We start from the raw sequence: 144,179 nt of genomic DNA on the forward strand, positions 1-144,179 counted from the left end.
TGTAATTTCAACTTTTAGTTTAGAATCATGGGGTACATGTGCAAGTTTGTTACATGGTATATTGTGTGATGCTGAGGAGCCAGAGGGGGAAATAAACCACCTTTCCTATAAAGGCATAAATAAAATAATTACATCCAATGTCTCCTCAGAAATCATATAAGGAAGAAGAAAGTAGAATGAAATATTTAAAGTGTTAAGAGAAAAACAACCCCACCAACCTAGAATTGTTTATCCTATGAAATTATCCTTCAAAGTGAAGGAGGAATAAAAACTCAAACAAAAATTGAGATAATTTGTTGCCGGTAGACCTGCCTTGCAAGAAACGTTAAAAGTTCTTCCAAGAGAGATAAATAATATGAGTCAGAAACTCAGATCTACATAAGGAAAAGAAGAGATCACAGAAGAAATAAGTGAAGGTAAAAGAAACACTTCTATTTTTCTTATTGTGACTTGACCTAACAGATAGCAGTTTGTTTAAAGTAATAATAATTATAACAATGTATCTGATTAATATTGTTTATGTGTACGTGAAAAACAGTAGTTTTATTTTTCATTTTTCTACAGTTTTAATGATATACCTACGTATAGTTTTTCTGGAATTTATCCCACTTGGTGTTCTCTGAGTTTATTGGATCCTTGGTTTGTTGTCTGATGTTAATTTCGGAAAATCTCTGTTTTTACTGCTTTAAATATTGTTTCTGTTCTTTTTTCTTTCTTCCCTTTCTGGTATTCCCATTATGAGTCTGTTACACCTTTTGCAGTTGTCCTGCAATTCTTAGACACTGTTGTTTGTTTATTTTTAGTTTTTTTCTCTTCGCTTTTCCACTTTGCAAGTTTCCATTGTCACATCCTCAAACTCAGAAATTATTTCTTCATCTATGTCCAGTCTACCTATGACCCTAATAAAGGCAGTCTTCATTTTTGTTATAGTGTTTTTAACCTCTAGCATCTCTTTTTTATGCTTACTTAGAATTTCCATTCTGTGCTTATGATATCCATCTGTTCTTGCAAATTGTCTACTTTTTCCACTCACCCTTAGCATATTAATCATAGTTGTTTTATATTTATAGTCTGATAATTCCAACATCCCTACCATATCAGGGTCTGTTTGTGATGCTTGCTTTGTCTCTTTAAACTGTGTTTTTTACCTTTTAGTATGCCTTATAACATTTTGTTGAAAGGTGAACATGATGTACTAGGTAAAAGGAACTGGGGTAAACAGACCTTTAGTGAGGTAATGGTAAGATGTGAAGGGAGAGGAAGTGTTTGACAGCCCTATGATTAGGTCTCAGTCTTTTAGTGAGCCTGTGCCTCTGGACTGTGAACTTCACAAATGATCCTCAGTTTTTCTTTTTTTCTCTACTGCCTTAGGTGGTACAGGATGGCAAGAGGGGGCTATAGTGGAGTATTTTCTTTCCCATTAGGTTAGCCTCTTGTAAAATAGTTTCTCTTGAGGGCAGGTGATATGGTTTGGCTGTGTCCCCACCCAAAATCTCATCTTGAATTGTGATCCCTGTAATCCCCACGTGTCAAGGGCAGGGCCAGGTGGAGGTAATTGGAACACGGGGGCTATTTCCCTCATGCTGTTCTCATGATAATGAGTGAGTCCATCCTGTTGCCCTGTGAAGAAGGTGCCTACTTCTGCTTTGCCTTCTGCCATGATTGTAAGTTTCCTGAGCCCTCCTGAGCCAAGGAAACCTCTTTCCATTATAAATTACCCTGTCTTGGGTATTTCTTCATAGCAGTGTGAGAACGGACTAATACAGCAGGCCTTGTTAAGAAGAACAAAATGTTCTAGTGTATTTCACAATGTTTACTCCCCTCTGTCCCTCTGCTACCTGCTATTTTTCTCTAATCTTTGCTATGAGAACTTGGTGGTTCTCATACGAGCTCCTGGAAGTAAAACTCACAAAGTGTGAGGGCCTCTTTATGACTTGGGCTCCCTGGAGTTTTTGACTCTTATACTTTTCCACACTGAACCTTGAGTGATTTAACAATGATAGTTCAGGTTTTCCTACCCTGGTACTGGTTCCTGTGGAAATGGGTTTGTGTTCTGGTGAGCTGTGATTCTCTGTATATCCACCTGTCTGTCTCTCCAATTTTGGGGACGGTGGTTTTTCTAGTGACCTCACTTCTCTGATGAATCTAAGAATTGTTGATTTTCAGTTTAACTTTTTACTTGTTGTTAGGACAGAGTTACGCTGTTTAAGCTCCTTACATGGGGAACCAGAACCTGGAAGTCCCAGCTGTAAATATTGAAGGCATAATGATTTCTTAACTTTTATATTCTGATTGCTATTGTTTGGTTCTCTGCCTCTCCAAAATAGGAATTGACCCCATAGTATTTCTGTACACTTTAACTGGGAACGTTAAGACCTGGATAAATTCTAATCTTGGCTCTGCTGCTAATGATTTACCTTGGGCAAATCAGAGACTGAGTTTTCTCATCTATAAAAGTGAAGGGTGCAGACTCATTTCTAAGTCTCCTTCTAGCTTTAAAATTCTGAAGTGGGCGGATCACGAGGTCAGGAGTTCAAGACCAGCCTGGCCAACATGTCTCTAGTAGAAACTCCGTCTCTACTAAAAATACAAAAATTAACCAGGTGTGGTGTCATGCGCCTGTAATCCCAGATACTTGGGAGGCTGAAATAGGAGAATCGCTTGAACCTAGGCAGAGTTCAGTGAGCCGAGATCGTGCCACTGCACTCCACCCTGGGTGACAGAGCAAGACTCCATCTTGGAAAAAAAAAATCTATATTTTATGATGTTACAAAATATTCTCTGATTTTGAATACTAGTACCAGTACTCTGGGTAACCTGTGTGCTCAAGCAGGTGACCTATTATACTTTCTGGAATTTAAAAATAAACTTTTTATTTTGGAATAAATTTAGATTTATAGAAAAGTTGTTGGCTGGACATGCTGGCTCACACCTGTAATCCCAGCACTTTGGGAGGCTGAGGCAGGTGGATCACGAGGTCAGGAGTTTGAGACCAGCCTGGCCAACATAGTGAAATCCCATCTCTACTAAAAATACAGAAATTAGCTGGGCATGGTGGTGTGCACCTGTAATCCCAGCTACTTGGGAGGCTGAGGCAGGAGAATCACTTGAACCTGGGAGGCAGAGGTTGTGGGGAGCCGAGATCGCGCCACTGCGTTCCAGCCTAAGTGACAGAAACAACAGCAACAACAACAACAAAGAAAAGTTGCAAAGATAGGGCTGGGCGCAGTGGCTCACACCTGTAATCCCAGCACTTTTGGAGGCCAAAAGGTGGGTGGATTACTTGAAGACCAGCCTGGCCACCATGGTGAAACCTTGTCTCTACTAAAAATACAAAAATTAGCCGCGCATGGTGGTGCATGCCTGTAATCCCAGCTACTCTGGAGGCTGAGACAGGAGAATTGCTTGAACCCAGGAGGCGGAAGTTGCAGTGAGCCAAGATCGCACCACTACACTCCAGCCTGGGTGACAGAGCGAGACTCTGACCCCCTACCCCACCAAAAAAAAAAGTTGCAAAGATAATACAGAGAGTTCCTGAATACCCCTTACTGTTTTCCCCATGGCAACATTTTATATTATTATGGTACATTTGTCAAAACTAAAAAGCAGATCATGAATGGTACATTACTATTAGCCAAACTCTAGACTTATATTTGGATTTCACCAGTTTTTCCACTAATGTCCTTTTTCTGTTCCAGGATCCAATGCAAGCTATCATATTACACTGAGTCGTCATATCTTCCCAGTCTCCTCTGGTCTGTGACAGTTTCTCAGTCTTTCCTTGGTTTTCATGACCTTGACGGTTTTGAAGAGTGTTGACTAGATATCCTGTAAAATGTCCTCAAACTTGGGTTTTTCTGATGTTTTCTTCATTGCAAGACTGGGCTTGTGGGTTTTTGGAAAGAAACCACAAAGATGAAATACCTTTCTTGTCACATCATATCAGGGGTTGGTTATATCTATATAACATCACTGGTGATACTAACTTTCATTAATTGGTTAAGGTGGTGTTTGCCAGGTTTCTCCACTGTAAAATACTATTTTTGTCTTTCACAACTCTGTTCTTTGGAAGTGAGTCATTAAGTCTAGCATACCCTGAAGGTGGGAGAAGAGAGGGAGTTAAGCTTCATTCACTTCTTGAAGAGAGCAGCATCTACAGATCACTTAGAATGTGTCTGTAAGGAAAATTAGTCTCTTCTTCCACATTTATTTATTCAATCATTTATTAATATTAATATGAAGTAATGTATATTTATTTTATACTTTGGATTATAATCCAGTATACATTGTTTACTTTTTTGCTTAAATTGTTCTGGCTTTGACTGTAAGTTCTTTCAGATTGGTTCCTGTGTCCCTTTGATATGCTCTATCCTTTTGCTTTTTCAACATTTCCTTACTTTCTGGTACTACAAAGATACTCCAGGTACATTCTGTATTTTCCTTTTTCAAGTCCTAAAATCAACCATTTCTCCAAAAAGCTCTGGGTTTTAAAACAAATGACAATTTATCTGTTTTGGTATTTATAAGCATTGTCATGGTGACTATCCTTGATGATATATCTCTGGAAAACTCCATGATTATGTCTTTTAGATAAATGTCTAAAAGTGGAATTCCTGGATCAAAGGCATCTAAAATGCTTTTACTATGTTTTCCACTAACAAGGCATGAGATGGGGGGCTGCCTCAGGGGCTGCACCTCAAAGCCCACTTCAAATGGGAAACACTATCCATCCATCAACCAATTTATCTGTCTTAGAACTCTCTTTCTATGACTTTCTTATTTTCAAAACAAACAAGGAATAAAGAAAGAACAAAATGAAACAAACAAAAGACCTCATCTAGACTCTCTCACCACACAACAAATCACAACATTGCTCCTCATGGGAGGAAATGGTTGAGGTGTCAGACTGAGAATGACATCTGTTTCCCTTCATGGGGAGAGCACTTGTTAATTCACCTATTAATTCACTTTTAAAATATAATTTTACATTTTATCAAAGTAATACATGTACATAGTTTAAACATTCAAGTGGCACTCCAAGACTTAAAATGAGTAACAGCAATACAGTGCTACATCCCTTCCCATTGCTAAACTTTCTTCACAGAAAAAATCGCTTTCAATTCTTTTAGCTTTTTTTTTTTTCTGGGGTTTATTTCCATATCTATAAAGAACATGCTTATACTGCAATTTTAAAATTTTTTCAATTTTAGACATTATCTATTGACTTCTTACTTACTATGGAAGATAAAGACTGAAGTCTCTTACCAATCCTATACACAAACACACATACATGTGCACCCTTTCCTAACCCCATCCTTTCAATATAGTTATAACTTTTGTTAAATCCATTAATGTTTTCGTTGTTGTGATTCTGTAGTTATTCATAGCTGAGCCACATATTGGACTTTAAATATATTTTCTTATATAACATTGTCTTTTTCCTGGAATTAATAATTATGCCATTGTTTGGTTTCCTTAATTTACTGAGCCTATTACTCATCCTTCTCCAAACTTTCCAAGAGCGCTGCAAAACTTTTCAAGTTTCAAGTTTCAACATCTGTCACATCCATTGGGTCCTCTCCATGTATTTTTTCATCGGAAATATCCCTCCTTGAGCCTGGCGCCTGCCCCTCACTTGGGCTAGTTGCTCTCCAAGCCTGCTGCATTCTTGTCATCTTGGGATCTCCCTTGGCCACCATTCTTGGAGTTCTCTCTCTTATATTTGAAATTTCCTGTTTTCGGGAACCCATTTTTCCTTTTAGTTTTGGCTTATGCTCTTGTTTTGGTAGTCACTTTTTTCACTAACATCTCAAAAACATGGGAGATAAACATGTTGGAAAATGCAAAGTTCCAAGAACTTTATTTTACCTTTCTTTCTGACGGATTATTTTGATGGGTAGAGCATCCTAGGTGATAAATAATTTTCCATTAGAGTTATAAAGGAATTGATCCATTGCTTTTTAGCTTCTGATTTTGTTATTAAGTCTAAAGCCATTCTCATCCTTGATCCTTTATATATGACTTACTTTTTTTCCTATCTGGAAACATTTTTTTCTGTTTATTCTTGATATTCTGAAACTTCACTGTTTTGTACTTCAGTGTAGATTTATTTTCATTTATTATGCTGTTTACAGTGGGCCCTTTCAATGTGGAAACAAATGCTCCTCAATTCTTGGGAATTTTATTGTATCACTTCTTTCATTATTTCTCCCCCTCCGTTCCTCTGTTCTGTGTTTCTGGACTGCTAGTAGTCAGATGTTGGCTATTCTTCATCTCTTTGTCTTTTCTTCTATCTTCTGCAAGATTTCCTCAACTTTATTTTCTAGCCTTTAGACTTCAGCTCTCATATTTTGAATCTCCAAGAGTTCTTGTTCTCTAATTAGGCCTTTATCATAGTATCCTGTTTATATTTTGTGGATACAACATTTTTTCTTATTTTCTATGAAGGTTTAAGTAATAGTTTCTTTTAAAAAAATATTCTGCTTTCTGCATTGCCTTTCTTTCAGGTTTTTTCCCCCCATCTGCTGTTGGGATGGGAGAAATTTAATGAATTTGGCTTTGTGGGGTTAGGATTAGGTAGTCTGTTTCTTTATCAGATTTTCAACCAATCTTATGATTTTTGTTTCAGAGGTACAGTCAATTCTCATTATTCCTGGCAATTATGTTCAATAAAGTCGCCGCAAACACTGAATTTGAAAATACTGCCGGGCGTGGTGGTTCACGCCTGTAATCCCAGCACTTTGGGAGGCTGAGGTGGGTGGATCACCTGAGATCAGGAGTTCAAGACCAGCCTGACCAACATGGAGAAACCCCATCTCTACTAAAAATACAGAATCAGCCGGGCGTGGTGGTGCATGCCTCTAATCCCAGCTACTAGGGAGGCTGACCTGAGGCAGGAGAATCACTTGAATCCAGGAGGTGGAGGTTGCGGTGAGCCGAGATGGTACCACTGCACTCCAGCCTAAGCAACAAGAGCAAAACTCCATCTCAGGAAAAAAAAAAAAAAAAAAAGAAAGAAAGAAAGAAAATACTGAATTATTCTCTGTAGGGGAAATATAGAGTTAGGTGCCTGTGAGCCTCTGGTCACAACATTTTTGTCAACTAATCAATACATAACCTTGTTTTGTGTGTGTTTCTGTTTAAAGACACCTTAATTAATATACATTGTTGATTCATCAACATTGAACTCATGGCCAATAACAGTACTATGCCTCATGCCTGAATAGACCTTATTTAACACGTATTTTCTCCATGAGGTACAGCATTCTTGTGCTTAGGAACACCAGACAGCACTCCAGCACTCTGCTTGGGGGGCATTTGAAACAGCAAAGTCACTTATAAAAGGCAAAAAATTGCAAAAAAAAAAAATAATAATAATAACCAGCATGGCACTAAATAGACCATGAAAAGACTTGTGCATGCAGTATGAAAATTGAGACAGGAAGGCAGAGCGTCAGCTTGTTCCACCTCAGCTAGGAATGTGCATCAGGCAACTCAAGTTTTTCACCACGGCATGTGTCTGTGAATGACCGCAAAACATTGTGAGTATTGATTTGGGAGTTACAAATAATTCCTAGCAAGTAAGTGAATTCACAAATAAGGAAGTTGTGAGTAATGAGGTAATGAGGGTTGATTGTACCTACCTAGTGTTTCCAGTTCCTGAGCCATATGAGATTCCGTGGCATAATTATGTTTGCTTCTTGTTGGCAACCTTATTAGGCATTTTTAGGTTTCTGCTTTCTCATCTTTACCAGTTCAGTTATGGCTTGATTCATTTCTCATTTTCCAAAGATTTGTTGACATCTCTTATTTGCTGTTGTCTCTTCCCATTTGTTTTGTCTTGCGGTTCTATATCTTTACTGTATTTTTTGTGGAGTTTCCTGAGAGAGTGGAGACAAATGTATATGCTCAACTGGTCATGTCTTAACCAGAATTCTATTTAATACACAACACCTTTAGTGAAGTGTTATGCATATAATAGGTGTTTACTAGGTATTGGTTGAATAAATTAAAGAAATGCTTGCTATTTTTATGCTAGCATTTAGCTTTTCTATAGAGTATGTTATAATAGAATTTTATTTTATTTATTTATTTATTGAGATAGAGTTTCGCTCTTGTTGCCCAGGTTGAAGTACAATGGCGTGATCTTGGCTCACTGCAACCTCTGCCTCCTGGGTTCAAGCGATTCTCCTGCCTCAGCCTCCCAAGTAGCTGGGATTACAGGTGCCTTACACCATACCCAGCTAATTTTTTTGTATTTTTAGTAGAGATGGGGTTTTGCTATGTTGGCCAGGCTGGTCTCGAAGTCTTGACATCAGGTGATCCACCTGCCTCAGCCTCCTAAAGTGCTGGGATTACAGGCGTGAGCCACCACGCCTGGCCAGAATTTTAAATATCTCATAATTATAATCTGCTAAGTAAAAGACTAGCTCTCTTTCTCCCCCTTGTTCCTCCTGCTTAGTGAAACATTGCCTAAGGAAGATGCGAGATGGGTTAAGAATTAAAATGTGGGGCTGGAAACCATAGCTTGTTTTAAAGCTTAGTTTTCTTTCCTTTTGCATCATAATCTCTTCCCTAGTCTATTTATTTCTTTGTGGTTTTGTCAGTCTGTTACAAAAGGTTGCAAAATTGTGGTACTAGAAGGGATCCTAGAAATAATCTAATTTAAACCTTTGATTGCTAGGAAACTGAGAGTCAGGCTACCTTGGTTCAAGTCCTGGCTCCACCACCCATGTAGGACAAGTGGCTTATTGTTTTGACCTCAGTTTCCTTGCCTGTAAAGTGGGAATAAAAATACTCCTGATGTTATAGGATTGTTGTGAAGATTAAAAGAGATAATTAATGTGAAGTTGTTAGTACTATGCCTGACACACAGTAATTATTAATTATTAATTATGATGATTACTAGTGGTTAAGCTCGAGCTCCTGTTTCTCAGTTCAGTGTTTTTCCTTTAGATATAAATAAGAATTTGTAAGCCTCTTTTTTGAATCAGCTACCATTATTTTCTTTCCTTCATCTCCTTCATTGTCTAAAGACAGTTATATGATTGCATATTTCTCATTTCAAGCTAAAGATGCTCTCAGTGTTTCAGCTATTACCACATTTGTAAGGACTTCCTGAAGAGAAAATTTAAAAGTTACTCACTTCTTTTAGCTATTTCTGGTCTTTCAGATGATACTTTTTTTTTTTCTGTAAAGTTGAGTGTTTTTGTTTTTGCTTTTGTTTTTAGTTAACAATAATGCAATCCATTTCCCAGCATAAGTGGGTAAGTGCCACTCTGACTTGGGCTGGGCTTAAAAGCACAAGAAAAGCTCCCAGACAGAGTGGAAACACTCCCAAATCTTAGTGTGGATAAATTAAAGTCCAGATTGTTCTTCCTGTCCTGACTCGTGCTGTGGGAGTTGGAGTTGCCTTCAATGCAAATCCTTTAAGCCAGCAGAACATCTGTGGAACATCCCCTGGTATGTGAAGGTGAGTGCCAAAGCATTTAGAGAGTGATCATTTGAATTATCTTTTTCTACTCTGTATAAGTCTTTTTCTGTTTTCTTCAGTGAAATTATGGGTCGGACCCATCACATGAACTCCTTGAACTGGTTGTTGATAGTTAAGGGAATCTAATCTTTTGGCAGGCATATCTATTTTAAAATGCTGAGATCAGAATGGAGAATCATGAATGTTGGAGGTGAAGGATTGGGGAATATCTGAAATAATGGATTTATCTTTCAGGAAACTCTAGGCTAGAGAAAATTAGACCTAGAGGATTCAGAGGAAAACCCTTGCGTGTACTGGTATTTCATGGCAGGAGAGCTGAGAGAGAGTAAATCACTAATAGCTACCACATGATTTTAGTGGAAAGAGTTCAGGTTTGGAATAAGACAGTCGAGAGTTTGAATCTGATTTATGCTGCTTACAAACTATTATTTTTGGACCATTTACATGATATCTCTTGGCCTCCGATTCCATATCCGTAATCTAGAGATGAGTAATACAAACCCTACAGGGATTTTTAGAAGTACAGGATGTAATTTGTGTAGTGTAATTAGCACTTTACAGGCTCTCACTGTTCCATCATGATAGTGCTTTTGCCAGTCTCACTGCTGGCTGTCTCAGAATGTTCTTTAAATGAAGGCAGCCCACATAGGTTTATAGACTTTAAACCTAGAGGTAGTCATCTGACAGCTCATAATCTCATCTTGGGCAATGTATATATAATCAATATCCTCATCCAAAAAGTAAGGATGTCATTATTTTATTAGGCTGAAATTGCCAATATTTAACTGTTTTTGACTTAATAAAAATAGCAATTTCATTTGGTTTAACCTAAAACATAGAGAAATAAAATTTAAAATATGCAGGCCAGGTGCAGTGGCTCACACCTGTAATCCCAACACTTTGGGAGGCCAAGGCAGGTGGATCACCTGAGGTCAGAAATTTGAGACCAGCCTGGACAACATGGCAAAACTCTGTCTCTACTAAAAATACAAAAATTACCTGGGCGTGTTGGCAGGTGCCTGTAGTCCCAGGTACTCAGGAGGCTGAGGCAGGAGAATTGCTTGAACCCGGGAGGCAGAGGTTTCAGTGAGCCGAGATTGCACCACTGCACTCCAGTCTGGGTGACAGAGTGAGACTCTGTCTCCAGAAAAAAAGAAAGAAAGAAAGAAAGAAAATATAAAATATGCAACTATAAATAGAAAATATAAAAATATGTCTCATTTACCTGAAGGGTGACAAGAATATAAGGAGATAATATACATGAAAGTGCTTGTAAATCTAAGGCCATTATTATTGTGACTATTATATTATCATTACTGCAAGCTCCAAATAAATATTTAAAAGAGACTGAGAACAGGGTACCCTTCTACTTGATCAGTGAAAGCAAAACTATAAACCAAGTCCTGTGGGTCTCGAGGAATTCTGAGGCACTGAGGGAGGCTGGGCAGCGCATCGCTTGGGTATCTCCCTCTCAGTGTTATGAGTCTACAGGTGCTTGAACTTATGGCCATAGTGCTGGCCCTAGAAGTTACTCCCTCTTCTTTTCCATTTTTTATTTTTTTATTTGAGACAGAGTCTCCCTCTGCTGCCCAGGCTGGAGTGCAGTGGTATGATCATAGCTAATTGCAGCTTCAAACTCCTGGGCTCAAGTGATTGTCCCACCTCAACCTCCCGAGTAGCTTGGACTACAGGTGCACCATGATGCTCAGATAATCTAAAAAAAAAATGTTTTTAGAGACAGAGTCTTGCTATGTTGCCCAGACTAGTCTTGAACTCCTGGGTTGCCATTCTTTAAAAACCCAGTTCTATACTGCAGGAGATAGTGTTTGGCACAAAATGCGAATCAACAAATAATAGTTGAGTGAACATATGGATGAATGAACCAAAGGAAGGCAAGCCCTAGGAAAATCGCGTAGTGGTACATTCTTGTACAAGTGAAATGAGATGAAGCTCAGCATCCAGGACACAGCCTTGAATGGGAACTGAATGGCCAAAGAGCACCCTGTGAGGTATCCATTTGATGAGGGATTGCAAGGGAGTAAAACAGCCACACTCTATTTCCTTTGCTTTGGTCCTGTGAGGCAGGATGTGGGGAGGCAGGGATAATTTAACATGCTGAAATGTGTAGCATTTCCCAACAGAGGCAGTAGCTCCCGTCTTTGCTTTCTTCTCGTGGTGTTCCCAGCCACTGCTGGTAACCAGTAATAAGTGGTTGGATTTGTTTGCAGTCATTTGTCTCCAAACAGTAGCTGCTACTAGGTTTATATCTTTTTTGTTGTTGTTTTGTATTGTTTGTTTGTTTTCAGATAGAGTCTTGGTCTGTAACCCAGGCTGGAGTGCAGTGGCACAACCTTGGCTCACTGCAACCTCTGCCTCCTGAGTTCAAGCAGTTCTCCTGCTGTAGCCTCCTGAGTAGCTGGGATTACAAGTGTGGGTTACCTTGCTCAGCTAATTTTTGTATTTTTCATTCAGATGGGGTTTTGCCATACTGGCCAGGCTGATCTCAAACTCCTGACGTCAAGTGATCTGCCTGCCTTGGCCTCCCAAAGTGCTGGGATTACAGGCGTGAACCACCATGCCTGGCCAACATCTTTAAACATAGGACACCACTAGTTACTTAAGTGGCATCACTGTATATTCTAAGAGTCCTTTAGTTCAGTATGGCATATTTGTAGTGTTGTTGGAAGATTTTAAAGCTCTGCTAAATGCTGTACTCAAACGAGATCCCACCAATGTGAGATTGTTTCTAGGAAATGACCTCTTTTTGAAGACCAGTTATTCAAAACTGCTGCATTTCAAAGTTAAGGCTGATGACCCAGGGATGCAGGAAATGGTTGATGGTTCTCCTCAAGAGCATAGCAGAATCTTTGGGAATTTCTTATGGCCCAGATTTGGGGAGGCTGATTCACCTCATTTAAGTCTTCAAGAGACTGATACATTGAAACCAATAAGAAATCGTCTTTCTAATGCCTGGAAGGCTCCTATTCTTTGTTCAGAGCCTCCTTCCGTTAAATTAGTAATCAGAGAGGGCATCAGAGAATCAGAGCAATCAGAAAGAGGGATTCGGGGTTTTGAAGTATCTTTCATCAGGTTTGTGGTGAGGTCTTGTGGCTGCCCTGTCAGAGTCTTTTGCTCCAGTGACAGGAAATTTCATAATTTCCTTTCATAGATAGTACTGGATAAAAACTGCCAGTTTCTGTCTTTTTTAACCATCAATGTTTTACATTCTAAGCTGACCTTTCCTTTCTGTCCTCAAAGTCTTCTGTTTAGGATACAATTAGTTGAGTAGATTCCTGCAACTAAATGACAGTGAAGGTTTTCCAAATCCAACTCTTTGAGATTACACACAGATTTCTTTGACTGGAGTCCTGAATGAACTCAAGCTTATCAACTGCACATCTACCCACCACAGATAACTAGAATCACCTTGAACTCTCAACTGGACTTATTTCTAAGCCCCTGGGAAGCATCTCACCTTTTTGCATTTTTTTTTTTGAGACAGGGTCTCACTTTGTTGTCCAGGCTGGAGTACAGTGATGAGATCACAGTTCACTGCTGCCTCGACCTCCCGGGCTCAAGCCATCCTCCCATCTTAGCCTCCCAAATAACTGAGACTACAGGCACATGCCACCATGCCCAGCTAATTTTATTGTGTGTTTTGTAGAGATGGGGTTTCACCATGTTGCTCAGGCTGGTCTTGAACTCCTGACCTCAACTGATCTGCCCACCTCAGCCTCCTAAAGTCCTGGGATTACAGGTTGTGAGCCACTGCACCCAGCATTTGTTCACTTTTTTTTTTTTTTTTTTTGAGACGGAGTCTCGCTCTGTCGCCCGGGCTGGACTGCAGTGGCCAGATCTCAGCTCACTGCAAGCTCCGCCTCCCGGGTTTACGCCATTCTCCTGCCTCAGCCTCCCAAGTAGCTGGGACTACAGGTGCCCACCACCATGCCCCGCTAGTTTTTTGTATTTTTTAGTAGAGATGGGGTTTCACCATGTTAGCCAGGATGGTCTCGATTTCCTGACCTTGTGATCCGCCCGTCTCGGCCTCCCAAAGTGCTGGGATTACAGGCTTGAGCCACTGCGCCTGGCCTTTGTTCACTTTTTTTTTACCAGCAAGCAGTCCTTTTTGTGGTGGTTCTCTAGTGTGAGAGGAGAAAGTGGGAAAGGCTGTGGAGGACAAGCAAGCATTAGAATGAGAGATTTCATCCTAATGGCAAGGCTTGTTGACTTCCCACAGTCATTAGCTCATTTCTGTTTTTGGATGCTCTTTGTGCTTATTGCACTATTGTAACTACAGCACTTATTATATGATATGTGAGACTACTGTCTAGGCTTCTGTTTCTGCAAGTGGACCAGTGGTTCTCAACCCATTTCTGTTCAAACCTACTGCAGAAATATGACATGAAAGTCCTCGGTAACAGCAGCTCACTCTGAAATTGGTAGTTTCCAAAAATATCACTGCCATCCTCTCCATCCTTTTCCCCCTTCCCGTTGTTAAAAATCACTGAACTTGAATATGAGCTTTTTGAGGTCAGAGATGTGCTCTTCCTTGATTCCAGGCATCTAACACATGGCTGGGACAGTGCTGAAAGCATAGAAGAATGCCTGAGGTCACCAGTTTGTTTGTGAGAGGGCCAGGACCAGAACTCAGGCAGTCTCAATTTCTAGAATGCTACACTCTTCAACTACTGTAACTTTTCCAGTTTTGTCTCTGGGATGATTTAGTACTGTTGATTTTTTTCTAAGGTTTTTTTTTTTTTAATTTCACAAATAATAGCTGAGTATTTTTATTGTAAAGGAGTCAAGCAATAATTACCATTAACTTAAAAATATTTTAATATTTTATTCAACATTTAATATTGATAGGATTTTAAATGCAAAACCACTTGCCAGAATAACAGTTTTAGTTTAGCATCCATCATTATTCATTGATTCACTTATTAAGACTGCCAGCATCTTGGCTTTCATAGTCTTCCTTTTTAATGTGCCTTTAGGACTTATAAATAATGTGAGCTAGAACTAAAGGTTTGTCTTCTGCCTAACAGATGGAGAAAATTAAGACAACATCCTGAATAATTAGACACAAAAAAGAATGTTCTTAGGGTCATAGTTATTTTTAAAGACACATTTTTTTCTTCATTGAAAAATTAAAATGTTTCCCTTTGAGTTATATACCCATTTAAATCAAAATGGCTATCTCTTGAGAGGAAAACTACTGCTACTGAGTGATACCAGCACTTGCTGCTGTGTGACCAGTCTTTTATTATTTCATCATGGTGTTTTTATTATTGTGGCTCCAAGTTCTCACTCTGCTTTATTATCTTAGGCATTTCCAATTCGCTAAGGATTTCAGTCGGTTCGTATGTAAGAAAACGTTATCTCTGTAATTTTCTCCAGAAATCCTGCATGCACATTTTTCTAAAGTAACTTATTTTGTAAAGAACCCTTTTCTTTTTTTTTTCTATAATCATTTGGCAGATGAAAATATAACATCATTTATTTCTTCCTGAAATGAATGACTGGTTTTACATTTGCTTTATTCTTAGACCATCCCACCATCTCATCTTAGATGAGATGAAGAGCTAGCATTCTTTTTGTTCCAATAAACAAGTAAATGCCACAAACAGTATTGTCTACCAGGTACCAGGCACTGCCTTAGATACCAAGGCTTCAAAGAGGAAGAAGAGAGGTTCCACTCTTAAGAAGGTCCCTGTAGGTAGGAAAGTCGTCAGGTAAATTGCTGACCACCATTCTTGTGGCAGATGCTGTAGGACACATGATATAGTGGAGCGTGGGGCACAAAGGAGGGACTGACTGGCAACTCCGTGTGGGAATTCAGAGAGGGCGTCTTAGGGAAGGAGAGCTTTGAAATGAGTCTGGAAAGATGATTACTTTGTGAGAAATAAGGGGAAAGGAGCACCGTGGGCATGCACAGAGCATGGAGATGTGAGATAGCATGGTGCTTGAGGAAACTGTGAGTTGTTCCATTTGGCTGGAGGGCCTAGGCACTGAGGCAGGGGCCAGAGGATGGCCTCAGAGCTGCACAGACTCATTTTTTTCTGGAGCATATTCTTGGTAGTTGGCATACTTTTCATAAGATATAGCCGAGGCCGGGCGCGGTGGCTCAAGCCTGTAATCCCAGCACTTTGGGAGGCCGAGACGGGTGGATCACGAGGTCAGGAGATCAAGATCATCCTGGCTAACACGGTGAAACCCCGTCTCTACTAAAAAAATACAAAAAATTAGCCGGGCGTGGCGGCAGGCGCCTGTAGTCCCAGCTACTCGGGAGGCTGAGGCAGGAGAATGGCATAAACCTGGGAGGCGGAGTTTGCAGTGAGCTGAGAGCCAGCCACTGCACTCCAGCCTGGGCGACAGAGTGAGACTCCGTCTCACAAAAAAAAAAAAAAAAAAAAAAAAAAGACATAGCCGAGTGGACTATGGATGAAGGAAAACATGTTGTAATTGCAAATCTTTAAAATGTTGACTGGGGTTGATGGAGTAATTATGAAGGATCTAGGTGATGATAGTCAACAAAATAAAATAAAATAGGCTCCTTCCTCCCTCCAAAATCCCCCGAATCTATTTGCCACTGGCAATAGACCTTTTGAAAAGAGAGATGAAGCAAACCAACTCTTGACTGATGTCATTTTCTGTTCTCTCCCCAGCCTTCGTGGTTAACCTGGGGATGATGTGGACCTGGGCACTGTGGATTTTCCCTTTACTCTGCAAATTCAACCTGGCAGGTAGGTTGGCCTGGGCCCTTTTACGGGTCATGTGATTATTATTGCCTTCTTTGGACAAGCGTTGTTAACTTTAAAACGACACTGGACTATGGACATCCACAGATAGAAAAGGGGACTTGTGAACACCCTGAATTTGCATGTGTGTCTGTGTGTGCACACATGCATGGAGTTTCACATATACTCATGCATTTGCAAATGTGGCAAGATGGCTTACCATATTTTCAAAGGGAGATATGACCCCAAAAGTGCTGACATCTACTGTTTTAGAATAGAGTAGTCTCCCCTTATCTGTGGGGGAATATGTTCCAAGATCCTCAGTGGATGCCTGAAACTGTGGATAGTACCAAACCCTATATATACTATATTTTTCCTTCACATACATACCTCTGATGAAGTTTAGGCACGTTTGGGCATGAAGAGATTAAAACACTAACTAATAATAAAATAGAGCTGTTATAATAATTTAGTATAATAAAAGTTAGGTGAGGTCGGGCACAGTGGCTCACACCTGTAATCCCAGCACTTTGGCAGGCTGAGGCGGGCAGATTATTTGAGGTCAGGAGTTCGAGAGCAACCTGGCCAACATGGTAAAACCCCATCTCTACTAAAAATACAAAAATTAACCAAGTGTGGTGGCTCATGCTTGTAATCCCAGCTACTTGGGAGGCTGAGGTGGGAAGATCACTTGAACCTGGGAGGCGGAGGTTGCAGTGAGCCGAGATCATGCCACTGCACTCCAGCCTGGGCCAGAGCAAGACCCTGTCTCAAAAAAAAAAAAAAAGTTATGTGAATGTGGTCTCCCTCTCTCTAAATATCTCATTGTACTGTACTCACCCATTTTCAGATGGTGTTGATCACTAGTAACTGAAACCACAGAAAGTAAACCCACAGAAAGAGGGAACTACTATGATAGGAAGTGCTTAGCTCCATAGTTTTTGTGTTGTTGCTATGGCTTCATATAATACACATATATAAATACAAAAATAATCAGTTTTCATACTATTTGCCATAAATTCCAAGGATATAAAGGGAAATAATGAAACAACATATTTCTAGTGTTCCAACTCAAGACTACAGGCCTAATATCCATACAATGGCTTGTAGATCTAAGATCCATTAGTTTGATTATATCTTACGTTTAAAAAAACATTCAGAGCAGAGACACTGGTCTGGTAGTGGGAAGGTAGGGAAGGCGTCATGTAGCGTATTCATGTGCTTAGGCTGACATAACAAAATACCTCAGACTGGGTGGCTTAAGCAACAGAAATTTATTTTCTCACGGTTCTGGAGGCTGGAAGTCCAGTGTCAAGGTGGCAGCTGGGCTGGTTTGCAGGTGGCCATCCTTTTGCTGCCTCTTTACATGGTCATCCCTCTGTGCCCACAAAACTCTTGTGTCTCTCCTCCTCCTAGGGATGCCAGTCAGATTGGATTAGGGCCCATTGTAATCATCCCATTTTAACTTAGTTACATCTTTAAGTGCTCTATCTCCAAATACAGTCACATTTTGAGGGACTGGGGGTTAGGGCTTCATTATATGATTTTGGAGAGACATAATTTAGCCCATAACATGTACTAATTGGAGTCACCAAGAGGGCAGTCATGACCCAGAGATAATGAGAATGCCTTCAGACTTCTGTCCTGGCATGGCCTGCCTTAGCCCCCTGGGGTTACACCTGTGGCACTCAGGAGCTTGATAGACCAGGGGTCCCCAACCCCCAGGCTGCAGACTGTGTTAAGAACTGGGCTACACAGCAGAAAATGAGCTGCTGGTGAGCCAGAGTTACTGCCTGAGCTCTGCCTCCTGTCAAATCAGCAGCTGCATGAGAGTCTCATAGGAGCACGAACCCTATTGTGAACTATGCATGTGAGGGATCTATTGATAGATTGCATGCTCCTTATGAGAAGCTAATGCCTGATGATCTGAGGTGGAACAGTTTCATCCCAAAACCATCCGTACCCCAGGTCCATGGAAAAATTATCTTCCACAAAAGTGGTCCCTGGTGCCAAAAGGTAGGGGACTGTTGTGATAGAAAATAGATGATATAGGCAGACAGGACTGTTGCTCTCCCTCTCATCAGCAATTGCTCCCAGTTATCCAATCTAAACTTCTAATTACAGATACTGTGGCTCCTATCAAGTCACCCTTTCCCTCAACTTGTCTTTTTCTGTCTTCTATCTCTGTTTTCCACTCTTCTTATGTTGCACATATACCAGCTCCTACAAAACTGGCTCCAATATCCACCATTGTTTTCATCTAGAATATCCTTCCCTTGGTCCTGCTTAGCTTTGCTTTTCTTCTAGGTCAAGATATTTTTCAAAACACTGACTTTGCAACAGCACCAAAGTGATATGAGTATAGAGGGAAGGAGGGAGATGGAGAACATCTTTATAATTTTGGAAAACGTTCTTCTTGCATACGGGAAATTCTCTGATAAGCAAGAACATTCTCCCAATTTTTCTTAGAGGAAAGTGATGAATGTTTTTTCCCTTATTTCTAGAAATAGGGGGATATTGCTATGGTTTGTATTTTGAGGGTGTAGGGAAAGATAGATGGGAGTGACCAGCATCTGAGATGGAGTCTCGCTCTGTCACGCTGGCTGGAGTGCAGTGGCACAATCTCAGCTCACTGCAATCTCTGCCTCCTGGGTTCAAGCGATTGTCCTGCTTTAGCCTCCTGAGTAGATAGGATTACAGGCGTGTGCCACCATGCCCGGCTAATTTTTGTATTTTTAGTAGAGATGGGGTTTCACCATGTTGGCCAGGCTGGTCTCCAACTCCTAACCTTATGATCTGCCCATCTTGGCCTCCCAATGTTGGGATTACAGGCATGAGCCACTATGCCCAGCCTGAATGATTTCTTTCTATTCCAGAATCCAATTTAGGGTACCATATTGCATTGAATTGTCATGTCTCCTTGGTCTCTGCTGGTCTATGACAAATTCATAGTCTTTCCGTACTATTCATGACCGTGGCAGTCTTAAGGAATACTGACAAGTATTTCTGGGTTTAGGGGGAAAAATACAACAGAGGTGAAGTGTTCTTCATTGTGCATCACAGTTTTACCCATGTTTGTGACAATCTTCTGATGGAGAATTGAGTAAGACTTAAAATAGGCATACTGATTGCCAACAAGGAGGAAGGCAGGACAACAGATGTGTAGGCTCTGCCAGCCAAGGCAGTTCTAGTACATAGAGCCAAGGTTGTTCAGCTATGTGGGATCACTCTAGATAACTGAAACTGGAAATGGTAAAGAAAAGCAGGAAAGTAGAAGTGAAGTCTAACATTGTTGATTTGGTTCAGTTTTTATTCCAGTTCCCCTCAACCCCCTAATCTGTGACAAAATGAATCTAAAATCCTCATGTGCAGAATTAAAATGTCACGAGGACACAAAACTAGGGAAAACTACTGTTAAGTTCCTCCTGTAAGTCTGAGAATACTGGAGAGAGCAGGCTATTTAGATATTAGTCAGGGAGAGTTGTTTATGCTGTAATAATAAACAAGCCTAAAATATTAGTATTTAAAACAGCAAACTACATGTCCGTCGCAGGTAAGTAGGGACCCAGGCTGGTGGGGCTCTGCTGTCCTCACACACACCATGTCAGCATGCGTTTTCAAGGTGTGCAGTGACAGGAGGAGAAGAGAGAAGAGAGTCATGCACCAGCCCTTGGACGCTTCCTCTCACATGACAAAGGCCAAGGCAAATCCCATGGCCACCCTATGGAGGAGCACTGGAAATATTGGTGAGCATTCATTTTATCTACCACAGATCTATTTCGTAACACCAATGTCAAGAGAGCCTTTGTAAGACTATTGCTGTCTCTCACCATATGCCACCCAGTAAGGGAAAAACAAGTGTAGTCTCATAAAAACAGCCTGGGTTGAGTGGAAAATCATTTTGGGAGCCACCTTCTCTTCTCCTGGTGGCTCCAAAAATCATTGACACTTGGTGACACTTTTAATGGTTCTGAAAAACAGATATTTGACTCTCTTTTTGGCTGATGGCTTCTAATATATGTTACCAAAGCTTTTGAAGAAGCTTGGGAGAGGTATTTAAGGAAGAACAGGAAAGAGCAGGATTCACTTAGGTTTGACTGGGGTGTATTTAGATCTATGAGGATCTATTCCTACACTGATATCTTGGTGGCTGGCTTTGGATTCAACCAACACAAGGGAGAGCAAGAATGAAAAGGAAATAAAATAAAATATGACCGCAGGAGGCCGTAATGAGAATAGTATAAGACTAAGACTATTCTGGGGAAACAGGGAAAGGCTTCTTGTTTCCTTGTTCTCTGGCCAAGAATCAACTTTGAAATCCTCCTGAGAGTTAGTGTGACGAGTATGAGTGAAATGGGGGTGGGGCAGGCTACCTCTGTGTGAATATGTGTAAGAAACTTGGCCAGGGACTAAGGATAGACCCACATGTATACACACAGACACACACACACCACACATACCGCACATATACATCGCACACACCACACTACACACACCACACATACCACACATATACATCACACACACCACACACACACCACATACCACACATATACATCACACACACCATGCACACACCACAAACATACTACACACAGCACACTACACACACACCATAAACACATTACACACACTACACATGCCACACATATGTCACACATACCACACAAACATGTCACACTACACACACATCGTAAACATACCACACACACCACACATATGTCACATATATCACACAAAATATCACACTCACCACACACACATCATTTACATACCATATACACCACACACACACCAACACACACACTCCAGCAGACACACACTATACACACATTATAAACACATCACACACACTACACACATACCGCACATACACCACACATACCCTGCACACACTACACACACACACCACATACACATCCACACTACACACATACCACACACACTACACACTCATACCATTCACACATATACTATGCACACATACTACACATACCACACACACACATCACACACATTATACACATCACTTACACACCACACACTACACTCCCCCCTCATACACACACATGCACTGTGCACGCACTGCCCTTATCTCTGAGCCATAGAGACAGGGAGTGAGTGGGACAGTGTGTGAGTTATTCCTCCTGGGTGTTGCGAGCTAACCCTTGGTTCACCTCTTGTAGGACTTTGCACTTCCTCCTGACAGTTGGGAGGCATGGGGTCTGTTAACATTCTGCTTGTTGACCCCAAAAATCCCCAGGGAGTGTTCCAAGCTGCATGGGCTGTTTGAGAAATGTGTTAATGGTGTAGCTTTCAATCTCTATGTAACATGCAGTATTATTTGATTCAGGTCCAGTTAACTTTGGTCCTTTTAAGCATTTGGATCTGGAGATCACTGGCTTTGTCATGGTTTTCAGCGTGCAAGTAGTAAAGATAGAAAGCCTTTGAACTGCTTGTTGGATGGGTGCTGTGGGTGCCAGGCTCATGTGCAGGACTAGGAGGAAGGCAGCTTCTCTGGAGAGAGCTAGAAATGTTGACACAACAGGAACTTGTCATTCTCAGTGGCTCCTTTACCCATGTAGACAATGCTTAGTTCCTAGTCCAAATACATGAATGTATATACAAACACACACATTTACAGCCCTTTTAAAATCCCAAACCTAAACAAAACAATGAATGCCACCCATTCTGGAACCCCTTTACACCACCTTCGTGTTATAGGGTAATACCTCTGACAGAGTTGAAATATATGTAATATTATTCAGATATGCAGAGAAATGGAGCATCCCTATTTTCTATGATCAAACAAATCAATTTCTAAAGTCCCCTTACCACTGGAAAGTCAGGCAAGGGTGAGAAAGAGGAGGGTGTGGGTAGCACTTAAATTTGTTAACATTGTGTCATTTCTTCTGGTTTAAGATGTCTTTGGCTAACTCAGTCTCTTTGGGGTTCCTGCCTTGGTCTCTGCTCCTCCTTAAGATGGTGTCTGAATATATGAGCAAGGCTTATGTGACTGCAGTCTTGGATGTGTGGGAAGAAGTCCTTGTGTTGCCCTCTGTCTTTCCTGAACTGTCTGGTGTGGTCTGATCCCCCTCTGCCATCTGCCATGGGACAGCTGGCTTTGGCTGTGCTTTGAGCCATAGCTTATGCTCCAGTTGTTTGCCCATGGTCCTGAAGTTCCTCTGTGGATGGAAGCTGCTTCATCCTCATCCCAGGCCTGGTCCAGTCTCACAGCTGTATCCTCGCCCCCCACTCTGAGGGCACAGGGAAATTTCTGGATCCCTGTGTGCTACATTCACCTGCATGGAGCTCACGTGAAGAGTTGCACCAGGCCACCCTCTGCCAGCACATTGTTAGGACTTCCATGCCACCGTAGAGTTGGTGCTTAGTGGAACATGAGGCTTCCCCTAGACTAGTGGTTCCTAGCCTTTTTGGCACCAGGGACCAGTTTCATGGAAGACAATTTTTCCATGGACAGGGGGTGGGGTTGGCAGTCAGGGAATGGTTTTGGGATGAAACTGTTCTACCTCATATCATCAGGCATTAGTTAGATTCTCATACGGAGCGAGCAACCTAGATCCCTCGCATGCGCAGTTCACAGTAGGGTTCAGCTCCTATAAGAATCTAATGCTGCTGCTGTTCTGAGGTAGGGGTGGGGGTGGGGGTGGGGAGCTCAGCTGGTAATGCTCACTCAACTGCTGTTCACCTCCTGCTGTGTGGCCCAGTTCCTAACAGGCCAAGGACCCATACTTTGCCCAGCGATTGAGGAATCCTACTAGACTACAGCCTGGCAATCTTCCCCAGGCTTGCTGTACACGGTGAAATAGGCTACCAGCCAGATGACCTTGGTACATGGAACCCATCCGCTTGTTTGTACCGCTCTATCAAGAACACTGACATCAGAATTCTTTCCTTTACCTTCCTTTCATTCCCTCCCCATCCCTGCCCCCATATTTACTTGTTAGAAGTGATCAGCTTTTTCCTACTTCTTATCTGGTAGAGACTTCCTTCCTAGGAAGCACTAGAGCTTCCTTTGATATGTAATTTAAGAAGTTACCCTCCTCTCTCAAAAATGCCTGCTTCTTAAGACTATGATCTTGCCAAAGGTTCAACAAAGAATTGAGTGTAAGCCTCAGAGCTGAACATGGCCCTTAGTCTAAAATTGCTCTTAGTTCTTAGTTGTGCGTGTGTGTGTGTGTGTGTGTGTGTGTGTGTGTGTGTTTATGATCAACCCCTTGGTCATCTAGTGAAGTCTGTGGGCTGATTCTCAAAACAATGTTTGTAAACGCACAAATAAAATAAATAGCATTACAAAGATACCAAAATATACTGAAATGAAATCATCAAAATATTAAAGAAACAAATTTGTGATCTGGTAATATGGGGTCTTCATTATTAACACATTAAATAAGAAGACCTAATAATTGCCTTAATTTAGATCTAATATTAATAATTACCTTAATTCAGAAATAGTGATAATTTTTTCAAATTGTATTAGTCTGTTTTCACACTGCTGATAAAGACATACCGGAAACTAGGAAGAAAAAGAGGTTTAATTAGACTTACAGTTCCACATGGCTGGGGAAGCCTCAGAATCATGGCAGGAGGCAAAAGGCACTTCTTACATGGCAGCAGCAAGAGAAAATGAGAAAGAAGTAAAAGCATAAACCCCTGATAAACCCATCAGATCTCATGAGACTTATTCACTATAATGAGAATAGCACAGGAAAAACCAGCTTCCATTATTCAATTACCTTCCCCTGGGTCCTCCCACAACACATGGGAATTCTAGGAGATACAATTCGAGTTGAGATTTGGGTGGGGACACAACCAAACCATATAAATATTTTAAGGTACCTGCAGCAACCAAAATATGATATGAATATATTTGTGATTTATAATGGTGACAAAGTCACAGGCAATGATGCTATTACTGTGGTTTGCTGATTACACTTATGATGGAAGGAAATTCTAAATTTCAACAGTAGGTTAGTGAAAATTAAAAATGTAAATTTTCCCCATTTAAGTTCATGGACCCCTGAATTCTACCCATGAACCCTTAAAGGTCTAAGTCCCTGTTCTAGATGGTAGTATCTGGTTTCCCTATGAAAGTGTGGATGCTATGGAGTGGGGAGCTCTCAGGAGCAAGATTTCTAAGATATGGAGATACAGTTGAAGATATTTCATAAATTACTGTACAGTCTTCTGGAAAAGAAAATTGTTGAAGTGTGGCATGGTCGTATTCTTGCTTATGCTCTCATCATCTGTTACCCATGGGTTATCCAGAGTGATTCTACCATTTGATGCTTTACTGAGTATATCACAAATACTTTGTATGTATTTCTTGGTGTTTTAAAAATGCTTGCTTCTCCAATGTTACTTTTAAGTAAGAATGTAAAAAAGGATTTCTTAAAAAAGTAGAAATCTAGCTCTTCAAAGGGAATAATTAAAGAGATGAAGTTAGATTCTTTCCATTGAACCTAATTGAAAGAACCCATTACACCTAGCCACTAACCAAAAAAATCTAGCTTTTGATCAGCATATTTTCCATTAAAAATGTTCAATGCTGGCAATATTTATTGTATACTGAAATTTTTGTGTTTGTGTGTGTATGTTTTTAATTTATTTAGCTCTGCCAGCTAAGCCTGAGAACATTTCCTGTGTCTACTACTATAGGAAAAATTTAACCTGCACTTGGAGTCCAGGAAAGGAAACCAGTTATACCCAGTACACAGCTAAGAGAACTTAGTAAGTACAGGAGCTTGTGTTTTATCGGTTGGGGCATGGGGGAGGCAGAGGCTCCTGATTCATTCATGATTCACATCCCAGATGAAGCAAAAAGTTTCCTCAGTGACAGCTTCTGGGTGATCTCTGTGTGCATCCAGTGGCTTGTGGATGGGATCTGGAGCTGCAGAGGGAGGGGAGGCATAGCCAGTGGTGACCTCCTCCTGGATTCCCCATTGGCTGAGATCAGTCACAGTGGAAAAATCTGTTTATTTACTCCACCCAACTATACCCTGCCTCTTCCCAGAATGTGTTATAAAACTGTTCATTCTTTCTGGATCCAGATATAGTAAGTAGGGTTGTAATCCCAGAACCAAGAGGCAATTGACCATGGTCTGCCACTAATTTGCTGTGTGACCTCTGTCAAACAGTGTTCCACAGGACAATGATTCCCCAATTTTTTTTTTTAACTACCTCAAGCATCCCTCTTTATTCCAATTCTGTAGAATGAAAATTTTATAATTTTTAATTATAATTCTAGCCAAAAGTTAGATGTTTTAAGTAAATATTTGCAGGTTAAAAAAATTTTTTTTCTTTTTTTGAGACAATCTCACTCTGTCACCCAGGCTAGAGTGCAGTGGCGTGATCTCAGCTCACTGCAACCTCCATCTTCCAGGTTCAAGTGATTCTCCTGCCTCAGCCTCCCAAGTAGCTGGAATTACGGGTGCACACCACCATACCTGGCTAACATTTGTATTTTTAGTAGAGACGGGGTTTCACCACGTTGGCCAGGCTGGTCTTGAACTCCTGACTTCAAGTGATCTGCCCACCTCAGCCCCCAAAAGTGCTGGGATTACAGGCATGAGCCACCGTGCCTGTCCTTTTTAACAAAACTTTTTAACATAGCTCATTACTTCCTTCTTGTGAATAATGAATAAGGGGGCCCATGTTGGGAAGCATTGTAAGATGATCTTTAGTCTGTGATTGCAAATTCTTTGTTTTTAAGCAAAATCTCATGTTGCAAGGGAAGTCCACTTTATGTTTTCAGTGGAAAAAAATGAAAAAAAAAAAACAAGCAGTATTCTCTGCAGCACTGATATAGCTATGAGCACCTATGTCAGAGAGATGCTTTAAAATAGGAGTCAGCAAACTTCTCCTGTAAAGGGCCAGATGGTAAATATAGTAATATTCAGAAGGAGATCGGTCTCTGTCAGAACTTTTCAACACTACTGCTATAGCACTCACACAGCTATAGGCAATATATAAACCAATAGGCATGGCTGCTTTCCAATAAAACTTTATCCATGGACACTGAAATATGAATTTTATGTAATTTTCACATGCCCCAAAGTATTTTTCTTCGTTTTATTTATTTTTCAACCATTAACAACATGTAAATAGTCTTAAGCCTACAGGCTGTGCGAGAGCAAGAGATGGGCTATATTTGACCTACAGGCTGTCATTTGCTCATCCCTGTTTTAGAAAATAAGAATGATAGAGGCCTAATAACCCATGATCCAAATGACTTTTCTTCCAGATTTGTCAGTTCTAGTCCCAGTGTTGAATATCAATTGCTAGTAGAATGAGAATCTGGGCACCTTTATAGGTTTACTCCTATTTTTCTGTCTTATAGAAACATTTCCCCTCTTCCTCCATCTTTCCCTTTGGGTTGTCATTGTTATCACCAGTTGGATAAGGAGAAATAGAAAACACCTGGGCGTCCCCAGGCCTATACACAGCTCCCCTTGATGGCCTCAGGCCAGCTAGGCTCTCCAGAACTCCTAGACTGCTTGCATTTTTGCAAGAGGATCTCTTCCAAGCAAAGTGGAAGGGTTTCCCTGTGGATGGCCTACTGGGAGCACTTTTCAGTGGGTCATGTTTCTGATGTCCAGAAACAATAGGAAATAATTTTTCCTGGGGAAAAAAGGAGGAGTTGGGGATGCCTTCATGGAGATAGTGATTTTTGAACTGAGGCTGAAACGAGGTCTAAAGGTGTGGAAAAGGAGAGAAAGGTCATTTCTCAAAGGTCACAGCATGAATAAATGCAGAAGCATTCAACTACAATAACAGTAGTAACAGCTCACATGTATTGACTCTGTGCTGGACATTTTAAAAGTGCCTTATGTGTATTAGCTCATTTCATCCTCATAACCCTATGCTATAGATATATTACTGTCTTCATTTTACAGATGAGAAAACTAAGGCACAGAGAGGTTAAAGAACTTGCCCAAGTCACACAGTTAATAGGGGCAAAGCCATGATTCAAACCTGGTCTGATTCTAGAATCTGTGCTTATAACCATGACACATTGCCCTGGAGGCCATTTTTGTGCTGTAAAATAACCATCAACCACTCTTGAGGTCCTTTCTAGTTTCAAAATTCCATGATTCTATGTGACTGTGTCTTCCTGTATGTATTCTATGTGTATATGTCTTCCTGCACACCAGCAAACACTGGTACCTTGCAAGGTGGGCCTTCTTTTCTGTTCTCAGCCTGCTTTATCTCCTCCACAATCCCCAGAACCATGTGGACTATAGCTAGAACCACCCATCTGATTCCCACTAATATGTGTATTTGTTTTCGTTAAGTTACAGCTTGACAGTATATATCTAATCTATCATCAATCTATCTGTTTTAAAGATTTTTCTGAAAACAATATATACTAGTGTTCAAAAATTCAACCTGAAAAATTATAAAGAATGTAAAAAGTTACCCAGAATCCCACCGCCAAAGGTAACAACTTGAACATTTTGATGATCTCTCTAGATATCTCTACAAATAGTTATGTAAATATATTTATATTTATGTAACTATGATCGTTCTATACATGATATGCATCCTACTTTTTTCACCAGCGGTAGATGCATCTTTCCATATCAATCAATATAGTATGTTAAAAACCATCATTTTAAATTCTATTTATGTATCTACTGTAATGTATTTAACAAATCCTTATATATATAAATATATTTTTACATACATATGTAAAAGAATAAATTTTTAAGGCTAGAATCTAGCTTTTTCAGGAACCTACCCATGATTTCTTGCCAATAGGACATACACTGCAACTGTAGCTTTTCATGACTTCCAGGGATCCAAAGAGGTTTTCATGGCTCCTAAAGCATCTCAGGTGGCAGAAAGCAAGTAACCTTTACCTTTCCTTGGAGGTGAGGAAGGAAGTTGGAAAGAGGACAACCAAATATCCTGGACTATACAGTTCTCAAGAGAAACCCAGAGAAAAACTAACAAATACTGCTTAATACATTAAATATGGCTAAGTTTCCAAACCATTGTACTAAACTCATGTTGAATAACTTTTTCCTTCAAAGCGCTTTTGGAAAAAAACATGATAATTGTACAACCAGTAGTTCTACAAGTGAAAATCGTGCTTCGTGCTCTTTTTTCCTTCCAAGAATAACGATCCCAGATAATTATACCATTGAGGTGGAAGCTGAAAATGGAGATGGTGTAATTAAATCTGATATGACATGTTGGAGATTAGAGGACATAGGTAAGTGTTATTTGATATTCTTATATACTCTTTATTAAATGTTTACCTCCTTCTTCTTTGTTAAAGAGGTATCTGTGAACTCAAAAGTAGGCTCATCGAGTTCAAGGATAAAATACGTGTTGTGGGTATACAGAAATTCATCTTCTAATTAAAGAAGAAAGGAAGTGGGGGAGGGAGGGAGGGAGGAAGGGATTCACCAAATGAGAAAAAAGGAATGAGAAACAAGAGCATTTTGTGGGCCACTGGTTTTCTCTTGTAGTTTGTAATTGCACTCAAAGAAACAAAAAGGTCTCTCCCCACCACCTCACCCTGCCAATGTCATTGCTCATAAAGGAAAAGAGCATAAAATTATTCGTTTTTTAAATACCTCACTACTTCTGACTTCAAAAAAATATTTTCCGGCCGGGCGCGGTGGCTCACGCCTGTAATCCCAGCACTTTGGGAGGCCGAGGCGGGCGGATCACAAGGTCAGGAGATCGAGACCACGGTGAAACCCCGTCTCTACTAAAAATACAAAAAATTAGCCGGGCGCGGTAGTGGGCGCCTGTAGTCCCAGCTACTCAGGAGGCTGAGGCAGGAGAATGGCGTGAACCCGGGAGGCGGAGTTTGCAGCGAGCCGAGGTCGCGCCACTGCACTCCAGCCTGGGGGACAAAAAAAAAAAAAAAAAAAATTTCCAAAGACTCATTTTCACCACTTTTAAAATTATAACTGTATTGAGATATAATTCACATTATGTAAATTTCACCTTTTTAAAGTGTATAGTTCAGTGGTTTTTATTGTATTCACAAAGTTGTACAAATGTCACCACTAATTCCAGAACATTTTTATTGCCCTCAAAAGAAAATTCATACCCATTAGCAGTCAGTCCCCAATCCTTTGTTTTCTCTTTCCTTCATTCCCTGGCAACCACTAATCTATTTTCTGCCTGTATGGATTTGCCTATACATTTTATAAAAATACAATGATAAAATATGTGGTCTTTTGTATCTAATTTCTTTCACTTAGCATAATGTTTTCAAGGTTCATCAATGTTGCAGCATGTATTAGTGCTTTATTTATTTTTATAGCTAAATAATATTCCACTGGATGGATATACCACATTTTGTTTACCTGTACATCAGTTTATGGACATTTGGCTTGTTGTTACCATTTGATTATTATGAATAGTGTTGCTGTGAATATTTGTGTACAGTTTTTTGTGTGGACATGTTTCAATTCTCTTAGATATATACCTAGTGAAATTGCTGAGTCACATGGTAACTCAATGTTCAACTTTTGGTAGAACTGCTAAACTTTATCAAAGTGGCTGTACCATTTAACATTCCCACTGGCAATTCATAAAGGTTATGATTTCTGCATACCCTCACCAACACTTGTTATTGTCCATCTTTTTATAATTATAGCCATCCTAGTAGGTGTGAAGTGATACCTTGTTATGGTTCTGATTTGTATTTATCCAATGTCCAATGATGTTGAACATTTTTCATGTGTTTATTGGCCATTTGTATATATTCTCTGGAGAAATGTTTATTCAAATCCTTTGCCTACTTATAATTGAGTTGTCTTTATTGTTGAATTTTAATAATTCTTTATATATTCTTGGCACAAGTTCCTTATCAGATATGTAATTTGCAAATATTTCCTCCCTGTTTGTGGGTTTTCTTTTACTTTTTACATGGTTAAGGTAGAAAAATATTTATATGAAGTCAAAAATGTATATTTTTTTCTTTGATTGTTTGTACTTTAGGTGTCATATCTAAGAAACCATTGCCTAACCTGAGGTCAGAAAGATTTACTGCTGTAGTTTTTTTCTAAGAGTTTGAAGTCTTAGTTCCTACATTTGAATTGTTGATCCATTTTGAGTTAATTTTTTTATATGGTGTTAAATAGGGGTCTAACTTTATTCTTTTGCATGTGGATATCCAGTTATCCCAGAACCGTTTGTTGAAAAGATGACTTCTGCCCCCACACACCCCCACCATGTTGTTGAATTGTCTTGGCACCCTTGTAAAAATAAATTCATTCACCATAAATGTAAGGTATTTTTCAGGGTTCTCAATTTTATTCCATTGAACTATATTTTTGTCATTAGGCCAATAGCATACTGTCTTGATTACTGTAGCCTTATGATAAATTTTGAAATTGGGAAAGTGGGTCCTCCAACTGTGTTCTTTTTCAAGATTATTTTAGCTGTTGGGTCCCTTGCATTTCCATATAAATTTTAGTATTAGCCTATCAATTTCTACAGAGAAGGCAGCTGCAATTTCAATACAGATACTGTAATCTTCAGAATATACAATCTTCCAATCCATGAACATGGGATATCTTTCCATTTATTTAGGCTGCCTTCTTCTTTCATTAATTTATTACAGTTTTCAGTGTAGAAGTCGTACACTTCTTTGGTTCAATTTATTCCAAAGTATTATATTCTTTTAAATGCTGTTGTAAATGGAATTGCTTTCTTAATTTATTTTCAGTTTGTTCATTGTTAGTGTATATAAATACAATTGATTTTTGTATATTGATTTGGTAATTGGATGTTGAACTTGTTTATTGGTTCTAAAAGGTTTTTCAGGTGGATTCCTTAGGATTGTCTGTATACAAGGTAATGTCATCTGCAAACATAATTTTATTTTTTCCTTTATGATCTGGATACATTTTATTTTTCTTGTCTAGTTGCTTTGTCTAGAACTTTTAGTATAGCATTGAATAAAAGTGTTGAAAGCAGACATCCTTTTCTTGTTCCTGATCTTAGGGAGAAAGCATCTAGTCTTTCATCATTTAAGTTTGATGTTAGCTATGGGTTTTGTAGATACCCATTGCATTGAGAAAATTTCCTTCCATTCATAGTTTGTTGAGTGTTTCCTTATCGTGAATAGGTGTGGGATCTTGTCACATGCCTTTTCTTTATCTGGTGGGATGGTCATGTGGTTTTGTCTTTTATTAAAATGGTGTCTTACATTGAATGATTTTCATAAGTTAAACAAACCTTGTATTTCTGTAATAAGTACCACTTAGTTGTGGTGTATAATTCTTTTTATATGTTGCTGAATTTGAATTCCTAGTTTTTTGTTGAGGATTTTTGCTTCTATATTAAACATGGATATGGTGTGTAACTTTCTTGTGATATCTTTGTTTTTGGTATCAGGGTAATATTGGCCTCATAGAATGAGCTAGTAAGTGTTTCCTCATCTTCTATTTTTTGGAAAAGTCTGTGAAAGACTAGTGTTAATTATTTTTAAATCTGTCATAGATTTCCTCAGTGAAGCCATTTATGCCTGGGCTTTCTTTGTGGGTAGTTTTGACTTGGTTTCTTTATAAAACTTTTTTTAAGAACTCCCTTTGGAAGACACTCCATACTGTAAACATTGTTGTTAATTCACGGTGATGGGCCTGGAAAGGGACAAGATTATTTACTTTTTCTCAAAAACCTTATTATTATTATTTTTACTTTCTTAAAATAAGTGTATTATTACTTTAGCAATTAAAATATTAAAAAACAAATTCAGTTACAAAAAAAACGCAAAACAAAACAAACTTTCTAGTCCCTCTTTCAACCAGATTTAGTATCTATTTAAATATTCTGTAATTGGCACTGCTTAAAACTTTGAGGAGGAATTTTGGCCTAAATTGATACAATACTGGAATTATAAAATTAACCTCTGAAGAAACTCTGTTTTTATTATATGTTTCTAGGACCTGGCAAAGTGTTGCTAAGTACTAAGATTTTTTTTTTTTTTTTGGAATCCTTTAATAAAAGCATATAATATCAGAATAATAAGCATAATAATTTTGTAATTTTTAGGTTAGTACAAAAGTAATTGTGGTTTTTGCCATTACTTTCACTAGAACTTTTCTAATTTAAATTCAAGTGGATAGAACTATGACAGTGCTTTTAAGAGCAATTAAAAATATTTTGGGCCGGGTGTGGTGGCTCATGCCTGTAATCCCAGCACTTTGGGAGGCCAAGGTGGGCGAATCATGAGGTCAAGAGTTTGAGACCATCCTGGCCAACATGGTGAAAGGCCGTCTATACTAAAAATACAAAAATTAGCTGGGCGTGGTGGTGCGCACCTGTAGTCCCAGCTACTCAGGAGGCTGAGGTAGGAGAATCTCTTGAACTCGGGAGGCAGAGGTTGCAGTGAGCCAAGATCACGCCACTGCACTCCAGCCTGGTGACAGAGTGAGATTCCATCTTTATATATATATCTATTTTTTTTTTGATTTCTAATTGAAATATGTCCCACCTACCTCCAGTTTACAGTGGTAATTTGCTTAAACCTTTTTTCACAGATAATGCGAGGGTTTACTTTGGTCCAGTCTCTGACACAAATTATTATAATTAGTGGTACCTAAATGAATAAACTTTTGCTGTGTTTGATATGCATCAGTTTTTGACTTAAAATCTATTCTGTCTGATTTTAGTATGCCCACTCTGCTGTCTTTTGGTTACTATTTGCATGGAACATCTTTTTTCATCCTTTCACTTTCAATCTATTTGTATTTTCAGATCTAAAGTTAGTCTTTGTAGATAGCATATAGTTAGATCTTTTTTTTACATTTAAAAATTTTATCTTATTTTTTATAGAGAGTTGCTATGTTACCCAGGCTAGTCTTGAAGCCCTGGCCTCAAATGAACCCTCTGCTTTGGCCTCCCAAAATGTTGGGATTACCAGCATGAGCCTTTGTGCCCAGACAGTTGGATTTTTTTTTTTTTTTAATTATTTGCTAATCTGTGTATTTGGGCTAGAGAGTTTAACCTATTTACATTTAAAGTAATTATTGATAAGGAAGGACTTGCTTTTGACATTTTAAAAGTTTTCTTTATATTTTATAGTTTTTTTATCCCTCATTTTTTTCATTATTGTCTTCTTTTGTGTTTAGTTGATTTTTTATGGTGACATGTTTTGACTTCCTTTTGAGGATTTTCTATAGATACTTTCTTTGAGAGTACCATGGGGACTACAAATAGCATCTAAAGTTATAACAATCTAATTTGAAATGATATTAACTTCAATTGCATATAGAACTCTACTGCTACACAGCTTCATTCCCCACCTCCACTTTATGTCATTGATGTCACAAATTATATCTGTATCCATTGTATACCATAAAGCTGTAATTGTTTTTTATGCATTAATCTTTTAAATTCTTTGGAAAATTAAAAGAGGAATTATAAACCATAATTACAATAATACTAGCTTTTATATTTGCTCACGTATTTATACTAGAGATCTTTATATCTTCATCTGATTCCAAGTCAATGTCTAGTGTCCTTTCATTTCAACCTGAAAGACTCCTTTTAGCATTCCTTATAGGGCAGGCCTATTGGTAATGAACTTTCTCAACTTTTATTTATCTTGGAATGTCTTAATTTATCTTGGAATGTCTTAATTTCTCCCTCATTTTTGAAGAACAGTTTTGCCAGGTGTATAATTCTCATTTGACAATTCTTTTTCTCTTTCAGCACTTTAAATGTATTAGCCCACTGCCTTCTGGGCTCTAAGGTTTTTGCTGAGAAATTAGTTGATATTATTATTGAAGATCCATTGTATGTAATGAGTTGTATCTCTCTTGCTGCTTCCAAGAGACTGACTTTCTCTTTCTGAGGTTTGGTTGTAATGTGTCTTAGTGTGGGTCTCTTTGGGTTTATCCTACTTAGTATTCACTGGGATTCTTGGATTTGTAGATTTGTGTATTTCATCGAATCTGGGGACTTTTTAGCTAGTATTTCTTCAAATAATCTCTCCACCACTTCCTCTCTCTCTCTTCTCTTTCAGAAACTCCTAAAATGTGTTTATTGGTTGGCTTGATCCTGTTCCACAGGTCCCTTAGACTCTGTTTATTTTTCCTTATTCTTTTTTCTTTCTGTTCCTGAGACTCAATACTTTCAGTTGTTCTATCTTCACCTTTACTGATTGTTTCTTATGCCTGCTTAAATTTACTGCTGAACCCCTGTAGTGAATTTATATTTTAGGTATTGTGATTTTCAACTTCAGAGTTTTTGTTTGCTTCTTTAAAAAAAAAATTCTGTATCTTTGTTGATATTCTCATTTTGTTCATGTATCATCTTCCTGATTTCCTTTAGTTCTTTGTCCGTGTTTAACTTTAGCTCTTTGAACATACTTAAGATGTTCATTTTAGGGTCTTGGTCTAGAAATTCTGATTGCTGGGCTTCCTCAAGGACAGTTTCTGTGGTTTTATTTTGTTTACTTAAATGGGCCATGTTGTCCTGTTTCTTTGTATGCCTTGCAATTTTTGTTGGTAAAAATTGGGCATTGGAAAAAACAGCTACCTCTCCAAGTCTTTGCAGACTGACTCTGTTCTGGGGCTGTTCTTCATAGATTTGTTGGGCTTACTCTGAGCCTAGGGATTAGCCCTAGGTGAAAACTTAAAGTCTTCTCAGTTCTTTTCTGAGTATACATCTTGCCTAGGTCTGGATGGTGCTTTCTCAGTTACACTATGTATACACACAGCTGCTTTTTTCTTTGTTTTTTGAGACAGGGTCTGGCTCTGTTGCCCAGGCTGGAGTTCAGTGATGTCACCATTGCAACCTCCCCTTCCTGATCTCAAGCCATTCTCCCACCTCAGCCTCCCAAGTAACTGGGACTAAGGTACACACCACACCCAGCTAATTTTTATATATTTTTTTGTAGAGGTGGATTTCACCATGTTGCCCAGGCCAGTTTCAAACTCCTGAGCTCAAGCGATCTGCTTGCCTCGGCCTTTCAAAGTGTTGGGATTACAGGTGTGAGATGCTGTGCCCGGCCATAGCTGCTTTTGAATGTCTTGATTTCCCAAAGAGTCTTACCCAGTTTCTCCTTATGATTTTATATAATTTATTGTATGTCTCCTTACATAATCTCTTGCCCCAGGCTTCCATGAATCTGTAGTCTCCCTGTAGCTTTTATGAGCACTGCCTGGCTCTTTTCCTGCCTAAGATTAAAGTTAGGCAAAACAGAGACCAGTCGTTTAGTCTGCCCTCCAACAGGCTGGAATGTAAATAAGTATTCTTTGTTCTCTCCAGTTGGTAGAAGGGAAATAAGAGCAGAGATGCCACCTTCTCCAAACCAAGACCACTGATGTTTCAGGCAGAGGGTGGGGCAAGGGCAAGTAAGACAGCCACAAAACTATTTTCCTGCCACTTTGAAGGTGACTTTGTCTTGATTTGGTGTTTATTATGGTTATAAACCTTGGGTTGATTTCCAGAGCTCCTACAAGTTTAGTTCAGCCAGTGTCTGTCCTTTTTTTTTTTTTTTCTGACACAGAGTCTTGCTCTGTCTCCCAGGCTGGAGTGCAGTGGCACAATCTCAGCTTACTGCAACCTCTGCTTCCCAGGTTCAAGTGATTCTCCTGCCTCAGCATCCCAGGCAGCTGGGATTACAGGCACGCACCACTTTATGCAGCTAATTTTTGTATTTTTAGTAGAAACAGGATTTCACCATGTTGGCCAGGATGGTCTTTTTCTCCTGACATTGTGATCCACCCGCCTTGGCCTCCCAAAGTGCTGGGATTACAGGCATGAGCCACCACTCTCGGCCCTGTCTTTTTTTTTTTTTTTTAATCTTTTCATGGATGAATAAGAACGTAGAGCTACCTAGTCTGCCATTTTGCTGATGTCACTTGATATAAATCAGTTCTTAATGAGATATTCTGAGAGCCATTTTTATTCAGAGGAGTAACTAATACTTTCTTCTTGGTGACAGAGTGTTAGAGTTAAGTGGAACTACACTAGGTACTTGTGTTTATTCTGACTGGAGGTAGTTTAGTGTAATGAGTAAGGGCAGGAACTTTGGTGTGGATACAAATGAGCCTTAGATTGGCTTCTTATTAGAAAGTTATTTTCCCTTTTCCAATACCAGTTTTATCTTCTGTAGAATGGATATAATAAATGTTAGATGGTTGAAAGGATTCAACAAAATGATTCACCTAAAAAAATACTTATCAGTGCTCAATACATATCAATAACTTTATGGAAATATTTAATATGTTTATTGTATACAGCTCTACTTACTAGTGGCCACATGGATTGATGATCACCCTTTAGTCCAGGCATCAGTACAAATTATTTTTTGAGTAGCTAACAAGAGCTTTCTGAATATTTTTACCCAGTTAATGTTTTAAAGTCCATGTCTCTAAGTAGGGATTTTGCTTTCCAAAACTCTTCAAGAATTACAAAGACCCCATTCTCCATGATGTGATTATTTTACATTGCATAAAACAGCTCATATGCTCCATAAATATATACACCAATTACGTACTCACAAAAATTAAAAATTTTAAAAATTAAAAAAACAGTATTACAAAGACTGAAAAGATAATACTATTCAATTCTAGCCAGCAAGAGTGTGGTGAATGGGTATTCATACAATGTTGATGGAAACTGAAATTAGTATAACCTTTCTGGTAAGCAAAATGGCACTGTGTGACAGCAGCCCTAAAAACGGTCGTGCCCTTTTACCCAGTCAGCCAGTGCTAAGGGGTCTAAGGAAACCATCAGAGATGTAAAGGGAAATTCAACTATCATCCATTTACTCATTCACTTAACAAATATTTGATACCTGCTAAATGTCAGGTGTTAATTCTAGACTCTGTGATCAAGTCCAGCCTTTGTCCTTAAGAAGTTTTAAATGAAAAATTAGAAACACTATTGTTAGCGGTGGAAGTTATCTGAGTTACCTGCAGCAAATCCAAATGGGTCTGCAGTAACCTCAGTGCTTGCCTCCTCAGAAGAAAGAATTCAACTGAGGGGCATAGGACAGAAGGAGAAACCGATACATGTTTTACAGCAGGAGTGGAAGTTTATTAAAAAGCTTTAGAGGCCGGGTGCAGTAGCTCACACCTGTAATCCCAGCACTTTGGGAGGCCAAGGCGGGCGGATCGTGAGGTCAGGAGATCGAGACCGTCCTGGCTGACACGGTAAAACCCTGTCCCTATTGAAAATACCAAAAAATAGCCAGACATGGTGGCGGGCGCCTGTAGTCCCAGCTACTTGGGAGACTGAGGGAGGATAATGGTGTGAACCTGGGAAGTGGAGCTCGTAGGGAGCCGAGATCGCGCCACTGCACTCCAGCCTGGGTGACAGAGCAAGACTCCATCTCAAAAAAAAAGAAAAAAAGAAAAGAAGTTTTAGAGCAGGAATGGAAAAAAGGTAAACAACCCTTGGAAGAGGGCTAAGTGGGCGTCTTGGCAGTCAGGTGCCCCATTTGACCTTGGACTTAGGGTTTTCCATGCTGGCCTACTTCTGGCATCTTGTGTCCCATTTCCCTTGATTCTTCCCTTACGGTGATCTGCCCACTTGCACGTTGGCCAGCTGGCACTTAGGAAGTGAGCATGTGCAGTGTGTTTACTGGAGTTGTACACATGCTCCACCTGAGGCGTTCTTCCCTTTTCCAATGGAATGCCCCCAGAAGCTCATATACCAGTTAAACTCTGCCATTTTGCCTCTTAATGCCCATGCTTGAGCCTACTCGCCCAATTCCTGAGTTTTTGTTTCGTTTTTTTTTTTTTTGAAACGGAGTCCCGCTGTGTCGCCCAGGCTGGAGTGCTGTGGTCCAATCTCAGCTCACTGCAACCTCCACCTACTGGGTTCAAGTGATTTTCCTGCCTCAGCCTCCTGTAGCTGGGATTACAGGCACCTGCCACCACGCCTGGCTAATTTTTGTATTCTTAGTAGAGATGGGGTTTCACTGTGTTGGCCAGACTGATCTTGAACTCCTGACCTCTTGATCCGCCTGCCTCAGCCTCCCACAGTGCTGGGATTGTGAGCCACTGCGTCCAGCCCAATTCTTGAGATCTTATTTTGGAGCTGCCAATCACTAGTTACAGATGTTTTTATTTATTGGGAAACTGCCTTTCCCTGTTGCTGGCTGCAGCCAATTATTAGGTTTGCAAGGCAGCGTGACAACTGGCTGAGCATCACCTGATGGTCACCTGACTTTCCTGGTGGTGTGTAGGGGGAGCCCTCTCCTGTCCTGCTCATGCCTGATTAGCTACCTACTGTAATACTGTGAATGTGCAATAATAGAACATAAGTCAAAAAATTATGTTAATCCATAAAGTAGAATATTATGAACCTTAAAAATCATGTTTTGAAGAACTATTAATAGAAGGTGATATATGCTGATTGCATATTTTAAAAAAACAAAAGCTTTATTTATCATATCAATTTTGTTTAAAAGATAATGCAAATAATTACGCAGAAAACAGCTGAAAGGAAATATACCAAAATGGTAATAAGGGTTATCTCTGGTTGGTGGGATAATGGATGATTTTTAGTTTTTCTTGGTATTTTCTACACTTAAAAAATGTTGTATAATGAGCATATGCTACTTTTATAACTAGAAAAATGCATATTTTCAAAGAGAGAAATTTGGGGCTAGAATGTTTGCAGTGTGGAAGGAAAATGAGAGTTATTTAATAGTGTTTATAGTGGGTATTCCATCATCCTGGAGGTCAAGGAAGGAGAGGCCTAGGGGAGGTGAGAGTAAATAAGAGAGACAGCCTATTTTCTGGTTCTGTGGTCTCTTTTTACCTCCTTTCTGCTTGGCATAGCATATGATGACCCAATCAATAAGAGGCTGATTTGTTGAAAAATCACAGGAATGCATCCTTTTTTCACTGGGTATTCCTTTTTCAGAGGTGTTGGGGTTGGTTGGGGGTGGCGACATTCCTTTTGTACTGCCTTGCAAATACCATCTGCGTTCATATAGCAGATCACAAAGCACTATCATTTCCTTTCTAAGGTTTTTTCTTTTTTCAATTTTGGATGGATGCTGTTAGCAAATTCTTATCTTTTTGCAAATATGAGAGTTGTATGATTTTTATTTTCAGCGAAAACTGAACCACCTGAGATTTTCAGTGTGAAACCAGTTTTGGGCATCAAACGAATGATTCGGATTGAATGGATAAAGCCTGAGTTGGCGCCTGTTTCATCTGATTTAAAATATGCACTTCGATTCAGGACAGTCAATAGTACCAGCTGGGTAAGTTATGCCGTTATAATAATGTTCCTATTAGAGGCCCAGAGGAAAAGAATCATTGACAACTATTGTTGACCTGGAATCATTATTTCACTTTTTACATTGAAAATAGAAGAGAGACACTAGGAAGTACTTCTCTTCCTAGTGTTCCATTTTTCCTTCTGGACCTTTTAGATTGGAAGAGTGTTCTACAATAGGCATTTTTGCCTTCTGAGCGCAGGGACACAATAAAGAGTGAGAAATTTACTTCTGCATTATATCCAAGTTTGCGTCTGGCTGTGTGGCTACCAGAGAGTCTATGGTTTGGCCATTTTATTTTTTATTTTTCTGACCCTTTATAAAATCATGAGGTATAACATACATTTGGAAAGGTGAACAAAACATAAATATTGCATTTAACAAATTACTAAGTCAGTGCTCATGTAGAAACCACTGCAGTCAAGAACAGAACATCTCCAGGATGCCAGAGCCCTCTGCTTGCCCTTTGCTCATGACCTCCGTGAGAGCTAATTTTCATGGTAATCTTCTTTGCTTTCATTTTTTACCATTTAAGCCTGCATCATTGAAGAACATAGTTTAAAAGACTATGCCCTCTTTCCTTGAGCCCTCCTCCTTCATCCTGAAGGAGCGCCCAGTAGAAATAGAGGAGCATATAAAGGGAATCCATACATTTTGTATTTTCTAACGTTTGGCTTCTATCTCTCAATATTGTGCTTTTAAGACTTATTCATGCTATATAATGCTGTAGTTTATAAATCTTCATTGCTGTGTGGTATCCCATAGTCTGAACATGATGGAATGGTGACTTTAATTTGCATTTACTTGACTTTTAATGAAGTTACACACCTTTTCATATGTGTTTATTGGCCCTTTGGATTGCTTCTTCTGGAAGTGCTGATTTAAGCCTTTTGCATGTTTTCTCTATTGGCTAGTCTGCCTGAGTTTTCAACTGATTTGTAGGCATTCCTTATATATTCTGTTTATGAGTCTTATTTGCTACGTGTATGGCACACATCTTTCACTATGTGGCATGACGTTTCACTCTCTTAATGGTGACTTTTGAGGAACAGTCACTTAATTTTAATATGGTTAAATTTTATCTGTCTTTATCTTTATGCTTATGCCTTTTGTGTCTTAGGAAATGTTTTCTTACCTCAAAGTTCAGAAAATATTCTGCAGTTTCCATCAATGCAGCCTGAAATTGTATCACCTTTTTGTAATCATCTCATATTTATTGCCTTTTTATAAATTTTAGACAGAGTCTCACTCCGTTACCCAGGCTGGAGTGCAGTGGTGTGATCGCAGCTCATTGCAGCCTTGCACTCTTGGACTCAGATGATCCTCCTGCCTCAGCCTTTCGAGTAGCTGAAACTACAGGCATGTGCCACCATGCCTGGCTGAATTTTAATTTGTTTCTGTAGTGTTGCCCAAGTTGGTCTCGAGCTCTTGGTCTTAAGTGATCCTCCTCCCTCAGCCTCCCAAAGTACAGAGATCACAGGTGTAAGCCATCATGAGCAGCCACATTATTGACTTCTAATCAACTGTTGGCTAATTAAACCTTTAAGACTTTTTACCTCCTGAAGACTTGCTAGTAAAACATACCTCTACTATCTTGTCGTTTGTTGATTTTTAACCTAAGTTCAGGTGTTTTATTTATTCTTATTGAATTTCTTCATGTTGGTCTTATCTATCATTCCAGCCTATTTAGAATCCTGTTTGGTCCAAAACTTATGATTAACTTTTTACTTTTTAAGTTTTCAGTATCTCCAGATTTGATAACACTTCCTTCTATACCTTTATCTAATTATTAATAAAAATGGTGACTACATCAGAGCCCTGTGGTAAACCAGTAGAAACCATCCAGAGGATCAACCCTTCTTTTGGATATGGTCATTTATTCAGGGTTCTATGAATATACCTAATTACCACTATCGTCATTCAGGCTACTTTTTTTTATCTTGTCCAGGAGGCTATCATGCGACCCTTTCCCTTGTGGAAACCCACAGACACCCTATTTACTGCAGCATCGTCTCCTTGTCTGGAACTCTTTCAGTAAAGCATTATTTGTCCTATTGATGCAGAATTTTTGCGCCTTAGATCAGCTAAATCCGGGTTCTTGTGTCACCAAGAAAAATTAGGCATGCGGACACATTGAAGGGTGAGGAGAGAGGAATTTATTGGGTGAAAAGGAAACAAGAGAAAAAAACTCTCAGCAAAGCGAGATGGGCTCCTACTAACAGGCTACCATCTCACAGATTGAATACCAGGCCACCACACAGGAGCTGAAGAGTCCAGGCTCCTTCTCCCTGCACAAGGTGTGAACTTCCCGTGGCTCCACCCCATTCTCCCAGTGCACAGACGGATCCCCAGTCCATTGTGGGCATGCATGGACAAGACCCTGGGCAGGTTTCCCCATCTGCACAAAAGCATCTGATGTAAACACTTGTGGAGCAGGTCGGAGATTCTCTGGGAACCCCCCTTATCTGCCTTCTGCCTCTATCACTATGTTCAGAGAGATGGTAGTGGCCACTTCTCCCCCCAGCTTCCTTTCTAAGCCAGCTCTGGAACCATTCTCTTTGAACCTGCCTACGTGGAACATTAGATTCAATAATCGTAGTTTGGGGAACCCCTAAGTGGGGCAGTCCTTGGTACAGCACAAGCTCCTCTTCATACCACATGTCATGGTCTCTGTGAACCTGAGAAACTTCTGGGATAATCTACTGGCTATAAACCCTTAATTCCTTCTATTTGACGAGCTCAGAGTCACTACAGCTGCTGGGATAGGATTCAACAAGAAAAATAAACCAGGACTAGAGTCCCTCTGGAAAATTACTATACCACATACAACACTAAGTGAGGGCAACAAGTATAAACTACCCAACCCTTGGCAGCCTGTACCCTGTCTCTTTGACAAACTCACCTATATCTGTACTCTTCTTCTACATCTGCTTCCTTCCTTCCAGTCCCCAAGGTAAAATGTCCTGCCTCCTGTTTTCCTGGAGGATGCAGGAAGGAAGGTAGAAGTCTGTACTACTCTTTCTCTCTCCTTGGATTTCTTTCTTTCTTCCTTTCTTTCTTTCTTTCTTTCTTTTTTTGTTTTGAGATGGAGTTTCACTCTTGTTGCCCAGGCTGGAGTGAATGGCTGAATGGCACAATCTTGGCTCACTGCAACCTCCACCTCCGGGGTTCAAGTGATTATCCTGCTTCAGCCTCCCAAGTAGCTGGAATTACAGGCTTGTGCCACCACACCTGGTTAATTTTTTGTATTTTGAGTAGAGATGGGGTTTCACCATGTTGGTCAGGCTGGTCTCAAACTCCTGACCTCAGGTGATCCACCTGCCTCGGCCTCCCAAAGTGTTGGGATTATGGGTGTGAGCCACCATGCCTGGTCTTCTCCTTAGCTTTCAAATACATGCAGTTATCCTCAGTTGTAATCCCAGCTAAACCCAACTCAGCTCTTCCCAACCTTCTATCAAAGATTTCCATTGTTGATGGAAAAGGGTCCAAATTGTTAACCCTGTGAGACCTGGCTTCTACTGACCCCTTCACGCTCTCTCTCTTGCCTCTCTGGTCATTCTGAATTGCTTGTTTCCCTTGCATCATGTTCTCTCACTCTTTCTGTGCCTCTTCCTAGAACACCCTCTGCTTTTGCATCTCTTCTCCTACCCCAGTTTCTTCACCTTTCAGAACTCAGGACTGACATATTTCCTTCTGAGGACCTGGGCCTGGTCCCTCCTCTGCATGCTTCTGTCATTGCACTTAACAACAACGCATTTCAACTTTCTCTTCCAGTTAGGCTGTAAGTTCTTCAAATGCAGGAATCTTTGCTTTCATCTGTTTTCCCTTTGCCTGGTACATGCCTGTGCTCAATAAATATTTGTTTAAGTGTAGCCGTGTAAAACTAATGCTAAAATTCCAACATGTCCATATAACAAGACCCATATTTGTATGATATGTGAGTAACAAAGAGCTTCCTTATACTCCAAATTATTGAATCCTTGCAAATATCCTGTAATTGAGGCCTTGCTATCCCCATTTTTGCAGATTAGGAAATTAAGATGTTGAAAACTTAAATGATCTATTCAAGATCACAGGGCTTGTCAGTTGCAAACCTAAGCTCAGGTTTTCTGTCTCCCAGGTTTGCCATCCATGTGACCATACCTCAGCAGCCTCCAGATTCTTTTGTGGCCCTAGTTTAAAGGGTTTGCACCTTTATATAATAAAGCCATGTGAGCCTCTTAGAAAGGGATCTCAAAACTGTTTTAAGAATTTGATGTATGGACTGGGTGCAGTGACTCACGCCTGTAATCCCAGCACTTTGGGAGGCCAAGGCGGGTGGGTAATTGAGGTCAGGAGTTAGGGACCAGCCTGGCCAACACAGTGAAACCCTGTCTCTACTAAAAATACAAAAAATTAGCCGGGCATGGTGGCAGGTGCCTGTAGGCCCAGCTACTCGGAAGGCTGAGGCAGGAGAATGGCAAGAACCCAGGAGGCGGAGCTTGCAGTGAGCCAAGATCACTGCACGCCAGCCTGGGTGACACAGTGAGACCCTGTCTCAAAAAAAAAAAAAAAAAAATTAGCTGGGCATGGTTGTGCGGACCTGTAGCCCCAGTTACTGGGGAGGCTGAGGCAGGAGAATCGCTTGAACCCAGGAGGCAGAGGTTGCAGTTAGCCAAGATCGTGCCACTGCACTCCAGCCTGGGCAACAGAGTGAGAAACACACACACACACACACACACACATATACACACACACAGAATTTGATTTAGGTTTTGTATCAGAACTTCTGACTCATCTATTAAGACAAACACTTTGGGTGAGTTAGGATTTGGCACAAAGCATAGATTGTTAACAATGAACCTGATGAAGCTAATTAGTGTTTTGGTAGGGTTCCATTGCCTGTGCAGAGTTGGGGAAGTTTTAGATCTAAGCCTGTATATGAAGGATCAGTTGATCCTGGACCCTGTCAGGGCCAGAGGATCTTGGCTGGACAAAATAACAAAGTAAAGAAGCCTTACAGGCACCTTGTTTAAAAGACTGAGCAGTGGTTTCATCTCCTCTGAGGCTCAGGCTGGGAGGAAGAGGCTTCCGTGGCTACATTAGGCAGAACTTTCTGAGCATGAACATGATAAGAACCACCACACAGGCTGAGCATGTGCTAAGGGTACAAAAAAGCAGGAGGAAAAATTGAAAGATTAGAAAGAATATTATGTATTTTTTAAAGTGTGAAAAGTAAAATAGAGCTTTATTAGACTTCCTTATACTTGCTGTATGGATTAGTATTTTTATTTTAAATCACATATGGAGCACCATGTGGTTGGGCCTTTCCTGGCAGTCTTAATCCTTTTCTAACTGGATCCCTAACTAACAACAGGTTGTCCCAAGTTATGCTCTCCACAACCCTAGTCTGCCGTCACAGCATCTCCAGGGCCTGTTTGAAGAGGATGCTCAGGGAACCTGGGATTTAGCCCCCAAAGTGTCATTGCCTCTTCTTGTTCCACCCCCATCTCACCAGACTGGGAGTTCCAAAGACCGTCTGCAGCTGGACAGAGTTCCAAAGTCCATCTGCAGTTGTCAGCTTTCTGCCATAGACACATATCCTCCTTCTGCCCAATTTCCTTAAAGCACAGGAGCTGCAATTAGGTACTAATTTTCACAGCTGGGACATAGATGTAAGTAGTATCAGGACTTCCTTCTCTTGCAGGATCCCATGGGACTATGCTGTGTGCATAGTAGTTAAATAGACATATCTATTAGTGCAGTTTATTTTATTTATTTGTTTGTTTATTTATTTATTTATTTATTTATTTATTTATTTATTTTGAGACGGAGTTTCTCTCTGTAGCCCAGGCTGGGGTGCAATGGCGCGATCTCGGCTCACTGCAAGCTCCACCTCCCAGGTTCATACCATTCTCCTGCCTCAGCCTCCCGAGTAGCTGGGATTACAAGTGCCCACCACCATGCCTGGCTAATTTTTTTTTTTTTTGTATTTTTAGTAGAGACGGGGTTTCACCGTGTTAGCCAGGATGGTCTCAATCTCCTGACCTCGTGATCCGGCCACCTCAGCCTCCCAAAGTGCTGGGATTACAGGTGTGAGCCACTGCGCCCGGCCAGTGAAGTTTATTTTTTATTAATCAGCTCAAAATAAGCTATATAAACCTTTAGGTTTTGGGTTTTATAACTTTAGGTTTATAAAGCTTATATTGAGCTAAATGTTTATATTGAACTAAAGGTTTATATTGCAGCAATAATGACTGTGTTCAGAAAAGGAATAGCTAAATGTTTAGTTTCTCTTGGAGAGCTGAGTCCCAGAAATTGTATAAAGCAACACCTTCACTTTACCAATGAGAAGCTGACATCTAGAGAAAAGAACTAATTTATTTACCTCTTCCCTCCCCAAGAGAGTATCAAAATTAATTTATACATTCAGGCTGTTGAGACTTTCAGCAGCTTGACTGGTCACCCAAAGACCAATGCTTTGAAGTGAAAGATTTGGGTAAAATGAAAAAGCCTAGGAGTGAAGAAATCTATGTTCTGGTCCTATTCTGCAGATCTTCTAACTTTCATTTAAATGGTTATTTAACTTTCCTGGGTCTCGTGCATGACGTGAGTGCAGCTAAGGTCTCTGTTCCTGCAGTTCCATGAGGCAGTATCTCTAGGTGTTGGAGTCACCTCCTAGGCTCAGGTTGCCCTGGATCTTGAGGCTTGCATCTTCTAGAACAGCAAGCAGCAGAGCTCTGCTCATTCAGACAGGCCAGAGGCAGGAATCTCTGCCCCATAAGCTTAGATACAGGAAATGGGGAGGGAGGTGGTGGTTCATGGAGATGTTCATATCTATGTAGGTACCAATTGTTCCCAGGCATATATGAAAGTCTGTTAATGAAAATGATGTATTTTAAAATTTGATTTAGAGCGTTACTAGTTCTAAAAATGTAAGAGTAAAGAGTAGTAGTTCTAAAAATGTAAAAGCTGGGTAGCGAAGAGGAAAATGGGAAGATAACATGTGTGGTCTCCATTTCAGTTTAGAACTGTCTCTGTCTTGTAGATGGAAGTCAACTTCGCTAAGAACCGTGAAGATACAAACCAAACCTACAACCTTATGGGGCTGCAGGCTTTTACAGAGTATGTCGTAGCTCTGCGATGTGCGGTCAAGGAGTCAAAGTTCTGGAGTGACTGGAGCCAAGAAAAAATGGGAATGACTGAGGAAGAAGGCAAGCTACTCCTTGCGATTCCCTTCCTGTCTGCTCTGGCGTAGGGCTGCTTTGGGCTAGACTTGGTGGGGTCTGTCAAGTGTCCTGGTTGGGAATCATGGAATCTCATGACCCCAGGGGCCCCCTGTACCCTCCAAGAGTGAGCCTGCACAACTTTGTGCCTCAAAGGCAAAGGGTCACATTTTAATACTCATGAGATTCTTGTACTATACATGAAAGGGTATCATATCATTTGTTTTGTTTTGTTTTTGAGATAGACTCTCGCTCTGTCACCCAGGATGGAGTGCAGTGGTGTGATCTCGGCTCACTGCCACCACCACCTCCCGGGTTCAAGAAATTCTTGTGCCTCAGACTCCCAAGTAGCTGGGATTATAGGAGCCCACCACCACACCCGGCTAATTTTTGTATTTTTTGTAGAGACGTGCTATCACCATGTTGGCCAGGCTAGTCTTGAACTCTTGACCTCAGGTGATCCGCCCAGCTTGGCCTCCCAAAGTGCTGGGATTACAGGCGTGAGCCACTGCGCCCCGCCAGTATCATATCATTTGAAGGTATCCTGTGATAAATTAAAGCTATATATTGTGAACCCTGGAGCTACTACTCAAAATAAAGGTGTAACTAATACCAAAAAAAAAAAAAAAAAAATCACATCTTTAATGACAGTGAGGAAAGGAAAGAGGCGTGGATTGCTGGTTGATCAAGCGCTTACTAAGTGTCAGTATGGTCATTAAGAGCAATGCTTCCCGTCAGTGGGCTTGGCTTAAATCCCAAGCCAGGTATCTTTGGGCAAGATACCTAATCTCTCAGTCCATTCTCAGAAGTTTCCTCACATTTGTTCCCCTTTTCTATATTGAAATATAATATGTAAGTTAAGTTTATAGTAGTACCTATTTTTTTAGCATTATTTTAAAGATTAAATGAAATAATGTGTTTAGCCCATAGTAGATATTCACTAACTGCTAGATTTCCTATTCTTATTATTTATCCTACTATTATTATTTTTAATCCTCCTAAAAGCACAATAAAATATGTAGAGGCATTCCCATTTTGGAAATGAGGAAACTGAGTTTCAGAGACGCTAATAAATGGCTCAGGGTCACTCAGCATGTGTTACTTTTCTCAAGAGTCTTGCCCAGAGTCTGACCCTCAGCAGGTGATCAATAAATGTGTGATGAATGTATCAGTTTTCTATTGCTGCTGTAACAATACAAATTTAGTGGCTTAATGCAACACAAATGTATTCTTTCATAGCTCTGGAAGTCAGATGTCCAAAATCGGTTTCACTGGACTAAAGTAAAGATGTCAGCAGGGTTGTTTCCTTCTGAGACTCTGAGTGGAGAATCTGTTTCCTTGCCTTTTTCAGCTTCTAGTGGCTGCCTGTATTCTTTGGCTTGTGGTCCTTCCTCCATCTATAAAACTTATCCCCCCATCATCACATCACCTTTCCCCGCTCTTGTGTGTCAGACCTCTTTGCCTCCCTCTTATAAGGACTTTTGTGATCACAGTTAGGACCCACCTGGCTAATCCAAGATAATGTCCCCATCTCAAGATCCTTAACTTAATCACATCTGCAAAGTGCCTTTTACCATATAAGGAAACATTTACACGTTCCAGGGATTTGGACGAGATATTTTGGGGCCATTTTTCAGCCTAACACAGTAAATGAATGATTAATTGGATACACACCCAGTGATGGCCACACTTCTTCTTCTGAATTATGGACAAGAAATTTTAAAATGCCCACCCTTCTAACCTTCCTCTGAGGCTTTAACCTTATTTATTTATAAGGGATGTGAGTTTTAGAATATGAATTCCCCCATTGCCATGATTTAAGGCCTCATGATTTCAGGTGGTTTAGGGATACCCATATTGTAATAGAAAATGAGATTTCAGTCTCATACCCAAGTTGCAGACTAGTCTCAGATAACATCTGGGGTCAACTTCTGTGCTACTTCATCCACACAATAATGATTTGTTCTTTTGGATCCTGGTTGAGTTTCCAGTATTAACACTAGTATTAACAGATGTTTGCTGCATTCACCCCTATGGTCAGATGTCTGGAACCAATTTGATGCCTTCTGAATGTTGTGTTCCCCACCAGAGATGTTCATGCAGTATCATTCAGCAAATAGTTACCTTCCTTTGCCTCACTCTTCAGCAGGCAAGCTGATGATTAAGTGCTCCCTTGGGTGCCGTTGTGTTTTACCTAGCTCTTCCCCTGCCATGGCTGTCACTCTTCTTTCTAGTGACCTCCTGGTGCCATCGTGGCTCAGAGTCTCAAGCTCCTCACAGACCAGCCAGTCCCTTGTGTCAGTTTTCTCAGCTTGTTTTGCTGCCAAAAACAAGATTTACTATTTCATCTGATTTATTAGTTCAGCTAACTTGATTTAATTAGCAAACACCAGATGCTGGTGTTACCTATGCCTTTTGCTAATTAAACCAAATCAACACTTATTTATCCAAATCACCACTAGAGAACTTTTGCTTTTGTCCTTCTTCCTTTTTTCAGGATCCCAGAAGAAACTGATTAAAATGCACCCCCCTGCCCCCAGCAAATCCTCATTTATTGTTTTCAAATTTATAAACCATGTGTTTTCCTATTTCAATGAAATGCCACTTGTTTAATGCATACCACTTCAAACCTTTCTAATTGTTTGAAAACATGTATTCTAAGTTGAATGTGAAGCACTGACTATTTTCTTTTGGATTTCAATATATTGATTATTAAAGTTATTTACCTATATTTAGACAATCTACTCACTACATGATACAGATATAATTTGATTCAAATCCTGGCTTTATTTCTTAAAAACTTGTGATATTGAATACCTGCTTAATTTCTCTATGCTTCAGAAATGACAGGACTGTGGGCATTAAATGAGAAAATTCACAGAAACTGACACTTGCTAAGAGTTAGCTTTTCTTATTGTTGTTCTTCAGCAGGGGTACCTGCATATGTCTAACTGGTGGTTGCTGTGGGGATACCCATATTGTAATAGAAATAGTATAGCATCAGTTGTTGCTGTATCAATCCGGAGAATTGATGCCTTCGAATACATAGATATTTTGGTTGATTTGGAAAATTTTAATTTTGTTATTTTTTTTTCAGAGTCCTTACTTTTCCCCCTCTGATTAAACTGAAAATCCATTATCAATTTGTGGTTAATGGAAAGCTGGCTATAATAACCATAGAAGACTTACATGCTAGTGAGGCAGTGGTTTCACTAACAGTTGCATCTGTGGGAAGTCTATACTGAGAAGACTGTTTCTCTTTGGACCATATTTGCAGGAAATAGTGACCTCGATGAAAGAAGAAAATATCCATTTAAACTCATTTATCATTACCATCTATGAAAACAAATGACTGCCTATGGGATTTTTTTTTTTTTTTTTTGAGACAGGGTCTCACTGTGTCACCCAGTCTGAAATGTAGTGGTGAGATCTCAGCTCACTGCAGCCTCCACCTCCCAGGCTCAAGTGATCCTCCCACCTCAACTTCCCGAGTAGCTGGGACTGTAGGCGTGTGCCACCATGCCCGGCTAGCCTATGGGCTAAATCCAAGAAGAATTTCACTCATATTTCTAGTCAAGTGCCTGGAATGATTATTTAATAATCAGTTTAGTTTTGCCTGTATCTGTCCTTGAGATGAATATTTAGGACTGGGTAATAATGAACACCTTGTCTTTAGATTTTTTTTTTTCTTACTCTCAATATTACTGGCCCTGAGTTTGACTCTCCACGTGATTGGAACAGAGAGATTCTGCATGTGAGAGATGGAGTGAATGTCCCTCTAATCTTGTGCATTTCCTTGGAAGGTCTAATGACTTTGTAGCCCTGTACAAAGGCTGTCTTCTGAGAGGAACTTGGCCACTGCTTACATCTCACTGAAACCAGTCTGTTGCTTCCTGTCTGAGAAACTTGAGTACTGGCTGTTCTGTCTTCTGATTCAATAAAAGCTTTTGAGAAATCAGAAAACTCCTGGCAGAGCTTTTGAGACAACACGTCAGCGGGATTTAGATGAAGTAATATGTAAAGTCAACACATTTCAACCTCCTTATAAACAATTCTAATAGAATTGCATTTAATATATCTCATTGGGAGATCCTGGGCCTAACGCTAGACTGTGTTAACTAGACTTTAGCTTCTGCAAGAGTATTTGTAGAAATGTGACTCTCCATTGAAGGCAAAACAAGTCATTAACTCAATTGTACTTGGTACATTTTCCTCATTATAAGATTGTCTTTAGTTGGAGTTCAGTAATTTTACTTTTTTTTTTTTTTTTTAATTTTTTGAGACATGGCTCCCTCTGTTGCCCAGGCTGGAGTACAATGGTACGATCTCGGCTCACTGCAATCTCCGCTTCCCGGGTTCAAGTGATTCTCCTGCCTCAGCCTCCTGAGTAGCTGGGATTACAGGCACACACCACTATACCCGGCTAATTTTTTATATTTTTTGGTAGAGACAGGGTTTCACCATTGGCCAGGCTGGTCTCGAACTACTGACCTCAAGTGATCCACCTGCCTCGGCCTCCCAAAGTGGTGGGATTACAGGCATGAGCCACCGCACCCAGCCAGTCATTTTACTTTAAGATATCCAATCACCTACAATTTAAAAGATCCCTGAAGACAATCTCTTACTTCTAAAAAATAGTTTAGATCTTGGTCTGAGTGGTAGACTCATTCTTTGTGGACCTAATTACATTATCTGCAGCCATGTGACTTCCTCAAGAAAAAATTCAGAGTGCAACTACTGCAGCTTTGACTAGGGACATTTACTCTCTTCTCCAAATCGTGGGCCACTAGCCTTCTTGACATTTGTTTAGAACTCTCTGCTTTCCTCTCATGGCTAAAGTGGGTGGGTCATTCTTTAATCAGTAGCTCAGTATTTTGATATCTCAGGTGCATGTCAGGGCGTTCAACTATAAATTGCCAGTGAGCCATCTCTTGACAAAACTTGCTTGAGACAGGATATTTGAGAGATACAGTCCAGAAATCAAGTGAAATGTAAATTCCTTGTTTTTTGTAAGTTTCATCCCTGTATGATTAGATCATCAGAAGCCTGTACACTTGGACTGTTGTCTCAGACTGTGTTGTTTACTGGAAAAAGGCATGTGTCAGGATTTACGCCCTAGCTATTTATGGAAAACAACTATGAAAAATGTGCATATATGATATTTCTGTGCTTTTGCTCTATTGGGATTGCAGATATTGGCTTTTACGTTACTCTGTGTCCTTTTTGAAGAGATCCACGTGATAAATTCCATTTATGATTTCAGTGTTCGTAGCCAGAAAATAGTTTTCCTTCATACAAATTTCTAGGTTTCCTTTTTATTGGGCCACGAGAAATAGGCACCTCAATGTGATTCTTTTTTATTTTGGAAAAACCAGCATTAAATTTAGAGCTCAAGGAGGGACCTAGTGAAGCTTATTTTCTTGTTTCTTTGTCATTTAATTTTTTCTTATATTTTATAACATCTTAAGTATGTAGTTTTATTTTTTTGGAAGCAGACTTGGTATAAATTGTATATACATATATCTCCTTGTGAGTTATCTGTGTCATTCCCAGCTTTAATGTATATGTTATGTCTAGAGGACATGAGATAGTCACATTTTGATCTAGATTTGGGAGACAAATTATATTACAATGGGGCCGATTATGCTTTTCCTTTAGCTTACGTTAAATCATCAGACTCAAGAGCAGTTTTATTTTTTATCTTTGGTTGATTCCAGTTCCTTGACCACAAAATGAAGACATCTTTGGTCATTGCAAGGCTGCCATCCCTCCGCTCCTCACCTTATTCCTACTGGCTCCCTCGAGCAAATCCTTCCCAACTGCCCAGCTCACCTTCCCTGTCTCCTTTGCAACTCCCTTCTCTCTGGGTTGAGTGCCTCATTCTTGTTCCTTACAGCTCCATGTGGCCTGGAACTGTGGAGAGTCCTGAAACCAACTGAGGTGGATGGAAGAAGGCCAGTGCGGTTGTTATGGAAGGTGACCTCCCTCTGGGTTATTTTTCTCTCTCTTTCTTCCCCTTCCCTCCCTTCCCTCCCTTCTCTCCCTTCCCTCCCTTCTCTCCCTTCCCTCCCTTCTCTCCCTTCCCTCTCTTCCCTCCCTTCCCTCCCTTCCCTCCCTCCCTTCCTTCCCTTCCTTCCCTTCCTTCCCCCTTCCCTTCCCTCCTCTCCCCTCCCCTCCCTTCCCCTCCCCTCCCCTTCGCTCCCTCCCCCTCTTGCCTTCCCCTTCCCCCTCCCCTCCCCTTCTTTCCCTTTTCTTCCCTTCCCTTCCTTTCTCTCTCTCTCTCTCTTTCCCTCCCTCCCCCCAACCCCCTGCCTTTCTTTCTTTCTTTTTGACAGAGTCTTGCTCAATCACCCAGGCTGGAGTGCAGTAGTGAAATCATAACTCACTGTAGCCTTTAACTCCTGGGCTCAAGTTATCCTCCCACTTCACCTTCTCAAGTAGCTGGGTAGGTGTGCTAGTACACCCAGCTAATTTAAATATATATATACATACATATATATACACACATACATATATATGTGTGTATATATATAGTAGAGGCTGGGTCTTGCTATGTTGCCCAGGCTGGTCTCAAACTCCTGGGCTCGAAAGATCCTCCTACCTTAGCCTCCCAAAGCATTGGGATTATAAGCGTGAGCCACCATGCCCAGCCTGTTTCTTTATCCTATTTAAAAGCCCTTGGTCTCTTACCCTTCCAAAAACTGTGATTCTTGAAATTTTACCTCCAGAATTTCCTTCCCTAGAGGGCTTTATGATGCCCCAAATCTCACATTGGTTGGCCAGCTCAAAAAAGCCCTATAGGTCATCTTGCAGATGGCCCAAACATGACAGACCCTGGCCCCCGTCCTCTTTGGTCTGAAACATTAACATTTGGGGAAGGTAGAAAGTGAAAGTGCAGGAGGCACCATGGCCTTCTGGAGGACACTATCACTGACAAGCCTCTGCTGACTAGTCTCTGGAACCCCCCTCCCGACCCAACCATCTAAGAAGAGCTCTGATCAGGGTCAGCTTGCTGGTGTGTCCTTGAGTCATTGGCAACATATATGGCACACGTGTGTTGAAACAGTGGGGCACAAAAACAGAAGAGGGACCACATGGTCCTTTCTAGGATGGAGGCCTGGGAGTGAGGAACAGAAGTCAGGTGGGGAATGCAGAGAAGAGGAGGAGGAAAGAGGACCTGAGAGAAGAAAGTGAGAGAAGGAGTAGAAAATGGGGGGACAAGGCAATAAACAGGAAAGGAAAAGGGCAGATGGAGAAAAAAAGAGTGAAAAGGTGGGGAAGAAGAAGGAGGAGAGGAGGGAGATGCCAGAATTCCTTCGTGTACCTCCAGAATTCCCAGGAAATGCTCACGATGTTAGCTCACATTTGCTGAAGTCCAGGCAAGTTCAAAATCCTGTTGAAAATGGAGCAAGTGTCCTGCTTTGCCAGATGACATTCCAATTACCTCAGGGTTGGAGGCTCCAGCACCATCGCCCACTCCCTCCACACCTGCAGGCTATGGGACTCCCTGGGTTGCCAAGGCTCCACCTCCACATGGGACAACAGCCAGAGATGCCGGGGAATCCTAGAGAATCAATCCCAGATGCTGTACTGTCTTTCTCAGCCATCAAGAATGAAAACAAGTGATTTTGGCAACACATTTTTAGGGGAGGAAAGCCAACAACTGCACACGCCCACATGTGGTCTTAGCTACATAGCAGTGGCGAAGGGCCAAGTAGGGCAGCTTGTGAAGTAGAGAAGATGGGTTTCAGTGCCCACCTCCTCCCCACCACTTGGTGGGTCTGGTCTTTTTTTTTCCCCCTCCCACCTTCAAGAGGAAAGAGCTCGCTAAGAATTTGAGTTGGTTAAAAAAGAATGTACTAAAATGCTCTAAAATTAAATAATAGTGATAGTTGCAGGACTGAACATACTATTAATAAAAGCCATTGAACTCACACTGAAACAGTGAATTTTATGCAATGTGAATTGTATCTCAATTTTTATTATTATTTTAAAAAGCATATGTTATTTAAAAAAGAATTGGGGCTGTAATGTCACACCTGTAATCCTAGCACTTTGAGAGGCATGGCGAGGGGATCACTTGAGGTCAGGAGTTCGAGACCAGCTTGGACAACATGGCAAAACCCTGTCTCTACTAAAAGTACAAAAATTAGTCGAGCATGGTGGTGCACGCCTGTAATCCCAGCTACTCGGGAGGCTAAGGCAGGAGGATCGCTGGAATCCAAGAGGTGGAGGTTGCAGTGAGCCAAGATCAGGCCACTGCACTCCAGCCTGGGTGACAGAGCAAGACCCTGTCTCAAAATAAATAAATAAATAAATATAATAAAATAAAAAAGAAAATGGGTCGTCTTTAGAAATAAAAGGCTCCTGGTCATTAGGAAGATTCTAGCTGACCTTTTATGCCAAGGCAAGTGTGAAGGAAATTCCTGAACTGGGAAGGCACTGGGACAAAGTGCCTGCTAAAGTCCCACTTGTAAGTCCTGGACTTACATTCAGGCATTCCGTTCCATCTATGTGTGTAATCAGTAACAGAAAGGGAAGCCCTATAAATTCTGGGAAATACTCACCATGCTGTCTTCTAGGCAAATACTGGTGAGTGGGCCCAAGTTCAAGGCAGAAAATAAGAGTTTAGCTTAAAGTCCTCAGGATTCTACCTTAAACTTCTTGCCCAGCGTTTGGGACTGGTAGGGCAGCCCTCTTAGCTAGGATGCCTGGCTGGGATGACTGGTCCAGGGAAGCTGGCTCCCTTCTCAGAGGGAGAGGCATGGAAATAAAAGACTAGGGCATAGGGTGTTCTCCAACCCTTGGATACTCCAGGCAAGAGATGACTCAGGGCCAGACCAGACTTGGGATGGGCTCAGAGGGAATGTATCAGCTTTTTAGCCCTTACTCCTCTACACGAATAGGTTGGAGGGAAAGAAACAGGCAGCAGGAAATAAGGGTGGCTTGTTTACATTGTCTTGGGCATTCTTCTAGTTTAGCCTCATGGAATTAGTCGAAATTTAGTAAATCCCCTCTTCTGGCACTTGAAGGGTTAATATCACAGCCAAGGATGTGTTATTCATCCCTGGAGGGTAATTACCTCATTGTAGTTTAGTATCTAATAGTTAGCCTTACTCCCCACCCTCACCCCCACTGCTTCTCACTGTCTCAATGCCTTTCTTTTTCTTTGTTATTGGCAATAAATTTTGTTTTTGGGTTCAGAAGGCAAGAGGAGCCCCAGTCCTAGAGAAAACACTTGGCTACAACATATGGTACTTTCCAGAAAACAACACCAACCTCACAGAGACAGTGAACACCACTAACCAGCAGCTTGAACTGCATCTGGGAGGCGAGAGCTATTGGGTGTCTATGATTTCTTATAATTCTCTTGGGAAGTCTCCAGTGACCACCCTGAGGATTCCAGCCATTCAGGAAAAGTGTAAGTACAGCATCAGCTTCTTCCTTAGGTGCCTGGTCCCATCGACTGGCCAAGGAGCAGTTCCTGGGCTCTCAAGGGTGGCTGTTTCTCTTGAGTCAAAACGAAAATGGAGTGGGGCCTTTTATGTGGTGGTGAAGCAGTGAGAATTTGCTGGTAATTAATGAACCACTTGAAGTCATGTTCCTTTGGAACAAAGCCTGTGTTAAAAATCAGAAACCTTATAAATTACAGAATAGAAAGCCATACGCCTAGAAGTTTTGTGTGCAGCTTTGATTTGTTCTGGTCTGGGTGAATGTAAGCTGGGTCGAGTCCTGTGAAACTGTCCTCTTTGTCACATCTGTCCTCCATGACCGAAGCTGCTCTTGAACTCTTCTCCCCACAGATGGGGACTCACCACATCCCCATCCTTGGTTTAATGCTTGCTGTCCTGTTTTCTTCCTTTTCCCCTTCCATTTGTCACTGTGAAAAAATTCTAGTGTTTATACTTGCCAATAAATTGTTCATTACAGTTTTGGTTGAGTAGTTTTTGACGTATTACTGCTCCCAGGCAAACTCATATTTATCCTGTTTTAGAATAAAAAAACTTTCATTCAAAGAATTGCAGACAATAGATTTCCTCTTTTCTCTCTTATTTTTCTCTTTCAAACTTAGTGCTATCCCTTATTCTATAAATTATTTATTTTACGACCTTTTTCTTCCTCAATAGGATGTAAGCGTCGTGAGGGCAGGGATTTTTTGTCGATTTTTCCTTTCTTTTTTTTAACCTAATTCCCAACACTTAAAATAGCATGGAGCTATTTTAATCTTGGCTTCTTCAGGCCAGGATTTGTGGGCACGTCATTTTTTTAAAAAAAAAATGCCTCCAGGGAGATGAGAAAAGGAAGCTGCGGAAGCAGGCCAGGACATGGCAGAGGCTGAGACGAAGGTGGGCTTTTAGGGCTGCCAAAACAAAGCACTGCAGACTGGGGGGCTTCAAACAACAGAACTTTATTGTCTCATGGTCCTGGAGGCCAGAAGTCCCAAGTCAAGGTGGTGGCTGGCCATGCTCCCTAAAGTCTCTAGGGGAGAATCCTTCCTTACCCCTTCCAGCTTGTAGTGGCCCCAGGTATTCATCAGCTTGTGGTAGCTCCAGTAACTCCCATAAATCCAATCTTTGCTTCAGTCTTCACATGGCTAGCTTCTTGTGTGTCTCTGTTTCTTATAAAGGGCCTGCTGTCTTAACTAATTACATCTGCAGTGGCCTATTTCCAAATATGGTCACATTCTGTGGCACTGGGTATATACTTTGGGGGGATACAATTCAACCCATACAGGTACAATCTGAGATAAAAGCCCCAGGGAGAGGGGTTCCCACTGGATCTTGCAGGGGACTCTAGAGTGTAAATGACGTCTCATAGTCATCGCAGTCAAGCAAAACACAGGCACACAGTAGGAAGGAAGCTGAGTGGGTCTGGGTGGAGCACCAACATTGGCTGCTAGAAGAGTCTAGTTACATCTCCAAGGCTCCAGCAGGGACTTTCAGCCAGGACTGGCTGGGGAGGCTTCCAGGTGGTGAGCAGGGGAAGGCTGGAAGGAGAAACTCAGAGCCCTAGGGTTAGGTGGGGTCGATCTCCAGGCTCTGTGCTTCTTGCCCCCGGCCTCTGCTCCTTCTGTGGCTTCACATTTCCTCCATGCCTCAGTTGTCCTTCTCGGAGTTACCTTTTCAGGTTGACAAATTACCTGGCCTTGCTGCTAGGACTAGCCCCTGGAGTGTCTCATAAGGGCCCTGTTTGGGAAAAGGATCCGTCTACTGTGGCTTACAAGAACAAGACTCCTAAATATACACACAGCCTGCTGGGGTTTGTTGCCAAGGAACAGCAGGATGCAGGACCCCCGGTCCCCACCCCAGATTCCTACATGTGGCCTTGGCTTCCAGCTTCAAAAGGCTTTTGGGTTTTTTTTTTTGCAGGACACTTTTGTGCCTGCATCCAGGATCATCTCTGGCATTCATTGAAACACTCTTCCCAGCTGGGCACAGTGGCTCATGCCTGTAATCCCAGCACTTTGGGAGACCGACTGAGTTGGGCAGATCACTTGAGGTCAGGAGTTTGAGACCAGCCTGGCCAACATGGTGAAACCCCATCTCTACTAAAAATACAAAAAATTAGCCGGGTGTGTTAGCATGCACCTATAGTCCCAGCTACTCAGGAGGCTGAGGCACAAGAATCACTTGAACCCAGGAGGTGGAGGTTGCAGTGAGCCAAGATCACACCACTGCACTCCAACCTGGGTGACAGGGCGAGATTCTGCCTCAACAAAGGAAAAAAAAAGAAAAAAAGAAAGAAAAAGAAACGCCCTTCCCATGGATTCCAGTTTTGCAGGCTGAGGAGTGCTACGCTGGTGAGGATTGGGTGAGGGGAGAGCATGCCCTGGAATTTCTGAGCCCCGCCCAGTTTGTACCTTCCACCTTCTGCCTCGCTACACCTCCAATAGTTCTCTTCTCTTCTGTGTGTTCGAACATTTTCAATAAGATCTCTCTCTGGGCCGGGCGCGGTGGCTCAAGCCTGTAATCCCAGCACTTTGGGAGGCCGAGACGGGCGGATCATGAGGTCAGGAGATCGAGACCATCCTGGCTAATACGGTGAAACCCCGTCTCTACTAAAAAATACAAAAAACTAGCCGGGCGAAGTGGCGGGTGCCTGTAGTCCCAGCTACTTGGGAGGCTGAGGCAGGAGAATGGCATGAACCCGAGAGGAGGAGCTTGCAGTGAGCTGAGATCCGGCCACTGCACTCCAGCCTGGGTGACAGAGCAAGACTCCGTCTCAAAAAAAAAAAAAAAAAAGATCTCTCTCTGATTCATATTAAGTTCCAGATATTGGATTGGAAGCCACACACTCAACTTTTTTATTAAATAAATCCTTGTGACCTGTTTCCAGATTATTTTAGCCAGTCCCGCAGAAAATGTTGCCATTTATGTATTGATCCATACTGGGTAATTTGGATGGCAGTGTCTTTATCTTTCTGGTACAAACGCAATACTTGCTGCCTTGAGGATAGGAATTCATATCCAGCTTGTGTAGAGCCAGACTATACAGTGAAAGCGTGAAGCCATCTCCCTGGTATGATTTTAGGGTCTCCATCTCCCAGCCTCCCAGCCACACAATTCCCAGAGCCTGAAATTCTACCTTTGGAGATTCTCTGTCTCAGGTTTCCTTTCTGTTTGACTTGCAGAGATGCCTGTGGAAGGTAAGTCTTTTTAGCCATCAACTCTCTAGTGAGATCCTTTTCTGCAAACAGGTTAATTTGGGGTAGGTAAAGGAAGATTAAGAAGCCACTTACTCTTCAAAGGTGTTGTGTAAGGAAAAAGGATGCAATAAGAGGAGGGAAAAGAGCGCCATCCAGGGAGGCTGCCGTGGAGATCCTGAACTTTGGCCTTGTTTTACAGTTGAGGCAATGAGGATGCCAATGTGGTTGTTGCATTTGGGGAAGGAGGTGGGTAGCTATGAAGCAGTCCTTTTCTCTCCTTTCAGCATTTAGGTGCATTGAGGTCATGCAGGCCTGCCTTGCTGAGGACCAGCTAGTGGTGAAGTGGCAAAGCTCTGCTCTAGACGTGAACACTTGGATGATTGAATGGTTTCCGGACATGGACTCAGAGCACCCCACTCTTTCCTGGGAATCTGTGTCTCAGGCCACGAACTGGACGATCCAGCAAGGTAGCCAGGGAGGAACCCACAGGTTTCCTCAGTGCAGGGTTTAGTTTCATTTTCATCCAGTTTTAGATCTTTAACTTTGACTTCAAAGCTGTTAGTGTGGTTAATAGCATTTGACAAGCTTGTGCAAGCTTAATGAAGTGACACGCTTCTTGGTATTTCCAAGGCGAGGCTGGCACAGAAAGCTGTGGGTGACAAGCAGACCAGGTATCTGACCGGTCTCCAGGTGGAAAACACCATCTTAACACCCACCATCAGAGAGCCCTTCCCGGACAGCTGGGTCATCCCACGGGTAACTCCAGAGTGTGGATCCCAGCTGGCCTACCTAGGATACTTCCTTCAGTTCTGGTTGCCTATTTAAGAGTTAGGCCACCTTCCCAGGTGATTGTTACAGGAATAGCCTTCTTTTCAGGAAAGTCCATGCCCTATGTAAGATACACGAGTGAGGCTTTACTCTTTATTTTTAATTTTGTTTGAATTTTTATTTTCTAGAGACAGGGTCTTGCTTGGTTGCCAAGGATGGAGTGCAGTGGCACGATCATAGCTCACTGTAACCTCAAACTCCTGGGCTCAAGTGATCCTCTTGCCTCAGCCTCCCTAATGAGGCTTTACCCTTTTAATCCTGTCACTACAATCATTTCTTAATGCTTCAAACATCCATATTAAGAATAATACACACACAGGGATGCAGGCAAGTAGAGGAGATAGAATTCGAAGTGTTTGAGATCCACAGGGTGATGATATGTTGTTCTAGGACTTAATTAGGCAGCGTGTTCAGCGATCCTGTGGATCTCTCCGCTGCAACAGTATTTGGTCAGAATAGACCTGGGGATTCCCTGCCTCCAAAAAAGGAAAAGCTAAAAAGTTAAATTTTAAAATAAGAATTAATTAGAAAACCTGAGAAAAGCAATAGATATTAGAGACCATTCAACCTAACCTGTTTATTTTCCAGAGGTGGAAACTGTAGAGAAATTGAATATCTTCCATCAGTGTTTGGCCATAACTCAGTCTAGTATTCCTTCCACTCTGCCATGCTCTGCACTTACGCTTTTTTTTTTCTTTCTTTTTTACAGATAAATTAAAACCTTTCTGGTGCTATAACATCTCTGTGTATCCAATGTTGCACGACAAAGTTGGCGAGCCATATTCCATCCAGGCTTATGCCAAAGAAGGCAGTATGTATGGACAAGGCCCTGTGGGGAAAAGGAAACAGTGGGACCTGTCCAACATGTGAATAAGGCTGCAAGTGCCTGTAGCTCATTCCCAGCCATCTTAGGGCTCATTTGTGCTTCATCCTGTAGTGAGCTCTGTATGTTATGAACTTGCTGAATTCTGAAGCTGGGGTAGACATTAGAGATCATTGAGTCCAATCCCCTCATTTCACAAATGGAAAATTAAAGCTCAGAGAGGTGAAATAACTTGGCCCAAAGTCACAAATAAACAGTGCAAATACAGCTGCTACCAGCAATAACACTGAATTAAGACCACATCAGGGAGCCTACAGAGTTCATCCTAAGCTAGGGAGGTTAAAAAATTATTTTTAATTATGTAGCAATAAGCAAGGGCTTTACTGGTGAATTGCTCAAGCTTTACTTTTATCTTTTTGGAAGTTCATGTCTTCCAGATTCAACATTGGAAAATATCTTCTGCCACTCAGAGGTAGCTTATGGAACCATATTCTTCAACTATTTGATAATAACTACACTTTACAGATATGAATGAAAAAGCTGGGTACCAAATTGGAGTGAGCCGTCTATAAGAAAGGACTTTTTCAAGTGGTCTTGATGCCACTTCTCTTCTTGCTTAAGAGAGATGGCTCTAGAAAATAATTTTCCCAAACAAGCTGATTCATCAGTTCCTTACTCAACCCTCGCCCCTCACCTCCCGCACTGTGGTCTGGTCTGAGTACTGGCCAGAGCCTTTGTAGGGGGAATGATCTCCTGGAGTGTGGTCAGTGATTATCATTTATCCCCCATCCCTTCCAGTTCCATCAAAAGGTCCTGAGACCAAGGTGGAGAACATTGGCGTGAAGACGGTCACGATCACATGGAAAGAGATTCCCAAGAGTGAGAGAAAGGGTATCATCTGCAACTACACCATCTTTTACCAAGCTGAAGGCGGAAAAGGATTCTGTAAGCGCACCCGTAGCCAAGTGGGAAAAAACCCCAAGCCCCAGATAGATGCTATGGATAAATCTGTCATAGGCATGGCTCCCCCACCTCATTGTGACCTGCAACCTGGCATGAGTCACTTAGTCCTCTCTGAAAATGGGGCCAAGAGTACCCGCATTTTGGGGTTTTGGGGGTTAAATGAGAGTGAAGTGACAGTACCTGAGAGGAGAGTCCTGTGGGAATGGAAGGAGTTGATATAATTTGTCCTGGTTGGGCCCTGCGTTGACCTCCTGGGAGCTCCCCGACCATCATTCCCAGGAATGGCGTGCCTGGCTTAAAAAGTGAGGAGGAACAGACCCTGTCACCATGACTTCTACTGCCCCTGCCAAATCATGCTTTTGTTCTTCAGTCCACTGTATCTCCTGACATCTTAAATACTGGGCAAGGCTTGGATTCTTGCTGAGGCTAAATAATTTTTTCTTATGGTAAAATACATGGAAAATATTTTTCCAGTTTAAACATTTGAAAGTGTACAATTTAGTGGCTACTGTGAATTTAGGCTACTGTGAATAGGGCTACTATGAACAGATGTCTGCTACGAACATATGCTGCTATGTACAAATATCTGTTTGAGTTTGTGCTTTTCATTCTTTTGGGCATATACCTAGAAGCTGAATTGCTGGATCATACGGTAACTCTAGTTTAACTTATTGAGGAGCCACCAAACTGTTTTCCACAGTGACTACTCCACACTACACATTTCTTACTAGCAATGTATGAGGGTTTTCATTTCCCTGCATCCTTGTCAATACGTGTTATTTTTCATTTAAAAAAATTATTATGGCTGTCCTGGTAGGTATGTAGTGGTTATCTTGTTGACCTGCATTTCCCTATTGGCTAATAATGTTGGGCATTTTTTCATGTAGTTTTTGCCTATTTGTATGTCTTTTTTTTTTTTTTTTTTTTTTTTTGAGATGGAGTTTTTTTCTTTTTGCCCAGACTGGAGTGCAATGGCACGATCTTGACTCACCGCAACCTCCGCCTCCCAGGTTCAAGCAATTCTCCTGCCTCAGCCTCCCAAGTAGCTGGGATTCCAGGCATGCACCACCACGTCCAGCTAATTTTGTATTTTTAGTGGAGACGGGGTTTCCCCATGTTGGTCAAGCTGGTCTCGAACTCCCTACCTCGGGTGATCTGCCCGCTCTGGCCTCCCAAAGTGCTGGGATCACAGGCGTGAGCCACTGCGCCCGGCCAGCCCATTTATATATCTTCTTTGGAGAAGTGTCTTTTTAATCTTTTTTCTTATGTTTAAATTGGGTTGTCTTTTCGTTATTGAGTTTATAAGAGTTCTTTATATATTTTAGATGTAAGTTATGTATCAGATATATGATTTGTAAATATTTTCTCCCATTCTATGGGTTGTCTTTTCATTCTCGATATTATCTTTTGATGCACAAAAACTTTGAATTTTAGTGAAATCCAGCTTAACCTATTTTTTTCTTTTGCTGCTTGTGCTTTTGGCGTCATATCTAAGAAACCATTGTGAAATTCAAGGTCATGAAGATTTATCCTATGCTGTCTACTAAGAGTTTTTATAGTTCTAGCTCTTATATTGAGCTCCTTGGTCCATCTTGATATTTAAACAGGACATGAATAGGGGTCAGAATATGAGACAGCTGAGCTTGGAAGCACAGGTTCCAATGTTCTTATTTTGGTGCTACTGGGACACAATTTTCAGTCTGGTTTGACTGTGTGTTTGATCTCTGTATTTTTGCTTTAGCCAAGACAGTCAACTCCAGCATCTTGCAGTATGGCCTGGAGTCCCTGAAACGAAAGACCTCTTACACTGTTCGGGTCATGGCCAGCACCAGTGCTGGGGGAATCAATGGGACCAGCATAAATTTCAAGACATTGTCATTCAGTGAGTATCTCCTTCAAGCCTTAAGTACCTCTCCCTCACGTTTACCTTATATCAGAGAGAAATGACATCTGCCAAAGGCTGGAGGAGGTCAAATGAAAGGGCAGTGCCTAGGTGAAAAGAGCCACCCTGCTCTCCGGCTCACCAACCTTCCGGGAAAGCACGTAGGTGAGGAGATGGGGGGGAGAGAGCAAGCGAGTTGAGAGCTGAATTTGGAAATGCTGGTCATTTTGGTCGTTCGTCTTGGGCAGCCACAAATCATCTGGAGGAGGAGGTGTCAAATTAATGCCAACTTCAGTCCTAGCACCAAATCAGCTCCCGTCTCAAGGCTGTCTCCCCGTTCACAGTCACCAGTTTCTGCATGTCATAGGTTACGGTATGTATTAGTCTGTTTTCATGCTGCTGATAAAGACATACCCGAGACTGGGTAATTAACAAAGAAAAAGAGGTTTAATGGACTCATGGTTCCACGTGGCTGGGGAAGCCTCACAATCATGATGGAAGGCGAAATGTACATCTTACATGGTAGCAGACGAGAGAATGAGGACCAAGTGAAAGTGGTTTCTCCGTATAAAGCCATCAGATCTCATGAGATATATTCAGTACCATGAGAACAGTATGTGGGAAATTGCCCCCATGATTCAGTTATCTCCCACTGGGTCCCTCCCACAACATGTGGGAATTGTGGGAGCTATAATTCAAGATGAGATTTGGGTGGGGACACAGCCAAACCGTATCACTGTACAACAGGGCCTTCAAGGGAAAACCTTGGTTAACACAGGACCGCTGACCCATAGGAAGGGGCTTAACCTCATCATTTGTGGAGGCTTTTTTTGAGCAAAAAGGCATATGATATATTTAACTTACCCACTTTTACTTTTTTACTTTAAAAAATAGCAAGAAAAATTTACTACAGACAACAAATAATGTAAAATAAAATGTAGCTTCATATGATGGCTGGTTAAGGGAGATATTTGAGAGGGAGGCAGATGGAATGAGGAGGGGGATGAAGCAGAAAGTAGGAAGGAGAATGGGAGAAAGAGAAATATGTTAATTTTGCTAAGTCCTTGAGTGACAGAGATTTGATTTTTAAGTACGTACTAAAACTGTCTTAAAGAATGAACAACTTTTTGGATCAAAAGTGAAGGGACACTGCCAAGTTTTTGCAATAACTGAGGCAAGCTAAAAATTGCTTGAAAGATTCTTGAAAGCCTCTTATGCATCACATTTTTCAAGAACAAAATTGCTTTATGACTCTGGAAAATGTGAGTGTGACTTTTTTTTTTACAGAGAAAACATATTCTGTTTTGATGGACTAACATTGCCTTCTAGGAACTCTTTTTGATATGCTGTTTAAAATTTTTTAAAGCTATATTGAAGTTTTGCAACACTGGGCACAAATTTCATCAGCTCAAGGAGTTTTCTCCAAGAGTTAAATGAAAGCAAGATCCAGCCCTGGAACCTAGAAGTTTCCTACCCTGGTCTATAGATTATAAATCACCCTGCTTCCGTTTTTGATAATCTATAATCCATTTTCCACACAGCAGCCAGAGTTTCAAACCCTGAATTCTCTGCTTAAAAGCCACCAGTGACTTTTATTATATTTTAAAGAAAATCCAAACTCCTTCCTATAACTTTCAAGGTCTTTCATCATCTGTCCCTTACTGACCTCATTTTTCCTACTGCTTTCTGCCTCAATTTATCTTCCTTACCTTGTTCCTGCTTCAAAGCTTTTGCATCCACTGTTTCTTCTGCCTGGAATGCTTTTCTCCATGGTTTTACATGGCTGGATCCTTCTCACTATTAAGATCAGCTTGAATTTTACTCCTTCCTTGGACACCTTAGCTAAAGTTGCTGTCTGGACACAGTGGCTCATGCCTGTAACTCCAGCACTTTGGGAGGCCAAGGCAGGAGGGTCACTCAAGGCCAGGAGTTCAAGACCAGCCTGGCCAACATGGTGAAACCCAGTCTCTACCTAAAATACAAAAATTAGCCGGGCTTGGTGGCAGGCACCTGTAATCCAAGCTACCAGGGAGGCTGGGGCAGGAGAATCGCTTGAACCCAGGAGGCGGAGGTTGCAGTGAGCCAAGATGTACCACTGCACTCCAGCCTGGGTGACAGAGTGAGACTCCTTCTTAAAAAAAAAAAAAAAAAAACCTAAAAATTAGCTGGGCATGATTGATAGCTTGCACCTGCAAGTCCTAGATACTTGGGAGGCTGAGGCAGGAGGTTGCTTGAGTCCAGGAGTTTGAGGCTACAGTGAGCTATGATCATGCCAGTACACTCCAGCCTGGTCAACAGAGCAAGACCCATCTCAAAAAATATATATAAAAATTAAAAAGTAAGTGTTCAATAAATATTCACTGAATGAATGCTGTTGGAATGAATGCTGCCAGGAGAAGATGCCTAGATGGGGAGCCACAAAATTCTGTGTTTTGTTTTTGAGATGAAGTTTAGCCCTGTCGCCCAGGCTAGAGTGCAATAGCACGATCTCGGCTCACTGCAACCTCCACCTCCCAGGTTCAGGCGATTCTCCTGCCTCAGCCTCCTGAGTAGCTGGGATTACAGGTGCATGCCACCACACCCAGCTCATTTTTTGTATCTTTAGTAGAGACGGAGTTTCACCATGTTGACCAGGCTGGTCTCAAACTCCTGACCTGGGGGTTTTTTAGTGGAAAGAAATGGAATTTAATTGAAAGAAACCTAATAAGAAATTGTGTTGCTGAAGCTACTAGAAGAAAAAGTTAATCATTGATTTTTGTAAAGGAGGTGAGGAACTCACTACTGACTTTTGTTCTTTCTTTTTCAAAGGTGTTTTTGAGATTATCCTTATAACTTCTCTGATTGGTGGAGGCCTTCTTATTCTCATTATCCTGACGGTGGCATATGGTCTCAAAAAACCCAAGTGAGTCTGCAGACAACAGTGGGTGCCTTAAAAATCAGGGGAAAAAAGGGGTTGAAGTCATCATAGGTGCTTCGTAGGAGAGGGCACTCTACCATTAAGGGGTGTTCATTCATTTATTAACTTGGTGCATATTTATGGAGGTTATTAAAGGCCACGCTCAGTGGCTCATCAGAATTCTTACCAAGCAAAAGCACTTTCGTTTCCCAGAGCTCCATGCCCAGGTCTAGACCTTTTTGAGGCCAGGAGAGTGCCAGCTGCCCCACAGACTCTGTCTGCTCCATTTGCCATCTGAGACTGGAGTTGGAGAGCAGGCCCTTTCTCTCAGTGTCTAGCGGGGCCCCTGGCTGCAGCAGGAGGCCTTCTTGCAAGCTTCTGTCTCAGGCAGAGCAGGGAGCAGTGTCTCCATGGTGTTGGGGTGCTGGCCAGTCGTCTGCAGGTGCAAGCTTGTTGCTTGCTTGCAGTGCAGTGAGGGTCTGGGTGCAGGGGCCTTTGCCCTGCTTGCCCTGGCCACTGTGGGGAAGAAAGCACATCTTCAGGGTCTTACACTTTCTCTCTGCAGTGAGCTTTATGGCACCCTAATGGTCCTTCCCTGGTTGAACTGGCTCTCCAAATTAGACAGCTGTGAGTCATCTCTGTTAAGCAGCTGCACTTAGTTAAGCTAATATCAACCTCAGTTACCAACTGTAGGTGGTAACCAAGCCACCAGCATAGATTCTTGTACATTATACACTTAAGTAATCATTTTGATCTTAGCATGCATCAGAATCAGGCCTCTTCCCCAGAGTTTCTGATTCAGTGGTTCTAGGGTAAAGCCCCAAATTTGCATTTCTAACAAGTTCCCAGGTGATGCTGCTGCTGCTGCTTGGGACCACACTTCGAGAACCATTGCAGGAAAGTGTGGGTAGCTTATAAGGTTTGTAAAACCTTATAAACTTGTCCTTCCCAGAGGATAAGCCTCAAAGGAATGACTCTGTGATGGTGCAATTTACAGCATTGGGGTAGGTATGGAGATGCCCGGATGGGAGAGAGGGGAAGATAAGCTTTGTATGAGGAGTCTCCTTTGATCACATCCCACAGAGAACTTGCAATGTCACTCCCCAGCACACAACGCAGAACAACTCCACTTTCCCAGATTCTATCAGGCAGACATGCCCTTATTTAGGAGGGAAACTTACAATTCCCTTTAGCACAGCCTCACTCTTTTGACTCAGCCATATGGTGCTAATGCTTCTTGGATTCACCTCCCATCTTAAAATCTTCTCTCTCATTAGCAAATTGACTCACCTGTGTTGGCCCAGTGTTCCCAACCCTGCTGAAAGTAGTATAGCCACATGGCGTGGAGATGATTTCAAGGTAAACTCTTCTGTTTTTATTAAGGAAATCGTCGTGGGAGGTAGACAAGGTGAATGGAGATGGGGAAGAGTCCTAGGCTGAGCTTTTTTCGAGGTTCACATCAAGAGAACTCGAGTTGAAAAGTCTCAGGGAATGGCAGGCGGGGCAGATGGAATCAGCCTTCCTGGAATGACTTTGACCTCATGCTTTGACAAGAGGAAAGGGCTTCACCAGGCTCGTGAGGACCCAGTGTGTTCCCAGGTGGAACTGGTCCCATAAAGGATTCTGCAGAATAAAGACACTAGCCCTACCCTTCCGTACCCGATGGGCTAGAGAGAGAGAGATGAGGCCTGGCTATAGGATTTGAAACCATTTACAAAGCAGCCAAGAGCACATTAATCTAAAGACTGCCTAAATATCACCAGGGAATGCTGATGGGCATGGCAGTCTGAGGCTGCCTCATGTTGTTTTTCTCAGGTTGGGGACATCAGAGTCAGGCTTTGGCTTTATTTAACTGGCACTGGGGTTTTCTAGTGAGTATTCCTTAACTAGAAACCCTCCATTTTCATAAATTTTTAAGTGGAAAACTGTTAGGGAAATTTTAAGGTTTAATTTCTTGCTTATGTAGAAACAAGCCCAATCAAATATAACCTTTAAATCCTTACTACTGAAAGGCTGTTTCCAGTTTTTCCTTGATGCACAAATTTTAAATATTAGTCCTTGTTCCAACTCAGAAGTCTTTTTTGAGCATGGGCATTTTGTTATAATGGGCTTTCTTTCTATGTCCTCCTCTTACCAGTCCGGTATACTGGACTGATTTATACCATTTACTTTCCTGCTTATTTAATGTCATTTAGAGAGTAAACGGATTCATAGGCAGTGCTCTCTGATAACTAACATGCTTTTTGAATAATCTGCAGGTTGGGCCTCTAGAGTCAGCACTTATTAATCACTCACTACATGCCAGGCACTGGGCTAGGCCCTAGGGATACAAATGACAGAGTCACTGTCCCTGCCATGAGGCCACCTCTGATATTCTGGTGAAGTTGAACAAGTCTGACTCTATGATGTGGTTTTTCCGTCCCTAAGAGTTGTAATTTTGGTGCTTCCATCTTAACTGGGGTTTTGTGAGCATGGGATGATGTGGAAAACAGCCTTGCACACTCTAGCAGAATACATTGTTTGAATTGGCTGGGTGCGGCGGCTCATGCCCATAATCCCAGCACTTTGGGAGGCCAAGGCAGCAGATAACTTGAGCTCAGGAGTTCAAGACCAGCCTGAGCAACATGACGAAACCCCATCTCTACAAAAAATAAAAAAATTAGCCAGGTGTGGTGGTGTGTGTCTGTAGCCCCAGCAACTCAGGAGGCTGATGGGGGAGAATTACCCAAGGCTGGGAAGTTGAGGCTGCAGTGAGTGGTGATCATGCTACTGCACTTCAGCCTGGGCAATGGGAGTGAGACCCTATCTCAAATTAAAAAAAAAATTATATACATATATATAAATATATTTAAAACATTGTTTGAATTCAGGGCACTGTTTCTCAGGAAATGTGCCACTCCTTCCAAGCTCTGTGGAAGGGCATATGGAGAGGGTTGGGCACCATTTCTGGGCCTGGGAGGAAGGTGGGGGCTGTTCCGGAGGTGGGCATTTGCTGTCCCAAGCCTAACAAGTTTTTGGCTATGTTATGTGTGACTTCTAAATGACTACTTGGGATGTCCCTTTTTCTTTGCCAGGATAAGCTAAACCTGAAGGAGTCTGATGACTCTGTGAACACAGAAGACAGGATCTTAAAACCATGTTCCACCCCCAGTGACAAGTTGGTTATTGACAAGTCGGTGGTGAACTTTGGGAATGTTCTGCAAGAAATGTTCACAGATGAAGCCAGAACGGGTCAGGAAAACAATTTAGGAGGGGAAAAGAATGAGTACGTGACCCACCCCTTCAGGCCTGACTGTCCCCTGGGGAAAAGTTTTGAGGAGCTCCCAGTTTCACCTGAGATTCCTCCCAGAAAATCCCAATACCTACGTTCGAGGATGCCAGAAGGGACCTGCCTAGAAGCCGAAGAGCAGCTTCTTGTTTCTGGTCAAAGTCTAGAAAGTCTAGCACCAGACCATGTGTGGGAGGCAGCGGCCCCAAATCCGTATTTGAAAAATTCAGTGACAACCAGGGAATTTCTTGTGTCTCAAAAACTTCCAGAGCACACCAAAGAAGTCTAAATGCGACCATAGCATGAGACCCTCAGGGCCTCAGTGTGGATGGCCCTTGCCAGAGAAGATGTCAAGACTCAGCATGCAGCGCTTGCTTGGCCCCGCCACATCCTGCCTGGGTTAAAGTCTCCCCTGCCCTTGAGCTGCCAGTTGAACTTGGTCGGCACAGGTGTGACCTTGTGCTGGGAAGAAGGGATGGTGATAAGCCCAAGTTTTGGAAAGGAACAGCAATCTCTTTTCTTTTGTTCAGATACCAAGCTCTCACAGAAGCTGTGCCTCCTGACAGATTGGCTTTGGAGGAAGGGCCCAGGTTCTGAGCCCAAAGGACCCCCAAGGTGGACATACCTGGCCTCCTAGGAATTGGGTCATGGTGCCAGCCTTTGCTGGGGCTACGCCTCAGAGTTCCAGAGGCCTTTCCCTGCTGCCAGAGGACAGCTGTTTTGTTGGCTTTTGGGTGGTTTGGGCTCTGGGCTTCCCCTGCGAGGTAGCCCTGAAGCCTTCCTCTCTCCCCACAGTTGGGGCTGGGGGTGGAGTGGACCTTCCTAAGGGGGTGCCTGAGGCTCCTCACATCCTCTTAGATCTCAAGTGTCTGTAGCAACACCACACCTGAGAATCCTCACCCCCAATTTACAGTGCATTGACTACTAAAAAATCAAGGAATGGGGAGCGCCCTGGGGAATGCACGCTGCTGGGCACAGCTCTGTCCAGTCTCCAGGGGCCACTTCCCAGCTGCCGCTGCCCTTCTATTCAGCACCCAGCCTGGGAGCAGAAAGGCACCTGACATTGCAGTGGTTGTCAGTATGAGGGGACGCTGGCCCCTCATACTGGCTCAGAGCCCGGGAATGCTTACTGAACATATCCTTAAAAGGCCTCTTCCCGGATGCAGCAGGGCAGGGCCTGGGAATATGCAATGCTTAGCAGCTTTGCAACCCCAGCAGGAGGACTTCTTCTCCTTTGCTCTAGCTGAGCACAGAGCTTGTGACTATTAGTGGAGCCTTTCACGAAAGTGTGGATTGCTGGCTTCAGCACTGAGATGATACTGGGCTCCTCCTGTAACTACAGTGACAGAGTCAGCTGTGACTCCCTTGACCTTTGTGGGAGGTCACTAGGAGCCTGGTGAGATCAGAGCAGGCGAGACAATGAGTGACTGGCCCAAGGTGCAGTGAACCCAGCACTTGCCAGCCAGGAAGGCTGATGGCATTTTTTCTAGGCGAGTGTGAGGAATCAGTACTAGGATTGCAGGCGTGAACTTCGCAAGCCACCCACTCAGGTGTGCAAAACATCACTTTACTTTCCTAAAACTAATTGCTAGCCTGAGACCTGAAACTTCAAAGTAACCTCAGCCCAGTATGATGATTTCGGAGTTGTCTTAGGTTTGTGACTCAGTCACATTTGGGGTTTTGCCCTCCCGTGTCCTGCCTGGGACTGGCTCTGAGTGCCGAGGATGTTCAATGGCGCAGCATCTGTCGGGCAGTTGGTCACTCAGTGGAGTCCTCTGGGTCATGTATTTGTCCGGCTGTGGTTTTGACTCTGGCCTCGTGTATTTACTATGGTCCCTCCTGTCCCCGTTGGGTCACCTGCCATTCACCTTAGCCAATTGCTGCCTCGTTGCTATGGGTACAGGAAGGTGTGATTGCTCTCTCAAAGCTCCCGTCCTCATTAACATCTCCAGCGGCTGCAGCCATCCCCCAACCACCCCACCCAGGACTCGGTACTGCGGTTTACAGAACACTGACTTCTGGTACAGCGAGGAATGAGGGAGGCCCTAGGCAGGGCACTGGGGAACAGGACGCTAGGGCAATGCCCCTGATGCTTTGTCCTGCACTCAGGTCCAGGTGTAGGAAGGGACCAAACAAAAGGGATGCGTCCTATTCTCACACCGCCCCTGATGTCTGCTCTCCCTGCTCGCCACCCCTTCTGTGGTGTGGGCTCTTCTGTGAGCCCACTGTCCCCAGAGTTCCAGATGGAGCCTTTGGCAACCCCACCTTCGGATTGGTGAACATACGGGGAGATTCTAGCCTTGCCTCCTGTCTTGGTCCAAGGATGGGGGAGGGCACACACAGGTACTCCCACAGCTGTTCTTTCAACCCTCCTGCCCACCCGTAGTTGGGGGAATTTTCTCAAATTCTGTGGGAGGTGGGTGAGAAGAGAGCCTGGAATTAGTTTTCACAAACTTGTCTGTCTCACACCTGGATGTAGATGCTTTTGAACCTAAAATCTAAGAATTTGATGGGAGAGAAAATGGATCCCCAGTGGCTCCTGTGAGTGGATTCCAGAGATAAGTACGTTGCCCTCTGGCCTCTGCTCCTTCATCATCAAAGCCAGAAGCGTCTCCTGCTGGACAATTTGCAAATCCCCACCCAGGCCTTCCTGTTTCATTTCTTCTTCCTTTCTCTCCTCTTGCCCCCATCTTCTGCTTGGTTCCCCCACTGCCAGAGCTTCTCATCTTTTAACACTTCCTATTGTTTTTCTTGTTTCTTTTCATTCCCTTCTCCCCTTCCATCAGCCTCCTTTGATCATTTTCCATGGTTTTATTACCTTTGAGGGGTGGGAAGATGGTGTCTCTGTTTCTCTCTAGATGGGAGGAGCTGTTTCTGTGAGTCCCCAAAACACACTGGTGGGCCACACACTTAGCTCTCTTGAGCAGATTCACAGGATGCGAGCCTCAGAGTTCAGAGCGCTGGTTTCTTCCTCTCCTGGATCGAGTCACCAATTGTCCCAGCTCTGGGCACCCGGGACTGCCTCTGTGACTGGAGAAGGGCATCTGTGTTTTCCCTGTTTACTGTCAGAGACATTGTGAGGACACAAACAGGAAGACTTGTGTTTTAGCAAGGTCATTAAAAATGGATAAAATTCCTGTTAACCAGTTTTTTGAGTCCCTGGGATCCATGCAGACAGCTAGGTTAGTGGCCTTTCTTTAACAGTAAGAGCAGAAAATTTTTGAAGAATGACAGAGAAGCCAATCTGTGGCTTAAATAAAAAGACCACAAGTTCCTTCTGGTGTCTTGGGAGGCAGCGGTGTGAAAACAGCATGCAAGGGTCTGAAGGAGGCAGGAGATGGGGAGTGATGAAAAAGGAGAGGCCCCCAGCATGGATCCCTCCGGCCACTCTGCTGATGCTCCGGGTGCAGGGAAAGCCTGTGCTGGCCAGTCCACCCCAGTCTCATTCTGTCCCCATTTCCCGCATGCCCCTAGTTACCCCTGCTGCAGGAGGCACCCTGCCGCCCAGGGCACTGGCCCACAGGCCAAGTCCAGGCCCTGTTTTTGTAGGTTCATGAACTAAAAGCCACAATGACCCGTTTAGATGGTTGAAAACAAAAAGAATAACATTTTGTGACAAGAGGAGTCCATGAAATTCACATTTTAGTGTTGACAAAGTATAATTGGAACACAGCCATGCCCGTCGTTGACCTATTCCCTGTGGCGGCTTGCCCTTACAAAGGCAGGGTTGAGTAGTTTCAACAGAGTTTTTCCCACAAAGCCGAACACATTTATCCTTTGCAGAAAAAATTTGTGGACAATTTTTTGTGGGGTACAGTGGACACCTACCGCAACCCACAGACGTGAAACTCAGACTGCCACTGTGTTTCAACTTTGAAATTAGCTGCAGATTAAAAAATCAGGATATGTCATTCTGAATTTCCGACCAAATAGGGACTGCCTTCTTTGAAGGGCCCACACACACTGGTTTCCCACCAGCCCTCCTAAATTCCTGTGGCTTACACCAGTGGTTTTTCAACAGGAGTGATTTTGACCCCCAGCCTCCAAACCTCAGGCATTTGGTGATGCCTGGAGATATTTTTGATTGTCACTACTGGGAAGGTGCTACTGGCATCTAGTGGGTAGAGGCCGGCAATGCTGGAAATTATCTTACAATGCACAGAACAGCCCTCACGACAAAGAATTATCTGGCAGAAACGTCAGCTGAGGCTGAGAAGTCGTGGCCTGAACTACCTTCTGCCTTCTAGATCCACACACGGCATTCGCATGGGTGAGACTCACCTCTAGGTGTCCCCTCTTTTTTCTAATTTAAAATTTGTTTTAAATCCAACTTTACAACAATAATCCCAAGAGTTTTAAATAGGAATTATTTGTCATGCTTAATTAACTCCTGACGTGATCTGTGTGAACCTGTACACATTTTCAGCTAATTGCAAATCATACTGAATACATTATGTTCTCCCTTTACTTTCAGTTATTTCATATATAAAAATTCATGCATGAGCAAAGCATTTTGAACGTCCACGAAGAACCCCATGGCATGCTGGCATGGTGTGGTTTGCTAAGGCATTCCTTGGTCGATAGGATTCGTTTAAAGTCCTCCTAGTATACAGTGCAATGCAATACACATTTATCTTTTCTCACCTTTGTCCTGTCTCTTTGGGGCTGTTTTTTCAAAAGTGGAATTGCTGGGTCAGAATTTTATGGTTGTCACATTTTGCATGACTGTGTCGCATCAAAGGTTAAGCTGATTTATAGTATCACCAGACATGTCTGACGGATCCTTTGTGCTTTTCCACTGAGAATCAGCTGTCTACCACTGTGAACTTGATTTTGTCAATTTATCGGGAATAGTTAATGAAACTTTATAGTTATTTGTATTCCTTTAATCCTTGTGAAGCTAAACTTCTCCCATTTTTATTTTATTGTTGCCATGTCCTGGTGTTGACATTACAGAATGTTCTCTGCCTCCATGCTCCTGGGGGCATTGAGAGACCAGCTGAGTTGCTAGAAATAAGAGGGACTCAATAGGCCCTCAGCACAGCGGGTGGACTTTGCCACTTGGTTGACTTTTAAAATACTTGTTTCTGTAGGGCATTTGAAAAAGAAATTTCACACTGGTGTATTTTGTTAATTGTTTTTATGTAAATGTTGATTATTGACAAGCCTACCTGTAATCAAAATTTGTAGTGTGGTCAGTGTCTTGCACTCTTATTGTGGCAGGTGGGGGGTGGTGGTCCTGAAGAGTGGAGTATGACAAAGGATAACAGCAGTCCTCATTCCCTCTGGGCACTGGAGTCAGTGAGGAGAGAGTTTGCTCTGAAGCACAAACAGCTTCAATCTATGCTGGAAGAGTCCCCCGGCCACACTAGCCCTTGACATAGAGCTCTATGCAGCGCTGTCCTGCCCAAGATGCTTGCTGTGTGCTGATGAGAAGGGCTGGGGAGAGGCGAGGGGCAGGGGAGGGGCAGAACTCCACAAGAGGGCAAAACCTGCATTCAGCAACACTCTTGTGGCTGTTCAGGGGAAGTGAGATACATGTACTATGCATTTCATTTTTAGGAATAGAATTCTCTCTTCCTGCCCAACTTCAATATAAGTGTGGACTAAAATGCCAGAAAGGTGTCCTGTGGTCTGCACTTTAAAGTAGAAGTAAAAATACGCAAACTAGAAAGGACATGCAGAGTTTTCCGACTAGGAAGACTGAGTCTGTGGCCCCAAGAGAACCATCTCTGAAGACTGGGTATGTGGTCTTTTCCACACATGGACCACCTACGGATGCAGTCTGTGATGCATGTGCATGAGAAGTCTGTTATTAAGTAGAATTTGAAAACATAGTTATGCTAATAGGAACAGCTTTTAAAATGCTTTTGTATTTGAGCCTTCCATACAAAAAAGCCATAATACCATTTTCATGTAATGCTATACTTCTATACTATTTTCATGTAATGCTATACTTCTATATTAAAGTTTTACCTACTCAGCCAGGTGCAGTGGCTCATGCCTTTAATCCCAGCACTTTGGGAGGCCGAGGTGGGTGGATCAGGAGGTCAGGAGTTTGAGACCAGCCTGGGCAACATGGTAAAACCCTGTCTCTACAAAAAATACAAAAATTAGCCAGGCGTGGTGGTGGCGGGCGCCTGTAATCTCAGCTACTCGGGAGGCTGAGGCAGGAGAATCACTTGAACCCGGGAGGCAGAGATTGCAGTGAGCCAAGATCATGCCACTGCACTCCAGCCTGGAAAACAGAGCAAGACCCTGTCTTAAAGTTTTACCTACTCAGCTATCTAAACTGAGACTCCACAATGTAAATACATGAGATCAGGGGAGCCTGGTGGCTATGGGAAAGGGCTCCAGGTGACCAGGACTCGGCAGCTCATTACACTCTTTGCTGCAGGAAATGACTCCTGCCTGCATTTCCTGTGGAGGATCCGGGGCCCACACCTGGGCTCTCATTGTCTTCCTATTCCAGACTCCTTCCCACTCCTGGAGCTCCTCCGGGTCTCAGCTCTCTGCTCTGAGGCGACACCACCCGTGGAGCTCCCTGACTTGTTCCTCTTCAGGCTTCCAGGAAACCTCAGAGTGGCAGGTGCCTGCTGTTTTCTCTGTCTCCCGCCCACCCCACCATGGCCTCTCCTGTACTTTCAATTTCTTTTTCTCTAGCCATTCCCTCCCTTCAGCTTCTTAACACACTTGGGTCACCTCCATTAAAGAAAGAAAGAGCCCCTGGATCTTCCTCTCCCTCCGGCTTCCCACAGACTCTGTCACAGTGTAGGCTGTGGTTTAAAGGGAACGGGGTCCACAGCCCGTCTGGCAGCTTCTCCAGGCAGCTGAACTTGTTTCCATTTTTTTGGTAGTGAGACAATTGCACTGCTAGAACTTTCTAGAGGTGTAGAAAGCAGGGAGTCACTCTGAACCCATTCTGGTTAGGGGGACTGCCTGATTAAAAAAAAAAAAGTGTAGAAAGCAAGCCCTTGAGAGCAAACAATTTTGGAACAAGGACTAAGGACACCAGAACAGACTGGTAAGTATCCAAATATATGCTGAACATTCATCATGGTTCTAGGAGAAGCCCTGGGGCAGGGCGACATTCACACGCAGTGACCCCTGTTCACCACTAAGCTTATGAAGAACCATTTACTGGCATTTAGCGCTAGGTGCTGTGCTCAGGGCATGGCACGCAGTACCCAGTAAGCCTCACAACTGCATTGTGAGTAGGTAGCTCTGGCCAGTGGCAGATGAGAAGGCTGAGCTCAGAGGCTACATGACTTGGCGGAGGCTCTCTGAGGCTGTACATGGGAAGTGGGGGGGTTGGAACCCAGACCTTTCACTTTCCTTGTGCTTTTCTACCTCGGGTGAGTAAGATGACCAAGGGGTTGGGGAGATCAAGAGGAGCGGAGACTCCAAGGGGTGCAGGGCCTACAAGGACCTCTTTTTGGTGAGACATGTAGACCATTCCCCTGTCCCCTGGGTGCCTGCAGAGCTCTTGATACTGGTTTTAGAGCCAGTGAGGTCTAAGAGAAATGCTGACGGCAGGTGGGGGTGGGGGGGTGGGAAGGGGCACCATGTCCATATTCACAGCCCCGGTGACAAGAAGACAGAAGCCCTCAGGGACCCTGAGCTTCAGAAGGGTTTACAATGGCTCCAGAAGCAAGAAGTTCCATGAGAGTGTAGAATCTGTAAGCACCCCGAGGACCTGGGCAGGGCAAAAGCAGGTCTGCTGGAAGAGTGGATGTCCCATGACTGTTGGAACAAGGTGCCTCCTCCCAATCCTTGGGGCAAAGCGAGACTCGTCTCAAAAATAAAAATAAGTTATTGGCTCATGAGTTACACTTTCAAAGAGTCCACAGACTTAGTAAGGATTCGTGTCCTCTTGCCGCTCTAACACATTTCCATAAGCTCAATGCCTTAAACAACAGGAATTGATGATTTCACAGTTCTGCAGGTTGGAAGTCGCACTGGGCTACAGTCCAGGTGTTGGCAGGGCTGTGTTCCCCTCTGGAGGCCATAGGGAAGAGTCTTCCTTGCCTCCTCCAGTCCTAGGCGATGCCTTTATTCCTTGGCTTGCGGCTCCTTCCTCCGTCCGTGGACCAGCACAGACGGCTGGCTCTCAGTGTTGCGTCTCTCAGTTCTACAGTCACACTTGCTCTGCTTGCAGGGCCTGGGCCGCACAGCATGAAGGCCCCAACTAAAGCCTCCCTGTCTGTGTGGGGACTTTCTCCTGAGATGCCAGGTTTGTCCTCTTAGGAGTTCCTGACCCATAGAAGACTGCGGCCATATAGTCTTACGTGAGATCAGAACGCAACGGGAGCTTGATGGGAACTGAGCCCAGAAACCCATCAAAATCTCATCTTATTGTTGTCAAAGCTATAGAGCCTAGAAAACCTGGCCCTAGATCCATGGCCCAGGGGGCTCACTAACAGTGCCCCTAGAATTAGACATCCCAGGTCCCTGGCCCAGCTGGATTCCCGTAGGCCTTGCTCTGCAGGGACAGGATCCTGAGAGAACAGGAGGGGCAGGCTCTGGGGGTAGAACCAGGGGCTGCCTTGGCTGACTGGGCCAGTGGAGGCCTTGGCCCATCAGAACCTCAAGAGCGGGCCCCTGGAAGGCTGAATAAGGGAAAGTCCAATAATAGTAAGGTCCAAATGAACTTTCATCTGAATTCAGAATTCTTCAGGATTAGCAAGTGCTGCAGTTTGTGCAGTGCTCAGGGGTCCATGAAGGTGTACCCCAGTTAGTGAAAAGCCTAGGGTGCTGGTTTAGTCAAAACCACGACTGCATACGTGCACCTCACACATCTCCCAGGGACTTGATTTCAAATGTTCCTTCACAGGAAACAAGCCACAGGTCACAAAACACTTCCAGTTGGCCTTTTGAAAGAATAATATGTATTTACTTAGAAACAAAATTGCAGTTTTCCCTATGAGTCAGCAAATGCTAAGGATTCTGGATGTCAAATACCTCCCAAGCGTTTTATCAGCCAGACTTTGTTGTCCTTCAGGAAAAACTATGAGTTCCAGGAAAAATGACAGGCATGCAGGATGCCGATTTCCTTCCTGATGGTAAGAGAGCAGCCTCCTAAACTGACGATTTCATGACGTCTCAGGGGCTGGTTCCAGAGAACACCTTACTTTAACCAAAGGGAGAATGTGCTGTCCAAAGGCATCTTCTCTTGAACCCAAAGCAATGTTTTCCCATCATATATCAGAATTTTCACTCTTTTCTAGATCCTTATCCCCTCAGTACCCCTTCCCCACCAAAAATATAAAACAAGAATTTTTTGGCCGGGCGCGGTGGCTCAAGCCTGTAATCCCAGCACTTTGGGAGGCCGAGATGGGCGGATCACGAGGTCAGGAGATCGAGACCATCCTGGCGAACACAGTGAAACCCCGTCTCTACTAAGAAATACAAAAAAAATAGCCGGGCGAGATGGCGGGCGCCTGTAGTCCCAGCTACTCGGGAGGCTGAGGCCGGAGAATGGCATGAACCCGGGAGGCGGAGCTTGCAGTGAGCTGAGATCCGGCCACTGCACTCCAGCCTGGGCTACAGAGCGAGACTCCGTCTCAAAAAAAAAAAAAAAAAGAATTTTTTTTTTAAAAGTCTTTTTTTTCTTAGAAACATGGTCTAACTTTGTGGCCCAGGTCAGAGTGCAGTGGTGGGATCATGGCTCGCTGTACCTCCATCTGCTGGGCTCAAGGAATCCTCCCACTTCAGCCTCCCACATAGCTGGGATTATGCCACTACACCCAGCTGATTGTTTTGGTTTTTTTTTTTAGAGATGGGGGTTTTGCTTTGTTACTCAGACCAGACTGGTCTTGAACTCCTGGCCTCAAGCAATCCTGCTGCTTCAGCCTCCCAAAGTGCTGAAATTACAGGCATGAGCCACTGCGCCCGGCACAAAATCTTCCAAAAAAGAAAACAAAATGAAAACCCCAGGAGTCCTGAATATCATCCTTCAAATCCTCCTGACCTCCTTCTTTGGGAGAGCCCTGAGTGAAGGAGCTCAGGACGGTACCCCTGAGGCCCGCACTCCAGCCTGGGTGACTGAGCATGGGTGACCCGTCACTGTGCTACAGACAGCAGAGTGGACTTGCAGGGCTTCCAGATGGGCACCTTCCCTGTGAGAGCATCTTAATGCCTTAGGCTGAGTCCCTTGTCAGAGTCAGGGCTTAGCTAACTTAACAGGTGGGAAGCTAACTTAACTCACGGCATGTTTACAAGTGTGATAACATTTATAAATTCTAAAATAACAAAGCTAATTGTATTAGTCTCTTCTCACACTTCTAATAAAGACATACTCGAGACTGGGTAATTAATAAAGGAAAGAGGTTTACTGGACTCACAGTTCCACGTGGCTGGGGAAGCTTTGCAATCATAGTGGAAGGCAAAGGGCATGTCTTACATGGCAGCAGGCAGGAAAAGAAGGATAACCAAGTGAAAGGGGAAACTGTATAAAACCATCAGATCAACCAGAGGCCGTGGCTCCCGCCTGTAATCCCAGCACTTTGGGAGGCTGAGGTGGCGGATCACCTGAGATCAGGAGTTCGAGACCAACCCGACCAACATGGAGAAACCCTGTCTCTGTTAAAAATACAAAATGAGCCGGGCATGGTGGTGCATGCCTGTAATCCCTCCTACTCAGGAGACTGAGGCAGGAGAATCACTTGAACCTGGGAGGCGGAGGTTGCAGTGAGCTGAGATCGTGCCATTGCACTCCAGCCTGGGTAACAAGAGTGAAACTCCATCACAAAAAAACAAACAAACAAAACAAAACAAAAAAAAACACCACCGCCAGATCTGGTGAGACTTATTCATTACTACAAGAACAGTATGGGGAAACTGCTCCCCTGATTCAATTATCTCCCACCTGGTCTCTCCCACAACACGTGGGAATTATGAGAGTACAATTCGAGATGAGGTTTGGGTGGGGACACAGCCAAACCATATCACTGGCCTGGGAGCCTGCCTCTCTGTTGCCAGCTGGATAGAATATCTCTGGCTGAGTGTTGCAATGCAAATGCCCTGCTAGCATCTAATTGGAGACCATTGCGGAGGCCACTCAGGGAACTGCTACTTACTTGGAAGCAGGGTGGTCCCAGGTGGAGGGCATGGGGTTGGGGTCAACTTGGCCTGTGGGTGGAGAGGCAGGAAGGCACCTGCAGGCTGACAGGACCCAGTCGTGGTTTCCCCTCATCCATATTTCTTGTTAGAGCTGGTCCCAGACTGGGTGGTGTGACGCATTGACAGGTAATCCTGATGGGCCCTGCTGGAGTTTGCTAAAATGAGGTCTGGTGAGTGAATCTGACGCTTTGGGTGGTTCTGTGTCCAACCATCACCTGGACCCTCCTGTGAACACCTTCCCACTGTCACCGAAGGTATCGGGCCACGCCCAAAGTGTCCCAATTCTGAATGCTGTATTTGTACAGGGATGAGGTTAGGAATGGAATCTCAGGTTAAGTTCCCCAAAAGCAAATCCTGAGACAAACATCCAGGTGTAACTAATTCATCCAGGGCATATTCCCAAGAGAAACTGGTGAGCGAGTGAGGGAGGCTTGAGAGGAGGGGAAGACGCCAGGGCAGGGTGGGGTTTCAGGCAGAGCCCTGCAGGGCAGCGCCAGTCTCATTCCCAGATGATGCTGGAGGTAAGTGACTCAGTCCTCGGCGTGTGTCCTCCCCAGGCAAGGGGCCTGGGCTGTCACACTCCTAAGCTCCTCAGTCATTAGTAACAGCCATCCCCACAGGGTATGAAACCTCCAGGCACCTTCGACTGTATGCTTGGAGGCCCGGAGTCAGGCTCAGGTAGCCTGAGGGAAGCTGTGGAAAGATAGCTGCAGGTGCCCACAGTGGGAAGCAAAGCCCAGGGAAGCTGGTGGAGATGGGGGCGGATCCTGTTGCCAGATTTGGCAACACAAAATGCAGAGCACGTATTTACAAAACACGCACCAGGTACTAGCCTATGTGTTTTTCAAAGACTATCTTGTTTAATCCCAGCCTGGCCAGCTCTGGAGTCGGTGCTCCCCTTTTTTTTTTTTTTTTTTTTTTTTTTTTTGAGACAGAGTTTTGCTCTTGTTGCCCAGGCTGGAGTGCAATGGTGCAATCTCGGCTCACTGCAACGTCTACCTCCCGGGTTCAAGTGATTCTCCTGCTTCAGCCTCCCGAGTAGCTGGGATTACAGGCATGCGCCACCACGCCCGGCTGATTTTGTATTTTTAGCAGGGACAGTGTTTCTCCGTGTTGGTCAGGCTGGTCTCGAACTCCCGACCTCAGGTGATCCACCACCTCGGCCTCCCAAAGTGCTGGGAGTACAGGCGTGAGCCACTGCGCCCAGTCCAGTGCTCCCCTATTTTGAAGGTAGAATGTAGTCGTTTGAAGCAGGAGCACTGGGGTCAGACCAAATTTTAAGTCCCAGCTTTGCTCCCTGCTCCTCTGTTGCCTTCCACGAGTTCCTCAACCTCTCTAAACCTCAGTTGCTTTATCTGTAAAATGGGTGAAATAGTATCACCACAACCATTGGGGCAGTGAAATGAAGCCATGATTCTACCACTTCTTTCTACCACTGTCTGCTGCACATGGTGCTTGGCACATAGTGAGCGCGGGGAGAATTACAGCGGCGCTTGTTGTCATCACCACAGATGAGGTAACTGAGGTGAGAAAAGCCCATGTTGTTTCTAAAGGGCGGCTTTGCATTGGTTTTCATTTCCGTGTGGGGCCAGGGGAGGGGCAGACTCTGGGGAGGTATGAACCCAGCTGTGAGTGTCTAGGGCAAGAGTCCCCTATTTTCCAGCCCTCTCTCAGGGTCACCTTCCTGATACTCTCCACAAACAAGAAGGGGTCTGCCCAGGCTGGAGGACCCCAGAACCTCACGGCAGGCCTGGGGGAGGCTAGGCGGTGGTGCTGGAATAAAGGAGGAGGCATGGAGGAGAAGCTGGGCAGGGGATTGTCTAGAATTGTCCAAAAAGAGGAAATGAGCTATTTCTCAGCTATTTACCGTTAGTGCTCATCTGGAGATGCCATTGTTAGGGTCCCAGGCCAGTCCCACAATCTAGAAACCCTCCCTCCCCACCTCTGGTAGACACAGCCAGAGTCGTGGCGTGGACACCGCATGAGCCTCTGCAAGCAACGCACAGGCCTCCTCAGGAGGGGAGGCGCCACCTGGTTTCTGGAGCCTCAGGCCTCCCTCACCCTCTGCAGGATGCTTCTCCTTGGACATGGTATCCCCAGGCTTGGGAGCAGCTACCCTTCCTTCGCGTCTCTGGCTCGTTGCCCCTCTCTTTCCCTGGAGCCTTCAGCTAACCAGTCGCCTCATCTAGCAGCGCTGCTCCTGAGCTGGCTTAGATTTCCTATTTTCCTCCTGGCCTCAGCCCCCTTCAGACTTCACCCCGATGAGAAAAGTGCTCCTGAGTAGTGTCCTGTCCCAGGCTTACCCTCTCTAGTCCATTCCTCAAGGAGGTGCCACAATAATCTCAAAGACAAGAAATGTGAGAACTGGAATAGTCCCCATCTCATGGGATGAATGACAGAAAGCCCAGCTCCCCAGCTGATGACATCGCCACCAAGCAGGGCCTGGACTGGGGCGAGTCTAGGGCTCACAACAGAAGGAGGTGCTCGCTCTCGGGGTCGGCCAAGGGCACTGAGTGCCTCCCATGACTGTGTGCCCTGGGTACCTCTCTTGTCTCACCCACTGTGTTTCTTACTCTTCTCTCTGCTATGGGAGGCCCTTTGACATCACCAGATTGTGACCTTTTGTTTATCATGGAATCAGGAGAAAATCTGACACCTGCAGAATTATCTGCACAAAGAAAGCCTCCTGGTTTGGAAATGGGGCTGGCTTACATTCACACATGACTCTATTGGAGAAGACAGAAACCTGTTTGATGTTGCCTTGTGGTTGGGTTGTGGTTGGACGGGCACAGTGGCTCACAACTGTAATCCCAGCACTTTGGGAGGCCAAGGCAGGAGCATCGCTTGAGGCCAGGATGTTGAGGCTAGCCTGGGCAACATAGTGAGACCCTGTCTCTACAAAGCTTTTTTTAAAAATGAGCCAGGTCTGGTGGCCCACGTCTGCAGTGCCAGTTGCCCGTGGGGCTGAGGCAGGAGGATTGCTTCAGCCCACGAATTCGAGGTTGCAGTTACGTAAGAGTGTATCACTGCACTCCAGCCTGGGCCACAGCGTGAGTCTGTGTCTCAAAGAAAAGGTGGTGATTAGACGTCTCTTTTGAACCTGCCTCAATTAAGGTCAGAGGTCTATGATTAGGTGCCAGCTTGGGCATTCATTTCTGTCCTGGGAGCAGGACTGTAAGATGACCTCCCCACGAGCACTTGAGCATGGGTTGTAGATAAACTCATCTGTGTCCCTGCTGGGGCTGATGGAGATACGAGGACTGAGGGATCCTCCTTACTTGAAGTCACATCTTTGGCAAAGGGCTGGAAGAGGGCAGGGAATATCTGGATGTTGCTCAGAGGTCAACCAAAATTCTTGTGGCCAGTCCTGAAATATAAGTCTCATTGTAACAATAGGAATTATAGTTTAGTCTGACCCAGAGAACTGAGGCAACATTAATTGAAAATAGTTCGTGGACACTGCTGGCTCTCCTCGTCACCAGCTCATGCCTGCATGACAAAATTCTACAGAAGAGGGCACCCCGGATGAGCACAGCTTTTTGCCTGAACATAAAATGTTTTCTGAAAAATCTTTCCCCCAAAAAGAGGGAGTCCTTTAGCAAAGTACTTACAAAGTTTCTCATATCACACTTTCTCTCTTCGTGTTTATTTATTTATTATTTTTCTGAGACAGATTCTCGCCCTGTCACCCAGGTTGGAGTGCAGTGGCATGATCTCGGCTCACTGCAACCTCCACCTCCTGGGTTCAAGTGATTCTCCTGCCTCAGGCTCCCAAGTAGCTGGGATTATAGGCACACACCACCAAGCCCTCAAGCAGTCCCCTAATTCAATCAGCCGGGCTAATTCTTTTACTTTTAGTAGAGATGGGGTTTCACCATGTTGGCCAGGCTGGTCTCAAATTCCTGACCTCAAGTCATCCACCTGCCACGGCCTCCGAAAATGCTGGGATTACAGGCGTGTGCCTCTGTACCTGGCCTCTCTTCATTATTTAAACACAAAAGTTCTGTTTGTGAAAGACCCATTCACCAAAATGACGTCATCCAATGTTAATTTTTAATTTCAAGAGGCTCATGGAGATCACCAGAAGGAACTGGCATAAAAGGAGACAAAGTCATAGAACAGGGATTTAGTCATTATTCCTGGGATATGATCTCAATATTAACTAGGTTAGATTTCAGTGTAAAGTTTTTTAAAGACCATTTTAAAAAGCAAAATGGTAAGAGGTTACATTATTGGGATGGGGGAAAGTCTCTTAAGATAAAAGTGGATACTTAAGGCTTGAATACTGTTTTCCATGACAGCATCGTCTGCTGTCTCTCACACAACTAGATAGAAATGTTAGGAACGAGCTCCCAAAACCTGTGCCAATGATTCACAAAGGGGATCTGGTAATGATGAGGAAGGACCTCAGTGTCCAACTGCAGGTGAAGAGTTGCATGGAACTATCATGAGGTACGAGTGAAAAAAATCAATTCTGTATTTCTGCATTGTTCCACATCATCTTACTTAAAATACGGATCATAGGCAGACATCTATTTAATCAACATCTGTAAGGCTTACACAGTTAAGTTGTCCAAAAACTTTTCTTAGGATCTTCTCATTGAGGAATTGGGGGATTGTTCTGTATTTGGGGCTGCCTGGTGTTTGGCCAGGGGTTAGTCGTAGTCTGCTTTGTGTGGCCCGAGCCTGCTTGCACTTTCTGATGTGTTCTTAAGGCGGAGCCTGATCCTGGTTCACTCCGTCTTCCTCGCTAGACAGTAACTTCCCAAAGGGCAGTGCTGTCCTTTTATAACCCACAAACCCAGCCTTTTCTCCTGTGCTGTTGGAAAGTTTACTGGCCCCTCTTCTCTGGACCTCATTTTCCTTGTCCAGGATGAGGAGTTTGGACAAATGATTAGTAAGGATCCATCCAACTTTAATTTTCTCTAAATTTTTGCTTTTGGATTGAGTATGTATTTTGCTTCAAATGAAAGCTCTTGCCGAGGCATGGTGGCTCACAGCTATAATCACGGCACTTTGGAAGGTCAAGGATGGAAGATGGCTTAAAGCCAGGCATTTGAGACCAGCCTGGGCAACACAGTGAGCCTGTGTCTACAAAAAAAAAAAAAAAGAAAGAAAGAAAAATTAGCCAGGCATGGCAGTGCAGCTTGTAGTCTGAGCTACTTGCAGGCTGAGGTAGGAGGACTGCTTGAGCCTGGGCAGCAGAGCAAGACTCTCTCTCAGTGGGGGTGGGGGAAGCTCTTGCCTGTAGCCAGGGTGGGATGGGAATCAGGAAATGATCCCAGGTTGGAGGTGCAAAGGAGGCAGATTCCTGACTGCCCATGGCACTGTGCAACTCTGGATTAGATGAAACCTGAGACATATTTTAAACATTTTTTAAAATTAAAAATAACCTGTTTATTCACCCACTTACCTCTTCATATAAGCAAGCTCTGCCAAACACCAAGCACTATGCTGGGCCAGGAGAGGACTGAGCCAGGGCCTCTCTCCAGAGGCCCAGCAGTAGGTGTCAGGGTATAGAAGGCCCTTAACTCAGGGGGAAGGAGAGAGGAGAATGGAAGATTTCCCTGAAGAGGGTATCTATTTAAGTTGATTTTTGGTGAACCGGTAAGAATTTCCCAGCTTAACAGGAACTGGGGACTGGAGAACATTCTATGAGAGGAAATCATGTGCATGAGCTAGGTTAGAAGAAACTCAGTATGTTCCGGAAACTATAAAGTGTGGAGCTAGGGGGTTGGAAAGGTCTAGCGAGGCCCCAAAAGGACAGAAAGCAAGCATGGGGAATGAGGTTAGCACAGTGGGGCAGCAGCAGGCAGCCCCTCTGGGAGTGGCAGGAGATGGAGTGGAGTGGCTGGCGGCATTGTGAAGGTGAGGCAGGCTGGGACAGGTGCCTGCGCTAGGCAGCAGGCCCGGGGAAGTCTGCCGACAGAACCACCTGGGACTGGACCGTGGACTGAGCACCCAGGAAAGGCCCCTGCCAGAGATCCTCCTGTCACTAGTTGCCATGGGCTAGATTCCACCATTAGAGGAGTCTTTCTTTGGCCAGAAGAATGAGACTCTAGGGGGTCATGTGAGGGTGCATTCTCAGCAAAGTGGGACACATTAACGTCTTTGGCAGGTGTTGCTCTATAGGGTCAGAGCAAATGTATGTGCTAGTAGGGGTGGGGAGCCGGCCGAGGAGTAAACCTTGAGGGCATAAGGAGAAACACTGCTCTGGGCTCAGTTAGGACACCTCAAGGTAGGCAGTGGCAGGGGGCTGCTTGAGGGCATGAGGTGCCTCATATTCACAAACAAGGGTGGTGTGGAGGGAGACGACGAGGGGAAGAGAACCTCAGGGGAGTTTGAAGGGCCTGGGAAGCAGATGTGCATTCTCCACAAGTTAGCCAGGGCATGACATCATCAAGGATTTTGCTTAAGTGGTTGGGTACAATTGGCGTACACATCAAAGAATGCGGACTTTGGATCAGGTTGGAGTTGGACCTCCACTGTTTGTCAACCACATGACCCTGGGCAAGTTATTCAACCTCTTGGAGCCTGCGTTTGTAAATGGTGCAGGTATTTACCTCATAAGTTTCTAGGATTTCATAACCCACAGTAAACACTTCATAGATGGCATGTATTTGCTCACCTTTGGACACCCTGCTCCGGCATGTGGCCCCCAGCAGGTGATCAGAAAGGTCTTCTGGTTCATTTGAAGAGGAGCGGTCCTGCACCCCCAGCAACAATGTCTAGTCTTGATTCTGACCGTGGCAGTTAGAGTTTCTTGGGGGTCCTTTCTAGGAACTAATGCTGGCTGGGTAGCCCTGGTGTTCATATGTCTAGATTGAACAACTGGCAAAATCCACACTGACCTGAAGAGTGGCTGACTTTTCATTCTCGGAATGCTTGTGCAGAATTATGGTTTCTACTGTCAGAATCTCAGTGCCTTTTTATTTAAATATTCCCCTTCACGCCATGCATTTAAAAGCATTATGCCTCTCATAGAAGCTTATAGAGCCTATTTGCTAGAATTTTCTATGAATTCATTTAAAAGCTATCATTAGTCAACAGGCCGCTTCTGGCTACAGGCAAGACTGCAAGGAAAACCCTTCCCTACAGGGACAGGACCCAGATGTATACTTAATAGTTGTGTCTTGGACCTGTTACTAAGTGAAGAGTGTTCTAGGAAAGTAGGCCTGGACTGAGGTATTAGATTTCTAGTCAACAGGCCAGTCTCATTCAGTTCAAACCAGCACTCTGGGGGAGAAACCACTTGTGGCCACTGAATTACTCTGGCTAGCCTGTCTTAGGACCATCCACAGCCAGGGCTAATGAGACAGCTGAAGAGAGAGAAATACTTTACCTGAGGGTTTTGTTTTTTTTTTTTTTTGGGCTTTTATTTTTGTGTCTGGATTACCACCATATATCTCACCATGTTATCCCAGAAATACTCCAATTTCATACAGCATGCACAGATGTTTAAGTAAGAAGCCATTTAAGTGAGGGGATAACTCTCACTAAAAAAACTCAAAAATAAGAAATGACAATTCTAGATAAACTTTTTTGACATGTAAAATGACATAACCATAGTCACAGGGAATAGAAGAATCAGGTTTGAATGTCCACAGGTTTCTAAAACTAAGCTCTGGCTTCATATCTGTCGAAAATCTTTAGCGGTTGGGGAAAATAGCTGTATATAAAAATAAATATTGAATTTTGAGTTGAAAGGTAGATTTTCCTCCCTCGATGGAGACAGAACTTTTAAGCTATGGAGAACCCAAGCAGCCTTTCCATGATCTAAGTTGTCCAAGAGCCAACCCCAATCAGCAGCAACAAGACTCGAGCTGTTCACCCTGATTCCGAGTTGGCTGAGCTTCATGCTGCTTTCACACATTCTTCTTTTTCTACCTCAGTTCCTCTTTGCTCGTATTCTCTTCACTCCATTAACTTGCCCAAGCACTGGACTTAAGTATGGAAGAGCCTATACATAGTTGTAATATGTTTCATATTTTGAAAGTGTAGAAGTTTGTATTAATTTAAAAAGAAAAAGCTTAAATGGAAAGTTAAGCAATCCTGAACAAGGAAACTGTTTCACTGCCTTTGGGCTAGGGAAAGAGGATGCTCTCAAGGAATTACATATCTTTTCCAAAGCAGGATGGACTGTATCCATCACACAAATTAGGATAAGATGAGCCTACACAAGCCATAACCAAATAGAAGATTTTAAACAAAGGAGCACATAGCCCAAAGCTGACATGTTATTTCTATAAACTGGTATATATGTGAAGGACTTACTGTTGGCTGGCTTGTGGGTTTTTTGACTCACTGCATTTTTTTAGATAAAATCACAATGTGAAGGCACATTAATAGTTGAGATTTTCTTTTCCTTCCAGGTGGACTTGCTGACTGATTCGTTTCATATAATACTTAGTAACCTCAAGAAGTAGCAGGAGGATGCCATGTATCAATCTCCTTCAAGTCTCACTGCAGCAAGGATGGAGACTCCAGCAGTGCGGGGTGGGCACAGACGGCCACAAGATGGCGCAGCACCTCCATACTTGGGCTCTTGACAACCAAGTAGATTTTTTTTTTTTTTAAAGTCCACTAGGAGGTAGGATGCTGCGATTTCAGACCTCAGCTATTAAACAGTAAATCTGGAAAACTAGTGGATAAATCTGCCATCTCCATTCTATGTTATTAAGGCCAAGATAGTGTACTGGTTTTCTTTTAAATCACATTCCATTATGTCAAACATTTAAAATGTCACAAAACCCACATGAAGCACCTCATATACGCTAAGATGCTTATTTACCTAACACCACTAATGATAAATGCTGTTACAAATATGCGTAGTCAGATGATAGTAACCACATACAGAAAAAAATTTGAACAAGAATTTATTTCTTAAACTTTACTTAAGGGATTAGAGCTGATATATAATAGAACATTTAATATAACATTTGGAGTTATGTCAACATAAAAATAGCTGTGGTTACAATTAGCACATGCAATTCACTGCAAAGGTAAAAATACATGCTATACTCTAAACAAGCCTTCCAAATGCAGTTAAGAGTAGATAGAATAAAACAGCAAGTGAACATGAAAGGATTGCACTTAGAAGAAAGTGGGACACAGCTAGGATATAAAAGAGACATACCTAATGCTAATCACTGCATTGTCCTACTAGCAAATTGCACATTTATTTTTAGAGTATATTCAATACACATATACATTGAGACTAGAGAATTTTCAAATACCTACCTTTGAAATATCCCTTTGTTTCTAACACATCACATTATGGTATTAATGTAACAGCACTTAAAACCTGTAGTTATCATTCAAAGCTTGTGTTTAAGAGATAAAAGAGTATCATTCAGACAAAGCTTGTGTTCAAGAGATAAAAAAACATCTATCACTATTGGCCTTAAATGCATCTTATCACGATCCATCAACTTTAATGAAATGGGTAATGAAGTTAAACTAACCAGTTTGTACAAACTATTGACTGAGAAAAAGCCCTTAAAAATTTAGGAACAAATGAACAACAGAAGAGCTCACCCTGAGCTGCCACCTTTTAATTTTTAATATAATGTATATGAGAATATCATGCTAATGCACATACTAGTATCATGTATGATGGAGAAATAGGTTAATGCAAAAGATAATATGCTTGGCTTTGTAAAGTTTTGTTTTGACTTACATCTATCTGAATTCTGTTTGAGTCTGAAAAGGAACGCTGCCAAGGACCAGTCCAAAGATTAGGCTGTAAGCCTGCTAGTTCATACCTTCTTTGAAATCGATCACAATGCCCAATTTTAGGCTAACCCTAAAACACGTGCCATTTTATGATTCCATATTCTTTTATTTTACAGAAAAGTACAAACTTTTTAGAAAGTAATCTTACCAGAGCAATATAATCTAACAATCCCTATAATAGAAAGCTATCCCAGTAAATTTTTTTGAACAATTGAACTTTTGTCTTATGTAGCTTATAACTTTGATATTTTATTCATCTCAACAAAATAAAACTTTATTGAAATAAAAGTGTATGGTTTAGGAATATGCTCTTAATAATAACTGAGCAAAGTTAGAATGATGTGGACTATAACAGAATGAAGGAAGATCTCTCTACTTGATGTACTTGCTCAATGTTAGTAAACAGAAACATTTTAGGGAATTCTGTATGATTATTCTACTTCTACATTTACATGTCATGGCTTTAACTAGTTAAATGGGTAGAAAAAAGACATCTTTAATAATTGATTTCTATTTCTCAAACTAGATACTCTAAATATGAGCTTCGATAAATGTTTTGTAACATTTTTAAGTTGTAACATTTGTAATTATACTCCACTAACTTCACAGTAAGAGCTAGGGACACTGGATGACTTCATGTGGTAAAATCCCTTATCAAGGAACAAGGCTGAAATTAAATGAACAATTAGGTAGAGAAGAGAGATGAACACAGAATATGTGAATGAAATTTGCTTTTTTTCCTTGCTGCTGTTCCCGAGTGCTGACTGATCCATCATAAAAAAGGATAGGATTAAAATTTTAGGTCTTAATGGTACAAAGTGTGAAGTTTTATAGTTTTCTAGTAATTATTCAGTATTATCCCTTTCAGAGGTGAGGGTAGGATACTACAGACATCAGTAACTGACAAGTTATAATATCAACACATGTAACATTTGGGTCCTTTTTCTATAACCCTGAAGGGAGCAACTGCAGTTGCAGAAGCAGTGAGTGAACTAGTTTTGTCCAGACAAAGTTCTCTGATGTGCTAGTGTTACTTTAAACACCACTTTTAGACTCTAAAGATTTAAAGTGATAAAGTCACTAACTTTATTAGATTAGTTTTTACATAAATAACCAGATGTTTCTTTGCCTACCTAAAGTACAATTTACATGCATCAACACACAGATTACTCTAAGACATGCTCGGGAAAGTAATTTTGAATGTAAAACAAGTTTTATAATTTATTTTCTCCTTAGGGCAGAAGATGTACATTATATATTAGTGCTCAAATGAATGTTCATTTCCGGAATGCATTTTTGGACAGTAATCATATACCCATTTAATATGTATAAAGTGTTCTTGGGGATGGGGGTATTCACTCACTGTACCATGTTTTATACAGGCTTTAACATGTACATTTGTTTGTATCATGGCCTTCAATGATCCTCCATTCTCATTCCCATAGATCAAGAGTTCACATTGTATAACTGACTCTGAAATGTACAAACCTCACACTAAAACATTCTTCATGACACTATTTCTTATAAGTTGCAGCTAAACATTACAGTCATGTGACTTATTTTGAGAAAATGGAAAATGTAATAGGTATAAATTTCCTGACACATATAGCAAGACAAATCCAGCTCAGCCTTTGATGACCAACTTAAACGCTGGCAATATCATTATCTTGTTGTGTAAATTTGGGTCTCTCCCTACCTTTACTTCTCTGTGCCTGATTTTCCTCATCTACTTTGAATTAGTGACTCTATTAATCTAATTTTGTCTCAAGTGGGAAACTGAATATATCAGAAAAAAGCATTTTTTTTCATAAAGACGATCATATAATATGTGAAAGAACTTTGAAAGGATCAGGTGTTATATAAATGCAAGAATATAAAAGATAAACAGGAGGCCTAATGTGAATAATATTCTGAGAGTAAAAAGTGTAATTATATTTCAATTGTAAATGTATACAAAGTTTTCTTAGCTTTCTATTCTCCAATAACCTCTAGAAACTATTCTAAGCATGCCTGGTTTCTGTAACTTAAATATGGCATTAAAAATCTGTTTCCTTTGAATTCACTTGATAGCAGTAGTCAATCACTAATAATGCTTGCTAATTTCCTCTTACTTTCTTAAGAAAGCCCCTATATTTAGCCTCTGTCTCCATAATGCCAAGTGGTGGTTAGGGGACAGCATAAGTACACTAGTGGCTTTAGCATTAAACTTGAGGCCTGGGTCACTTCTCCCTTGAAGAAAAAGGGTTTTAAAAATTCCTAAATCACAATGTAGAACTAAGTTCCACCCTACCTCAGAACAGCAGATATTAACATACCATCTCTTTACTGTCTCTACAATAAGGATATTTGCTAAGATCAAGATGTACATTTTTTGGGGTTCTGTTTTGTTTTGGTAAATATTGCCCAAGTCATCTTAGTTTGCTTCAAACATTCACTAAAAATAAAAAGTTTTAAATCTTTACCTACTTAAAAATTTTAAAAAGTACTCTAAACAAATTTAAGCTGAAGATATATACTATATAAAGTGCTTCATCTACCCAATTCTCTGAAGTCTTAAGGTCAATGATATGTGTGTATATATGTGTGTGTGTGTGTATATATATAAACATCAGCAATTTAAGCCTTTAAAAATGCCATTCTTTTAGATGCTTTATGGTTTTTTTTTTTTCCCCTTTACTACCACTTTCTTTTTCCCCCTTTATTACTACAATTTAAGCCTTTTAAAATGGCAATTTTTTAGATGCTTGAGATAGTTTGGGGGATCCCTAGCTCTTATCATGGCACTCTGTTGAGTTTGTGAAATAGTTCTTCAAAGAGGTTGTCAATAATATGCAAATTTTTGAAAACTAGTGAGATTACTAATTATTGATGAATAAAAAATGAGTACTTTTAACCTGCCAAGTTAAAGCTCTAGAATTCCTTTTCTCCAGTAATAACTGGCAGCATCACTACCAATGGAAGGGACCTAAGGAATATTGTGTACATTGATATACACGAGGCTGCTCATTTTTTTTTGGCAGATTACAAAAGCTGGGCTCATATAGTTATGGCCTATGGATCTCTTTTTAAGTTATTTTAGCTGAAGTAGATGGTCTACACCTTGCTCCTCTAATCTTTTATATTAACTGTCCCTAAGCCACTTTGATGACTAATCAAAATCAGTATAGCTGTGCTCACTAAGCATATTACTGCTTATTATTTAAATACCTTGTTTTTTATGTAGCAAAACAAAAAGTTTTCTAATAAGCTTTCTATTTTTCTTCAGTGCAAACATCCTGAAACAGCACAAAATCATTCAGCTAGTCTGAGGATGAAGTCAGTTTATGTAGTGCTTAAAGTAGAATTCCAGATATTCTGGAATGGAAATAGCTCATGTGAAACTTCAGTTCATTTTTGTCCTTAAGGGCAAATGATCATCTTCAGAGAGTGAAGACTTTTTGAAATCTGAATTCACAGATAAAATAATTTTAGCTTTACTTTATAGGTACTGCTGAAGTTGCAGCAGGAACTACTAGTCCTTCACTGAGGCATGTAGCCACCTTGCCGTACAGTCTGTGGTAAGTAACTTTTAGGCATTCCTTCATCAATTGCAGCCTCCATCCCAATTGTTTCAAATCTTTCTACTTGTCCCTCAGTACCTGGACCAAAAGGATCTGCTGCAGAAACTTCCTGAAACATTTTCATTTCCCCAGATCCACAGGATTGTGAAATATGATCTGAAATCTGTTGTTTAAGTCTAACAAAATCTTCCTCATTGACTGATGAAACTTGCTTTGACCTTTCAAAATGTGAAATATCGGGACTGGATTCATGCTGACTGCAGTTCTGTTTGAAGTACTGTTGCCTGGGCAAAATGTCATCACTGCCATCTACATGATCTACTAATTGTAGATCTTCTGGCCGCTCCTCTGAATCTAACAAGGGCTGGGTAGACTCGGATCTTGAGAAGACTTGCACGGATGGAACTTGGTGTCTGTAGCCACTGTGCACCACCGTAGAATACTGGACAGTGCTCGAAGTGTTTTGTGAAGATTCATTTTCATCACTGCTAGAAATGCTTGGCCTAGAAGATGACATGCATGAAGAACCCCCAATACCACTGCTGTGTCCTTCAGTATTAATTTTTTCCTTTTTGAACAGGTCCAATGATTTCAGATCTTCTGGAAAAGGTTTTTTGTCATTTGCTTCTATTTCCACAACACTTACATCAGTGAAATTGCCATCTGAATACATTTGATCTTTTGAACTAAAGTTGTGCTAAGGAAGAGAGAAAATTGTATATGGCAAGTATTAGTTAAAGCCACAGAGTTAATGCATCTCTGAAACTTCCCAGTAACTCTCAGTGGTACAGAAATAACCTGCATTATGTCACTAAGTCACTGTCAACTACCCAAAATGCAGATACTGTAAAATGAGTCTAAGTAGTCTAAATCAATATTGTTGGTGCTACATTTTGATAAGCTAATGGTCTATAAATAGTATTTAATATTTCATGCCTAGACTAGGCAGCCTAGGATTAACCAGACAGAAAACTAGAAAACATTAAGGAAAATCAAATCTGAATGATGGAGATTTTGTAGAATATAAAAATACATAATACATTTTACTCTGTTAATATAAATTTTAAGGACTACTGGAGGATAATAAATACAAACGAGTTCCCCTTTGGGGCATATTTAAAATTCAGAGTTTAGAGTAGTTTCCCAGAGATCATTTCATCAGTGCTAAAATGATAGACTGTTGAACTTGGTCTTAATACTCAATCCAAAATGCTTGCCTTGAGGTAGTTACCATCACATAGCAGTTTCAGCACCTCAAGTTTTCAGTTTGCAAGTTCAACCAAACATCTGTAATGTTTACTAAACAATTTAAAATATCAGAACAAATACGCTATGATGGTGATACACCCCTAAAATGTGTCATACATATTAAATTTTGATTAAAATTTTCATTTATGTACCATTTTATTTTCATTTACTTTTTGACTCAGCTTGAATATCTTTTGGTACATCTGTAGATACTCAATATACCTACTAACATGTCGGTATATTATAAGCAACTCAGAAGCATTTTCTCTTACCCTTGGAGGAGTGTGAGGTGACCATTGGGCAATATGACTCTTTGAAGGATCTGGAACATTAGGCCAGATGTGTTTTTTAATTCTGAAGAGAAAAGAAAAATGGCCTATGTAAAACCACACATAATAAACGATGAACAGTCCCTATTTCTAAACATGTTCATCAAAAACTTACAAACCAAACCAATCACCTAAATGAACAAAAAATACCTACTCTACCCCAAACAAAAATTATTTTTCTTATAAGGATTGTAATGTATTCATAATGAATTAACAAGGCTAAATCTAATCAGTGTTCAATTTTTTTTTTAACTCTCAAAATTCTGCAATTAAAACAACTTAAAATCTTTATCCAGGCCACATGTTGTAGTATTCCAATTAAAAGAATCCAGATAACAAATTAATGTTCCCACTGATACCAAATTATTTTTAATAAGAAAAGGCTAACAATATTTAAAATTCATTTAGGATAGCCATATAATCAAAAACCTACTGAAATATGTCTTCCTTACAGTTAATACAGTTCCTAGCTCAAAGACGTTCATAAGTGCACAGGAAATGGGTCATCTTGAGAATAAGTTCAAATATAAAAATCAAATTTTAAAAAGTGACTACTGAGAATGGTACTTCAAAGAGTGAGAGCCTACCAGACTGACTCTCCTGTAGGAAATACCTATAACATTTGGAAGTAATATAAAAAGCAGTAAAGCTGACAACCTAGACAAACCCATGAATGAATCCTCGAAAGACACAAATTACTAAAACAGACTGAAGAAAAAGAAAGCTATGATATATTTATAAAGAAATTGAATTTTAATTAGAAACCTTCCCACAAAATTCTGGGCAAAAGGAAACAATATTAACACTATACAAACTCTTCCAGAAAATAGAGAAGGTAACATGTTTCCATTCATTTTATGAGGCTAGTATTATCCTGATTTTAAAACCAGACAGACAAGGCACAAAGACAGACTAACTTCACTCAAGAACACAGACACGAAGAGTATTAAACTGAATACAGCAAAATCCAAGGAATGCAAGGATGATATATGAAAATCAATAAAATTCACCATATTCATGGAAGGAAGGAGAAAAACCATATCACCTCAACAGATTCAGAAAAAGCACTTGACCAAATTGTGACACCCATTTATGATAAAAATTGCTAGCAAAGCAAAACAGAAATAAGAACTTACCCCTGGAAGTAGTAGTAAAGGGGAAAAAAACCCCACAAAGCAGCCGGGCATGGTGGCTCAGACCTGTAATTCCAGCACTTTGGGAGGCTGAGGCGGGTGGATTACCTGAGGTCAGGAGTTTGAGATCAGCCTGGCCAACATGGTGACACCCCGTCTCTACTAAAATAAAAATACAAAAAAATTTAGCCGGGCATGGTGGTGCATGCCATGTAATCCCAGCTACTCAGAGGCTGAGGCAGGAGAATCGCTTGAACCCAGAAGGTGGAGGTTGCAGTGAGCCAAGATTGTACCACTGCACCCCAGCCTGGGCAACAAGAGTAGCAGTCAGTCTCAAAAAAAACAAAAACAAAAACAAAAACAAAAAAAAAAAAACCCCACAAAGCAAAAACTTCAACCTACAGCTAACATCACATGTGATGGTGAAAGACTAAATACTTTCACCTCTAAAATTAGGAACAATGCAATGCTCTTATATGGTCTAGATATATGTACTAGAGGTCTTAGCCAGTAAGAACTAAAAGCATAAAGATTAGAACAACTATAATTACTCCCAAGAAGCATGAATGTGTATGTAGAAAATCCTAAAGAATCCAAAAAGCTACTAGTAAATGAATTTATCAAAGTCTCAGTATATATGATGAATATATTTTAAAAAATCAATTGCATTTCTACATACTAAGAATTAGAAAATATTTTTAAATATTCCACTTATAATAACAAAAAATACTTTTGTCATGAATTCAAAAAAAGTTATGTAAGGCCTGTCTACTGAAAACTACAAAACACTGCAAAAGTAAATTAAACAAAACCCAAATACATAAAGAAATAAACCAGGTTCACAGACTGAAAGACAATAGCGTTAAGATTGCAGTTCTCTCCTATAGATTCAATAAAATCTGATCTATAGATTCAACAAAATCCCAATCAAAACTATAGTTTTAAAAAAAATTGACAAGCTGAATTAAAATGTATATGAAAAAGCAAAGAAATCTAGCCAAAATAACTTCTTTTAAAAAAGAACATACTGGAAGAATTCTACCTATTTTCAAAATTTACTATAGAGCTATACTAATCAAGACAATGTGGTACTGGCAGTACTGGCATAAGAACGGACATATATACATTTATGAAACAGAACTGAGAGTATGGAAATAGATACAGACTTATAAGGACAATTGCTTTTGGCAAAGGTACCAAAGCAATTCAATGGGGAAAAGACAGTCTTTTCAAAATAAATGACAATGGAATTAGACATCTGTAGGAACAAAATGAACCTTGACGCTGACCTTCCACCATGCACAAAAATAACCTGAAATGGATCATAGACTAAGAGCTGAAACTATTGCACTTGTGGAAGAAAACATGAGAAAATATTTTGATACTGGGTTTGGCAGAGACTTCTCAAACAGGACACAAAACTCAGGAACCACAGAAAAAAATTGATAAAATGAATTTCATCAAAATAAAAAATTTATGCTTTTTTTTTTTTTTCCAGATGGAGTCTCACTCTGTCACTAAGGTTGGAGTGCAGTGACGTGATCTTGGCTCACTGCAACCTATGCCTCCTGGGTTTAAGCAATTCTCCTGCCTCAGCCTCCCAAGTAGCTGGGACTACTGGCGCGTGCCACCATGCCCGGCTAAGTTTTTGTATTTTTAGCAGAGATGGGGTTTCACTGAGTTGGCCAGGATGGCCTTGATCTGACCTTGAGCCGCCAGCCTCGGCCCCCAACGTGCTGGGATTACAGGTGTAAAACTTCTGCTTTTCTAAAGCCACAGTTAAGACAAAAGGGCGGCCGGGTGCGGTGGCTCATGCCTGTAATTCCCGCACTTTGGGAGGCCAAGGCGGGCGGATCACAGGGTCAGGAGATCGAGACCATCCTGGCTAATATGGTGAAACCCCGTCTCTACCAAAAATACAAAAAATTAGCCAGGCGTGGTGGCAGGCGCCTGCAGTCCCAGCTACCAGGGAGGCTGAGGCAGGAGAATGGCGTGAACTTGGGAGGCGGAGCTTGCAGTGAGCCGAGATCACGCCACTGCACTCCAGCCTGGGCAACAGAGCAAGACTCTGTCTCAAAAAAAAAAAAAAAAAAAAAAAAAAGACAAAAGAGCAAAGCATAGACTGGACAAAAGTCTGCAAAACGTATTTAACAATGTTGTAATCAGAACATATAAAGCACTTTTATAGCTCAATTGTAAACAAAATAACCAAATTTGAAAATGAGTAAAATATTTCAATAGACACATCACAAAAGAAAATATGTAAGTAACACATGAAAAGATCCATTACTAGTCATCAGAAAAATTAAAATTAAAATGATATAGTATTACACACTCACTAGAATGAAAGAAGTCTGACAGCACTAAGTGTTGGTAATAATATGGAATACTGTTGGCAGCAATCCAAGATGGTGTAGCCACTGTGAAAAAGTTGGGCAGTTTCTTATAAAGTTGAATATATACTTACCATATGACCCAGCACTCTCACTCCTAGTTATTTGTTCAAGATAAAGGAAAACATGCTCACAGTTTTGTATGTGAATATTCATAGCAACATTATTCATAATAGCTGAAAATTAGAAACAACCTAAACTTCCATAACAGATGAGACTAAAAGTTTTGATGTATCCATACTACAGAATACTAGTCAGCAATAAAAAGGAAAAAGGTAGGCCAGGTGCGGTGACTCATGCCTGTAATCCCAGCACTTTGGGAAGCCGAGGTGGGTGAATCACTTGAGGTCAGGAGTTCGAGACCAGCCTGGCCAAGATGGTGAAACCCCATCTCAACTGTAAACACAAAAATTAGCTGGGCATGGTGGCAAGTGCCTATAATCCCAGTTACTCAAGAGGCTGAGGCAGGAGAATCATTTGAACTCAGGAGGTGGAGGCTGCAGTGAGCCAAGATCATGCCATTGTACTCCGGCATGGGCAACAGAGTGAGACTCCATCTCAAAAAAAAAAAGAGAGAGAGAGAAGTATATGCAACAACATGGATGAATCTCAAAAATATTACGTGAAAGACATACACAAAAGACTACATGCTATTTATTTGTATTTATATAAAATTCTTGGCCATGGCTCATGCCTGTAATCCCAGCACTTTGGGAGGCAGATAAGGGTGGATCACTTGAAATCAGGAGTTCGAGACCAGCCTGGCCAACATGGTGATACCCCATCTTTACTAAAAATACAAAAAATTAGCTGGGTATGGTGGTGGGCGCTTGTAATCCAGCTACTTGGGAGGCTGAGGCTGGAGTCTGAATCAGGGAGGCAGAGGTTGTAGTGAGCTGAGATTGCACCGTTGTACTCTATTCTGGGCAACAAGAGTGAAACTCTGTCTCAAAATAGATAAATAAATAAAAATTCTAGAAACGGCAAAACTATCGTTACAGAAAAGCAGATCAATGACTGCCTGGGGTTGGGTTGTGGAGAGGACAGATTATAAAGGAGAACAAGGAAGCTTTATAAAAGTGATGAAAATGTTCTATAGTGTGATTGTGGTGGTAGTTATACGTCCGTATGTAATTACAAAAATTCATCAAACTGTACACTTAAAATGGATAAATTTTATTGCATGTAAATTACAGCTCAATAGAGCTGGGAGAAAATGCAAAAATATGAATAAGGGTACTTACAGGTCTCGCTTATTAAAGCAGAACAGCACTCCCAGAAGAGTTGTCAATAGGAACGCTAAGCAAACAGGCACGACTATGGCTTCAATTTCTCCTTGAGCTTAAAAAAAAAAAAAGAGGTGTGATGGGAAATAATTGTTGACACATGCACTAAGGAGATATAATGCAACTTCCCAACCAGACTTGCTGTTGAAAAGATAAAATACAATCCTAATTATTTTTCAAGGTCTCTTCAGACTTGATGTTTTTTACCCTCTTCTCTCTTTGGTAAATCACATCCCAACCATTTATGTCTTACACAGTAACCTGGCCACATAGCATAAAATGTTGGTTGGGGGATAAAAATGATCAGTGTATTGGGTAATCTACTGGGTAAGTTAGAGCTTTCAAACATAACCATTTGTAACATTTATGATCTGCATTCGGTAGAATCTTAGTAAAAGTTTATCTCTCAGTTCTAATATTGTATAACAGAGAAATTATGTCAGAACAAATATAAATACTGGGTAAAATGGAAAAGCTATAAAAACATAATTGAACTACACATTTAACCTTCTAAAAAAATAAAAATGCACTCTCAGAATTTTTAAGAGTTATTTACCATTTTTCAAAAAGACGACATATCTGATACAGGGCTAAGAATTTTAGGAGCTGCTCAACAGGCATGAGGAGTGGCACAAGTAGGAATAAACTAAAAAGTAAACAAGCCTAAGATCCCTAAATACCACACAAATCCTCATCTGCATTTAAAAGAGGACTTATTCATCAAATTAACCACTAATTGGGATAATTAATATTGGAGATTTTTAAAATGACTTTCCTGATGGTTGTTTCTGGTTAATTTTGAATTTTAATTAGTCTTTTACAGGAAAAATGTATGAAAGTAATATTGCAGCCATATACTACTCACTTAATTTTATCCTTCCACCACACATATCCCTTTGTAAGTAACTACTATCCTATGAAGCTCAGTAGAAATCAAGAAATCAGATAAATGCTTGAGAATAAACTATGGGTTGGCAAATATTAACTCTTTAAATGCTAAAGATTATATATATGGGTGGATGTATATATATTTATGTGTGTATATATACTGATATATGTGTGTATATATATTGATATGTGTATGTATGTTTGTGTGTATATATATATATATATAAAATGCCAAATCTAATTTAGGCAGAAACTTTTATTTATTAAATATCTGCTTTTATGTTTTCAAGCCTGTGCCTTTGCTCATGCTGCTAAGATGCCACCTTCTTCCTATTTGTCCACATATTAACTCAAGGCTCAAGTATTTTCTTCTCCATAAAACCTTCTTTGAAGGTAAAATTATCCATTACTGGTATATTTACATTCCTACTCTATTTACTGTCTACATAGTTCACAGGTTCTCCTTTTTCTGATTTACTTATGCAAAATTTCTTCAACTAAGCTATAAGGTCCTCATTGGCAAGACTCATGCCATGTGAAGAAGCCATAATGGATCCATGAGACTATACATAAAAATTGAAAAAAGTAGGTTATAAAGTAATACTAAGTATAATTTAACTTTTGGAAAAAATATATACAGAGAAGAGACTAAAAGGATATACAAATATGTTATTTTGGGGTAAGGGACTAGGACTAATTTTTCTTTCTACATTTTACTTTACAGTCTAAATTCTCTATAATGAACACTGTTATAATAAAAAAATGTTAGGCCGAGCATGGTGGTTCATGCCTGTAATCTGGCACTCTGGGAGGCTAAGGCAGGAGGACTGAGGTCAGGAGTTCAAAGCTAGCCTGGGCAAGATAATGAGATTTTATCTCTACCAAAAAATTGTTTTAAACTAGCCAGGTGTGGTGGTGCCTACCAGCAGTCTTAGCTACTTGGGAGGCTGAGGCAGGAGGATCGCTTGAGCCCAGGAATTTGAGGTTACAGTGAGCTGTGACTGCACCACTGCACTCCAGCCTGGGAGACAGAGCAAGACTCTGTCTCAAAAACAAACAAAAAATATATATATGGGTTTTTATGTGTGTGTGTATACACACATACATATATACAGAGCTCTGTAGAGATGGCTGGTCTCCACAGAAATACGTAAAATATACATTTTTATTTTTTAATTTTTCTCAAGATTACGGTATAAAGTTTTATTTTAAATAACATATCTATTAACATGCCACCATATGGGACCAACCTTATCCCAGAAACTATATTCATTACTGGCCCTAACAGCAAAGCTCAGGATCTTTTTTTATCATTTATTTTATGTAGTCACTCATTCATTTATTCTCTCATTCAGCAAGTATTCAACCAACAAAGCACATGGAACTTACTACTTATCATTCAGTAGGTTGGCACTTGGGGGTGGGGGTTACAATTATGGTAAAATAAGGTAATTTTCTATAATGATTCAAAATGTAGTGGGAACAAGAAAGAATGTTGGTTAAGTTTGCTTTAGGGAAGATACAGAACAGCCAGATGATGAGGTGAAGACCTCACTGAGGGCAACGCACTAAGAAAAGAAAAGTTAGCACAAGGAGCTTGCAGTTGAAGTAAATGATGATGAAAGGGTACGCACAATCAATAGGACTTGACACTCAGCTTATGTGAGAGAAAAATACATTTATTGTAATCACATCTAAATTTCTGGCTTTGGCTAGGAGTTAGATAGTTGTGGCATAGAACGAGGGAGGGGAAATGTATTTGGGAAGGAAAGAGAGGATGGCTAAAGCCATGGACAGAGTTTGAATAGGCAAGTAAGAAAACAGGGTCAAGTGCGGTGGCTCACGCCTGTAATCCCAGCACTTTGGGAGGCCGAGGCGGGTGGATCACGTGAAGTCAGGGGGTCGAGACCATCTTAGCCAACATGGTGAAAACCCATCTCTACAAAAATACAAAAAATTAGCCAGGCATGATGGTTACTAACCCCAGCTACTTGGGAGGCTGAGGCAGGAGAATCACTTGAACCTGGGAGGTGGAGGTTGGAGTGAGCTGGGATTGCGCCATTGTACTACAGCCTAGGTGACAAGAGCAAAACTCTGTCTCGAAAAACAAAAACAGAAAATTGTAGGGTCAAGAACAGAGCTCTGAGGAAAACAAACCATTTAAAAGTTAAAAGTAGATGCCAGCCACAGTAGCTCACGCCTGTAATCCCAGCACTTTGGGAGGCCAAGGCAGGCACAACACAAGGTCAGGAGATTGAGACCATCCTGGCTAACACGGTGAAACCCCATCTCTACTAAAATAATACAAAAAATTAGCCAGGCGTGGTGGCACGTGCCTGTAGTCCCAGCTACTTGGGAGGCTGAGGCAGAAGAATCACTTGAACCTGGGAGGCGGAGGTTGCAGTGAGCCAAGATCGCACCACTGCACTCCAGCCTGGGTGACAGGCTTTTTTTTGGTCTCAAAAAAAAAGAAGAGCAAAAAAGGAGAATGAGAAGAAAACAACAGAGAAAAAGGAGACTCAGGAGACTGTACTAGTAGAAAAAGTATGGTTAGAAAACCCAAGGGAGGAGGGAGTTTCAAGGATGGAAGGCCAACAGAGTCAAATGTTGAAAGAATAGAAAGGCTGGAGGCAGTGGCTTATGTCTGTAATCCCAGCACTTTAGGAGGCCAAGGCAGAAGGATCACTTGAGCCCAGGAGTTCGAGACCATCTCTACAAAAAAAAAAACTAGCTGGATGTGGTGGCGCTGGTCCCAGCTACTTGAGAAACTGAGGTAGGAGGATCACTTGAGCCCAGGAGGTCAAGGCTGCAGTGTGCCATGTTCATGCCACTGCACTCCACTGTAGCTTGGGCGACAGAATAAGACCCTGCCTCCAAAAAAAAAAAAGTAGAAAAAAGATGAAAACTAAAAAGCATGCAGTAGATAGGACGATCAAGAGGTCTTCTGAGTGACACCAGAGAGGTTTCAGTGCAGGGGTAGGGCTGGACCCCTAATTTCAGTATGCTAAAGACTGAGAGGGAGGTATGGAAGTAAAGAATAAAGTGGACTAGTCCTTCAAGTAATCTGTCTATAAAAGAAAGAAATGAGGATAGAGAAGGAAAGAACACACCCAAACCAGTGAAAAAAATGAACTCACTTGGAAAGATATACGAATTCTTTTGGGATTTTCAGTATAGCTGAATACAGTCAGAAGTTGTTAATAAAATACCAACAAGGTGAGAAATAACACTTTCTATAAAGAAACAACCAACCAAAGCCACATAATATAAAAATCATGATGACTCCAAAGACGTACTTTTTAACACAATTTTAGCACATAAACTAAGTTCATTTCTAATCTAAGTTTGAGAAAGAAAAAAACCAAACTTCATTATTTCTTACCAAACTTTGGGGTAGTAAAAGTGAATTCTGGACCATCCTTCCCACCTTCATCTGTGTATGCTGCCATTCGTACCATGTACAATGTGTCACTAGTCAAAGAGGACAATGTATATTCTGTGTGGGAAGAATCCACATTCACAGCTGGAAGAAATAAAGAACTGTGCTTCATTCAACCATTCAATGCTTTTGCTTAACTGGCCTATATTCGGTATTGTGAAAGTATTAAAGAAGCGAAGTATTTTTGTCAGAAAACAACGTTTAAAATGTTCTGACATAATTTTATGTTCTAAAGCACAATGCAGTACTTTTTAAATAAATCCATGAAAACAACCATAAGGCAAATTCTCAGGTGTCTCCTGAGGCCAACATACTATAATAAGATGTATAACGTAAGAAGAACAGACTTAAATTAGTACTTAAAAGCTTAAGGAAAAAATAACTGATTCTTAATAACTGATACAGTTTTATTACCAGTTTCATTTCCAATGATGGTTCTATAAAATATAGTATAATTTCTGATAAATCCATTCTGAACATCAACAGGAAGTTGGTCCCACTCTAAGACAGCTTCGTTTTTCCCTACTTTCTTTGTCCGAACAGTAGGTCCTTTGGAAGGTGCTGTAAGAAAGTAAACACATTTGCTAACTGAAAATCATTTAGAATCTAGTAAAATTTCCTTGTCATAAAATTATTTGAACATATGAGATACATCTTTATTCAAAAGTGATAAAATGTGTTTGTTAATACAAAGCCCTAAACTTTTTTTTTCAAAGAAGTGAGTTTGGACTTACGAGCTTGTTTAAGGTATGCCTTTATGGATTCAGGGCTTCCTGGTCCGTCAGCATATACTGGAGTAACTGTTATCAAATAGCATTTGCTCTCTGCTAAGTTCCCTAAAGCAAGAACAGCAGATTAAGCATGTTTTTCCATAATGAAAAAGTCAAGTTAAAACCACAATTTATTTTACATTGTAATTTCATGACCACTTAATTTTCTTTTAAAACTGCAGTTGTCTAAGTACGCATTGCCTTTTGTGTACCGGATTCAAGCTTAATCTCTGTAAAAGTATTGCCAATGCAGTGGATAAAAAAATATATTGTTAAGAATAATGATGGTATTTATATCTATAATTTATAAAACAACGATCTCAGATTACTCTGGATCTTACAGAGTCTGACAATTTTTGTATGGCTTACCTACAAGAGAGAACAGCCTAAGGAGCAAGATGACTAAACTAGTAAGACCTAGGGGAAAGCACTAATGGCCCTAGTTTATCAGGTGAGTTGGAAAAAAGGGTATCTTAAAAAACTTCCTCAGCCGGGCACTGTGGCTCACGTCTGTAATCCCAGCACTTTAGGAGGCTGAGGTGAGTGGATCACTTCAGGTCAGGAGTTTGAGACCAGCGTGGCCAACATAGTGAAACCCCGCCTTTATTGAAAATACAAAAATTAGCTGGACATGGTGGTGGTCCCAGCTGCTCGGGAGGCTGTGGCAGGAGAATCACTTGAACCCAGGAGACGGAGGTTGCAGTGAGCCAAGATCGTGCCACTGCACTCCAGGCTGGGCGGCAGAGTGACTCTGCCTCAAAAAAAACAAAAACAAAAACAAACTTCCTTTATTTTTATCTTTTTTAGCATGCACCACTAAAATTTTTCTTTTTTATACAGCATATTATCTGTACATATTAGAAAATGTTTTACTGAAATTTATACCTTCAACAAGAATGTATATTCCTTAACTATTACGCATGAAGTTACTTGCTCCTTTATCTTCTTAAACAGAGTGATTTTACCTTTTCTTGATGACTCAGTATTACCAAAAAATGAACAATTTCTATATTCTACTCTAACGTGATGCTTTTAGGGTTACTGAGCAATATACGACTACCTACCCAAACTTAATGTCTCCACAACCTATGCTAGCTTCTATTTTTTTTGAGATGGAGTTTCATTCTTGTTGTTCAGGCTAGAGCGCAATGGTGCGATCCTGGCTCACTGCAACCTTCGCCTCCCGGGTTCAAGGGATTCTCCTGCGTCAGCCTCCCAAATAGCTGGGATTACAGGCATGTGCCACCATGCCCAGCTGATCTTATTAGTATTAGTAACTGTATACTAATACTGTGTTATGACTAAAGTTCAAAAACTTTATGGCAGGAATCTCTCTGCTTAGGGCTTTTCTCTAACTAACCATATTATTCACAGCTGAATTCTAATTATTAATTATCCTTCTTTATCAACAAAAGAACATAAACTGAATTTTTTTCTCTTCAAAGTTGTATCACTTTATAACCACTTAAGCAGCACCGTAACACACAGACTGGAGCGCTATGACTCATTACTTCTGTCCTTTGTTACTACTCCAATTGAAAGACAAGGAAATCTGAGTTCTAGTTCTGCTTCCCCTATCTGACGGCTCTAAGACATTAAACAAGTCATCCAGAGGCTCTAGGAAACTATTTTCTCATCTGAAGAATGAGGGTGTTCGGTACAGAGAACATACAACTATCAACAGCAAAGTTCGGACTATTATATTTCTCTATACTCTGTAGTTTTAGGAGTTTCCCCTTGACGATAAAATCATATTGGGGTACAAAAAGAAGAAAGTATTAACCCCACTCTGTTCATAAAGAGACTGTAATTCAGAGAGGTTAAGTATGACTTGCAGAAAGTCACACATCTAGTAAGTAGTGAGGCTACGATAAACTGGAAGTCTTTTCAATGGACCACAACACTATAAGCAAAATAAAAAGCTGCCTAAAGAGTTAGAAAAAGGATATCAACTTAAATGTTTCTAGTCAGGTATACCTCTTAAATGGGTGCGATGCACAGTACCATCTTCCTGTTGCCAGTCTGCGATACAGGGCGCTTTATCTGATAACACACACCACTCAAGTATATATTTCTTTACAGATTCCCTTGGAGTAGTCCATTCTACCCAAAGCATGTTATCTTTGGGGAATGCTTTAAGATCCATTACAGGGTGAGTAGCTTTAAAACAAAGTTTGAATATTTAAATAATAAGTATTCACAAATTTGAAATTTCCATATTTTACAGTCATTTCCAAAACATGTGATTTATCAATTTTTGTAGCATATAACATATATTTCCTTGCATAAAAGCACTTTATTGTAACTTACAGGTAAAGTAGTCAATTAATTTTTAAACTTAAATTTTGCTTCCCTGCTGGGCATTGTGGCTCATTCCTGTAATTCCAATACTTTGGGAGGCCGAAGCGGGCAGATCACTTGATGTCAGGAGTTCGAAACCAGCCTGGCCAACATGGTGAAACCCCGTCTCTACTAAAAATACAAAATTAGCCAGGCATTGTGGTGCGTGCCTTTAATTCCAGCTACTTGGGAGGCTAGTGCACAAGAATCACTTGAAGCCAGGAGGCAGAGGCCGAGATTGTGCCATTGCACTCCAGCCTAGGCAAAAGGGCAAGACTGTCTCAAAAAGAAAAAAAAATTTGCTTTCCCTAAATTCTTCAAATGTTTTGTAAGTTTGTAATTGCAATTTTTCTTCTTTGAAAGCTACAAATAAAACTACAGATAAACATATTTCAGTCGTATGTATACAAAGTTCTCAAAATCTTGAAATAATATTTTAAAAACCAGGTAAGTAACCAGAATATGCTTAAATGAATGAAGTAGCTTACTGCGAAGTTTAAGTGAGCATGTAGTGATGGAAATGTTTCTTCCATCCTGATGAAATTTGTCTGCGGACTGATTCCTAAAAATGCACTCATTGGCTGGGTGTGGTGGCTTATGCCTGTAATCCCAGCACTTTGGGAGGCCAGGGGAGATTGCTTGAGCTCAGGAGTTTGACACCAGCCTGAGCAACCCGACAAAACCCAGTCTCTAAAATAAAGAAAATAATCATTATTTATAAAATTTTAAAAATTAAAAAATAAAACAGTGATTATCCCTGATACTGAGGAGACAGTTTTAGATAACTCATGTTTTTTATGGGAGCCCTGTCCATACCTAACCACCACTTTTCCATCCAAGAGTCAGGCTCCATCTCATAGATACAAACCTTGAAAGTCACAGGCAGGGATAGTTAAAACAGCTGCATCTGATTTGCCAACAAGATTTCTTGCTGTTAGGGTTGCTACATAGCGATCATTTGTGAGATTTACTGTCAGTTTTGTGTCATTAACTGTGTAATTTTGTAAATGTGATTTCCATCTTGTGAGAGTCACTTCATAATCCAAGATTTTTCCATTGGCTTCAAAAGGAGGCAATGTCTGTAATAAAATAGTTTATTTTTAAAAACAATTTCATAAATCTTGAATAAAAATCAGTTTTTCTTCATATTCACAAATCGTGCCATCATGTCAAATCTCTAAATATTTAACTGCAAAGGATTCACAATCTCATTTTAAATTCGGTTCTGAAATAAAACTAGTACATACTAAATGAAGAGTAAAAGCATGACCTCAACTAAAAGAGGGTAAGTAGCATCATTCTGTTAGCTTTTGGTTCTGTATGCAATTCTGCACTGTGGCTACGTAGGCCTAAATTATTTATTTTATGCTTGAGTATTTTTCTACCTTCTTTTTTAGTATGATCTACTCATGCACTTATCAGCATACATTTTAATTATCACAAACTTTTATTATTTTCTGAGGTACTCCGGAAAATTCCAAAGTACAAAACAACATCCCTCTTCTTATAGAACTTACACTTTCACAGAACTGTAATTAAATACCTGTAAGGTATTATTTGTAGTTCATGAACCTGACTTCTACATAATATATATAAAGCATTACCTTTCTATTTAGTAAAAATAGTAATCAAATGCTTTGCTATTAAGATGAATAAAAATTTATTTAAAAGACCTCCACTCATAATACCATACAAAATACATTTATAAGGGCTGGGTGTGGTGGCTCACCACCTGTAATCCCAGCACTTTGGGAGGCCCACACAGGCAGAACATGAGGTCAAGAAATCAAGACCATCCTGGCCACCATGGTGAAACCCCATCTCTGCTAAAAACACAAAAATTAGCTGGGTGTGGTGGCGCGCACCTGTAGTCCCAGCTACTTGGGAGGCTGAGGCAGGAGAATCACTTGAACCCGGGAGGCGGAGGTTGAAGTGAGCCAAGATCACGCCACTACACTCCCGCCTGGCAACAGAGTGAGACTCCGTCTCAAAAAGAAAAAAAAAAAAGATTTACAAGAGATAAAGGACTATAAATGTGATTTTTTACCTTCCACATGAGTTGTACAGTTCTATAGCCTTGAGCATGGGATGGATCTATTTTATACCAGAAACTTGGTGCTTTAGATGGTCCTAAAGAAAAGACATAAACTTCTTAAAATAAAAAGGTTTTAACAGTAAAATAAGATTCTGCAAATTATTTTTACTTTGTTCTTAGTACTCTTGCCCTTTAACTGCATGGTGTCTCTACCTCTTTATACCAGCATTTTCCCACCCTAGCATAACACACCGGGCTCTTCCTTTAGTCAGGGTGATAGCCTGATGATTCCAATTATACTGGAACTCTTTTCTAACCTCAAAATTGTAAAGGTAAAAATGTATCCTGAGCAACAACTAAATACGCATCATTCTTTCTTATAACTTCATGCTCTTTATTCTGTTTGTATACTGCACTGTATTCTTGTGTATTTATCTACTTGAATCTCCTGTACCAGCAGCCTTTTCCCAGCCTTCCTGGGTCTGCCTGTCCTCACTTCTGTTTTGTCATCTGTAATTGCCTCTTGATGATCAACACATCACTGCTTAGATTTTATTCAACTCCTCTCTTATTCTATTAAATACCAGGTCTTCTGATTATAAAAATTTTGAAAAATTAGTTTGTATGATTTTTAAAGAAAAAATGAACTTTTTGAAACAAAGTTTTTAACAGTGAAAAATAAAAATGAAACAAATATAAGGTGATACTACTTATCGCTGAAAATCAAACTGGAAAATCTATTTAAACACATTGCTTACCCCTAAATATTCATAGGAATAATAAAACAAATTAAGATAAATGTACTAAAATAAGTTTATTACTTTATGTAAGGATGATTGAGAGTGATGGGATGTAATAAAAACAAATGCATAGTATTGTTATGATAATCACTAACCATCTGAAAAAGCACTCCATAAACAGTGTTTTTTTCCAGAGACAGTGTCTGGCTCTGTTGCCCAGGCTGGAGTGTAGTGGATGACTGTAGTGCACTATAACCTTCAGCTCCTAGGCTCAGGTGATCCTCCCACCTCAGCATCCCAAGTAGCTGGGGTGTGGCCACCATATCCAGCCAAAACATAAATTGTTAAATACCAGTAATTAAATTTGGTTTTAAAAATACCTGCAGTATTTATTTTTTAAAACTTTTATAGTAGCTATTAAATGTAGAGTAGTATATAATTTTTAGCAATAAGTAATATCAACTGACATTTCATTTTTACTTATCATTGTTAAGCTTTTTATTGTAAAAAGTTTGTCTTTAAAAAATCAATGGCATTAACTGGTTTCTCAAAATTTTTATAAATATAATAGCAAGATATGGTAGTCAGTAGAATAAGAAAGGAGTTGAATAAAATCTAAGTAGTGAGGCTGGGTATAGTGGCTTGTGCTTGCAATCCCAGCACTTTGGGAGGCCGAGGCATGTGGTTCACTTCAGCTCACTAGTTAAAGACCAGCCTGGGCACCAAGGAAAAACCTTGTCTCCACAAAAAAATGCAAAAATTTGCTGGGCATGGTGGCGCGTGCCTGTAGTCCCAGCGACGTTGGGGGCTAAGGCAGGAGGATCGCTTGAGCCTTGGAGGTTGAGGCTGCAGTAAGCCGTATTCATGCCACTGCACTCCAGCCTGGGCAACAGAGTAAGGCACTATTTCCAAAAAACAACAAAAAAATCTAGGTACTGATATGTTAACCATGAAGAGGCAATTACAGACAACAAAACAGAAAGGATAGGACAGGCAGACCAGGAAGGTTGGGAAAAAGGCTGCTGGTACGGAAGTTCAAATACATAAATTCACATGACTACAGTGCAGCACCCACACAGAATAAAGAACATGAAATTAGAAAAAAAAAAAAAAAAATGAGCTGGAAATATTTCCTAACATAAAGAGAACCCAGAGACTGACGAAGATTATGTACATTTGTCCATTAAAAACGCACACAGGCACTAACCACAATATTGTAAGTATTTCATTAACTCCTCCCCATGTATCTCATTTTAAGGATTCCTGGTTAAGACAAAGCAATCTGGCTGAGGACTCCCAAAGCAGCAATAGCAAAATTGCTTTCTTTCTCAGCATTTATGAGTTAGAGAAAATTCTTAGGGGAGGAGGGTACTTTTCTGCCTTTGACATTCTCAAGTCACATGACCTAAACCTCTAGAAGAGCTGGAAGTAAAGGGATATAGGTGGTAGGGGATTTTTTTCAGCCACAGCTACTGCCACTGATAACTAAGAGATGAGTCTGTGATAGGAAGGTCTCAAAATGAAAAATCTATGCCACAGGATTATTTCTTGAACTTAGTAACATCAGCTGCTTTGCAGTGAAGATCTTACTTTAGACTGTACACTCTTTTTGTGCCTTTTAAATTCTATACCATATACATTATCTATAGGAGAAAAAGGGAAAATAAAAACTAACCAACCAAAATTCCAGGATCAACCGCTTCCCAGGGGCTTATCAAATGCTATTAGAAAAAAAATGAATAAAAGGTATAATACAAATATCTTTTTGATAGTGAGGATCTAAGGTATAGTTTGCTAGACTGTGTGATTTTAATGATTCAGGATGATTCTCTAGTTAGGAGTATCTCTGGAGAAGTCTCCTTGAGTAAAATGTTCTAGACTTATCAACAGTTAAGTCAACGGTTTTCTGATTATCTAAGTCACCATTCCATGATGACTTTTTTTTTTTTTTTTTTTGAGACGGAGTCTCGTTCTGTCACCCAGGCTGAAGTGCAGTGGTGTGATCTCGGCTCACTGCAACCTCCGCCTCCCAGGTTCAAGCGATTCTCCTGCCTCAGCCTCCCGAGTACCTGGGACTACAGGCGCCCGCCACCACGCATGGCTAATTTTTGTATTTTTAATAGAGAAGGGGTTTCACCATATTGGCCAGGCTGGTCTTGAACTCCTGACCTTATGATCTGCCCACCTCAGCCTCCCAAAGTACAGGGATTATAGGCGTGAGCCACCCCACCTGGCCTCCATGATAATTTAATTAGGTATCAAATAGACTTATACTATCAATGATCCATATTAAATTTTACATCTTAATGTCCTTAAAAATGAAAACATAAAATACTGCAGTTTGAATAAAATGATCACAAACCAAGAAGCAATGAGGCTATATTATTAAAACCAGAACCAATTCACAGATGGAATTCCAATAGTTTTACTTCTTCATATACTTATTTACTTACTATCTTCATAGGTGATCCCATTTGCTTCTTCACTCCAGTCACTCCAGTATCCCTTACCATCTTCCTTCATACAGCAAATCCTAAACACATATTCTGTAAAAGGTTTAAGGTCTTGGACAGTGAATGAAGATCGGGTGGATGCTGTATCTTCAGGGGGAATCTGAAAAAAAGCAAATCAACCAACAGAAAATCTCAATTAGTAAGGTCTTCTAAGTTGTGTTAAAATTTAGAAACTTTTTTTTTCTGCGGCACAGCCTTGCTCTGTTGCCCAGGTTGGAGTGCAGTGCTGTGATATTGGTTCACCACAACCTCTACCTCCCAGGTTCACGCGATTCTCCTGCCTCTGCCTCTGAGTAGCTGGGATTGCAGGTACCCACCACCACTCCCAGCTATTTTTTGTATTTTTTAGTATCAACGAGATTTCACCATGTTGGCCAGGCTGGTCTGGAATTCCTGACCTCAAGCAATCCACCTGCCTCGGCCTCCCAAAGTGCTGGGATTATAGACGTGAGTCACTGCGCCCAGCCTAGAAACTATTTTTATTTATTTATTTTTGAGACAGAGTCTCCCTCTGTGGCCCAGGCTGGAGTGCAATGGCGTGATCTCAGCTCACTGCAACCTCTGCCTCCTGGGTTCAAGTGATTCTACTGCCTCAGCCTCCCGAAACTATTTTACTGAAACAAGACTAATACATTAAACTCAACCTCTGGAGAGAAATAAGTGTAAGTTAAAAAGCAGTCCAAATCAGTAAAGTTATTAAGTTTGAGGAGTATGGAAACATCTATTATCTTTCCTTTTTTCCCTTTATTTCTTCCACAGGGCCTATAGCTTAGGATTTCTGCAGGAAACAGATGGTACACTCCACTTAGAATAATTCAAGGAGGGCTTCATAAAGGGACTACGTGCAGAGTATATGGATCCTTAGAGAGTGCAGTTAGTACTCTGGTGCTTAGAGCTGTTTCTACCTCTAGGCCCAAAGGGATGAGGAGAAGTACCAGAACCTGAAAGAAGGTCAGCTAGAGAGGGCTGACTTGACAGGCAGTGACCTTAAGTTGAAAGACAGCCAGCCGGGTGCGGTGGCTCACACCTGTAATCCCAGCACTTTGGGAGACTGAGGTGGGTGGATCACCTGAGGTCAGGAGTTCGAGACCAACCTGGCCAACATGGTGAAACCCCATCTCTACTAAAAATACAAAAATTAGCTGGACATGGAGGTTACAGTGAACCAAGATCATGCCATTGCACTCTAGCCTGGGTGACAAGAGTGAAATTCCAACTCAAAAAAAAAAGAAAAAAAGAAAAAAAGAAAAAAAAGACGGCCAGCTCCCAGGAAGAAGCAGGGAAAATCAACATGCCAATTTCACTGTTCTTCTATCTGTCTTCTCTCTTGCCTAGTCCCTTCCTTCCATTAACCAGTCACAAGGAAGCTACAAAGAATGGGAATCCACAGATGAAATCTATACAGGTCAGCATGACACAACAAAGAGAAGGGTACAGTATAGATGTGGATGGGCAAAAGGAAGATATCCAGCCCAAACAAGAAAAACAAAAGTTTTCCTGGCTTTTAAACTTGGCTTTCAGATAAAAAGAGGAGATTAAATATAGATAAATAACTGGTCATATCACTCTAATAATTTAATATTGGATACAAAATAAATGTCAGTCTTTTTTGTAGCACTGAATTAAGATTCTGTACTTAATATCACATTTTGAAGAACTTCAGGTATGTATATTCTCTGTACAACATGAAGCATTAATCCAATTTTGTTTTATTGCTTTTTCTGATTGTATTCTCAGCCCTTTAGATAAGTGGGGTAAGGAGACAAGTAGTAAAGTCATCAGCCCAATTCCCTTACAAGTTCACTGTGACCAGAGCAACAAAAGCAAAGACATACTGTTTGTGATAAATGGAATCAAAACAGAGAAGAGTATGGATAGCTGAATGCTATGGTGATAGCCTTTTTAAAAGCTCCAAGTATTTCTTTTGCCAGCAGCATCATCTATCCTTTTCAGTCCTACAAGTTCCCTACCAATCCCTTCCTCTACCTCAGTGGTTAACAAACTTTCTATAAAAAGGTAGATAAAATAGTTACTAATATTTTAGGCTTGCAGGCCAGATAGTCTCTTTGTAACTACTCAACAATTCCACTGTAGAATAAAAATAGAGACAATATGTAAAGAAATGAGTGTGGCTGTGTTCCAATAAAACTTGATTTACAAAAACAAGTCACAGGCTGATTTTGGTGAACTACAGCACACCAATCCCTACACTAGCTACCTTATCCTTATAATCTCTTTATTTTTGCTCCTCCACTTAACTTGCTTATTACTTGTATTGTTTGTATCTCATATCAAAAATGCCATTTCTAGGCTGGTAGTGGTAGCTCACATCTGTAACCCCAGCACTTTGGGAGGCCAAGGTAGGATAATCGCTTAAGGCTAGCAGTTTGAGACCATCCTGGGCAACATGGTGAGACTCCATCTCCACAAAAATGTAATAATAATTTTAAAAAGCCAGGAGTGGTGGTGCACACCTGTAGTGAGACTAAGGCAGGAGGATCACTTAAGCTCAAGTTTGAAATTGCAGTGAGCCAGCGGCCTGGGCAAATGGGCACCTTGTCTCTAGAAAAAAAAAAGAAAAGCCACTTCCTATCACCCTATATCATTTTCACGTTTTACTTAAAGGCTACTGTATTTAGCAAAGCTGTATTATCTATCTGGATATCTTCCTGATTCCCCTTGTTTGAAATAAAGACCCAGAAGAGGTGTCAAGCAAAATATTTCACATAACCAGAAACTTAAAGACATTTAGAAAATGACTGAACCTTTTTAAGATTAGAGGGCTGAAAGAAGGACTATTTGAACAAACAGTAACTTTCAATTTACCTGGCTCCAAGTTGAGGCATCTTTGGTCCTATATTGAATGTTATATTTTAGTCTTATAACACTCTTAATACTTGGGTTGGTCCATGTCAATTTTAAGATACTAGACAGTTCCTCTGAGTTGATCACTGATAAATTATGTGGCGGATTGGGCTTCACTGAAAAATAAAATAAATCCTAAGGTTTACTATGTTTTACAATTTCATATAGAAACTCAAATATACTCTTTATATTGTCCTTCCTTTATTTTACAATATTCGTTTATCCTTACCAAATGAACTAAATTCTCTGAAAATTATGCTATGCTATATACCTTATAATGGAAACAAAAAAGACTTCCAAGGAATCTTTAGTTTTCCTTGTTAGTTTACTACATTTGTTAATCTCTTCAGGTTCATATGTCAAAAGACAAATACCTATGATATCAAATTTTTAAAAAAGAGAATAAAAATGGAACATACATACTGTAATTACAATGGTGTAAGATGTTTGAAAACAGAAAATATTCAAAGTGAAAACAGCTGTTAAGTGTGGTTGGATTATGGATATTTTTCTTTTTCCCAATTCTATTTGATATTATTGATAAAATTACTTCATAAAAATCATTAAGATAAATAAATGCTTGTTTCTACATTAATTAAAATCTAAAATCTACATTAATTAAAATGTAAAATTTAAAATCTAAAAACTACATTAAAGTCTAAAAATCTACATTAAAATCTAAAAAAATCTAAATATAAAAACTACTTTAATTTATAAACTACTACAGTGTCAAATAAACTCTCAAATTCAGGTTTATAACTACCTTTATATACAGGATCAAAATTGATATGATCTGATGTAACCTTCCCAAGGGCATTCTCTGCTTCTACCCAGACTTCAATGTTGACAAAATACACAGTAGAATAATCAACAGTGCATGAGGTGGGGGTGTCACGTTTTGCTTTGCAATCAGCAAACTTGTGTGTTGCCCTAAATACAAAAAATTGAAGAATCAGTCATTAAAAACACATCTGAAAAAATCAGAGTGAAAAAAACTACTTGCAAAGAATTTGATGAGAGACTTAGATTGTTGTGGCAAACTTTGCAATAAATTGTTGATCACTAACAAAATTTCTTAAAAATTAACCTTTCTTTAAAATTGACTTTGATCTATATCTTAAGACATAAAATTTTCAAATTTGTAGTCTAAAAATATTGTGCTTTAAAATTTTAGGCTCCATCCCCACTGATTCCTCTCCAAAAATTATTTCCTTGTGATCCCAGTGCTGTTTTTTCTTTTTCCTAAAACAGAACCCTTACTGTACCAGAAATTTCTTTAAGCACAATATGCTAGGTGACAGGAGGTTAGGGGTAAGAATTTCTATCACCCCTGCGCCTTTAGTCTGAGAGCTAAAGTCTCTTGGCCTCTTTCTAGTCAAACTTAGGCAACTACTTTCTGATTTCTATCACTATGGAAAGTTCCAAGCAATATCACTATATTTATTTTTAATTATATAAATTATGCCTCAATTAAAAATATTTATGTATAACACTCTTTTTAAAAATAGAAGGATAAACCAAACCCCAAATTGAACCAAAAGAAAAACAGTCAGCCTCTAAGGAGAAGGAAATAAGGCAGAGGATTCAGGAATAGAATATAGACTTTTCTGAACATGTCTTAATACTATTAATATATTTGACTTTTTGGATTGTTTTATATAATTATTAAGAAAAATTCCTAAAAATCAAAAGCAAAATGAAACATAAGAACTTGTGTACTGAGGATGTAGTATAATCACATAGAAAGGAACTATTCAAGTAACATTAAAACACAGTAATTTGACTACTACACATCCTTCATAGAGAAAAACAGTCTTAAAATCATTCTTAGTAAACATTTTGTTGGTGCTAATACTGGTGTTATTATTCTGCAGCTGCTGTATTAACCATAGGTTAAAGCAAATTAATAATTATGTTAGCGTTGTTGTGAACTATGTTTTTCAGTTCATAAGAAAGATGATGTAGATGTCAGGTGAATGTAATTATGTAAAAACCTATAGTCCTAATTTTAAACTGAAAATATCAGTATGAATTCGTATTTTTAAAAGCTGTATTATATCTCATATCACAAAACATGTCCTAACTCTTTTGACTGAAAAAAATCTAAAAACTATGACAAACCAGTAGTGATGAATTCCTGTAGCACCCAGATTGTAGTCTATAAATATTATTTCACACTAAATGAAACCAGAGAGTTTTGGGAAAAGGTTGATTCCAGGTCTGGGTGAGGAAATACATAAGATGAGCCTGTAAAAAAGCATGTTGTATCAGAGAGCTATTAAAGGCTAAGGAAGTTGTGTTAAGTGGTGGTGGGTGCCTATAAACCCAGCCACTTGGGAGGCAGTGAGCCAAGATCACACCACTTCACTAGAGTCTGGTCAAAACAGCAAAACTCTGTCTCAGGAAAAAAAAAAAAAAAAGGATGAACGAGCCAATTTGAATAACGTGCCACTGATCAAAGATGGGACAATCCATAATGAATTAAAACACAACAAATATGTTTAAATATAAATTCATAATGAGAAAGAAAAGCCCTCATTATCTACCTTTGGTACCTTTGGAGGATACTAGGTAATCAACTAATTATAAAACTGGTAATTAAGGAAAAATATTAAACCTATCTTGCTTCTCTTATCTGAACTGTACTTCAGGGTAAACCACAGCTGATAAAGGCAAGTTTCTCTTTAAGTATTTCGCTAAAACAAACAAAACACAGAATACCACAGTTTTGTAATTTACATACAAATTATAATCAGGATGACTGCTCAAAGCTGTAAGGGAAATACTAGTGGGAAAACAATATGGTTAAATTTTGGAAACATTCTGTTGAGTTATAAAACTTTTCACAAAAGAGTATATACTATATGATCCCATTTATATGAAACATTCTGTAGCAGGAAAAAATAATCTATGGTGAAGAATATCAGACAGGTAGTTGCTCATGGGGTGGGGCAGTTGCTGAGACTGGCTGGGAAGGAGCAGGAGGGAACTTTCTGGGTGTGTTAGTAATGTTCTATGTCTTGATACTGATTTGAGTTACACAGGTGTCTGCACTTGTCAAAACTCACTGAATGATACACTAAGATCTGTGTTTTCACTATATGTAAACTTTATCTGAAAACTATACTGAACTCTAGTTCATGTAAATACCGAAGTGATTAAAAATGAGGTATATTAATGACTGTAACTCACTATGAAATACTGAAGTGATTAAGGGTGAGGTATATTAATGACTGCAACTCACTATGAAATACATAAAAAAGAGATCGATTGAGAGATGGAGAGAAGGAAGCATAGATAAATAGGTGATAAAGCAAATACAGTAAAATGTTAATTGTAGAATCTAGGTGATGGGTTTGCAAGAGTGTTCACTGTAAAATTCTTTCAGTTTATCTGTTTGGAAAAAACAAATGGGAAACTTAGTAAAATAAAGGAATAAGGCTGACAACACCCAAAACCACTGCTCAATCTTAATATCAGAAAAAAGAAAAACAGTGAAACATTATCTGGTCGTTCCTGATAGAAGTACATATCACTCCTACAAAATATTTTTTTGGGGGGAAAAAAAATCAAACCCAAATCTGATGAAATTTGTAGATCTAACAGCAATTTTTTGGAAAGAAAAAGACAAGGGGGTCAGGTGTGGTGGCCACGTCTGTAATCCCAACACTTTGGGAGGTGGAGGCGGTCAGATCACGAGGTCAGAAGTTCGAGACCAGCCTGAACAACATGGTGAAACCCGTCTCCATTAAAAATACAAAAAAAAAAAATTAGCTGGGCATGGTGGCACACGCCTGTAATCCCAGCTACTCAGGAGGCTGAGGCAGGAGAATTGTTTGAACCTGGGAAGCTGAGGTTGCACTGAGCGGAGATCACGCCACTATACTCCAGCCCGGGTGACACAGCAAGACTCCATTTCAAAAAAAAAAAAAAAAAAAAAAAAAAGACAAGGGAATATGTTAAACAATGTACAATGTATAACAGTTTAACAACTGAATTGTAAGGAAAAAGAATAGAACCTATAGTTTAAGAGACACATGACATAAATTCACATATACACATATTTATGAAACAATGGGGGAAATCAACACTAACTGAAAATGTAATATTTTATATTTGAGTGTAACAATGGTATGTTGTTACACTTTTTTTAAAATGTCCTTATCTTTTAGAGATGTGTACTGAAGTATTTTTGGATGAAATGATATGATATGTCTGCGATTCTCTCTTCAAGACAATATGGGCAAAGAGTACCTTTGAAATAAGACTGGTCATGAGCTGACCAGTGTTGAAGCTGAATGATGGGTACGTATGGGTATTTATTACGCTATTCTTTCTACTTTATTTATCTGTTTGTATATTTAGAGATGAAGTCTCATTCTGTTACCCAGGCTGGACTGTAGTGGCGTGATCTTGGCTCAGTGCAACCTCCACCTCCTGGATTCAAGTGATTCTCCTGCCTCAACCTCTGAGTCACTGGGAATACAGGAACCTACCACCATATCTGGCTAATTTTTGTATTTTTGGTAGAGATGGGGTTTTGCCCTGTTGGCCAGGCTGGTCTTGAACTCCTGACCTCAAGTGATCTGCCCGCCTCAGCCTCCCAAAGTGCTAGGATTACAGGCGTGAGCCACCACGCCTTGGGGATTACAGATGTGAGCCACCGCGCCTGGCCTCTGCTTTTAGATGTATTTGAAATGTTACAAAATAAAAATTTAAATGTTTTAAAATAGCATTTAATATTATTACTTGGTAAAATAAAAATTCCAGCAAAAATGACTAACTTAATAAATCTAACATGAAACAAATTTAAAATAACATACCATTCAGATTTTAAAGTGAAGTTTGTCTCCAAGTGTGTTTCCCTTCCACGATTCCACTCACACCTCATTTTCTTTCCCTCATTCACAATGCAACTCAAATTTTTAGGTTTTTCTGGAGGCACTAAAAGGGATTAATTAACATCTTTCAGAAAGCTTTGTATCCACAAATATTATGCAATTTATATACTACCCAAGGCATTTGTCATCTAGATTAGATGAAAAAAATTAAACCCAAGCAAAAAGTATGAACACAATGAAAGGTTGATGAAAATTTCTTTTCTATCCCAACTCTTACACTTCTTTTTAGGTAGTAATACATATACATCCATCCTAACTGTCATCAACTGGTTTGCTTCACATTAATTTTCTACGTAAAATCAACTTTCATTTATAACTGGAAAAAATATCAACTGATTTCTCCATTAAGTGTATTTTTAAAAGTAATATTTACATATGTTTGTAAGAGGCAATTAAGTAGAAGTCAAAATGATTCATTTGTATTTCTCTTCTTATTGCTTTCCCAAACTCTGCTGGAAGAAAAGCAAATGCCAAAACAGTAAAGTCTGGGTGATCCACAAATTAGATAACCCACTTTTGGATCACAGTAAGTTTATTTTGTTTACTTTGCTACTCCAAGGCCAGGCACAGTGGCTCACGCCTGTAATCTCAGCACTTTGGGAGTCTGAGGCAGGTGGATCACCTGAGGTCAGGAGTTTGAGACCAGCCTGGCCAACATGGCGAAACCCCATCTCTACTAAAAATATGAAATATTAGCCAGGCGTGGTGGCTCATGCCTGTAGTCCCAGCTACTTGGGAGGCTGAGGCAGGAGGATTGCTTGAACCTGGGAGGTGGAGGTTGCAGTGAGCTGAGATCACACTACTGCACTCCAGCCTGGGTGACAGAGTGAGACTCTGTCACCAAAAAAAAAAAAAAAAGAAAAAAAGAAAAAAAGGATTTACTCCAGTATTTGTTCACTTTCTTCAGGTAGCTGCTTTACATGTGCATTTTCTCAGCAATTAAGGGATACTGAGAATTACCATCATTACGTCAATTCAACAATACTTTCTTGTGGTGGGGGGTCTCATGTCAAATATTTCTCTAGTAAACTGAAACTGCTTCACTTTCAGGAAAGACAGGAGACTTGTAGTTCCTACTTCTAAGCTTATTTTTTAAAAACCAAACATGTCCAATTCACTAAGTCCACAATTACTACATTTTATAAAGAGGAAAGGACAACATTAAAGATGCAGTTCAATAGTCATGACAAAGTCTGAAATAAGACAAAAACAAAACTTACAGCCTGAAATTATTGTGATTCCATAAACATTCTGTTCAAGCTGTCCAAATGTAAGGATGTTGCAAGTGAGCTGAATATTTAATGAAGATATATCTGTAAAGGTGACACTGGAGGCTGTTCTGTTTATGATAGTATATTGCTCCTTAGGAATAGTAAAATGGTTTGTTTTCCAGACAATGTAATTAGCATTTACATGAAAATAATCCATACATTTTTCCTTTAGCACACAAACTGCAGTGAAATTAGAATGAAGTTGTACAACTGGAGATTCAGGACTGATATAACCACATGGATCTAGAAGTTCACCTAAAAAGGAACAATAGAAAATATATAAATGGACTGAATTTTTGTGGTACAAAATGATTATCTAGCTGGTAGCACTCAATATAGAGTCAGTCCCTCAACCTTCACTAAAATATCCCTAAAGACACAGAAAAAGACAATATACCACTGAAAATTAATATGGTTAGAATTTAATGCCTGAGTTTGTAAAGAAATACAAAAATTATAAGGATAATAGAGCTGAATTAAGAAAAACCCATTCATGCTTTATAGCTCATGGTATAAACTATTTCTTTAAGAAACACAGACTGCCTGCAGCATTATTCATACTTGCCCCACAACCTATCCTGTCCCTCCATTTAGACCCCAGGTCTAAACTAAACTCTCCAGAAAACAGGCAGTGGTAGTCTCCTCTACAGTCCTGAATGCTATTGTGGAGTACAGTTGGGGGTCACAGACAGACAGTATACATTGTCCACACATCAAAACTCAGACAACAAAGGAAACAGCAAGGGACCAATACAAAACAGGAAGAATAGAACAAGATGGCCAAATAGTTTAGTTTTAAGAATAAATGCATGGGCCCGGGTGTGGTGGTTTACGTCTATAATCTCAGCACTTTTGGGAGGCCGAGGCAAGAGGATCAGTTGAGTTCAGGAGTTTGAAACCAGCCTGGGCAACATAGGGAGACGCCATCTGTACTAAAAATAAAAAAAAATAGCCGAGTATGGTGGTGCACGCCTATAGCCCCAGCTATTCGGGAGGATGAAGTGGGATGATGGTGTGAACCCAAGGGGTCAAGGTTGTAGTGAGCCACTGCACTCCACCCTGGACAACGGAGTGAAAATAAATGCATGGGATGAGATCCCCTATTTAAAAACAAAGAATCAGCCTGACCAACATGGTAAAACGCCATCTCTACTAAAAATACAAAAATTAGCCGAGTGTCGGGGTGGGCACCTGTAATCCCAGCTGCTTGGGAGGCTGAGGCATGAGAATCACTTGAACCTGGGAAGTGGAGGTTGCAGTGAGCTGAGATCATGCCACTGCACTCCAGCCTGGGAGACAGAGTGAGACCCAGTCTCAAAAAACAAAACAAAACAAAGCAAACAAAACACAAAGAATCACATCAGGTAAAAAAAAATTAAACACAACTACACACTTTACCTATCACCTACTCCACGTTGATGACATCTCAATCCCCATCTGTAAGCACTAAACCCCCATGCCCATTAGACATATATCTTCAACAGCCCATTAGACATATATCTACCTGAGATATCCCATAGCTATTTTTAAATGAGCATGTCCAAAACTATATGTATTATAATCTTTTCAAACTTACTATTTTTTATTTTTATTTCTCTGCCTCTGCTAACACTACCACTCCCATCCAGACATCTAGGCCAGATACTCTGTAGTCATCTTCCAACATCTCTCATCAGCCTCCTCTAACCTCCAACTTAACAATATTGCACTTTGTTGGTTCTATATGCTTAATAAGCATCCAATCTCTTCTTTCCAATGCTACTTTGACTGCTGAAGCACAGGGCACTGTATTATATCAGTCTGACCTCCTTCCCAGTTTATCTTACGTACTACTGTCATGGTTACTGTTCTAAAATAATTATGACGTTTTTCTACTTTAAATTATTTAGTGCCTACCTATTATCAAGACAAAAGTTCCAACTATTTGACATGGTTTCATTCTTTTTCTCTAGCTTCAATGTCCACAATTTTAAGGTGGCTTTCCTCAATGAATCCTATTTGCTGTAGGGTTCCTGGGTAGTTACCCATGAAGTTTTTTTGAGATTAAAAATTACTAGCCTGGGCAACATGGCAAAACCCCATCTCTACAAAAAAAATACAAGTATTAGCCAGGCATGGTGCACATGCCTGTAGTCCCAGCTACTTGGGGGTGAGGGTTGGGTGCTGAGGCAGGAGGATTGCTTGAGCCCAGGAGGTCAAGGCTGCAGTGAGCCCAGGAAAAATTAAAAACAGTTTTTGCAGTCAAAATTGTATCCCCAAATGGAATCCCAGGACCTCTCATAAAGCTGGTAAAACCCAGAGATGGAATGTGTATTTCTTTGTTTCAAACTTATAATGTGGCCTGTTTATATCATCTTGCTGTTATTTATACATGTCTACTGTAAATCTTAGTGCATATATTACTCTCAATTTCCAATAGTATGGTCCTTCATCTAGTGGAGAATCTCTACTAAGTTACTCTGTGATACTGGGTCAGAACTTACAACTCCCTAGACATCACTTTATTCTTTGGCAAAATCACTTGTTAAACTTTCTTTAAAGTAATTATAGGGACGTTAAATATAAAATATACTGTAGAGTACTAAAAACATAAGATATAATTAGAGACTCAATATGATTAATTTTTACACATAGAATAAGAGAAATATTAAAAATGGGCAAATGGGTTGGGCACGGTGGCTCACACCTGTAATCTCAGCACTTTGGGAGACCGAGGCAGGCAGATCACGAGGTCAGGAGGTCAAGGCCATTGCGGCTAACACGGTGAAACCCCGTCTCTACTGAAAATACAAAAAATTAGCCAGGCGTTGTGGTGGGCACCTGTAGTCTCAGCTACTCGGGAGGCTGAGGCAGGAGAATGGCATGAACCCAGAAGGCGGAGCTTGCAGTGAGCCAAGATCACACCACTGCACTCCAGCCAGAGTGACAGAGTGAGACTCCATCTCAAAAAAAAAAAAAACAAGGGCAAATGTTCCGTTTTTCAAAGTGAGACACAGCTTCACTAAAACCATCCCATGCCAAATTAATTCCATTTTATAAAGGGCTACCAGGCTGAGATTAAATTGTAAAAAGAAAGTATTTTAATTAAGAAAGGTATCTGACAAAGTTATTTTGAATGTTTATAGGGCAAGATGAAGAAATGTGAATTAGAATACACTATAACTGAGTCAGACGCAGTGGCTCACATCTCTAATCCCAGCACTTTGGGAGGCCGAGGTGGACCGATCACCTGAGGTAAGGAGTTCTAGACCAGCCTGATCAACATGGTGAAACCCCGTCTCTACTAAAAATACAAAAGTTACCCGGGTGTGGTGACCCGCACCTGTAATCCTAGCTACTCAGGGGGCTGAGGCAGGAGAATTGCTTGAACCTGGGGGGGCGGAGGCTGTAGTGAGCTGAGATTGCGCCACTGCACTACAGCCTGGGCGACAAAACAAGATTCCATCTCAAAAAAAAAAAAAAAAAGAAAAAAGAAAAAAAAGGAAAAAGAATATACTGTAACTTATATTACAATGAACATTAAGATATTACTATTTTGCTACTTTTATAGGTTCATACTCATATTTATATTTGATTACTCATATATAAAAATATTGACTAAGAAAAAAGTCAATCAGAGGGTAGTCTTAAGTAGAATATGCTGAAGTGCATGCCCTCAATTCTTGGAGAAGACTGTATTTTAAGAATGGCCACACCTACATATTTATCCCATCCCACATATTCTTCTTACAATGTCACGCATACTCTTTTCATGAAGAGGTGGGGACTGCATTTCCCCAACCACATCAGATCTGTATGGGTGCCTTGTGTTCACTCCAGCCAATGGAGTGCGCTATGAGACTTCAGAGGCTAGATCATTAAAAGAATACAGACTCCAATTAGCTTTCTTTCTCTCTCCTGGGATATCTGCCTTTAGAACCCAGTCACACATTGTAAGAAAGCCAAGGCCATAAAAAGAGGCCACGTACAGTGTTTTGGACAATGGCCCCAGCAAAGCCCTCAGCCTGCAGATACTATCAACAACAGATATATAAGCGAAGGAGTCTGCAGATGACTCCAGCTCCCAGTTTGAATATTGCAGCTGAGGCCCCAGACATTGTACAACAAAGACAAATAAGTCTGATTGTGCCTGCCTATCTATAGTCCTGTCCTACACAAACCATGAGAGATATTATTATCATTTTAAGCCTTGAAGATTTGGAGTATTTGTGAGGGACCAACAGGTAACTAATGCAGTCCTGTTATTTTCAACATTTTAATCCACAACTTGGGAAAAGATAGACACACGTGCTTATCAAATTAGCAGAGGACAGGACTACAAACAGCTGCTGACACTTCAGATGAAAATGTTGGGATTCAAAACTATGTTGAAAGAGTAGGCCGGGCGCGGTGGCTCAAGCCTGTAATCCCAGCACTTTGGGAGGCCGAGACGGGCGGATCACGAGGTCAGGAGATCGAGACCATCCTGGCTAACACGGTGAAACCCCGTCTCTATTAAGAAATACAAAAAACTAGCCGGGCGAGGTGGCGGGCGCCTGTAGTCCCAGCTACTCGGGAGGCTGAGGCCGGAGAATGGCGTGAACCCGGGAGGCGGAGCTTGCAGTGAGCTGAGATCCGTGCTACCAAGTCCAGAATTTTTTTTTTTTTTTCTTTTTGAGACAGGGTTTCACTGTCACCCAGACTGGAGTGCAGTGGTGCGATCTTGGCTCACGGCAACCTCCACCTCCCAGGCTCAAGAGATTCTCCTGCTTCAGCCTCCTGAGTATCTGGGATTACAGGCGTGTGCCACTACCACCTGGCTAATTTTTGTATTTTTAGTAGATACGGGGTTTCACCGTGTTGGCAAGGCTAGTCTTGAACTCCTAACCTCAAATGATCCACCCAACTCGGCCTCCCAAAGTGCTTGGATTACTGGCATGAGCCATCATGCCTGGCCTCTATATTAACTTCTTGAACCCTCACTAATAATCCTAAGAGGTAGTGACCATTATTATCACCATTTCATAGATCAGGAAATTGAGGCACAGAAAATGACTGACCAAGGTCCTATAGCTAGTAAGGGGGAGAGCTGGAATAGTATTATTTATACACACACACACACACACACACGTACAGGTAAGTATTTTTCACGAGACAGGGTCTTGCTCTGTTACCCAGGATAGAGTGCAATGGCATGACCATGGCTCACTGTGACCTCGAGGTCCAGGGCTCATGATTCTCCTGGCTCAGCCTCCAGAGTAGTTGGGACTAGAGGCGTGACATGGTTTGAATCTGTGCCCCCACCCAAATCTCATGTCATATCATAATTCCCAGTGTTGGAGGTGGGGCCTGGTGGAGAGGTGATTAAATCATAGGGGTGGATTTCTCACTTGATACTGCCTCGAGATTGTGGATGAGGAATGAGTTCTTGTGAGCTCTGGTCATTTAAAAGTGTGTAGCACCTTCCCTTTCTCTCTCTCTTCCTCCTGTTCTCGCCATGTGAGATGCCTCACTACCCCTTTGCCTTCTGCCATGATTGGCTACTTCCCAAAGCCTCCCAGAAGCAGATGCCACCATGCTTCCTGTACAGCCTGCAGAACTGTGAGTCAATTAAACCTTTTCTTTATAAATTACCCAGTCTCAGGTCTTTCTTTATAGCAGTTTGAAAATGGACTAACACTTGGCTAATTTAAAAAAAAAAAAAGAGATGGGGCCTTGCTTTGTTGCCCAAGCCGGTCTTGAATTCCTGGACTCAAGTTATTTTCCTGCCTATGCCTCCCAAAGTTCTGGGATTACAGGTGTAAGCCACCATGCCCAGCCAGTATTCTATTTTAAATGTAATACAGGCAACTAAGTGAAGAATCAGTAGGGTAATCAGCATGCACAGGGTTAAAAGCCAGATCCTATAGAATGACTGGATATCTGGGTAACTGTAGTTTGGGGACGAGGACTTAAGAGACGCAAGAAAGCAGCCCGTCAATACTTAAAGAGCATGTAGTATGAATAATGTAAAATTTAACAAGATTTAACAAATTTTCTCCTATTTACTGAAAAACAGAACAACCCACACACTTTTTTCCTTCCCCATTTTAAAGTTATTAGTATTGATATACAGCATTTAAGATTACTGAATGACTGTTAACAACTCAAATTATACAAAAACATTATTGAGAATATTTTTATTAAAATCAATTTAAGATATTATTCTCTCGATTATCCTAGAATATATGAACATAATTAATAATTAAACATAAGCTTAATTATATAATAATATAAAAATATATATACCTAATTTGTGAAGTTAGAAGATAGGGTATTTCATGAACCTTACCTATTGATTCAGTGGTGAGAAAAATAAACAAGGCTTGCACTACCCAAGTCTGCAACGTCAACATCTTGTGCGGATATTTCTGCAACAGACACATGTAATATTACTTTTAATGTTTTTTCTCTTATATACACATAATTTAAGATACAATCTCGTTTCCATGCTGTAGCTATGTTTCTAAAAGGTGGTAACATTCTTACGCGAATGTAGAAAACTTAAGTCTTCACATTATTTTTCTTTATTCCCACTGAAGTTATGGCTACGGAAAATACCGCTAGAAAACATAATCTATACTTTAAGGTTAATTAAAAGAGATATCTTGTTTCTTACGTGAAGTCCTGTATTAGTAAATAACTGTGAGGTTAAGAACTTCAGAGTGACAAATTTCTACATGGCAAAACTCACCATAATACGTCTCCTTAAAAGATACCTGACAAATGGAAAAAGAAGTCTGTAATTCATAGCACGGTCAAAAATTTTCCCTGATATATAAAGAATGCCTACAAATCACTAAAAAATTCTATCACCTAATAGAACAACAGGCAAAAAGATTTGAATAGTTTATAGAAAAGGAAATACAAGTAAATCAAGCATACGAAAAGATACTTTCAACCTCACTCAAAATGAGAGATTAAAAATTGTAACTATTCAGATAGGAATGCAAAATGATACAGACACTCTGGTAAACAATTTGGTAGTTTGTTACCTAGTTAAAAGCACACCATAAGACTTGGTATTTCCACTCCAAAGAGTGTACTCCCCAAAATAAAAACATATGCCCACACCAAGACTTATACTCAAATGTTCACGGCAGCTTTATTCTTAAGTCGCAAACTGGAAACAATCCAAATGCCCACCAAATGCTGAATGTATAAACACACATCCAAACAGTGGTAGAGGCATAGAATACTAATCAGCAAACAAACAAACAAAAAGAGTATGAACTAGTGATAGATGCAGTAGTATAAATGAATCTCAAAAGCATTACACTGAATAAACGAAGCCAGACACAACAGGCTATATATTGTATAACTCTATTTACAGGAAATTCTTTTTTTTTTAAGAGATGGGGGTCTCACTATGTTGCCCAGGCTGTCTCAAACTCCTGGGCTCGAGTGACCCTCCTGCCTCGGCCTCCCAAAGTGCTAGGATTACAGGCATGAGTCATTGTGCCACTGTGCCTCGGAAATTCTTGATACGGCAAAACTAAGGTGACAGAAAGCAGATCCAGGGTTGCCTAGGGCTGAGGTAGAGGCGGCACATGTAAAGGGGCATAAAGGAAATCTGGAGTGATAAAAATAGTCTATGACTTGATTGTGGTGGTAACTATAAGACTATACATTTGGCAGGGAGCAGGGGCTCACGCCTGTAATCCCAGCACTTTGGGAGACAGAGGTGGGCAGATCACTTGAGGTCAGCAGTTCAAGACCAGCTTGGCCAACATGGTGAAACCCTGTCTCTATTAAAAATACAAAAATTAGCTGGGCATGGTGGCAGTTGTCTGTGATGCCAGCTACTCAGGAGGCTGAGGCAGGAGAATCGTTTGAACCCGTGAAGCAGAGGTTTCAGTAAACCTAGATCACGCCACTGGACTCCAGTGTGGGCAACAGAGCAAGACTCCTGTCTCTCTCTCTCTCTCTTTCTCTCTCTCTCTCTCTCTCTCTCACACACACACACACACACACACACACACACACACACACACAAATAAGCCAGGTGTGGTAGTGTATGCCTGTAGTCCCAGCTACTCATGAGGCTTGAGGCAGAAGAATTGCTTGAACCTGGGAGGCAGAGGCTGCAGTGAGCTGAGATCGCACCACTGCACTCCAGCCTGGGCAACAAAGAGAGACTCTATTTAAAAAAAAAAAACGACTACATTTGTCAAAATTCACTGAATCCTGTGTCAACTATTTCAAAGGCACTGAGATTTTACCTTTCTTTCAAGCTAACAAATCAGCCTACCACAGTGTCATGGATACTGGCAAAAGGCATGACATTTTTGAGTCAGAGACAAAGGACTGTATTACTCATAACAGTAGTCAGAGTATCAGCATTTTCTTGTGCCAGCTGCTTGAGTCCCAACTGTCACAGGGCGTTGTGAAGTCAGATGACACCTGAACAGGCTATTTCACAGGAAAGACAGACAGACCTTAAGTAACCCCAGACTTGAAAAATGTGCAGGAAGCATATCTGCCGTTTACTCTAGAGGGAGACATTATCTCTATCTTTGAAGACTGTAAGTAAACCTGTCCTTTGCTTCATGGCTCTGAGAGTCTACCTTCCAACATTCTTTAAAAAGTTAAGTTGGCCGGGCACGGTGGCTCACGCCTATAATCTCAGCGCTTTAGGAGGCTGAGGCAGGTGGATCATGAGGTCAGGAGTTCAAGACCAGCCTGACTAACATGGTGAAACCCCGTCTCTACTAAAAATACAAAAATTAGCCAGGCGTGGTGGCGGCCGCCTGTAATCCCAGCTCCTTAGGAGGCTGAGGCAGAGAACTGCTTGAACCCGGGAGGCGGAGGTTACAGTGAGCTGAGGTCACGCCACTGAACTCCAGCCTAGGCAACAGAGCAAGACTCCGTCTCAAAACAAAGTTCAGAAAAAAGGCAGCCATCAGGGTTTTTGCTGATAAGAAATGCAGAAATGTTAGACTCATGGGTTTCCTATCAAGTTGTAACTAAAAAATGGTGAATTTTATTGTTTATAAATTAGACCTTAAAAACAAAATCTGCCCAGATACGGTAGAGCCAAAAGAAATGAGTGCTTAATACCTCCAAAGACATGTACAAGAATGTTTACAGAAGTTTTATTCAAAATAGATGAAAAATAAAATCAACCAAATATCTATTTAAACACTAGGACGAATTACGCTATATTCAAGTAACTGAATCACAGCAATGAAAAAGAGTAACAGATACATGCATCATGGATGAATCGCACATATAATACAGAATGAAAGAACTCAGACAGGCTGGACGCAGTGGCCCACACCTATACTATCAGAACTTTGGGAGGCTGGGGGGAAGGACTGCTTGAGGCAAGGAGTTTGAGGCCAGTCTGAACAAAATAGTGAGACCCTGACTCTACAGAAAAATTTAAAAAGAGAAAAAAGGCAAGAAAGTATGCTCTGCATGATTTATTTGATAGAAGTTCAAAAAGAGGCAAAAGTCTACCATGTTTGGTGAGAGGTTAGAGCCGTTGTTTTTTGTGAGGAAGTGTATTTTTATAAAAGGGGACATTCTGGGTGCCGACCATGTTCTTTATCTTGATCTGGACAGTGATAAACTCACTGAGCTGTACACTTATGAGTTCTATTTTACAGTATGTAAAAAAAGGTAAACAAATCAAAAATCATCCTGATACCATTCTTACATATTATTGTTGGTAAAATATAAAAACCCAAAAGGTATCAACAGGGTGTTATGAAACTAAGCAATAAAAGTATTGTTACACACTACAGGTTATAGTGTAAATTGGCATAGGCTTCCCAATACATTGTGCACTTTAAAAACTATCAGTTTTGTTGTTTGTAAATTAGACTTCACTTAAAAACAAAGAAAAAAGCTCTACCCAAACAAGGCAGACAGCCAGTTTGGCAGTATCAATCAAAATTAAAACACACACATTTGAATCTAATGATTCTACTTTATCCTATAGATATGAATAAAATAACACAGGTACAAAGTTATTCACTGCATTGTTTTTAATAGTAAAAGACTGAAAAAACCTAATTATGATGGGACACTAAATTATGGTACACCAAAACCAAGTAAATGTAAATACTTGTAGTCATTAAAAAAAAAAAAAAGGAGGACGCTCTATATGTACAGAAACATAAAGTTATCTAAAATACACTGTTACATTGTTAAGGTACAGAACAATGCATATGCTGTTATTTGCGGGCAAAATAACACACAAGAAAACAAAACACACATTCGTTTCTTTATATATGCATACACTATCTCTAGGAGGATAAAAGTTCAAATACTGGCTGTGACAGGGTATTTGAGAGATCAGGGTGGGAGGGAGACTTTCCACCATATACTCTGCAGCCTTCGAATGTTGACCATGTGAATCTTTAGTACTTATGCAAAAAATAAATTTAAATTAAAAAATACTTAATGTTGGCTAGGTGCAGTGGCTCGCGCCTGTAATCCCAGCCTTTGGGGAGGCCGAGATGGGTGGATCATCTGAGGTCAGGAGTTCTAGACCAGCCTGGCCTACATGGTGAACCCCGTCTCTACTGAAAATACAAAAATTAGCTGGGCGGGCGCCTATAATCCTAGCTACTTGGGAGGCTGAGGCAGGAGAATCGCTTGAATCCGGGAAGCGGAGGTTGCAGTGAACAGAGATGGCGCCACTGCACTCCAGCCTGGGCAACAGAGTGAAACTCTGTCTCAAAAAATAAATAAAATAAATAAATACTTAATGTTGAAACTATTGGGTACTATGCTCACTAACTGGGTGACAGTTCAATTGTACTCCAAACCTCAGCATCACACAATATACTCATGTAAGCTGCACATGTACTCTCTGAACCTAAAAGAAAAGCTAAAATTATTAAAGACAAAATACTTAATGTGTAATTTTTTTCTTCTAAATAAAACTATTAACTCTTCTTGAGAAATGGCTTCCTAGTTCTACACTTGGAACACAATATTGTTTTATTAAATATACATACTAACTTGATTTTATGCACTCCCTAATCATGTAATAGCTTGCCAGCATGCCCAGCTAATTTTTTAAAAAATTTTCTGTAAAGACGGGGGTCTTACTATGTTGCCCAGGCAGGTCCCAAACTCCTGGCCTAAAACGATCCTCCTTCTTTGGCCACCTGAAGTGTTGGGATTACAGGTGCCAGCCACTGTGCTAAACCAAATGTACTATATTCTTGCAACAAAGCTGCTCCAGAACAAGAGGTCCATGAAGAATTTATGATTACTTCAAAGCAATTAGATTTGTTTGAGTAGTACCATGGAACACAAGTAAAGGGAACTAGGCAAAGGTAGATTTCACATTTCACATTTAGAAAGTAATCTTTCCTAATTTTTAAAAGATTGTCATGGAGAGGTGATGAAGAAACATCTATTATGGGACTTGATTTCATAGTCCAAACCTAAGAGACGAAGACACAGTAACACTATATAAAATATTTTATGCAATACAGTTAACTTCACTTGGGGCTTGTTTAAAAATTGACAGAATTATGGCCGGGGGCGGTGGCTCATGCCTGTAATCCCAGCACTTTGGGAGGCCGAGGCAGGCGGATCACAAGGTCAGGAGTTCAGGACCAGCCTAACCAATATGGTGAAACCCCGTCTGTAATAAAAATACAAAAATTAGCCGGGCACGGTGGCGTGTGTCTGTAGTCCTAGCTACTCAGGAGGCTGAGGCAGGAGAATCACTTGAACCTAGGAGGTGGAGGTTGCAGTAAGCCAAGATCACGCCACTGCACTCCAGCCTGGGCGACAGAGTGAGACTTCATCTCAAAAAAAAAAAAAAAAAAAAAAAAAGACAGAATTGACAGTACTTTGCTTACTTTTTCCCTCCTTTCCTTCTGGTGACACCAATACTTAATTTAAAATTCTATTAATAGCACTATTGCCTCACCTCTTGCAGAGTTTTCTAGGCATATATTATAACCATACATTGTATACACTATCCTTCCTTGAAATCTGCAGGTTACTTGAGAAGCTTCTATGAAGCCAAAACCTAACTAGTAACCATAAATACAGGAAAGATTATTTCTGAAAACCAAATGCTGTAATCATTCCTCAACTATGGTGATATAACATGGTAGTGTGCAGAAAGGAGCTAGACCATGTATAACAAGTATTGCTACTTTTAATGTTAGAGAAACAAAGTTTATAAATGATTTACTTAAAATAGAACAAATTCAAGATTATCCCTATAGTTGTTCATTCGCGTTTCATTTCCACATATTTTCTCAAGTGGGAGAAAAAGCAGTAGAGTTACAATTGATAAATATTTAATGGTTTTTATAAAACCTTATAAATTATTTTCGTCACCTATGGATTGTGATTTTTTTTTTCATTTTCTAACTTAACCTAAGGATGAAATAAAAAGCATGAATATACTTAGATTTACATTGCAGGTGAAAATTACATTGTATGTCAATATAAACTTTATTACTATGGTAACATTACTATTACAATTGTAGAATAGTATATGAACTAAAATTGCCAAATAGAAAGGCCAAATAATGCTTGTTGAATGAGTAAGTTGAGTGGGGATCAAGATGAAGAAAATTTCTATATATCTTTCACGGTACAGTGTTACTGTGAATGAATTGCCAGAAATTGGTAATACCTACACTAAATTAACTAATTATTAGTTTTTAAATTATCCAATTATCCACATTCTGTTCTCTTCCATTAGTATCAATTATGAGTTCATAACAATTAACACTAAGATACTATTTTATATTACACAAAATGTTTTCAAATAAATTATTTTACTTTAGTCTCCTAATATCCTAAAGAATTAGGTGAGTAGGGCAGGGATTATTTATTGGAACTTCACAAAACAAAAAAATCAAAAATTCAGACAAGACCAATTACTTACCCAAATCACAAAATCACTAAGTGAAGGAGTAGGGATTTGAAGCTAAGTCTTCTGCTTCTAAATGTCATGCTTTTTCCATTGGGTTTCACTGTAAAGAGAGGAGAGTCTTGTTCAGAAGGCTGGCTTTGATAATTTTATTACATAATATGTATACTTTTAAAATCCCCGTCTGCTCTTAGGCTTTCGGGTTTGCAGTAAGTATCCCACTTTAGATATGTTCTGAGCTTCAGAATAAAATAAACCCATAAACACTTGTATAAGAGTATTCAAATATCCTAGTGCTTTTTTTTTTTTTTTTTTTTTTTTTGAGACAGTGTCTCACTCCCATCACCCAGGCTCCAGTGCAGTAGCACAATCACAGCTGACTGCAGCTTCAACTTCCTGGGCTCAGGTAATTCTCCCACCTCAGCCTCCCAAGTAGCTGGGACTATACGTGGCACCATTATGCTTAGCTAATTTTTTTATTTTTAGTAGAGATAGTGTTTTGCCATGTTGCCCAGGCTGAGCTCAAGTGGATGTGACCATCTCAGCCTCCCAAAGTGTTGGGATTACAGATATAAGCCACCATGCCCAGCCATACTGCTATGATTTGATATATACTTGCAAACATTATTGGCTCACCCACACCTAATGCAAACTTCCCTGATGTCTATGTAATGTCACAGAAACATGAAAGGAACATTCATGACAGAAGGAGTTCTTTAACAATCACATCTTTTTTCTTCTACTAGCACTAAATTAAGCCTGCTAACAACTATTCTATGTAACCAGAGATAAAAATTCATTTTAAGATTTGTTCACTTGAATTCTAGCTTAAGTACTAGTGCTCCTCTTTGAAGTAACTTGAAACTTAGGCAAGGAGTTGAATCTTCCATTATTGTTTCATACACATTAAGCCTTTGATATAACTTAATAACACATAAGGAATTAAATTTATAAAAATATTTTTTAAATGTCTAACGAAAAGAAATTGAAAAAATGCCATGTGAAAGTGCACTATAATCCCACCAAGAGATAACCACTATGAACATTTTGGTGGATATTCTTGCAAAATTTTCTGTACATGTATAACTTTATATTGTATAAATATACACTTTCCTATTTTACAAAGATGAAATCATATTAAGTGAGAAATGTTTTATAACGTTTTTCACTTAACACTATATAGTGGACATCTTCCTAAGTAAATACTAATATATATGGAATAATTCCTTGTAGCCTTTGCTCAAATTCACCTCCTCATAGAGATCTTCCCTAACCACCCTGTGTTGCCTACACCCCTTTCCTGTTTGTTTGTTTGTTTTTTTCCTACAACACTTAACACCTTCTAAAACACGCTAGCAAACATTTTCTATAAAGGGCCAGATAATAAATATTTCAGGCTTCGCGGGCTTTAAGTTCTCTCTTGCAATTAGTTAACTCCATTATTAAAGTACAAAAGCAGCCATACACAATATGTAAATATTAAGTGGGCATAGCTATATTCCCATGCAACTTTATTTACAAAAATGGCCGCAGCTGGATTTGGCTTATGGGCTATAGTTTGCCAACCCCTGTTCTAAATACAATACAATTAACTTAATTTTCTTGTTGTTTGTTACGGGCTGAATTGTTCCCCCAAAAAGATATGTTGAAGTCTTAACCCCAGTACCACAAAATGTTACTCTATGGGCAGATTTAATTGGATGTTATATTGGAGGATAATAGGCCTTTAGTACAATATGACTGGTGTCTTTAAAGAGACAGAGCCAGGAAGAATACCATGTGAATACAGAGGCAGACATCGGAGTTATGCAGCTGTAAGCTAAGGAATGTCAAGGACTGATGGCTACCACCAGAAGCTAGGAGAGGCAAAGGAAGATTCACAGAAACATGAAAGAGTTTCTGTGTTACATTAAGTCCTAGCCTCCAAAACCTTGAGAGAATAAATTTGTTACTTTGAGTCACCCAATCTGTGGTACAGGTTGAACATCCCAAATCTGAAAACTGAAATGCTCTAATTCCAAAATGTTTTGCACTCTGGCATTTTGGATTTCAGATTTTAGGATTTGGGATGCTCAACTGTAAGTATATAATGCAAATATAACACAATCTGAAAAAAAAATCCAAAATTCAATATACTTCTGTTACTATTTCAGATAAGGGATACTGTAACAAAGGGATGCTCTATCACAGCAGATCCTAGGAAACTAACACATAGTCTATGTCCCCAAAATAAAAGGTAAGTGAAGAGTGGAATGGCTAGGCCCTATGGCAGGTGTGTGCTTGGCTATATCTTCTTTGGTGATGTGTCTGTTCAAACATATTGATCAACTGGGTTTCCTGTTTTCTTATTAAGTTTTGAAAGTTCTAAGAAGATACTCTGGCCTTTATTAGAAAATGGATTTTTGCATTCTTTTTTTGTATGCTTGCCTTTTCATTCTTTTAACAGTGTCTTTTGAAGAACAGGAGGTTTAATTTTAATAAAGTTCAATTCATCAATTTGTGTTTTTGATGTATCTAAGAAGTCTTTGCTTAATCTAAAATCACAAAGGGCCCGGCGCGGTAGCTCACACTTGTAATCCCAGCGCTTTGGGAAGCCGAGGTGGGTAGATCATCTGAGTTCAGAAGTTCGAGACCAGCCTGGGCATATGGTGAAACCCTGTCTCTACTAAAATATTTAAAAAATTAGCCAGACATGGTGGTGCACATCTGTAGTCCCAGCTACACAGGAAGCTGAGGCAGGAGAGTTGCTTGAACCCGGGAGGCAGAGGAGGATGCAGTGAGCAGACATAGCACGACTACACTCTAGCCTGGGTGACAAAGTGAGACTCCTTCTCAAAAAAAAAAAAAAATAAAAATAAAGTCAAAAAGGTTTTTTCCTATGTTTTATAGTTTTAGAGTCATTTAGGTCTCAATTATTTTAAGTTAATATTTATGTATGGTGTCAAGCTGAAATTTGAGTTATTTTATATATATATGGATAATTATTTCAAAACTATTTGTTGAAAAAACTATCCTTTCTCAAGTGAATTGCCTTTGCGCCTTTGTTAAAAATCAGCTGTTCACATAGGTGTGGGTTTATTTGGGTACTCTCAATTCCAGGGTGGGCAAGCTTTTCATGTATGAGCGAGGGGGTAAATATTCTAGGTTTGTGAGCCATAAGGTCTCTACTGGAGCTACCAATCTACTGTTATGACACAAAAGCAACCATAGAAAATACATAAACAAACAGGGGTGGTTGTGTTCTAACAGCACTTTACGAAAACAGAAGGTAGGCTGACTCCTACTCCATTTGTTCCACTGATCAATTTGCTTATTTAAATGCTACCACCACACTTTCGTGATGACTGTAGCCTTATAAATCTTGAAATCAATATGCTGTGTGCACTTAAAAAGCACTGCTGTTGCTGGTAGAGTGTTACATAAATGGCCATCACATGAATTTGGTTGATAGTGTTCAAATCTTAGATATCCTTACTGATTTTCTGACTATCATTGTTCAAAAGGGATATTGAAATCCCTGAGTATAACTGTGTATTTATTTCTCCTTGCAGTTTTTACCCTGTGTGTTTTGAACCTATGTTATTTGGTAGATCCTCTTGATAAATTGACCCCTTTATCATTAGGAAATACCCTTCTTTACCACTAGCAATATTCTCTCAAATCTACTTTGATATTACTATAGCCAATTCTGTCTTATTTTGATTAGTGTTATCATGATATATCCTCTCCCATTCTTTTTTGTTTAATCTGTATGTTTCTTCATATTTAAGTGGCACAGGTAGGGGGGAGGCTGCATGTGATTGTAGCCAATCTGATAATCTCTGCTTTTCAATTGGATGTTTAGACCATTTACATTTAATATAATTTGTGATATGATTAGGTTTAAAGCTATCAGCTTCATATTTGTTTTCTACCTGATTGTTCTTTGTTCCTATTTACTTTTCTGCACTTATTTTTGTTCATTATTTTTTATTTTCTTTTCCTTGTTAGCATTATAATAAGCTATAATTCTTTGTTTTCTTATTGGTTGCTTTAGGTTTATAGTGTACATCTTTAACTTCTCACAATCTATCTTCAAGTAATATTATGTCACCTCATGCATAGTATACAATAGTATACTTCCATTTCTCCCCTCAGACCTTTGTGTTATTTTAGCATACATTTTACTTTTGCATATATTAAAACTTCACATTGGTGGCTCCCACCTGTAATCCCATCACTCTGGGAGGCCAAGGCAGGAGGATCACTTGAGCCCAGAAGTTTAAGACCAGCTTGGGCAATATAGTAAGACTCCCGCCTCTACAAAAAATAAAAAGTTAGACAGTTGTGGTGGTGCATGCCTATTGTCCCAGCTACTTAGGAGGCTGAAGTGAGAGGACTGCTTGAGTCTTGGAGGTCGAGGCTGTAGTGAGCTGTGGTTGCACTACTGCATTCCAGCCTGGGTGACAGAATGAGACTGTCACATATTTACTCATGTGGTTACCATTTCTAGAGCTTTTAATTTCTTTTTATAGATCCATATTTTCATCTGGTATCACTTTCCTTGGCCTGAAAAACTGCCTTTAACATTTTTTTGTAGTGTGGGTAGAGAAAAGCCTAAATAGATTTGAAAACAAAACCAAAGTGTGAATGCTAAGAAGTATTTAGCCTAAAATAACAAGCACAGTTCCAAGTGAGAAAAGATACTGCTAATTACTATATTAACGGATCAAAGGAAAATGACAGGGTCATTCCAACAGATGTTTGAAAAGCATCTGATAACACTCAACATTCAACAACTGTTCATTTAAAACTTAAAAATAACAACAAAGTGTCAGAAAACTAAGACTGAAAGAGACCATCCTTACCTTGGTGAAGGATAACAAAGAAGATACAGGAACTGTAGTACCAGATTGCCTGTTCAAATTTCAGGCCCTATATTTTAACATCTTAGGCAAGTTTTTAAATAGCCTTCACTTTTATTTCCTTTATCTGTAAAAATGGGGTACCACCACCACCTACCCATCTTGGAATGTTATGATTAAATAACTCAATATACATAAAGCGCTTAGAATCATTTGGCTCATTGTAACTACTCAATAAAAGGTTAACAGCTGTTATTATTAGTGCAGCTTTTGCTGCTGCTGCCACAGGTACTACTATAAGAAACCCATAAGGCCAGGCATGGTGGCTCACGCCTGTAATCCCAGCACTTTGGGAGGCTGAGGCGGGTGGATCACAAGGTCAGACCAGCCTGGCCAATATGGTGAAACCCTGTCTCTACTAAAAATACAAAAATGAGCTGGTCATGGTGGTGGGCATCTATAGTCCCAGCTACTTGGGAGGCTGAGGCAGAATTGCTTGAACCCGGGAGGCAGAGGTTGCAGTAAGCTGAGATTGCACCATCACACTCCAGCCTGGGTGACAGAGTGAGACTCTGCCTCCAAAAAAAAAAAAAAAAGGAAGAAAGAAACCTATAATAAGCATCTATAGGTTTACAGATAAAAATCAGAAGCATTCCTATTAATGTCAGGATTCAGACAAGATGCTTGAAGTCATCACTTATTCACCACTGCTCCAAAGGGCTTAAGCAAAAATATAATAAATAAGATCTAAAAACGGAAAATAAATTGTGAATGATATGATAATCTATCAAGAAAGATTGAGAATCACATGACAAACTATTAGGACTATTAAGAATTTAACACAGTAGTCAAACAAAACATCATCAAAAAATAGCTCTCCAGCTGGCGCGGTGGCTCATGCCTATAATCCCAGCACTGCGGGAGGCCGAGGCAGGCAGATCACCTGAGATTTGGAGTTCCAGACCAGCCTGACTAACATGGGGTCCGTCTTTCCTAAAAATAAAAATTAGTCGGGAGTGGTGGTACATGCCTGTAACCCCAGCTACTCAGGAGGCTGAGGCAGGAGAATCACTTGAACTCAGGAGGGGGAAGTTGCAATGAGCCGAGATGTCGCCATTTTACTCCAGCCCAGGCAACAAGAGCAAAACTCCGTCTCCAAAAAAAAAAAAAAAAGCTCTCCTATATACCAGTAATAACTAATTAGAAAATGTAACAGAAGGCTGGATGCAGTGGCTCACGCCTGTAATCCCAGCACTTTGCGAGGCTGAGGTAGGTAGATTTCTTGAGCCCAGGAGTTCAGACCAGCCTAGGCAACATGGCAAAACCCCATCTCTATAAAAAATTAAAAAAAAAAAATTAGCCGGGCATGGTGACGCATGCCTGTAATCCCAGCTACTCAAGAAGTTGAGGTGGGAGGATCACTTGAGCCTGGGCTACAGAGGCTGCAGTAAACTAAGAAGCCAAGATTGTGCCATTGTACTCCAGCCCAGGTGACAGTGCAAGACTCTGTCTCAAAAAAGAGGTCTCGCAAAAAAAAAAAAAAAAAAAAGTCTAAAGGTAAACATAGCACTGATTGGCAAATGAATAGACAATTAAATCAATGGTACAAAACAACAGTTGTGAAAGGCTTCAGAAACACTTGTGATATACATAGTCAAAATGGCTACAGTCTTTTTTTTTAAACTGTGGCTATCTGGTATATCTTAGTAAGATTTAATAAGAAATTAGTTAGTTGATTGACTGTGAATAAGAGCTACATCAGTTTTTTTTTTTTTTTTTTTTTTTTGAGACGGAGTCTCGCTCAGTCGCCCAGGCTGGGGTGCAGTGGCCGATCTCAGCTCACTGCAAGCTCCGCCTCCCGGGTTCCCGCCGTTCTCCTGCCTCAGCCTCCCGTGTAGCTGGGGCTACAGGCGCCCGGCTAAGTTTTGTATTTTTAGTAGAGATCAGGTTTCGCCGTGTTAGTCAGGATGGTCTCGATCTCCTGACCTCGTGATCTGCCCATCTCAGCCTCCCAAAGTGCTGGGATTACAGGCGTGAGCCACTGCGCCCGGCCAGAGCTACATCAGTTTCTATGTAACCAAATAATGTAGTTGAATTCTTTCCTTTATCCTCTTTCTTGTCTCCTTTACTGAATTCTCTGCTAGCTTTTATCTCCGGGCTATGAAGGCAGCAAAAGATAAAAGTATTGGGCATCAACTTTTCTTTTTAAATACCAACTTCTTTGAAGACATATGACTTCAACTACTACCTTCAAACAAAATAATTTCAAGAATTCTGGCTTGGATCTTTCTTTTAATTCCAGTTACATTTCATTTTCTTATTCTGTCTCCGAGTCTTATCAATTTAAGAGGTCTAAAACCAATACACACAGATACATGCTCATGAACACATATACACATAAATGCCCACACTTTTCTTTTAACACTTTAAGTTCTAGGGTACATGTGCACAACGTGCAGGGTTGTTACATATGTATACATGTGCCATGTCGGTGTGCTGCACCCGTTAACTCGTCACTTATATTAGGTGTATCTCCTAATGCTATCCCTCCCCCATCTCCCAACCCCACGACAGGCTGGTGTGTGATGTTGCCCACCCTGTGTCCAAGTGTTCTCACTGTTCAATTCCCACCTATGAGTGAGAACATGCGGTGTTTGGTTTTCTGTCCTTGCGATAGTTTGCTCAGAATGATGGTTTCCAGCTTCATCCATGTCCCTACAAAGGACATGAACTCATCCTTTTTTATGGCTGCATAGTATTCCATGGTGTATATGTGCCAATTTTCTTAATCCAGTCTATCATTGATGGACATTTGGGTTGGTCCCAAGTCTTTGCAATTGTGTATAGTGCCGCAATAAACATACGTGTGCATGTGTCTTTATAGCATAATGATTTATAATCCTTTGGGTATATGCCCAGTAATGGGATGAATGCCCACACACTTTAAAAAGTCACAAGGACTTACCGTTTTTCCCTATCTACAAACAACTTATCCTCTTCAATTGCCTAAGTCAGTGGAGTCCATTATTTCTCTCACTTATCCCGTACATTTTAGCTTTTCTCAGTTACAAATCTTATCTTGTCTTCTTTCCCATAATATCTTTTCCACCCGTCTCTTCTTTTTACCCTCTACCACAAACTAACCTAATTTGGACATTGATCAACTCACTAATTTCATCTGTGTTCCTGCTTCCGGTTGTTTTCCCCCCTCCCAAGCATTCTCAACATTGTTGGTGGATCACTCTCTCTAAAACATAACTAAACCTGTCATTCTTTTCCTCAACAGCTTTTTAAAGGGTGAATAATAATGCCAAATATTTTAACTATTTAAGAACCTAAAATTTTGGCTTTGGTGTGCCTATCCAATCTATCTTTTCCAATATTCAAGTTTCTCTATTCTAAAAAAAAAAAAAAAAAAAAATCCTTTCCTCTGACTTCTCCCTCGAGCTACCTTACTACTATACTTCTAGAGAGAACTGCTTGCAGTTGCAAGCAATCTAGCTTTTACTCCAATCATGCTGAAATCATTCTTGTAGCTTCCAAATTGCAAAGCAAATATTTAAGCTCCTCATTTTGCTTGACCACACCACGCCATTTATAATTTGGTCTTATCTTTCATCACTCCCTACTAACCATCCCTGTAGACTCAGCAAACCACTAGACTTCCTCTAACATACCTGTTCTTTCAGTTTGTGCTTCTACATGTATTATTCCTTGCCTCTGACTGCTGTGCACTACAAACTGCTTATGAAATATCATCTCTTCTATGGAATTTCCCCCCACTTCATAAACATCTTTGCTCTCAGTGTACTCACATCGTTCCCTAATAGGATTCAGAACGCTGCACAGTAATTGTTTCACATATCTTGATATCCTCAGAATCTAACATAGTTTGAGGCATCTAGTGGACA

The 144,179-nt window shown here is 40.8% G+C and overlaps 2 protein-coding genes across 4 annotated transcripts in view; one reads left to right on the forward strand and one right to left on the reverse strand.

Moving 5' to 3' along the window:
* Positions 1-7,478: 7,478 nt before the first annotated feature.
* IL31RA (interleukin 31 receptor A) lies at positions 7,479-70,485 on the forward strand. Its single transcript, XM_025389395.1, is given in 17 exon segments — positions 7,479-7,538; positions 9,231-9,266; positions 9,369-9,462; positions 16,159-16,236; positions 24,864-24,981; positions 28,287-28,468; positions 39,303-39,454; positions 46,497-46,662; positions 52,571-52,650; positions 55,879-56,095; positions 59,605-59,787; positions 60,858-60,959; positions 61,770-61,916; positions 63,676-63,816; positions 66,625-66,718; positions 67,990-68,071; positions 69,787-70,485. Coding segments are annotated over 17 exon segments (2,415 nt in total). The 3' UTR covers positions 70,270-70,485.
* Positions 70,486-89,960: 19,475 nt separating this feature from the next.
* IL6ST (interleukin 6 signal transducer) overlaps positions 89,961-144,179 on the reverse strand; it is a 56,913-nt gene continuing 2,694 nt past the window's right edge. Inside the window, exons 2-18 of one of the 3 annotated variants that reach the window (XM_025387414.1) lie at positions 135,440-135,527; positions 128,858-128,936; positions 122,497-122,802; positions 121,199-121,319; positions 117,139-117,305; positions 116,337-116,491; positions 113,451-113,610; positions 112,673-112,718; positions 110,270-110,352; positions 109,091-109,301; positions 107,860-108,042; positions 105,847-105,948; positions 105,527-105,673; positions 105,056-105,196; positions 100,744-100,840; positions 95,917-95,998; positions 89,961-95,093 (exon numbers count right to left, since the gene is read on the reverse strand). In XM_025387414.1, the coding sequence (XP_025243199.1) occupies positions 94,356-95,093; positions 95,917-95,998; positions 100,744-100,840; positions 105,056-105,196; positions 105,527-105,673; positions 105,847-105,948; positions 107,860-108,042; positions 109,091-109,301; positions 110,270-110,352; positions 112,673-112,718; positions 113,451-113,510 (1,890 nt within the window). In that variant the 5' untranslated portion in view covers positions 113,511-113,610; positions 116,337-116,491; positions 117,139-117,305; ... (2 more) ...; positions 128,858-128,936; positions 135,440-135,527 and the 3' untranslated portion in view covers positions 89,961-94,355. The remainder of the gene's footprint in view (positions 95,094-95,916; positions 95,999-100,743; positions 100,841-105,055; positions 105,197-105,526; positions 105,674-105,846; positions 105,949-107,859; positions 108,043-109,090; positions 109,302-110,269; positions 110,353-112,672; positions 112,719-113,450; positions 113,611-116,336; positions 116,492-117,138; positions 117,306-121,198; positions 121,320-122,496; positions 122,803-128,857; positions 128,937-135,439; positions 135,528-144,179) is intronic. The other 2 variants (XM_025387413.1, XM_025387412.1) reach the window with 2 other exon arrangements.

The sequence above is a fragment of the Theropithecus gelada genome, chromosome 6 (genome assembly GCF_003255815.1).
Source record: "Theropithecus gelada isolate Dixy chromosome 6, Tgel_1.0, whole genome shotgun sequence".
Taxonomy (NCBI): Eukaryota; Metazoa; Chordata; class Mammalia; order Primates; family Cercopithecidae; genus Theropithecus; species Theropithecus gelada.